General features: G+C 40.7%; 7 protein-coding genes and 1 long non-coding RNA gene across 19 annotated transcripts; 4 read left to right on the top strand and 4 right to left on the bottom strand.

The window, feature by feature from the left end:
• Positions 1 to 12803: 12803 nt before the first annotated feature.
• LOC146717409 (platelet-derived growth factor receptor-like protein) lies at positions 12804 to 15363 on the bottom strand. The gene is made up of 7 exons (XM_085475729.1): positions 15231 to 15363; positions 14874 to 15019; positions 14651 to 14793; positions 14394 to 14545; positions 13973 to 14266; positions 13656 to 13795; positions 12804 to 13211 (listed from the first exon to the last, which is right to left on the bottom strand). Exons 1-7 carry the CDS (start codon positions 15310 to 15312, stop codon positions 13005 to 13007), a joined length of 1164 nt encoding a protein of 387 aa, XP_085331855.1. The 5' UTR covers positions 15313 to 15363; the 3' UTR covers positions 12804 to 13004.
• Positions 15364 to 15986: 623 nt separating this feature from the next.
• Positions 15987 to 24536, bottom strand: LOC146717408 (cationic amino acid transporter 2). Of its 5 annotated transcripts, none has more exons than XM_085475683.1 (12): positions 23348 to 24536; positions 22626 to 23055; positions 22023 to 22178; positions 21785 to 21944; positions 21511 to 21647; positions 19000 to 19222; positions 18353 to 18489; positions 17611 to 17713; positions 17398 to 17531; positions 17092 to 17258; positions 16908 to 17016; positions 15987 to 16818 (listed from the first exon to the last, which is right to left on the bottom strand). In XM_085475683.1, exons 2-12 carry the CDS (start codon positions 22993 to 22995, stop codon positions 16688 to 16690), a joined length of 1827 nt encoding a protein of 608 aa, XP_085331809.1. In that variant the 5' UTR covers positions 22996 to 23055; positions 23348 to 24536; the 3' UTR covers positions 15987 to 16687. The 5 variants fall into 5 exon arrangements, with proteins under 5 accessions (XP_085331809.1, XP_085331834.1, XP_085331843.1 ...); XM_085475708.1 differs by having other exon boundaries at positions 22626 to 22999; XM_085475717.1 differs by having other exon boundaries at positions 22626 to 22999; positions 24445 to 24529.
• Positions 24537 to 25578: 1042 nt separating this feature from the next.
• Positions 25579 to 63134, bottom strand: LOC146717404 (uncharacterized). The gene is made up of 3 exons (XR_014923375.1): positions 63084 to 63134; positions 62044 to 62255; positions 25579 to 25868 (listed from the first exon to the last, which is right to left on the bottom strand). It is a non-coding gene; the product is annotated as an uncharacterized LOC146717404 (long non-coding RNA).
• On the top strand, positions 27244 to 38930 carry anxa6 (annexin A6). Of its 3 annotated transcripts, XM_085475572.1 has the most exons (26): positions 27244 to 27386; positions 28176 to 28223; positions 28306 to 28361; positions 30069 to 30153; positions 30314 to 30408; positions 31315 to 31428; positions 31514 to 31604; positions 31679 to 31758; positions 31856 to 31912; positions 32871 to 32964; positions 33233 to 33328; positions 33408 to 33466; positions 33632 to 33754; positions 33847 to 33905; positions 34176 to 34254; positions 34861 to 34942; positions 35049 to 35143; positions 35267 to 35380; positions 36048 to 36138; positions 36228 to 36307; positions 36533 to 36586; positions 36685 to 36778; positions 36883 to 36978; positions 37110 to 37168; positions 37336 to 37473; positions 38479 to 38930. In XM_085475572.1, exons 3-26 carry the CDS (start codon positions 28359 to 28361, stop codon positions 38536 to 38538), a joined length of 1998 nt encoding a protein of 665 aa, XP_085331698.1. In that variant the 5' UTR covers positions 27244 to 27386; positions 28176 to 28223; positions 28306 to 28358; the 3' UTR covers positions 38539 to 38930. The 3 variants fall into 3 exon arrangements, with proteins under 3 accessions (XP_085331698.1, XP_085331707.1, XP_085331688.1); XM_085475581.1 differs by lacking the exon at positions 28176 to 28223 and having other exon boundaries at positions 37336 to 37458; XM_085475562.1 differs by lacking the exon at positions 28176 to 28223.
• tnip1 (TNFAIP3 interacting protein 1) lies at positions 43349 to 54424 on the top strand. Of its 5 annotated transcripts, none has more exons than XM_085475594.1 (18): positions 43350 to 43528; positions 44498 to 44680; positions 46547 to 46690; positions 46810 to 46898; positions 47074 to 47133; positions 47763 to 47972; positions 48729 to 48823; positions 49194 to 49356; positions 49626 to 49718; positions 49840 to 49905; positions 51243 to 51374; positions 51491 to 51619; positions 51700 to 51834; positions 51919 to 52044; positions 52208 to 52291; positions 52686 to 52901; positions 53158 to 53254; positions 53460 to 54424. In XM_085475594.1, exons 2-18 carry the CDS (start codon positions 44533 to 44535, stop codon positions 53558 to 53560), a joined length of 2088 nt encoding a protein of 695 aa, XP_085331720.1. In that variant the 5' UTR covers positions 43350 to 43528; positions 44498 to 44532; the 3' UTR covers positions 53561 to 54424. The 5 variants fall into 5 exon arrangements, with proteins under 5 accessions (XP_085331754.1, XP_085331720.1, XP_085331747.1 ...); XM_085475603.1 differs by having other exon boundaries at positions 43352 to 43528; positions 47802 to 47972; XM_085475611.1 differs by having other exon boundaries at positions 43352 to 43528; positions 52776 to 52901.
• Positions 54628 to 59190, bottom strand: gpx3 (glutathione peroxidase 3). The gene is made up of 5 exons (XM_085475662.1): positions 58931 to 59190; positions 57428 to 57578; positions 57202 to 57319; positions 56610 to 56709; positions 54628 to 55837 (listed from the first exon to the last, which is right to left on the bottom strand). The coding sequence occupies exons 1-5, from the start codon at positions 59087 to 59089 to the stop codon at positions 55616 to 55618; spliced, it is 750 nt and encodes a 249-aa protein (XP_085331788.1). The 5' UTR covers positions 59090 to 59190; the 3' UTR covers positions 54628 to 55615.
• A 5-nt stretch (positions 63135 to 63139) lies between the features above and the next one.
• Positions 63140 to 72909, top strand: dctn4 (dynactin 4). 2 transcript variants are annotated; one of them, XM_085475641.1, is made up of 14 exons: positions 63140 to 63345; positions 64009 to 64079; positions 64206 to 64384; positions 64488 to 64531; positions 65118 to 65225; positions 65878 to 65898; positions 66405 to 66478; positions 67296 to 67408; positions 67497 to 67606; positions 67704 to 67777; positions 68274 to 68328; positions 68885 to 68992; positions 71390 to 71487; positions 71580 to 72909. In XM_085475641.1, exons 1-14 carry the CDS (start codon positions 63211 to 63213, stop codon positions 71797 to 71799), a joined length of 1410 nt encoding a protein of 469 aa, XP_085331767.1. In that variant the 5' UTR covers positions 63140 to 63210; the 3' UTR covers positions 71800 to 72909. The 2 variants fall into 2 exon arrangements, with proteins under 2 accessions (XP_085331767.1, XP_085331776.1); XM_085475650.1 differs by lacking the exon at positions 65878 to 65898.
• Positions 72910 to 105167: 32258 nt separating this feature from the next.
• Positions 105168 to 120258, top strand: synpo (synaptopodin). Its single transcript, XM_085475549.1, has 4 exons — positions 105168 to 105239; positions 108799 to 110007; positions 113841 to 115909; positions 117789 to 120258. Exons 2-4 carry the CDS (start codon positions 109839 to 109841, stop codon positions 119058 to 119060), a joined length of 3510 nt encoding a protein of 1169 aa, XP_085331675.1. The 5' UTR covers positions 105168 to 105239; positions 108799 to 109838; the 3' UTR covers positions 119061 to 120258.
• Positions 120259 to 120627: the final 369 nt, after the last annotated feature.

Below are 120627 nucleotides of genomic sequence, written 5' to 3'. Positions count from 1 at the left end.
ACACAACAGCATCCCCAAGACGTAGAGGCCGATCATGCAATAACCCAGCCCTCTGTGGTAGATCTCACTGGCAATGAACCTAATCAGGCCGCTGATGATCTGTTGGTGGAAAACATAAATTCAGAACCATCAAACTTTGTAATTAATGATGGAGCTTCCATAAGTGGATATTTGGAACTGAATGACACATTACCATGGGATGGTCTGCCAAATGTAGGTGAAAGTGAAGATTCTGATGCAGTTGTTATTATTAGTGGGGATAACATGGTGGATATTAGTGTGGTTGAACTAAACCCTGAAACACTGTTTACAGAAAAAGAGTCGGATCCACCTCATCACACATTGTCTCTCTCACCGGGGCTGACAGGAGAGGCCAATATTCCTGACCAAGCAACCCCTGAACCACGATCTTGTCCCGTAATACTGACTGTTAGAAGAGGTCATTGTCTTACTGATTTGATCAGTGCCTTTAAGGACTCAAACATTATTTCATCTGAGGTCAATATCAAAATGTTGTCACCAAATGGAGAGCTTGAACAGGGGGAAAGAAGTGGTGTTTTGCGGGACTGCCTGACAGAATTTTGGATGGATTTCTTTTTTTTTATTATTTTCTTTTTTATTTTCTTTTTTTTTCATCAATGTGATATTTTTTCCTCAGATATTTTTATTAAAGTTTCTGCATCCATTTTTACAAAAGACAAATTGAACAATATGCCGTTTTCTTTTTGAAGAACATAAAACAATATGAAACATACACTCCCACCTCATAATTATAGGAGTACCAGTGGGTGTACAAAAAGAAAAAAGAAAGGGTCCAATCTAATAATACGAGTAGCAAACCCTGGAGTACAAGATAACAGTTCCTGAGTGTACAAGAGAGATGTGGAGAGTTTCAAAGCCCACACCCCCACACAGACACAGAAAAAACAAAACACACAAACCAAGAAAAAAAAACAAAAAAAAAACACAAACATAATGAGTGGTCAGCTTAGTTGTAGAGATTTCTATGACAGCTGCACATTGGGAGTTGAGGTGAAAGTCCCATTCACCCGGCATGACTTTCAGTGTGAAGAATGGCAGGCTATAGCTAGTGTTTGTTGTAGGGTGGAAACAAGCTGGTTACTTCCCAGTGAAGCTTGCAATACCCTTTCTGGAGGAGATATTGTACGGCTCGACAACCAGTAGTTTAAAAGATTCCTTTCTTTTGTAAGTCTCACAAGAAGAGCGATCTGTTCTCCTGAAGGCTTTGGATGACTTCAATTCAGTGGATACAGATGAATTGCTGGAAGTACTTGATGCACATGAGTGCAAGCAGGTTCCTACCAAGGACACACTGCTCCCTGTTTTGGCACAGATAGGACACAAAGTACTTATTCAGGCCCCAATGTTTGTAATCAAGTGCTGGCGTCCCGTTGTGGGTTCTGTAGCTGGTTTACTCCCACCAGAAGGACTGCATCATTTCATAGCAGAAAAAAAACCGACTGTAAAAACAGTGAAGGAGCTTCTAATCTTTCCAGAGGAGATGACAGCTGCCCAGTCAACAGTTTCTCGTTACCTGAAAAGACACATTGGAGAAATTGATTTCAATTATCTTCAGCTTTTCCTGCGGTTCTGTACAGGATCCAATCTGTTGGATAAAGCCATATTAATTGAGTTCATAGAAACTACAGATTTCCTCCGCAGACCACAATCCCACACGTGAATGTGTACTAAAGCTGCCCCTTGGTTATCACAGCTATCCAGACTTTCGCAGTGAATTTAACAGCATTCTCGCAAGCTCTATGTGGGTGATGGATGTGGTGTAGGTCAGTGTTACCCAACCTTGGTCCTCAAGGCACTCTGCCCTACACGTTTTAGGTTTTCCACCCTAACAGTTCATAGAAACACGGGTGTAGTTAACAGTAACATGAAGGAATGAATGTGAATGTTCAATAGACTGGGTGGTTAAGTTCTCTTAACAGTGTAGCCCGTTGTGCCTTTTTCATGTGCAGCCTTTTTTTTTCATCTGGTCAGTAATTGCTTTCTTAGTTTCTCCCCCCAATTAAAATAGTAAGCTAAAGGGAATGTTCAGGTTTTTTGAAGTGGAGTTACCTGTAGTAGACAGCACTTAGCACTCTGATTTTGCAGAAGCAGCAGTGAGTGTTGGGGACAAAATAAGGCAACAAATTGCTTGGGGAATGAGACCACAAAACAACACCAGTTGAAAATACATATACATATTTAAATAACATTTTCAGTGCTTCACCTGGTAGGAATCCGTACACTAAACATAGAAGTGCATCTGTTCCTGCTGCACACATTGTTACTGTGTTTCTGGTTAGTGCCAAAATAAATGACTAATTTTAACATTCTAATACTTTTTTACTACAGGAAGAGTAACAAATATTTCCAATATAGCATACAGTAACAGTTCTACAAACTGGAAGATTGCTGAGTGCTGTCTACTGTATATACATACATAAGTACAACACCATTACAAATACCATATTCCAACTGATTAAGCATGTTCTATATTAAAGTATTTCAGATGTTTGCAGAAATCTTAATAGAAACAAGAATGTGAACCTTTATGTTCCTAATGGGTTTAGAAGAAAAGTTGTCAATTACAGAGATTGGTTACATTGTAAAGAGGTTTGTATAACATTTTAGAAATAACTGTTATTTTATCCTGTTATTATATGCAAAATACAACCTGTTTTTGAGTATGGTGTATTTTGAAAGACACCAGTAAACCATTCTCATTTGTACAAAACTTTGTCCTCTCTGTTACATTCTATACATCTTTAAACATGAACATGTCTAATGACACCGCTGAAAGTTATTTAACTACTCATTCTATAATGTCATACACGTGCTGTGATTTTTAAGAAAAGAAGCCGTTCTTTATCAAACATGGGATTGCTTTAATCTATTCCACAATAACAAAATTATAGGCTCAAGAAACATTTGGAGCATTGGTGACACAACTATGATTCTACACTTTAGCCTACTTGGTCTTCTTGTCTAATTGATCACAACATTAGATATATTGCCAGTCTATGTGGTTGTTATCCAAGGTGCTCTTGTTTTTGTTAGAAATGAACACATTTTTGGTACCAAAAACTATTATGAACAACTTTTGATGCTTTAACAGTGTGATAAGTTTAACTCAATCCCAAAAGGATTTATTTTTTTCTAACCTGTATCATATTTTAGTTTAATACTCCACGCTTTGTAGCTACCAAGAGCAAGCAACACTTCATGATGAGTTAATTTACTGACATGGACAAAATGAAAATTATGTTATACAGTCTTTTCTGATAATTTTGATACAAAGACAAGATAAGTACACACTGGAGAAAAATAATTACTTAATAATAAGTACATTAAGCTGTAGGAATACGTACTGAAGTACAAAATGTACTACATTTGTATGTTTGTGTCCATTTAAGTAGCCTCAAATAACTGTGAACGAACTGTATCCCTGAGATGAAAATATAAATCAAGGGCCTGGGACATGGTAGATGGGAATTCCAAGCTTGATTCCTCCATTATTATTGTGCACAAATCAAACACTTGCACATCACATGGGACTGAACTAACAAAAGTGCAGCTATTTTTACGCAAGGTCAAATCTTCTGTCAGTGGAACGAGACAGTCTTCTGCACCCCAAAGGTGAGGGGCCATGTACATGACATCAGGTATCCCACAGGGCACGTTGTTATTCTTTAAGGGCCTTATACGGTGAGCATTCCAAACACTCCGGATGTCATTCAATACCTCCTGATGAAGAAACAAGAATTGGGTCAGAGCTGTAATACAAGGCATTTGTAAAATGGTCGAAAATAAGTGTGGTGCATCCTTAAATGAACTGAAAAGCAGCAATGTTTGGATGCAGTTTAATGAAAACCAAAGGAAGAGGGAGTGATTGCAAAAAAGAAAAGAAAGAACCACACCAGGCAAACCACTGAGTTGTGGGATCTGGGCTTTATACTAATACTAATCTTGGTCCGGATGCGCAAAGCTTTTCAACTTTATGCGCATAATACAGGTGACAAAATCAATATTTTTCAATCCCATGAGGGGATCCAATATCACCTCAGACCTGAATGTACCAATGATAGAGCGCTGAAGAGTTACTGATGCGTGAAGCCTCTGACTGCTTTTGACAGACTGGCAGTGACAGATCGGTAGCTGCAGCATAACTGCTGCAGAATGAGCGCAGACAAGGATAATGTCCTCCGATCAGAAAAAAACAACATTTAAGTCGTGCTGACTTCTGATCAGTTCAATTGGCAAAGTGTTCCCTGATTTAAAAACTTTGGCTGGGTTGATGCTTCAGCCTCCATTACGCACATACAGAGCGCAGTTGACCTACTTCAACAACGTTAGGAATACATTGCATTTACCGTTCGGTAAAGGTAATGTCGTTTTAACTATGTAAACGATTATTTTGTTACCCTTACTGCTAAAACAGCGTAATTTAATGTAATTAATTACCACCACTGGTTATCATAATATGGGCCATTTACCTGAATGATTGGCATGAAGCAGAACTGTGACAGATGAATCAAATCCCCAAAGAAGAATCCTTCGTCCTTCAGTTCTCATAGAAGCTTGATCCATGACTCGACTCCTTCTTTTCTCATCACTCCCCACCAGCTCTCAATTCTCTGGTTTGCGGTACTTGCGCCTGTGATGTAGCTCCTGTCTCCTGCTCTATCATCCCCGTCACTTCTCCGTAAATAACGCTGGAGGTCTCTGACCAACAGAGATGGGCAGTAACGCGTTACTTGTAATGCGTTACTGTAATCTGATTACTTTTTTCAAGTAACGAGTAAAGTAAGGGATTACTATTGCAAAATCGGTAATTAGATTACCGTTACTTTCCCGTAGTAACGCTGCGTTACTGCGTTACTAAAACCGTGATTTTTTGCGAGAATGTCTCACGACAGTGACGGAAGCGAGTGCGCCGTTAGTGACAACAGCTGTGTGCAGATCAACAATGGATCACATATCGATTGTGGGAGAGAGTATGAGCGTGCAGCGTTTAAAGCATGGAAGTACTGACCTTACTTTGAGTTTGATTCCATAAAAAGTGACAAAAACATTAGCGTCCATCGTGCGTGGGAAGAAAACTTCTTTTTACAGCGAAAAAAACCCCTAAACTTCCGAGCAAGCACCGAGTGCGCAACGAGGTAATGGGAAATTCACAGAGAAACTCGCGGATTCTTCAACTGACCGTGGCACACCTGCACCAGGGTAAACCTCCGCCTACCGCAGTCCTGCTTTACAGGTGAAAATAGAGCAACAGGACCGCTGAGTCTTTGACTTTATTTATTTTCTGCTGTGTTTTACTTACATCTATTTGAAAGAGTGAGTGTAAACACAAAAAATATTTTATTTTATTTGCTGGAATGTGTAGACAATAGGTTTAAATGTTAAACTAATTTATTCAAGTCAGAGAATGTTGCATATAATTAAATTTTTGCTTGATGCATAAAGTTAAAAGATTAAAACTGATAAAACAAGTTAAAAAAAAAGAGACTTTTCCATTTGATTACATTTTGTATGATGGATTATGTAGAAAAAGTAGAATTGGGCTGAAAGATCTATCGCTTTATCACCTCTTCAGGTTGTAAATCGTGTTTTTAAAAAGTAACTAAGTAACTAAGTAATTAATTACTTTTGAAAATAAGTAATCAGTAAAGTAACGGGATTACTTTATTGGGGAAGTAATCAGTAATTAGTTACTGATGACTTTTTTCAAGTAACTTGACCAACACTGCTGACCAACACGTTCTCAGTGCCCATGTCAGTTCGTACGAGCCTGGGGATGATGTTTTTAACGAACACCTTTTATTGCTTGTAATGCACAGACACACCAACAGAGGGCAGTAATATCTCTTCAACATACATTGTAAAATTACTATTACAACACTCCCACTTAATTTTACCATGGAGTTCACTTACTTGACTGCCATTGCTTATTTCTTTCAAAAAACAACATTATGCACCTATATCACGGTGTTACTAGAAAATAAACATTTTCTCTTTTGTTTTGAACTCACACAAAAAATGTACTGTGTCCATCTTAGACAAAACTATTATTCTTCATTACAGTTAAATGCTCACCATCTTAACATAAGCATAGTATAGGCATGTTAAGCATATGATAACCCTTTTAAACTGAACACAGTCCAATCTTCCCTCTGAGATACTCAAACTTTTGTCTAGGCAGCGGTTTGGTTAACATATCAGCCTTCATGTTTTCTGTACAGCAGTACTTCAGCTGGATTTGTCCATTTTGCACACATTCACGAATGTAGTGGTAACGAATGTCTATGTGCTTTGTTCTTGCATGATCGACTGGATTTTTTGCGATTGCAATTGCTCCTTGATTGTCCTCCAGGATCACTGTTGCTGTGGTTTCCATTCCAAGCTCAGTTAGTAGTTGTCTTAACCAAACTCCTTCTTGTGCAGCTTGGCTCAAAGCAATATACTCAGCCTCTGCAGTTGAAAGTGCAACTGTTGCTTGTTTCTTGCTAAGCCAACTGACTGCACCTCCTGCAAGTAGAAAGATGTTTCCAGTTGTAGAAGGTCGATCGTCCTGATCACCTGCCCAATCAGCATCTGAATACCCAACCAAGGTTCCTGTTTCTGTTCTTTGATATTTGAGCCCCAGGTTTAGAGTTCCTTTCAAATATCTCAGGATTCTTTTCACAGCTGTCAGGTGTGTAGTGTTTGGATTTGCATTGAACCTTGACACCACACTCACTGCTTGTGCAATACAGTGGGGCAAAAAAGTATTTAGTCAGCCACCGATTGTGCAAGTTCCCCCACCTAAAATGATGACAGAGGTCAGTAATTTGCACCAGAGGTACACTTCAACTGTGAGAGACAGAATGTGAAAAAAAAATCCATGAATTCACATGGTAGGATTTGTAAAGAATTTATTCGTAAATCAGGGTGGAAAATAAGTATTTGGTCAATAACAAAAATACAACTCAATACTTTGTAACATAACCTTTGTTGGCAATAACAGAGGTCAAACGTTTACTATAGGTCTTTACCAGGTTTGCACACACAGTAGCTGGTATTTTGGCCCAGTCCTCCATGCAGATCTTCTCGAGAGCAGTGATGTTTTGGGGCTGTCGCCGAGCAACACGGACTTTCAACTCCCGCCACAGATTTTCTATGGGGTTGAGGTCTGGAGACTGGCTAGGCCACTCCAGGACTTTCAAATGCTTCTTACGGAGCCACTCCTTTGTTGCCCGGGCGCTGTGTTTTGGATCATTGTCATGTTGGAAGACCCAGCCTCGTTTCATCTTCAAAGTTCTCACTGATGGAAGGAGGTTTTGGCTCAAAATCTCACGATACATGGCCCCATTCATTCTGTCCTTAACACGGATCAGTCGTCCTGTCCCCTTGGCAGAAAAACAGCCCCATAGCATGATGTTTCCACCCCCATGCTTCACAGTAGGTATGGTGTTCTTGGGATGCAACTCAGTATTCTTCTTCCTCCAAACACGACGAGTTGAGTTTATACCAAAAAGTTCTACTTTGGTTTCATCTGACCACATGACATTCTCCCAATCCTCTGCTGTATCATCCATGCGCTCTCTGGCAAACTTCAGACGGGCCTGGACATGCACTGGCTTCAGCAGCGGAACACGTCTGGCACTGCGGGATTTGATTCCCTGCCGTTGTAGTGTGTTACTGATGGTGACCTTTGTTACTTTGGTCCCAGCTCTCTGCAGGTCATTCACCAGGTCCCCCCCGTGTGGTTCTGGGATCTTTGCTCACCGTTCTCATGATCATTGTGACCCCACGGGATGAGATCTTGCGTGGAGCCCCAGATCGTGGGAGATTATCAGTGGTCTTGTATGTCTTCCATTTTCTGATGATTGCTCCCACAGTTGATTTTTTCACACCAAGCTGCTTGCCTATTGTAGATTCACTCTTCCCAGTCTGGTGCAGGTCTACAATACTTTTCCTGGTGTCCTTCGAAAGCTCTTTGGTCTTGGCCATGGCAGAGTTTGGAGTCTGACTGTTTGAGGCTGTGGACAGGTATCTTTTATACAGATGATGAGTTCAAACAGGTGCCATTCATACAGGTAACGAGTGGGGGACAGAAAAGCTTCTTACAGAAGACGTTACAGGTCTGTGAGAGCCAGAGATTTTCCTTGTTTGAGGTGACCAAATACTTATTTTCCACCCTAATTTACGTATAAATTCTTTACAAATCCTACCATGTGAATTCATGGATTTTTTTTTCACATTCTGTCTCTCACAGTTGAAGTGTACCTCTGGTGCAAATTACTGACCTCTGTCATCATTTTAAGTGGGGGAACTTGCACAATCGGTGGCTGACTAAATACTTTTTTGCCCCACTGTATCTGGTCGTGTGGCCATGGCAGCATACAATAAACTTCCAACCATTGACTGATACATGCTTGGGTTTACAGGTTGACTGACATTATCACTCTTTCTTAATTTGACATTTGTGTCAGCTGGAGTTGCTACTGGATTGGCACTGTCCATTCCATACTTTTGTAGTATGTTTTCAATATACTGCCTCTGATGAAGCATAACATGGTTTTTGTCCTTGTCTTGGACCACTGAGATGCCCAGAATGTAGGATAGCTCACCCATGTCCTTCATTTTGTAGTGTTTCTTCAGAGTGTCCTTTAAGGTCTTCATGCTCTCTGCTGATTCTGTAATCAAAATCAGATCATCAACATACACAGCCAATATTTCCAACTCCTGACCTGTTCTAACAAACACACACTGATCTGAAGTACTCTGTGTAAAACCAATACTTTTCATGAACTCTGTAAAAGCTTTGCTCCAGCAACGTGGAGACTGCTTCAGTCCATATATTGACTTGTTTAGTTTGCACACTAGATGTTCCTGCCCAGGTTTGATGTAACCCTCTGGCTGCTCCATGTAGATTTCCTCTTCCAGGTGTCCATTCAAGAATGCAGTCACAACATCCATTTGATGCACATTTAGATTGTTTTGCACAGCAAATGACAACAATGTACGAATTGAACCAAATCGTACAACTGGAGAGAATGTTTCATCATAGTCTGCACCATAAATCTGTGAATAGCCTTTGGCAACAAGTCTGCACTTGTATCTTTCCACTTGTCCATCACTGTGATGCTTAACTTTAAAGACCCATTTTGATCCAACTGCTTTGCGATCCTTTGGTAGATCCACTAAATCCCATGTGCCATTTTCTAGCAGTGACTCATATTCCAAATCAGCTGCTTCTTTCCACTCCTTTGCATTTGGACTTGACATAGCCTCTTCTAGTGTATTTGGTTCTGTGACACAACAGATGTTTGCATAATGATCAACTGTAGCTGCATCAGCAAACTCCTCAAATCCATATCTCTTTGGAGGTCTTCTGATCCGCTGATCTCCTTTTGCAGCCTCACTGGTGACAGTCTCCTCAGTACTTGTTTGTCTTTCACCCGTGTGTAGTGTCACCTCATTCCCCAAACCGAGATCTTTTTCACTTTGTTTGCATTTAAACTCTGTTTCATTGAAGACCACATCTCGTCGAATCAGTGTTTTTCCTTTTTCCTCATCCCACAGTCGTAGCCTTTTGCATTGGTTGCATATCCCAGGAAACGAACTTTCACTGCCTTTTTGTCCAGCTTCTTTCTCTCTGTGTCTGGAACATGAGCATAAGCAACACAACCAAATACTTTCATATGGCTAATGTCTGGGTTTTTTTCATACCATCTCTGATAGGGTGTTTCGTTCTTTAAAGCAGATGTTGGGAGCCTATTCTGTATGTAAGCTGCAGTAGCAACAGCTTCTGCCCAGAATGTGTTTGGCAACTTTGCATGTGATAGCATGCTTCTAGCTGATTCCACTAGAGTTCTGTTTTTTCTTTCTGCAACACCATTTTGCTGTGGTGTGTGTGGTACAGTCATTTCATGGTGGATGCCTTGAGCTTTCAAATATTCTTGAAACTCTTTAGATGTGTATTCCCCACCATTGTCAGTTCTGAGTCTTATTACTCCCTGTCCACATTCATTTGAGAAGATTCTTTCAAACTCTTTGAACTTGCTCAGGACTTCCGTTTTTTCTCTTATGAAATACACTTTACAACATCTGGAGTAGTCATCAATGAAAGTCACAAAGTACTTTTTTCCTCCAAGTGACTCAGTTTGAAAAGGACCACAAACGTCACTATGCACTAATTGCAACTTGCGTTTTGTTCGTATTTCTCCCACTGATTTGTAAGGTTTTCTTGATAATTTGCCCTCAACACAAGCTTCACAAAAAATGTCCTCCTCTTCATTTGTAAAGCTAACTCCTTTTACCAAGTTTTTGACTTTTTTCAGATTTGTAGTGTGACCTAGACGCTGATGCCACATACTTGCTGGAACTGAAGCAGTTGACGCTCCATGACAGGTTGTGCAGTTTCCCTCAATATCCAGCTGATACAATCCGTCAGATCTTTGTGTTCCCATTCCATGGAGAGCTCCATTCTTTCCTCTTATGTAGCAATGAGTCCTTTTGAACTTCACTGTGTTTCCCTTCTTGGCAGCAGCTCCCACTGAGAAAAGGTTCATTGATAATTTGGGAACATACAGCACATCATACATTGTGACATCTTTTCCATTACTAACTCTGAATGACATTTTCATTGTTATGTTGTCCAGACCTAAAGCCTCAACTACTCTGCCATCACCGAGTTTGACTGTTTGTGGTTCTGAAAACTCTTGGTAGTTTTGTAGAGCTTCTTTATTCCATGTCATGTGTTTTGACGCTCCTGAATCGATTAACCATTCTTCTTGTTGTGCATCACTTTTACATGACTCATTTACAACAAAAGCTCCCTCATATGAGTCCTCTTTGTCCTTATACACCATGCTTTTAGCCTTGTGGGCCTTGTATTTCTTTTTACTGCTTGGACAATCACGCTTGATATGTCCTTCCTTCCCACATTTGTAACATCTCCATGAGTCGGAGCTGTTTGCTCCCACTATTTTTGATACACTCTGTTCATTTCTATGCATCTGAGATGACATCGCTGATACACTACTGGACACAGTGGTGTTGTCAGTAAGCACTCGCTTTTGTTCCTCATTTATCAAGGCTTGTTGAACGAACTGTAGTCTCAGACTTTTCATCTTTGTCTCCAAAGCAGTAACAACAGTTGCATAGCTGGGTGGCAAACTACCTAGAAGGGTGACAATTTGATCTTCCTCTTCAATTACAGAACCTATTGCCCCTAGCTGATCAGTAAGTTCCTTCATCCTCTTTAAATGATCATTGAGATGTTCTCCTTCCTTCATTTCACACCGGAAGTACTTCTTCTTCAGAAATAGCTTGTTAGCAACAGTATCTCTTTCAAACTGTGCTTTTAGCATCTCCCATGCTTCTTTGGGGGGTCTTACAGTTTGTTATCAAGTACAATTGGGGTGTACTTACATTCAGTACCAGCACTGAAAATGCCTTTTCTTTCTTCCGTTCAAATTCAGCTCGCGCTTGGGCATTAGCATCCGCAGCTAACTGCTCCGTCTCCTGTACCATACCCCCACAGTCCTTTTGCCTTCAACAGGTGCTCCAGTTGAAATTTCCACGTTGCCCAATTCTCCGGTCCGCTCAGCTTGTCAATAAACAGTCTATCTTCTATTGTGAATCCCACAATTCTGTTTATGACTCCCAAAAGAAAACGTGTTAGCAGCTTCCCTTGGCGACCTCTGGGCCCATAACCTGATGTTTTTAACGAACACCTTTTATTGCTTGTAATGCACAGACACACCAACAGAGGGCAGTAATATCTCTTCAACATACATTGTAAAATTACTATTACAACAGGGGAAACCCCCACGAAATAGTATTTCGTGGCCACAATTTATTTATTTTTTGGACTATGTCATCAGAGGGGCTCCGTAGATTCAAGTCTAACCAGAAACTAACCTCTCATGTGGTATCGCTAAAACACTGGAGTGCTGACTTTTCTGTGGGACTCTGTACAATAATAAAACGGTTATCTACAACTTTATTGTACACACATGAATAATACTTTGGGGTTAATGGGGAACAAAATGGGTAGAAAAGGAAGTCATAGTGAGGGCCAGTTTCCACTTTTTATCTCTGAAGTGCTTGTTAATTTATCACAACATCCATCCATCTTCTTCTACTTGTGTAATTCAACAAGGAGAGCTGGACGCCAATCCAAGCTAGTGAGAAGTGAGGTGCACAGGGTGACAGCACATCACAATACACCCGTTTATAAGGGAAACCTAGATAGTACTGGGTTGTTGCTGCACAGCCACGACGTGAATCCTCTGTTGGATGGATCCATGCTTTAAACAGCATAAACAGCATGCTGTTTATGCCACCAGAAATCAAAATTTATCAGGGCAGTTAACCTTCTCCTAACCTTCTATTGAGCAGTTTAGCCTCAGTTTCCTGTTGACATTAGCCACACCCGGCGTGGTCTTCTGCTGCTGTAGTCCATCCGCTTCGAGTTCTGAAGTGTTGTACCTTCAGATATGCTCATCTGCATACTTTGGGTTTAACACGCGAATATTTGAATTACTGTTGCCTTCCCAGCTTAAAGCAGTCTGACCATTCCCCTATATCACCAATAAGACATTTTTTCCTCCAGAGAAATTTGAGATATTTTATCTTTTTCTAGGGATGGCCGTGCAGGAAAATCCCAGTAGATCAGCAGTTTCTGAAGTACTCAGACCACATTCGAAGTCACTTAAATCACCTTTCCCCCCCTCTTATCCTGCGTTTACCTTTGGGAGGATCTTTCACAATGACACGACTGTCAGGCTTGTGAGTGTATGGAAATAAAAGTTTAATATACAAGCATTTACCTAAACAAACACATTTCTCTTCTTGAGCAATACAGTTTGGAGAGCATAATGTTTTGTTGTGATCATATAGTCTTTAAAAAGAAGAAAAAACATTTAATGCTCAGACAGGGTCAAATCCCAGCTGTGATCTCTCGCCACGACTTTCTGTCTGTAATGTCATCCAACTTATGGTTTCTTAGGTTTGGCTTTAGGGACCACTTTAATGGTTGTGGATGCTGATTTGGCTCCTTGCATGTTCTGAGCAGTGCAGGTGTACGTTCCTTGGTCCACGTCTCTAACTTCATCCACGAGGAGCACAGACTGAGACTGCTGCTGAGCAGTTCCTCCACTGACCGGAATAACACTCTCCTGTGTGTATGGAGGTCTCCCAATCTGGACCAAGCATAGGAACACACACACACACACACACACACACACACACACACACACACACACACACACACACACACACACACACACACACAGCACAGGAGTAAACATTACAATGAGTTATCATGTTGCAGTTTATTTCCTCATGGCTCACCAATAAAGACATATCTATTATATTCCTGTTTAATGGGGATAAGGTTCAGGCAGTCCATAGGTTGAATACTTTTTGACTAATAATAAACTCGCTAAAAAGGCAACGCAAGCTAAACCGACTGAAGATATTTGCCAACTGCAGGACTTTTTTTGAGTAGTATTTCAGTTCACAACCTAGAATTCATGTTCATACTATTTCAGAAAGAAAGCTTATTAGAATTAATACAAAAGCCATACAGAACTAAGCTAAGTTTGTATTAAAGCATACAAGCCCTGTTTCCACGAGTGTCTGACCTCTTGTCCTGGGTAATCCCAGGTGAACTCTATGGCCACGTCTCGTTCTCCCATCGCAGAGCAGGTGACACGTAGATTCTCCCCCACAGTCACTGTGCTCGGTGACGCTTGGATCACTGGAGCGGGAGGAGCCCTAGGATCTGAGAGCAAATGTGATGTATTAGTAAGTAAAATGTTGTGTCGTCACCAGTAATCCTGTAATTAAGGGTAATTTTCATCCTTAATTTTCAAAAGTTTTCATTGATTTACAATTAAAAAAAAACCATAAATTCTAAAATTCTGAAAAAATTTCTAAAATTTTGAAAACGTGAACTCACAGTTAACATAGATGAGCATGTACTTCATAGAGCTCTGCCGGAGGTTTCCCAGACTGGCAACACAGTACAAAGCTCCGGCATGATATGGCCGAGGTCGATGGATTGTGAAGCCCTTCTTGACATCAAAGGAGATCTCCCTCCTGTCCACGTCCAGCTCCACAGGTGGGTACTCACGGTGCAGAGTTACTTTAGCCTCAGGTGACGTCACCTGGCAGGGTAGGACTGTAGGCCAGTTGCTCCTCAGCTGAATCACCTTGTAATAGTCAGACGATGGAACAAATAGTTCTTGTGGATCTGGTCCGTACAGAGAGGCGATATGGCAGATTTATGATAAGATTATTAGAATGTAAAAAAGATTCCTGTCAAGTCTGCAGTTCAGAGAAATGCAAGCCTAAGCATCAATAAAATGTATTAATCACACCTGGAAAAAAGACGAAGACTTTAACAGCTTTGCTGTATTCCTTCCTGCAGTCAGTGTCTTCACAGTACATTGGGTAGCATGTGTACTCCCCCGTGTCTGCACCAGTGGTGTTGACCAACGTCAGAACCCCATATCGCTCATACTGGACAATTCTGCACAGCCAGAGCAAAAAGGAGCGAAAGAACACATTTACTTCCTTACTTACTCAAGCTTATACTGCACTTTATGAGTAAAGATCTGTAGACATGAAAAGTTACCTGAGCCTCCCATCATTATCCTCCTCCAGGTATGGGGGGACGCTCCACTGCACAGGTTTGCCCCTGCACCTCAGCTCCAGAGTATCTCCTGTTTGCACATTTATGGTCTCACCCACCTTCTTAAACTTCCCTTTGTTTAACACCTTTATTAGTCAGACACAGACATGTACTTTAGTCGTGAACTTTGCAAAATCAAAAAGTTAATTTATAACAAACGTAATACCTGCGTGAGGAGGGTCTGCTCTGCACGTGCAGCTTTGACCTTCGGTTTGACTGTTATCGTTCTGGGCCCTTTGTTTGTTGATTTCTCATGCTTTGGTTTCCTTGGCTTTGGTGTCCTTCCCGGAACAGCCTTCTGCTCTTGGGCATCTTTTTGGCAATATTATACACAGTACGCAGAGCACATGTTTCAGAATATTTTACAAACAAAGACAAGGCTGCTACAAGTGAGAAAAAAGTATCATTTTTGCTTCTAGAATAAGCCACATTGTGCAAAAGACAGAAAGAAAATTGCCCTCCTCACCAAATCTATGAATATCACGTTCACCGAATTGGATGACAAGGGACTAATGTCACTTACCCAACTCGAAGATTAAGGCACAAGTAAGGAGAGCAATGAGTACCAGCCTCCACTTTGACCCAGACATGTTCGCCAAAGGCATGGCTGATGAGCTGATTGTTAGTTCATGGAGTTCAACCCAGAGAAATATACAACAGAAATGAAAAGGAGAGAAGAAGAAAGAGAAGGAAGGAGGAGGGCAAAGCTTGCAAAGTGAGCAGTCTGCTGTTTATTAGAGTCACGCAAATTCCTTTTCCTCGGAGTGGCATTAGTACCCTAAATTCCATCAGTGTGGCTCAATGGAGGCTTTCAAGCCTGTCCGAACCAATGAGGGTCCAGAGAATGAGGCCCCTCCAATCTGGAATGGCACAGCCTGTTTATTTAGCTGCCGGACTGTAAGTGTACTAGCAGCATGAGTCTGAGCCTCAGAAACACTGCCTGGAAAAGGAGCATTTGGTGTTTAATACACTTTATGTCCTTCATTACTGTTTTTTATGGGTAAATAAAAGTTTTGTCTCAGTTAGCTCTAGAATAATATGTTGTTGTTTTTTAAATATGCCTGAAAGATTTGCACCTAAAATATTCACACATTACTTAAAGTACATTTTTGAGATGTCGGATGCAGTGGAAACAATGTAAACCTTTCCTTGTGAGTGGCCAGCTAAGCTGTGATTTTGAACATGACCGCTATAAGCTTCTTTTCAAAGGTCCTTTTGTTCTCAGTCGACTCTAAATAGTGAGCCATATCTGCTTCTTTGTGCACGTCTGCAGTGGGAATGAACTTATAGTAGTCCTTTATTTTTACCTCTTTATCGACACAGACTGCAACAAGGTAACTCCATATTTAAGTGTTTTACAAAAGCGAATCATTTCATTTTTAATTCAAGTGTACAGTGGCAGTCGTTTAGTTAACAATCACATGCAGTTTCCATATTTACAAATGGAAGATGAAATCCCATAAAAGGTTTTCTGTATCAGCTCTGTAAAATATAAGGTCTTCAGTCAAATTCTGCACATTTAAAAAAAAATATTAAAATAAAATTAAAATAATGTAAAACTGAAATAAAAATAATTTACATTTTGCACTTGATAAGAAAAGTGTAAACCTGTTATTTCAGAATTATAAAAGCAAATAATCTACAGAATATTTTTTCTTTGGAACAGGCTCACTAATACGACAAGATATACAGATAAATATCCTTAACAACAATGTGAAAATCAGTGATAAGTGAAGATCTTCTCGGTCCAAATATATCTTAGGGAGTGTTTCATTTTGGACCATTTAGATAACAAACAGACTGCGTTAGGATGTAATAAACCGTCAAGTTAACAAGTTATCAGGCCATTTGCTTCGGTGCTGTCGTAGATTGAAGACTGCTGAAAGGCAGCAGCACCGGTGCATCTCAAGCAGTGGTTATAAGTTAAAGCAAGTCGCTCACTGTAACATCTCAGTTTATCTGTCTTCACCCCGATTGAGCTCAGAATTTCTCTTCTTTCATACTATCCTTGTCTGTTTTGCCGCTGACTGTTTCGATCTCTGCGTGGTCGGTCATGAGTCGCTTCCTCTGGACGCTGTTACGCATTCCATAGATAAAATAGATAAGTAACCCTGCAGAAGAGAAGAAAAGAGAAGAGTGAGGGTCACCCAGCTAGATAGCATCCCTTTAATCCTCTCAAACAAAAATATACCCATCATACCTATTAGCATCCAGACAGCATATCTGATCCATGTTTGACCGCCTAACTGCACCATCAGGTAGACATTGATTAAAGTACTCAGTAAGGGCAGAAGAGGGATTAAAGGTACCTGAAGAAGGAGAAAATGCAGAGATGTGAGATTCCTAGTTGGTGATTACAAGAAATTACTTGAACCACTTCTTACCATGAACGATGCCTTCGTGGGATTCTCTGGGTGTCTCCAGATGAGGAACAAGTTGACCAGCAGGAGCACTCCAAAGATACAGACAAGCACGATGCTCCATGCTTGAGTGTTGGCAAGAGCTTCCATGCCTTGGCTCAGAGTAATGCACAGTGCAAGAATGCACAGAACTGCAGTGGGAAAGTAAAAGACGAGAAAGAAAGATTAGAGGCGAGAAAGCCCGTCATGAACCTGTTGCTGGTCAAGAAAAGAACTTCAGTGCTACAGAAGCATCAGTAAAGATGCCTCAGTGATGTTTTCCTTACTTACTAGAAAATATGGTCAAGAGTGTGACTGTTCGTGCTGTGGAAGAGTTGGGTGTTTTTGGAGGTTTGAAGAAGCTAAACTTTTTCTTTGATTCTGTGATCTTAAGTTCTGTGTCTTCAGATGGACCCACCTGGTACCTACAACGACCACAAAAAATCAGTCGATTTGCACAGCAGAGTGAATACATAGCTGCAGGGTGTTAACAGATAAATGTACCTCAGTATCAGGATGCATACTGCCACGAGTGTGTAAGCAAACAGAGTACCAATGGACATCAGTTCCACCAAGGCATTCAGATCAAACAGTAGAGCCATGATGGCTAAAGCCAGGGAGAAAAATGGAATTAAATGTTATTTCTAGCCCATAAACCTCGACCTCTGTGGATCATGCAGAACAGCATTAGCATAAGTACAAAATATTATACACATGACACCTACGGGAGTTGCTCTGCTCAGCTATAGAAACCTACATCATGAAGCTCCTGGCACACAGTTTTTGTGCTGATGTTAATACCAGAAGAGGTTGGAGTCATCAGTGTTGGTTACTTTTTCTATGGTGGTATCCTATTACAGTACTACAGCATACCACTTAAGTCCAGTAAGCTCTTTAGAGAAATGTTCACACGCGATTGTACAGGCAGACTGCATGGCTGGATTCCAAATGCATATTGCAATGACAATAAAAAGAGCTGAATTCATAGATTAAGAGAGAGAGTTAGAGAGACTTTATTTATCCCCAAGGGGCAATTAAGATAGATACCCTGCCAACCGTACATACAATACGCAAACACACAAGGTGTGGCACAGTACCTCTGTGTAAGCATCTGCAAGCATCATTAAAATAAGAGTTATTACTGGACACATTCAAAAGTATTTTATTACATGTACTATTTTTTGTTTTAGGTTTATTACTTCTATTATATTTACAGTACTTTTATTTATAAAGTGTATACCTGTACCTGCCACAATGCCAGATGATATAGTAGCTATTGCTGGACTGCCTCTGGAGGTGACTTTGGACAAAGGTTTGAAAAGCAGCCCGTCTCTCGCCATGGCAAAAAGTACTCGAGGCATCGGGAACATGGAACCTAGCAGACTGGAAAGACAAACAACAAAATGAATGCAGTGTCCGATTAATTTGTAATCTAAATTAGTCATTTCACAAATCAGTGTCAAAAGGTCACTCTAACTAAACCAACTGATTTGACATATGGCTTCTTTTTAACAGCTTAATCTGCTATGATGACTGAAGTCAGAAGAATGTACTGGCAATTTCATAATTTATCCACCTCGCAAACATCAGAGGCAGTGGAAGAATCATTCACAGCCTCTGGAACCTGACACGTCCTCCACACCTTGTCTGTTAATTATTACTCAGCTGAGTTATTTTACGTTAACGTTACATTTTTAATGAACTTTTTGAGTTAGCTACTGTTTAGTAGCTACTTTTCTAGATTTATTTTTCAACATTTTGGACTTTTGAACATCCATTATAATTTTTCTATTTTTTTCCAAATAACATACATTTATTTTTGCACCTTTTTCTTTCTGACTTTGAGCTTTAAACATCACTTGATCCATGCATGCACTACCCATACTGTCATACCTAGTTGACAGGGCACACAGTGAACCCACAGCCACGGCATATTTGGCAGGACCCCATCCAATGTAGTCAAAGGCTATTGGCAGTGGGCTCGTTTCACTTAGCAGGTAGTATGGCATCATAAGGGTGAGAGCAGCAGACACAGCAAAGTAGGCCAGGAAACATATAAGCAATGAGACCACAATGCTAATAGGGACAGATTTCTTCGGGTTCTTCACCTCCTCTCCTAAAAGAAAGGAAACCAAGAAGTTAGTGACCCCCTTACAAGATATATCTCCTGCAGGAGTTTCATGCATTGTTACACAAAAATCATAAAAACTAGTGGAGAGAATCATCTGCAAATTATGTCCTCAACGTTAAACTTTGTCAGTCTGTTTTAGCCAATAAGAAGTTATCCCACTTCAGTTATTTATTTATTTTTGCTACAAAATGGAATTGTCAAGCATACCAACACAGTTACTGAAACCTGCCATAAATGTTGCGTTAAGACGGAGACAATCTGCTATCTCACTGCAATTATATGAGGTCAGTTTGGAAATTACATGTAATCTGTGTCTGATAACACAGACAGAATTTCAAATCTAACTATTAATCTGCACTTCCTGTTCTATAGGAATGCAACCAGCTGCAGCCAGCTGAGTCCAGTTCCCTCGAGTTTTTCTCATTGACATCTGACTGATGGCAACATGCTGGCAATCTGCCTGCATTTATAAATCAAATGCAAGTTATTTGTAAATTTGTAGAGCTCTCTGAGTGATTACAGTCGGTCCAAGTCCAACCGTGATTATTTACAGGAAGATTGTTCGTTGTTCATATTATTCCCAGAGTGTTGTCCCTGCATCGATACAATATTGCCACACAAAATATTGCGATACAATAGCGTACTGTATCGATTTTTCTAACCCTTTCCCAGCACCACTAAAAAAATAACCCCATAAAAATGTAAAGAATCTATGGTGAAAATTAAAAAGTTTATAAAATTTAAAATAAAAAAGTGGAGGAAGTTTATTTTATTTTTAGTGTGCTTTTTTAATGAGTGTAGAGGAAATACTCATCGTTATAATTGTAATTTACTCCTCTCTGGAAATAAAGCACTATTTCATCCATTATCCACGATTGCAATATTTTTTCCATCCATTCATTCTCTTCCAATTATCTTTGTCCTTTATGTTATGTTATGTTATGTTATGTTATGTTATGTTGTGTTGTGTTGTGTTGTGTTGTGTTGTGTTGTGTTGTGTTGTGTTATGTCGTGTTATGTCATGTTATGTTATGTTATGTTGTTATGTTATGTTATGTTATGTTATGTTGTGTTGTGTTGTGTTGTGTTGTGTTGTGTTATGTTGTTATGTTATGTTGTTATGTTATGTTATGTTGTGTTGTGTTGTCTTGTGTTATGTTATGTTATGTTGTGTTATGTTATGTTATGTTATGTTATGTTATGTTGTGTTGTGTTATGTCGTGTTATGTCATGTTGTGTTGTGTTGTGTTGTGTTATATCGTGTTATGTCATGTTATGTTATGTCATGTTATGTTATGTTGTGTTGTGTTGTGTTATGTTGTTATGTTATGTTGTTATGTTATGTTATGTTATGTTATGTTGTGTTGTCTTGTGTTATGTTATGTTGTTGTGTTATGTTATGTTGTTATGTTATGTTATGTTGTGTTGTCTTGTGTTATGTTATGTTATGTTATGTTATGTTATGTTATGTTGTGTTATGTTATGTTATGTTATGTTATGTTATGTTGTGTTGTGTTATGTCGTGTTATGTCATGTTGTGTTGTGTTGTGTTGTGTTATATCGTGTTATGTCATGTTATGTTATGTCATGTTATGTTATGTTATGTTGTTATGTTATGTTATGTTATGTTATGTTATGTTATGTTGTGTTGTGTTGTGTTATGTTGTTATGTTATGTTGTTATGTTATGTTATGTTATGTTATGTTGTGTTGTCTTGTGTTATGTTATGTTGTTGTGTTATGTTATGTTGTTATGTTATGTTATGTTGTGTTGTGTTGTGTTGTGTTGTGTTGTGTTGTTATGTTGTTATGTTATGTTGTGTTATGTTGTTATGTTATGTTGTGTTATGTTATGTTGTGTTGTGTTGTGTTGTGTTGTGTTATGTTGTTATGTTGTTATGTTATGTTGTGTTATGTTGTTATGTTATGTTGTGTTATGTTATGTTATGTTATGTTATGTTGTGTTATGTTGTTATGTTATGTTGTGTTATGTTATGTTATGTTGTGTTGTGTTGTGTTATGTTATGTTATGTTATGTTATGTTATGTTATGTTATGTTATGTTGTGTTGTGTTGTGTTGTGTTGTTATGTTGTGTTGTGTTGTGTTATTTATGTTATGTTATGTTGGATACATAGTGTACTGGTAAAAGATCCCCAGTTTGATCCTGGGAGGAGATAAAAAATCCCTTTTGGGGTTGTGTCAGTCAAAAAATTTAATTAGGAAGCAGCTGAAAGAAGCTTGAACTAAGCTAAACTGACAAATTGTCTTCTTACCTGTTGTAGCAATGCAGTCAAATCCAACAAAAGCATAGAAGCATGTTGCAGCTCCAGCCACGGTTCCACCAAAGCCATAGGGGAAAAATCCGCCCACTCCAAACTCGCTTGTTGCATTAGCAATGTCAGTTCCGTTTCTGCAGCGGGTAGAGAGCAATACTTTGTGGTTATTTCCAGTTAGCTCATCCAGGAGAACAATAATGCTGTAATTATATAGGTCATGATTTACTTGAGTGTTTTTTTTGTTTGTTTGTTTGTTTTTGCATTTATTTACATGGCAGTGGCGTTTAACACATCTTCCTTGCTGATTTTCCAGTTGGAGATGTCTCCCTTGATGAATCCAGAAATGATCACAAACAGCAGCACCAGGATGTTGATCGCTGTGAAGATCTTGTTGATCATCGTTGACTCTTTGACTCCAAAAGACAGGAGACCTTCGTGGAAAAGGTGGTTAATTCAGCAATCTCATCCTCATTTGTGGTCACCATTTAACACCAGTTTTACTATTTTACCTGACAAGAGCACGATCAGAGCTGCAGCAAAGACATCTGGGTAAGGAGCTAAGCCAGGCAGGCCCATGGCAGCATTTTCTGCAAAGTATTTTGATATGACTCCCCCAATGAGTTCATCAAATGTTCCGCTCCATGCCAGTGCAACAGTCGATGTCCCTGAGCAGATAGTGAAAAGATAGTTAATGTAATAAACGAATTAATCAGCCATAATTTACCTGCAGCCATAAACAAAAGAAAAAGAAACTTCCTACCCTCTTTATAACTCAGGGTTTTGAATCACAGTCCTGGTTTATGGGGTTATTATTGGGATTGTTGCAAAGCAGTGATCCCGGTATGTGCTATTGTTAAAATTAATGTAGCAAGAGATGTGACACAGTGAGGTAGAAAAAAAGCAGTCAAGAATTCGCTGCTCCACTGGTTGAAAGGTCACAGTGTTAAATAGTCTCTTAATGGTGGTTGATCATTATGATCAGAGTGTGGTAAAAAGATTATGTTAGGTTTATGCACTGTTTGCATATACAGGTAGGAGGAGAGATCACTAAATCATCAATAAAGGAAGAAAATATCATTGAATAATAGATGTTACAATTTGCATATATTCACCTATGACGTAGGAGAGCAGCAGATTCCAGCCAGAGATAAAAGCAAGGAGCTCTCCCACCGTCACATAGCTGTAAAGGTATGCTGAGCCTGTTTTAGGAACCCGGGCACCAAACTCTGCGTAGCATAGCCCAGCAAATATAGAGGCCAGGGCAGCGATGAAGAAGGAGATGATGATGCTGGGTCCCGCGGTGTCTCTGGCCACCTCTCCAGAGAGGACATAGACACCAGCCCCCAGGGTGCTGCCCACACCGAGGGCCACCAAGTCCAGAGTGGTCAGGCATCGATTGAAGGTGGACTCTTCCCCGTCGGGCTCGAGGGGCTTCCTCCGGGATAGGCTCACCAGAAAGGACTTCACTACGCTGCACGACATACTTCTGTGGGTTTGGATCAGGATGGAAGATGAGTGAACGAGAGAGATTTAAGGAGTGACCTAGTGGGACAAAAGGTGAGGAGTGTTTCTCAGTGAGTGAATAATTGTCAGGTCAGCCTCCGGAAGAAGATTCTTTCTTCTGAGAAACATGATTTTCAAAGTCTATTAGTGTTTTTATTTGTGTAGAAAGAGAACAGAATGCTACTGTAATTAAACTGAGGAACTGAAGAGCACATGCAAGCTGTTAAGACTTAAGAAAATCTGTTTTATTAAAGCTTAATCATTATCACATGACAGCTAACATGCTCTCCTAACACTTGACAGAAGTGAGACTAAGAACACATTCACTTACCTCTTTGGTGTGATCTTGTACCTCGTAGATGTGATAAGAAGTAGGAATAGGATGTGTCATTCGGCTCAGTTACAGTACCCTTTTATAAATGTATCTCGTTATCATTCTCCTGATAAGATAGTGCTGATACCTGAGATTTCCAGAATGCCACCCCCAGCACAGAAATCCACGCCCCGGCTTCAGGATTGCACTTTAAGCCTTCATTCACAGCACAATTACTTCTTTGAATATTTCTGAAGAGTCCAAAAGCTTTATGTGTTAGATGTGTTCTCACCGCAGCAGTGCCTTTCAGGGCTGCCTTTAATCAACTACTGTTCAAATCAAATTAAATCAAATCAAAGTTAAGGCACAGTGAGAAAACAAAGATGACATAGCTTTTTCCTATATTTACTTTAATATAAGATCAAAAATTACATGCACCTATTCTTATTTTTGAGGGTTTCCTACAGATTTCTATATTTAATTTCTATAACAATAACTGTGTCTTCTCAGAGGGCCCTTACATTGTTGTGTCGCTTAAAAACAAGCCTGCGGTCTTATTACTACAGCTATGTTGTGGAGTTTGTCCGCTTGCACTGAAGCAGCTGTATCTCCATCTCAACATGAAGGTGTGAGCCTGCCGCTTTAATGGCCCGGTGAGTTCATGACATGGGGGAGGACAAAGCAGCTTTTATGACTTATTCGGGCAGGAGGCTGCACACTTTGAGAGGCAGCATTTACCTTCTCATCTCCAATCAGGGGATTTGAGCTCTCCTAATCCCTTGTGGCATCTACCTCAGCAGGCAGGAGCTGAGTGGGGAGGAAGCCTGTGCGGTCAAAGTACTTTTGACTAAACTTAAGCATTCATATCTGCGGATCTCACTTGCTGAGATAGCATATCGAGGGTAATGCTTAACTAAAAAATCATGGTTTGTTTAGCCAGATATCCCATTAATCATTGCAGTTAAGCAGTTAATGTTTATAATGTTGTTTTTCGGCTGCCTACTGTGCATTTAAAGAAGCACAGTCATTAAAATGCACAGATTCTTATTAAAGAAAAGGTCAGGGATTTGAAACTGACGTCATATTTTTATGCAGCAGACACACAAGTTCATTACCTTGCATTCAGTCCCACGAGGAGTTACTGGTGACTTCAAAAGTAGAGTGGAACGAAAATATCCGTGATGCTGACTTGGATGAAAGAAGCATGACTTTTACAGCGATATATACAAGACCGGCCTGCATGACCCTCCCACTCAGTGGAATTATTTACAAAGTAGCCTTTCTTACTCCCGACCAGTGTGGATCATAATGTGTTCATTATTGCAATGAAGGCACAGGGTGAGAACTGTGAATAGAAAATCCTGTTCAGAATGTGAAAAATGCTTTTGTACCCATTCGTTTGTTGTTGCGCTTCAGATTTACAATTTGCTGTATAAAGTGCACGTATTTGATCAGAAATAACTATTACTGATGTTTGGAAATGTGTCGAAAAAAATATAATTATGTTTTACCAGATGCCTCTATAATTTTGCTTATTTTCTGCCATCTAATAGTGGTATAGATGTGGCTACTCCTAATAATCATGGCTTTGAATAATCTGTGTATGTGGATGTAATCACTGTGACTGCTCCTAATGCTTTATTTCCATCTGTTTTTCTGCTTCGGGATTTGTGTGACATCAGTGAGAGTGAATAACTTAATATGGCACACAACTCTTGCTGTGAGCACAGAAACTCCACCCACACACTGTTTGAGCCATTTGTTTGCAAAGGACAGCCAATCAGACTAGAACAGCTTTAAAAACTTACAGGCCTTAAGCAGTAAGGAGCTTGATTTAGACAGAGGATGAACTGACCTCTTAGGGACTCCTTTAAAGCTTAAACTAAGTACAAGAATAAAGATACGGTGCTAAAAGGGAGTATAATAGCTTTGATGCTTTGTTAATTTTTTTTAAACAAAGATTTAATGTTTCATGCAAAAAAAGAGAGAGAAAGACAGAAGTTTGTTTGTTTTTTGTTTTGTTTTGTTTTGTTTTGTTTGGCTGTAAAAAGAGTGGAAACATCTGGGGAAAAGAAAACAGCTGATACTAGTCAAAGACAACAAGACAGGGAGGTAAACTAAAAAAGAGCTGAGGCTCAAAATACAAGAGAATATTAAAAACAAATATACCAATAAGCAACCTAAGAACCAAGAGAAGCCCCAAAAGACCTCAAAATTCAGAGCTAAAGATCCAGAATCCACAATCATAGACTCATCATAGATGAAATGTTTATTAATGATTACATATCTAATGAATACAGTTTACATAGTTTGAAAATGAATTTGTTTTCATTTCAACAATAAATAAAATGAATATGCATTAATATATATTTCCCATCTCAGCCAGAATGAAATTGTTATGTTGGGTATGCAGTATATCTTCAAACCACAAGAGGTCGCTGTGCAACAAAAGAAATTCCTCTCTGCCGCTTCACTGTTTCCACCATATGGACACCCCATTCTTTCAACACTGGTTGGGGGCGAAGATGAAAAGGGTACACTAAAGGAGAGGAAACCAAAAGAAAAAAGAAAAACATATCAGTGGACTCATTTCATTCATAGATCAAAGCTAAAGCCTCTGACGCTATAGGTTTTTGCCCAATACGTCCACTTTAAAGTTCATAGTACCAGAGGCACAGACCAAAACATATTCTTCAAGTAACAAGGAGTATAACATTCAAATGTAAAACATACAGCGCCTCCAAAACAGGACATTTTTCCTGTTAAACGGGTTGATCAACATTTACACAATGATCTAATTGGTCTAATCTAAAATGTTGCTGAAACATCACTACAGATGTTCATAACCACCTCCCCATCATCAATCTGTCTTTCCCTCCCATAGACATAGCGTGCTTATCTCTGCTCCCTCCCCAACCTTTGAAGAGAGCAAACAGGGTTTAATGTTAATCCTATCTCCCTGTCTTCTGTGCCTCACTGAGCATATGATGTGTGAATTGCATCTGAACACAGTAAATAAGATCATTTATCAAGCACATAGACCAGGTGTGAACTTTTATCACATTTTTATTCACCTAATGAAATACTGAGTCATGCCCCCTTTTTTTCTTTGCTGTTGCGAAGTGGAGCACTGGACTCCCTGTCAGCTTCCTGTAAGTCACCTCTAGTTTCTCATCATCTCTTCCGTCACCTTTCTCTCCACATGCGGTGTCACCAGTATCACCATGAATGAATGAAGTAAAAAGCCCAACATAAAAGATCACAGGAAATACACATGCAACACGCAAATTTGTGGGCAAAACATGCATGCATGCATTCCAGGAATAGAGCAATGAATGTGGCACTCGTTTTACTGTCATACCGCAGCTATGCTCCCCCTCCCCTCCCACTAAACACACACACGCACTCACACGCCCCTCCACACTTACTGGAGGTCTTCTGACAGGACAGAAATAGAACAAATTGTCACGTCAGTGTCAGTAAGCTGCCTCTGTTAAAACTCAGACTCGTGCGCATGTGCCAAAATTCAGAAAGTTATGCTTGCCTGTTACCAGCTCCAAGTGGTGGCTCAATATATAAAAGAAAGGTGTCAATTAATCGTTCATATATATATATATATATAGGCTATATATATATATATATATATATATATATATATATATATATATATATATATATATATATATATATATTATTTATTTATTTATTTATTTATTTATTTATTTTTTCAACATTAGGGTGTGGGGGAAATAATAGAAATAAGCAGCTATTACCCAGTCACATTTACACCCGTGTTTGAAGCATTCTCTTGCATTAAGCACGTATATATCAAAGCACCGCTCTCTCTTTCTCGCTCTCTCAAGCCCGCACTTTCTGTCTCTCTCTCACGCGCAGACATGCGCGTACGCTTTACAGAAGCCGCGCGAGAGAGCGCCGCAGTCACCACGTCACTGAGGACGAGTAACTGGCCGGCCTGAATTCATCCGACCGGGGGGGAAAGACAGACCGAGTTTAGGGGCCGCTGTCACTCTGCACCGATACTTCCTGCACCGAGAAGGTAAGCTGCTCTCTGTCGTTCGTTGTCGGCTCCATATAATGGGTCACAAATTAACAGAAAAGTTTGCTGAGGTGTCATTTTTAAATGTGCCCCTGGCACCCGTGGCTGCAGAAGGAACGGCTGTAATAAAATTCAACTCGAGGAAAGTTTAAAATGAAACTTAATTCAGAAAAACAATATACCATTAGATTTAAAGCCTCTGATTTAAAGAATATCCTTCGGTGTGTGTATGTGGGGGGAATTAACAGAGAAGGGTGTGGCCCTGTGTACATATAAAGGGAGAGAGAGGCCGAGAGGCCCTGTCCCCCAGACCTGTCTTCTGATATTAAGATAAACTGCGCGCGTGCTATTTTTGGGAAAGCCTCACTGGAGTTTTAAACAAACAGTACAGTATTTCAAACCATGTGGAGTACTCTTTCCCCCCTCAATTTAGCATAAATTCTTTATTCCTTAAAAACTATTTGTGTGTAAGTTCAGTGTAGCCTACTTCTGTGTTGTGATTCTAAATTAAGTATCGTCAGTCTAGAAGAAGTAGCTTCTCTGTACTGACGCCTCAACATGTTTACCTTGTCTGAATGTCTGCATTATAGTCAGAATATAGCTGCATGGGAAATGTGGCTCCAGCTTTCCTGCAAGTTTAAATAAAACATATTCCATCCATCAATGTATTTTTGTGTGAATATGAGGTTGAGTCTAATAAAAAGCAGGCCCCCGTCTGCTTTTTGCTCCTGCGCTCTAGCTAAGAACAGCCTGGATAATGAATAACAGTACCTCTTTGTATTTACTCAGGAAATAAAGATCATCATTGTTTGCAACATAGTTTCATCCAAAGCTGAGGTGAAGGTCACCTTTCACATTGCAAGGATGTTTTCCAGTGCAACTGGCTACCTGTACCTCAGCATTTCTGTTTTCCCTTTAGGCCTGAAACTATTGATTCCTGAGCAGTGTTGACATATAAGACCAAATATAGACATGGTAAGTGGACAAGAGCTTGGTCATCTGGCCTTGTATCATGTTAGCTATAATCAAACTGCAGACCAGATCTTGTATCAGTGCAGCAGAATGAATTGTTTTGTGTGACACTGGCGTGGATAGAGTGAGGCTGCCATCTGCCACCATGTGAGCCCTGCGCAACATCAAAAACAGGAGTGTAGAGTGTCAGTGCTACCTGCAGCACCTCGTTATACCTGACGGCATTTTTCCAGAATGACTTTGTAAAATTATTTAAGGTTAAACACAAACTAGCTCTTACCTCTTTTAAAGTTTGGGCACCAGATGAAACAAATTGCACTTATAGGGGGAGGGATGCATAGAAATCAACTTATTGTTATTAAATTCACTTTACCGAACCGTGATTAGTTTAGTTAAAGTCTGTTGCTAGGGGCTTGTGTTTGTGGCCTGTTGCCACGTGGGTGAAGCTTTACAGCTGTCCTGAGGAGTGATGTTAAGCAGAGCATATACAGTGGCTTCTGTAGCTGGGCGGAGAGCACAACTTGGCTGACAGCCTCAATGCAGCAGTAACCTCGAGAGCAGCTGCTGCAGTTTCATTTTTCAGCCGTTTTTGTGAAGATCTTATTATTACAAGATCATAATGTTGATATTTTTCATCCTTTTTGAGCTATTGCATATTAGATGGTCTGATGTGTAAAAGTTCTGTGTGCAACCCGACCCTGTCTACTTTCCCGCCCCTGCACAAACAGGCAAGCAACATACACACACTCTGATCTGTTGGGGGTGAGACAGGTGCAAATACTCAGCTGCTGTCACTGCTGCTACACCACTCCACTACTCTCAGCATGCAAGGAGGTGTGGGTTGAGATAATGCATTGTTAGAGAATGGGACATAAAGTGCAAATTTATTAAAAAAGCAAAGTGTATGGTTAAAAAAAGGGTTTACAACTGGTCTGTTCTGGAGGTGAGCAGCATATGCAAAGTCATAGCAAAGCCAAGCCCACTGCTGTTTCGAGCCATCTGCAAAATGCAAGCTGTGGCTCAAAATGTGAGATCCTCTTCTCTCATACTAGCCTTTCTTTTTTAGTCTCCTTTTTTCTACAGAAAAGCTACACTGATATGTTGACATGTAACATGAAGAATGCTCACATGTTTGGTTGTGTTAGCATAATTAGCATAGAAATGTAGTGACAAAAATTAGAGGAATTTATCCTGATGGAGACATTAATGTATCAAATTTCATGGCTGTCGACTAAAAACCCAATATTTTAATGACACATGGCAGTAGAGGAAAACCGTATGAAGCAGCAAAGTCACTGGACTTGATGACTGATTGTATCAAGTTTCATAGCAGTCCATTTAACAGTTTTAAAATGCCATCTCCAGAATCACATTGCTAATATAGCAAATAATCAAAAATACAACATAAATATACTACATTAGTATCAGGTATTGTAGACCCTTGTTGTTGCTCTTGGCTGGTAGCTGGTGGCCTCACCTCTGTAACCACAGACCAGTGTCATTGCTGTATTTATTTATTATTCAGTTTATTATTAAAAGACACCTTTGACCTAACCATACCGAACAACAGAAATCTTGTTTCAGATGTACTTTGATATCATATGTTCTTGTCACTTCTTATTTAAGCACGAAAGAGTAGCATGTCTGTGTTATTTATTCTTATCTTAACTGAAAATGTTTGAAATTGACTTGAGCTGTTCACTCTTTCAGGTGTTCAGAGGTACAATAACAGACGCTCCCGATTTTGACCCCACCGCTGATGCCGAGGCCCTTTACAGTGCTATGAAAGGCATTGGTGAGTGCCCCACTCCTCCGTGATTCATGGCCACAGAGGTGTAAAGGTCATCGTTTGTCCTCCTCACTAGTCAGTTGAATCATCACTTGACGAATTTCTCGATGCTGTCTAGGATGAGTTTTTAGGTCTTTGTTGAAAATGTTTCTTTTCTGTTTCTCAGGAAGTGACAAAGAGGCCATCTTGGACCTGGTCACCTCTCGAAGCAATGCGCAAAGGCAAGAAATCATCGCAGCTTACAAAAGCAACTTTGGACAGGTAAACAAATACATTTTTAAATGCTACAGCTGTGGTCAGAAGTTTACTTGGCATTCATCTGTTAATTTCAATGATCTAATGATTTATTTTAACCATTATTTTTTTCCAGGTTGCAATAAATGTAGAGTATACATATTTAATGGGTTTAAAATAAGAATTAGGTGCACAATTTTGAATTTATTTTGGAGTGTCTTCAATCCATGCAGGGTCAAATGTATTTTACTGACCAATATTTAGAGAAACTCAGTGACGATCTAAGAAGGACAATTGTAGATTTACGCAGTTTGGGAAGGTCTCCTGGAGCCATTCCTAACCAGCTGCAGATTCCAGGATCATCACTACAAACAACTGTACGTAAAGTTATTCAGATGTGTCACCATTTTGTCAAGGGAGTAGACCAAAACTGCCATTCTCAGAACCCAGGAACCACCGAAGCTCAAGCCTGCCATGAACTGGAAACTGTTGGAACACCAGCATCACTGTCTCCAATGAAGAGAGTTTGAAATCACCACGGACCGAGAGGATAGTGAGGAGCATCTACTCCAAAATCAACATACCATTGTAGAAAAGTCAAATACTTTCTCGAGAAATCTTTATGGTTAGATGAGACAAAGATTGAGTATTCTGGCCAAAATAATAAGAGGTATGTTTGACGGAGTAAAGCCGAGGCACCCAATTCTTGTTTTTGTTTCAGCCATTAAAGATCTATGCCATATAGTCATTTCACTGTGGGAAAATAACAGCTCAAAGAAATTATTGAAAGCCCAAAATGACCAGACATTTACGCCCATGATGAGTGTATGTGAACATCTAAGCACAACTGTAATTTCCAGACATTGCTTAGACACTTTAAAAGCTTAAGATAGCAGTTTTGAGTCCAGCATCACCGAAATTCTCTTTCATCAGGACCTGATTGATGATCTCAAATATGAGCTCACGGGAAAATTTGAGCGCCTCATTGTCAGTCTGATGAGAACCCCGGCCTACCACGATGCCAAAGAAATCCATGATGCAATCACAGTAAGCCAAAAAATTTGATTCGCTCTCACTCCATATTAAATGAGGCAGAAACTGTTTCACATCCGCCTTCATACTCTGTTTTAAGGGTGCTGGAACAAATGAGAGATGCCTGATTGAAGTACTGGCTTCTAGGAACAACAAACAAATACATGACATGGTTGCAGCATACAAGGACGGTAAGATGTTTTATCTAAGACGTCACTTGAATTACGCATCTGATAGTATTTAGAACTGTCATCTGTGTACCCAGCCTATGGCAGAGACCTGGAGGAGGATGTAATCGCAGACACTTCAGGCCACTTTAAGAAGATGCTGGTTGTTTTACTTCAGGTGAGTTGACTAAGTAGGAAACTCAAACACGCTTTGATCACTGTGCCTTTAAACTCTGACTAATCTGCAGTCTGTTGTTTTGATTCAATACTTCTAGGGGACCAGAGATGAGTCAGGAGTAGTGGATGCAGACCTGGTTCAGCAGGATGCCCAAGTAAGCATTTTATAGCCAACATAAAAGCTAAACATGCACATGCTGTTTGACTTTACACAGCCTTTGTTTGAAGAATACTTGAAGTGTCCTGTTGTAAGAGCGTCCTTTCCTTTCCTTTTAAAGTATCATATTGGTGGCAGTGCTGAATGGCCTCTGTTGCTTTAAATGAGTATTGTGCTGACACGTGGAAGCGCTGCAGTCAATTTAACAAAAATTAGTTCAGCAGATGTGTATGCATTTTTTTAAATTAAGACTAAACATAAAAGCTAATGTCAATCAAGAATTTTAGGCATCCAGGATAGTGCAGTGGGTATTTGGCTTATTAATTAAGGTCAGTACAGCTTCTGTGACCCTGAGATAAATCTTGCACCAAGGTTGTTATAGTTAACTAAAACTCAACTAAGAAATAAATGTAGATGTGAAAAAACATTTTAAATAACTAAGATAAGAATTAAAAAGTAGAGATCAGAATAAAATCAATTAAATGAAATGATTTTCTGATTTTGTAAAATTAACTGAAATAAAAATAAAAATATCATTAGTTTTAGTGTTTGTTATTTTGGTAAAATTTCATCAAAATTTGCCTTATGAGGCTTTCATGAACTTATTTCTAGAAATGTTAATGTCTATAAGACTGTAAGTCAGCTGCTTAAAAAGTCCTGTGTTTCTGTTGTAATACCTGTACTGATTTACTTAAATCTTGCCTCTGACACGATGCCCTGCTCACAGTAATAATTACTAAAGACTAAAACTAAGACTGAAAGTAATAGAAACTAAACTAAAACTAAACATTTTCAAACAATAAAAAACTGAACTGAAACGAGTAAACTCACTCTGGAAACCACCTGAAACTAAACCGAATTAAAACCAAAAATAAATAAAAATGAAATATAATTACAAAATACGAAATTATAATAACTCAGCCCTGGACCCTATCTGTTTTCTAAACTCTCTGTAGGATCTCTATGCAGCTGGAGAGGAGCAGTGGGGGACGGACGAGGCCAAATTTATCATGATCCTGGGAAACCGTAGTGTGACCCACCTCCGCATGGGTAAGCTCAGTTCTCCGAGAAAATATCTCAACAATGAGGCGTTCCAGTCATCCCCACTCTGACCTCAAGTGACTCAGAAGCTGGCTGTCCTCAGTATTAGCCTCCTGCTACTATGTGTGTTACCTAAACTTGCTAACATGCCAGGACAACCATTTTAGTCAAATCTGGGGGGAATTAAAGCACAAAGGCAAACTCAAGATTTTACACAATAATGACCCAAAAGGATGAGATTGGTACTTTTGTGCAATATTTTCCTCTGTTTGTTTAGTTTTTGATGAATATGAGAAGATTGCAGAGATGAGCATTGAGGACAGCATTAAGAACGAGCTGTCTGGAGACTTTGAGAGACTGATGCTGGCCGTTGGTAGGAAATGCACTGAATGCACCATTGTACTTTACATTGTGACACAACACAGTGCCTAATTTGGTCATTTTTCTCATAGTCCAGTGCATAAGGAGCGTTCCCATGTTCTTTGCCAAGCGCCTCTACAAGTCAATGAAGGTAAGCTCAAGTAGCCATTCAGTTTGGTTCCAGTGTGTTTGTAGGCACACTTACTGGTACAGTTATGATGAATGAGGTCTTGTTAGTGACAGATTGTTAAATTTATTAAAATTGCTCAGGATTACTTAACTGTTGCCACAATGCATCGTCCCTCAATCCCTCCAGGGTCTCGGTACAGCTGACAACACTCTGATCCGGATCATGATTTCTCGCTCTGAAATTGACATGTTGGACATTCGAGAGTGTTTCCGCCTTAGATATGAGAAGTCACTTTATAACATGATTAAGGTGAGAAAGAGAGGTACAGCATGTTTTATATGCACTCTGTATGTGAATGTAGAGCACTTATAGGACTTTGTGTGTGTGTGTATGTCAACCAGGATGATACATCAGGGGATTACAAGCGGACTCTGCTCAACCTCTGTGGAGGGGATGATGAGTAAGTTTTAGGAATGCTGCATCCAGAAGGGGGTGCTAGAGGACCACTGTATGGCGTTACTACTGTTACTTTGAACTGTGTAAAAGCTTTATTATCTTAATGAATGCTGAGGCTAATGGAAACTCTTTGTTGAAGCTTATAATTGATTTAAACAAACTTACGGTGCAGAGACTGTATTTTAGTCTTCTTCCTAGAAATGTTCCCACTATTTACCGCTTGAGGTTCTGGCTTTGCTGAGTGTGCTATGTTTTGTCAAACCGGTCATTGCAGCTTAGCTGGAGAATTCTTCCCTGAAGCTGCTCAGATAGCCTACAAGATGTGGGAATTAAGTGCCATGACCAGAGTGCAGGTTTGGGCTCCATCTGCTCCCACCTTAGATGTGTGATTGCATGTTTGCCTCAGCAGAGCCTTGCATCTCCACTACCTGCTGGCCCTGTAATGATGTGCTATGGCAATATGCTAACGGTGTTATGTCTACACAGTGAAGGCTTTGTCTAGATGTGATCAGAGTGCTGTTCGCTGAAACACAAATAGTTTTCTGTTAGAATGAACTCTCCAAACCCCCATTTGGAGAGTGAATGTCAAAAAGATCTCAGCATTTTTGACAACAAAAGGCTGTCTCTCTAATGCTTCCTGAAACTGAGCTGTTTTTCATCCTACCAACCTTTTGCATTGTTAGCAGTGTCATGAATTCTAAACTCAAGAGGGCACCCGCCCCCTCAAATGTCAAGAGATTATTATCATAAAGCCAAATGTGTTGCTTCATAATTTTTTATCAGATAATAAAAAAAATCTTGAATAACAAATAATTTATTTTGCATGTTCTTCAGCCCTCTTTGTGCTTTTAGTTCAAGCTTACAGATATGGATTTAATTAACGGATATTAGTAACTTTGACACTCTGTGAGTAAATACTAATTGTCAGTCTTTCAATTTTGTAATGTGCACTACCTCAGCTGAGGCCTACAGTCCGCCCGGCGCCTAATTTCGACCCTGCTGCTGATGCACAAGCACTGAGGAAAGCCATGAAGGGATTTGGTATGCAAACCCTGCTATATAAAACACACTGACACTATCCTGGCAACTTTGCAAAACTCTTTTTTTTTTTTTTTTACATATGGCATTTCCTTTTTCTTTATAACAGGAACAGATGAAGATGCAATCATTGATATTGTTGCATGGAGAAGTAATGCCCAGAGGCAAGAGATCAGACAGGCCTTCAAATCCCTACTTGGAAGGGTAAGACACAGGAATGATAGAAAATATGGCTAAATCACAAAATATTACCTTTATTCGTTTATTGTTATGTGTCCTCCACTGGATACGACAGCTTTTAACAACTCACTGTGTTCGGCATTCCAGGATCTGATGAAGGACCTGAAGTCTGAATTGTCAAAGAACTTGGAGAGGCTGATAATTGGGCTCATGCTGACGCCAGCTGAATTTGATGCCAAAATGATGAGAAAAGCAATGGAGGTAAAGTAGGAGTTAAACCAAAACACCCACTGATTTCTCTCTTAAATGACACTCCAGTGCTAATATGTTACATTTCTATGAGTAGTGAACACGGTTCACATTTAATCCCCCATATACTGATACCTGTTTCCCAAACACGTGGTGGTTGATATTTGGCCGAGATAAATTACATAGAACACATTTTATAGTCAAATAAAAATGTATTTATAACTTTTCAACCTGACTGAATTTCCTTATGTGGCAAACCTGACTCATCCTCTGCTCTCAGCAGAGAGCACTTGCGTGCAGATGGTGTTTCATAATTGTTTGTGTCCTCGTTTTATGCATTTTCAAATAGTGAAATATAATAATTTGGTTATTTGAAGGCAAACAGTCAAATTATCACCTAATATGGGAACTGAACAGATGAAACCTGTTTTGGATAAGTAGTAAGTCTTAGATGTTGACAACAGCTTGGAAGTCCAGTGTGTTATTTAGAATTAAACAGGCAGCTAAACTTTGAAATGGGCTCTTGTACCTTTTTATATTTCACAAAGCACTACCTTGCTGGGTCCCACACATACAATAATCAGCATAGAGTTAGAAAGCCTATTTCTTTAAAAAAAAAAAAAAACCAACAGGCACCAAAATAGCAAAAAATGAAGCTCACACTAGCTTTTTTTCCTAGGGGGCTGGGACTGATGAACACGCTCTCATTGAGATCCTGGTTACCAGGAGCAATCAGGAAATACATGCCATGAATGCTGCCTATCAGGGTGGTAAGTTTGGCACCAGAATAAGGCTTAAAGAATCACTTGCTTTGTCCTAAAAACCTTTGTCAGGGCATGTAATATATCATACTTTGCAGCCTATAAAAAGTCTTTGGAGGATGCCATTCAGTCAGACACATCAGGCCATTTCTGTCGGATCCTCGTTTCTCTCGTGCAGGTAATGTCTGTCATCATCATGAGAACTCACACTGTGTGTAATTTCCACGCCCACTCACAAGTTGCAGTCTGGTAGTCTGGTTTGTGTTCTCTGTTACACATAGATCTATTTAATCACCTCCCTAACTGTCTTTTATAGTGTCTTACAAAAAAAGTATACGTTTTTGGTTAACCACTAGCCTTACAGAGCGGCACTAATTTGCATTTAACCTCCTTGTCTGTTCAGGGTGCAAGAGAGGAGGGCCTTGCAGATGTAGAAAGAGCTAATGCAGATGCTCAGGTGACTGAATGCATCCTTTTCTTTACTGTGTTTAAATATGAAATGTAAGAATGGATCTGAAGGTTTTGTGTTCCCACTGTTCTTCCTGAACAAACCAGGAACTTGCCGATGCATGCAATGCTGACTCAGATGACATGGTGATGAAGTTCATGAGCATCCTGTGCACCAGGAGCTTCCCTCATCTCAGGAAAGGTAAAGGTCATCACAGATATGTAGGTTGCAATGATCTTTACAAGTGTTCAACTAAATTTCTCCAACAAAATGCAGTGGATTTTCGTGCTCTTTGCTGTTCACAGTGTTCCAGGAGTTTGTCAAATGCAGTAACAAGGACATTGAACAGATTATTAAGAAGGAGATGTCTGGAGATGTGAAAAATGCATTTTATGCAATAGGTAATAACTATTTTTCACTACAGACTTTATTCTCCTTTACTTTCAAGTTTGCCACAGCGGATGATACTGTTGATGAAATCCAATCTGGGTGACAACTTCTCAGCTGTTGCATGTTTCTCTTGTCTTTGCAGTCCGCAGTGTAAAGAACCAGCCCTCTTATTTTGCAGACCGTTTGTACAAAGCCATGAAGGTATCTCTTCATCCTGTTTTAGATGAGTTAGGGTTAGATCAGTTATTCAGCATGTCATCTGGATACTAGATGTCAGCCGTAACACGTGATTAGGTCACTTTTATTGGTGCAGAATCCTGTGTTGTCTAAGTCAGAATATACAAAGTATTTATTGATCTCCTCTGCAGGGTCTTGGTACAGACGACAGAGCGCTGATCCGCATCATGGTGTCCCGTAGCGAGATCGACCTTTTTAACATCCGAAAAGAGTTCAAAGAAACTCACGATGCCTCCCTCCATGAATTCATCCAGGTAGAAACTATGATTGTAAGTCTGAGTCTTTGTCTACTAACACCTCTGCTTGGCATGCTGTGTTCACATGTGACTTGTGTGTCTGTGGAGGTTTGGTTTAATTGCTTTGGTCCCGCTGTGTGCAGAGCATGCAGTGCACATCCTTTTTCTGTTGCTGCGGTAAGGTGGTGGGGTACGGTAATCTATAGCTCTCTGCGGTGGACTATGGGTCTGTGGCCACAACACAGCTGTTTAGGAATTTCCCTCTTGCATTCTTCCTCTATCTCTGCTCTGTGATTGGCTGACAGATGCAGAGACAGGAAGTTCCTAAAAGCAGTTCTATAATAACTTACAGATGAAATCAATGTGACACCAATAAAAACAAGCTGCCCTGGATTGGTTTGGAAAACACATTTCCACATTATGCAAGAGCAAGGATTGCTTTATCTTGTTTTTATGAGTTGTGCAGAGAAATAACTGAATTGATCATTTATTAAATTAATTCAATTTAATTGTACATTTTCAGTTTGCTAGTTTCAGTTACAAAAGCGGTTTCGATTTGAGCAGTTTCTCAAAGTTTAAATCTGTGCATGTTTTGAGAAATATGCTTACTTATGTTCCTCTGAGAGTTTGGGGGAAAGCTTCAAATCCCAATCTACGCTATTAATCCACCTTCCAGCACCTCTTAAAGCCAACAGCAGGAGATTTATTGGTTCTGTTTCCTCTGGAAAATGCCAGCTTGTGTTACCCTTGTTTCTAAAATGTATACTAATATAAGCTAACCAGTTGCCCTGCATAGTTTCGTTTTTGCCATAAAAATGTGAAATCTTGATCGAGATTATAAAGTAGAAATCTTTATCTACTGTATGAGTGTCAGCTGATAAACAGGGGAAATTCCACTTTTAACTCCTTTGTTGATATAGACCGATTTCTCAGCTTCTCTTCTGCATTTAACTATTGTGTGAGCCAGAAAAAAGCACTGCCTTCCAAAACATGACCAAATGATTTTTCCACTATTTGTGTTTTTATAACCATGCACAGGGTGACACGTCAGGAGACTATCGCAAAACCCTGCTGATTCTCTGTGGAGGGGAAGATTAACGCAGTTATAGCCCCGCTGCAGCTCAGTTCACAGACTTTAGTGACCACAAGACTGTTGACAGAGTGAAACTGTGATGGTTCACGTCAGCATCTTTTCTCAGTGTAACTGCTGCCACTCTTCAGCCAAATCAAGTGACCTATGACCTCGCAGCCTTGCAAGCCAGTTTTCTGCTCTCATGTCTCAACTTCCTGTCCAGCAGGATGAGACGGTTCTTTTTTTTTTTTTTTTTTTTACAGTGTTATACGCTCACGATGAAGATGATCATGTTCGCATCTGTAGTGTATTTAACAAGTAGGTACTAAAGCAGAACCTTTAATTTATAGGCCATCCAACAAATACTGTGATTTGAAGGTAACACACACACCTGAATAAAAAAATACACAATTGAAAACAGTTGTCTCTTCTGTTTTTTACTACATGTTGTTATTACAGTTTTTAATTTGTCTCATCAGACCACACATTCTCTTGCTGTACCTTTTTTATGACGTGGGTTCCTGTATTTGACAAGGCACTTTAATAATTAACCATGTTGATACTGGCAACAGTACAGAGGTGAGCAAAATGGGAACTAGAATATTTAAGATCAGGAAACCCCCCTTCCATTTTAATACCTCTTCTGCTTAGCAAAAATACCCATATGTTATTGTTACTCATAAAAGAGAACTAGTGTAAATAAAGGCTGACAATGCCAGAATAGCAGATTTGAGATATTGAATAGCAGCTAATAGATAGTTAACACGCTCATATTAGCTCTTCCACATTTGCGCGTATTAACGCGTCACTTTATGCTTCATTTCACGTGTGTCAGTTGCACTTGTACACTTGTTTAATGCAGAGGAAAAGTGCAAGACAGCTGTCTTTTTCTTGTTAGTGTTTCAGCTCATTGCATATGTGTGAGCGCAGCTGTTGTCGGGCCACTGCAAGTTAAAAGAGGAAAGAAGAAAAAAAAGATGTGGCGAGGAAATCCCCTGCAGTACGCCAAATCCAAGGCAGTCTGCAGCTCTTGCTGCTCTCAGTGGCACACCCAACTTGAAATTGCTCTATTTGATCATAATTACAGGAGATTAAGAGATTACTGCAATAACACTTTGTTAATGTCAATACATACACTGTTCTTGAATTTCCCTTTTGATAATGGGGGATTTTTTTTTTTTTTTTTTTTTTTTTGCTGTAGCAACGATGAGCTCATACTGCATAAATTAAACAGATTCAAGTTTACATATTTCAAAGGTGCTCAGTTCTCAGAGGGAGTCGAAGATATTGCTTTAGCCGTTGACTTCATGTTGTTATAGTTTTCATAACTGTGGTTCCTTCATGCAAACAAGCCAAGCACTGTTCTGCATGTAGGCCTACCACACTGTGCATACACACTAGAATAAGTTGTCTTTGCATTTTTCTCTGTTATACTTGTCACATTATGTGCCCAGTGGCTCTTTTGTATCATTCAGTATTGTAGGTTTTTTGCCATGCATCCTTATATGAAGCACGTGCATGTGCTGCAAACTGCAAGCTGCTGCACATAAATGATTTAAATGTATACAGCTTTCCATTCATGTGTTGGCAAAGGCAGGCCAAACAGTTGGACACACACCAGGTTCTGAGCCTTCAGTATCAGGCCATTTTATGGGTTATGGGAATTCCCCAAGTCTCACAGTAAAATCGCTTCCCCCAATTCACCAGTTTCCTTAAAAAGTGCCTCTCCGATACGAGCTAAATGTGTGGGTGAGTTGTTGTTTATTTGTTTTAACATTTGAAATGTAAGTAAAGAATATTTTAGATGTGTGAATATTTATAGATATGTGATTTTTTTAAAATATAGTTTTGGGTGGGTCAGTTTTTGTTCTCAGTTATAGGCTGCCCTTTGTTTGCAACAGAATGTTTTGGGCAAATGGAACAGTGAAAACATGCATCACGCTAGAAAAGAAGAGATTTGTGATAAATATTGTATAAAAATCTGTTGTATATACTGACCACAGTGTATATTATCATTACTCTCAAAACTTGTTTTGCGTTTGTTTTTTCCATTTAAAAACAGTTTTCAATATGTTGTGGATTATAAAAACTGAAGATAAAAGAACTCAAATTATACTTTAAAACTGATTTACTCACTATCATAAAAAAATCTGTTAGTATCCATTACACACAGGCCTAGACGAACTGTATTTGTCAAGCTAATACAAAGTCTTGGATTTTATAAAGTCTACAACTTTTTTTTTTTTAACTAAAATTGATGTAAGTAACCTGTAAAATGTTAAAATACATTTGTATCTGTTGCCAGTGACATGTAGCCCAATTTTTGAGGTTTTTTTGCATTGCGATAGTCTCAGCAGCAATAATGTCCCTGATTTAATGCCTCGAGAACGATGGCTGGTCACTACTCGGCTAACAAAAGGACTTTTTGTATTAAGTAGCACAGAACTAATGACTATCAGCTGCTAATTTCCACTGCTGGGAGATGAGAAAGCGTCCCTGTCTCAGCAGGGTGAGGTGCCTACTCTGTGCTACAGACAAAAAGGGTTTAGAGAAGGGCTCAAATTTGAGGATTGCTCATTTAAAAAAACAAACAAACAAACATACCATGTGTTCATTCTGCTAGCTTTGTGCAGTGCTTTAAAATATTGTCAAATGTTGGTGGGAGCATAAGAAAAAGTGTGCAGTTTGTCACCCAGCAAGACTGAATGATGGTGACATTTCCTGTATCCTCAGGCCTGTAGTTTTTGTTTTCTTCTGGCAGTCTCAGAGTCATCAGCCTGTTTATCATTTCTGCACACCACAGCAGCCCGAAGTGGAAACACTTTGCACCAAAAAAACATATGGGCAATGTAAATGTTGGCAGGCACAGGAATGAGGAAAAAACAACTTCTGTGTGTGTGACAGCCACATGAGCTGTGCTGTTGCTTTTTCCTGTAGACACTAAATGGCTCTCTGGGGACCACAGTCACACATTTTTACCAGACTTTTATGGCCAAAGGGATAGATACCCTTTGTGTGTGCATATGTGCGTATGCCTATTGTTTCATTGTTGTACGTGGCTTTAGTTGAAGCATGTGATTTTTCACTTGACTTGAAAAGGGCATTTATAGCTGATTTGTGAAAGGATTTTCAAATAAGGCGTGTTGTCTTAAATCACATGCTGTCCACCCACTGTCTCTTGTTTTCTCACTTATTCTCTTTCTTTACAGTAAGATTTTCTGTCAGAGAAGTTAAGTCAAAGACATCAATGAGTAAAAGGAAATTCTATTGAAAGTCAAGCTGATTTCTCTGTTAAAGCAGTTTTAACACTAAGTCAGTAACACACCAGTAGAGTTTTTACATGACAGGAAGTAACAATAATAGAAAAGCTAAACACAAGTATAAGATTAGATGAGGTTTGGTATAAATTATGTCATGTATGGCAGTTTTACTTGTTATTTGTGTAAGATTTTTATTACAAATTACGCAGGAGGCTTCTTAGCCGGGAATATCCTTGTGTGGTTCCGTGTGATTGTGTGTAGCCACAAGCTGAATGATCAAGTATCACACTTTGTGTTTCCAGCTACCAGAGGAACAACGTAAATTACTCCCTGAGGAAGAAACATAACCGCAGATTATCTGTTCGTTAATTCCCACAAGATGTCACTATTGCTCCAAGTGATTAATTTTAGCCTTCTTGGGGGGGTCTTCAATAAAATTGGGAGAGTTCTGGTCAAATACAGTGAGCAATGTGTGAGAAACACGGTTTTAAGTAAAAGTTCCATCCAATAAATGATGAGTCTGTTAATTTTGCACTGTACACGTTTTCCTTGTCTAACAATATATGGGTGTTCCTCCTTTCCTGGGACAACACAGATATAACTCAAGTGGACGGTTAATTAAAAAGAGTTAGGTCAGCACTGAAAAAACTAATATTTGGGGTTGATTGTGTTATAGGTACAGTGTGCACTCTTAATACCTCATATTAATGGACTGGGAAAAAAAGAATATAACTACTGTAATATTCACATCTCACAGGCTGAACTCTTATACAAGCTCAAAAAACATAAAAGTCAGTTATTCAACTTATTTATAAAACATATAGTTCATCTTCATTTTATTTGTTATATCACAGTTAAAACTAATCAATTTCTTGATCAACTAGATAGTTAATCAGGAAATAGACAAAACACAGTGTGTTTGAACGTTTTTCAGGAAACTACTTTTTTAAAATGTATTTTTTAACCACATTTACGATTTGCTCATTTTTTAAAAAAATGTAAACAAATGTTTAATTTATCCAGTGTTTCATTTGCATAAAAATGTGGATGGAATAACAAGTTTTCTTCCAGCTCTAAACTCATCATTACACATCTCTTAACAATAATTTAGTTCAGCTTAAAAAAAAATCTGCGTAACTCGAACTAAAACGTATTGCCCTCTCAGTTCAGAGGAAATATGTGATGCAATCACAGAAACCCCCACCAGCTCCATCTCTGAATTTATCAATGAGGGAAAAAAGTCACTGAGTGAAAAAGGTCGGGGTTTGTCTCATGACTTTGGGGGGATGGGAGTGGTAGTCGGGGTTCAGTGAGTACACAGTAAAAACAATAATAATGTTAATACGAAATATAATTAAAATGATTAAAATTCAAGAGAAAATATAGGGGATTTAAAAATTATTATTATTATTATTATTATGAGTCTTACTTGCCATCGAATTATTGCATCATTCACTATTTTGCCATATATGGATATTGGTGCCTAAAAGTAGATCATGTGAACAGGTTTGGCAATTCTGGTAATACCGCCACGGTTAGAATACATGTAGAGCGTTTGCTCCAGTGTTTACATTAAGGTCAGCTGCTCCTGTTGGTGCCCCTCTGATAGAGCCGAGCTGCGATTGGCCACGTTGCTGTCAATCATCGCTGTTTACCAAACGTTGCGAGGTGGAATTTCCCAGGTTACAGCATAGACTCAGTAGACCACTTCCGCAATACATGTCTGGGCAGACGAGAGGCCACTGCGAGCTGAAAGGTACCGAGCAAAAAAAGCCACCTCTTTGTTGTTTTGGCTTGGCGTTTATCTCCGCGTTTCCAGCGATTTACCGAATCGATTACAGTCTCTGTAGAGGAAAAATAAGGGGAGTTTAGCGCCTTCGTTTCCCGCACAGTCATCTAGTGTTAGCTAGCCGACAGCTAACGAGGATGTTGCTAGCAATTTGCATGACAACAGCGAAAACTAATATTAGCTTTCTTCAGCCAATCAAGGTAGCTGTCATTTGCTAGATTGTGGTGTATTTGAGCCTGGTCTCCTGGATAGATGTGTGTTACTTGGATTTGCATTACATTTTGTTTTGTTTTGTTATTTTTTTGCTCTGCTTTTGTTCCCTTTTCCCCAGGATAAGAACGTTGTAGTTGTCATAATATGCTATCACCATAGCTAACACATTTTTGCCATATGTCCGACTCTGTCAGGGTTCATAGTACAGCATTTGTCCTCTCAAAGTCGTCGGAGGATTTTTATTTTCCGTCCAACGTTTCGCTCATAGTCTACAGTCGTCCTGTTAGAAATGATAACTTAGAAACAGGTCGTTAGTGTCACGCTGTATAGTATAAAACAAAAAGCGGGTGGTATTAATGTCATTTGAGCATATTTGCTTTTACTTTCGAGCTCCTGTTATAAAACTTTATCTTATGTTCAAGTGTTCAACTTTGAGAGAGAGTACGAGCGTATTTGGTGATCTTGTGGTGTACCTGTTATACTTTCAAATCACCTATGTCACTGACACAATTTTAAGTCGGAACTTAAATATAACCTCACAATGTAAAAATTGCCAAGATTTCTTTTTCCAGTTGTTTACTTTTTCAGCCTGTTAGAAAACTCTTTGTTTTCTGTAAAGGTCAGCTACTCCTGACTTCTTCTGTGTGTTCTGGTGTCTCCTGCTGCGTAGCTTCTGATATTTTTGTTAAGTTAAAAATACCAGTTTGTGTCTTCTTTCCACAGTTCAGAGGACGATGTGTAGGAAGTGAGCAACTGCAATGGAGGGGAAAGGACCGTACCGCATCTATGATCCGGGTGGGAGTGAGGTCAAGGCCAGGGATGAGGCTGGAGGAGGGAGCAGCTATCGGCAGCTGCTGGAGGAGAACAGCATGCTGAGAGAACGGATGAAGGGACTTAAGAGCTTAGGTATGTTTCTAAAGACTAGTTATCTCAAGTTGAAGTTAAGGCCGTGTGCGTCTGTTTGTGTGTCAGTCCTTTTCAACTCCTGGGGGTGTGGTGATCCTTTACCAGAGGCTTGGAAGTTTGAGAGTTCTGTGCAGTATCTAGGATTGCACTCCTCTGGACAGCGACCTCTGACATTGTGCCTGGAATCTGCTGGAGCCATTCTTCCAATCTTGGGGTTACAGCTCCTAATGCTCCTGTTACCACACTGCTCCAGTTTTTCTTTCAGCCACTGGTACTTTTTTGTTTTCTTGTGAACTCGCTTTCAGATTGTGCTCACCACTGGGATTACCATGTCTATCACTGCTGCATTGTGATAGACGAGGCTTTTTCTGCTCTTTGTCATCCACCACTATGGTTAGCAGCCACACGACTGTCTAGAACTTGAAGTCCCGTAGGACCTTAGGCTTGTTGTTCTCACCCATCCTTGGCTGTATCTCCCATCAAGAAGTGTGGCTTTTTATTCCATATGTAGCACAGATGTTCCTGTACACTATCCCAGCCTCTTGATTGTGTCGACAATGCACTACATAGTCTCCGGGGCTCCTTTGCACAGCCTTCAACGTGGGTCCTTGGACCCAGTGCTGTTATTTCCAGTGCTCTTCTGATCTGCATGTGTCCTATATTGACTCATGTGGCCACTCAGCCTAGTTCATGAGACCCTGAGTTGATCTTCCATGTTAAGCAGGTAATTGGCTGGCTTGTAGTTTGATGGTGTTGTACCCTTGTGGGGGATCCTTCATGCTCAGATTGTTCTGGCCTTTGTTATCCAGTGCGGAGGAGTACCTGCTGTTAGCAGTCCCTTTTATTTGTGCTGCCAGGTGTCCATGGTGTGTTAGCTTCTTCATCTATCATCTTCAATTATTTTAGGTCTTGGTGCTGTCTAGCTCTTCATTCTTGAGGCTCGTTGCTGGATGTCTGCCTTTGTGATCTTGATTGGCACTTTTTCTGTGAGGTTGGTGCTCATAGATCCACCAGCCACTTGGCTTTGGTGTTGTCGTTTCTTCCTCCCAGGTGTTCTTCCATTATTTCTCCAGCCTACTTGGACTAAAAGTAGATCAATATTTTTATTATTGTGGCAGTGACATATATAAGCTCATTGGTTTTAGTGCTATTGGTAGTCGGGAGAGCTAGAGGTAGAGCTGTGTTCACACCTACAAGTATCTCCTGTGATGGGATTTTGTCAGTGAGTGAGGGGAGTTGTGTCCTTTGTTTCGAGTCTACCTTTAATTTGGTCACGATCTTCATCCTCAGCTCAGTAAGATGGAACATCTACTTCAGTTAGACTGCTCTTTTCGGCTCATTATGTCCGTAATACCACTGGATTTCCAACTTCGATGGTGGCTTTCTTTTACTGATGTTAGAGCGCTGAGTTACCATGTGCTTCTTGGTCACAGTGGAAGCTCATAAAGTTTTTTCCAAAATTTTCTACACAGAAAGTTGAGATTGTTCAGCTTGAATTCTGTAGCAGCAGAAAGTTGAACAGACATTTTAAATAACACATTTGTCATTTAAAACAAATTTGACATAGGCACAAAGACAACATGTGATGTTGTAGCATCATATCCTAAAGTGTCATTCAGCAATTATGGTGAAATGTAGTGAAACCTGAAAATCTGCTTTGGTCATCCAGTTAAAAACTCACATGCTAACAACGTGAATGGCTCAGTGACTAACTAAACGAGTCCTTACTTTCTCACAGAGTTTCTGTCACACGTTGTTTGTTGTTGTGCTGATATTTTTAGTGACAACAGGGTTTGCCAGTAGAAACAAAGCAAGATTAAGTGAAGGTGTTACTAGATAGAGACGAGCTCTCTCCAATACCTGCAGGTGATTTGCTGGAAGAGTCTCAGTCAGAGGCGTCGAGGCTTCGACAGCGAGTGGAGGAACTTGTGAGAGACAACGAAGCCCTGAAATCGTCCAGCTTCGCAGCCAGTTTGTGTATGGGAGGGCCCATTCAAACTGAGACACAAAGTAGGTTTCACATACTTAAAGGCAACGAAGAAGACTTTTCTTCACATTTTTGGATTATTACACAGTGTGGCCAGCATTTGGCTGATTGTTACCATTAATATTCATTTGGTGTATTTCAGGTAATAAACCCTGTTTACATACCACAGCTGAGCAGAAGGAGGAGCAATCGAGCTGTTTAGGAAAGACTCTTCAGCCAGAGAAGCCCAATGTAAATAATTTGTTTCTGCTTTCTGTTCAGGTAGAAATGACCCTGTTATTATTTTAAGACTAGATGTAGGCATTATCAGGGCCTAAAATATAACGTCCGACTGGAGAATGTTCACTTCGTCGTTGTTTTTTGGGATCATGTTCGAGTTGTGTGTGTGTGTATATTTTTTTTATAGGATGCCATTTCAGAGTTTGAGGTGGTGAATATGGAGGGAAAGACTTCAGAGGCATTGACAGTACGTACCAGATGAATAGCTCAAATCTATTTGAATCATATGGTTATTTTTAGCATTTATTCTTTACCCTTTAAAAGGATATTATTTTGTATAGGTTTCGGTTTAGTGAGGTTAAATTTAATCATTCCTCTTTATAGCCATTTCCTCAATATTGGACATACATCCTTGGTGTGTTGACTCACCAAAAAACTCAATACTGGTAGCTCCAGCCTGAGTCAGTCAGGGGAAAGTCCAGGATTGTCACTGACTAGAATTACACCGCTGATTCATTCACATACTAAATCCCAGGGGATGTGTTAACAGGACACGAGGCCAGTGTTGAGGTGAACATGTTAAAACCTATGCTAGTGGCCAGCCTGTCACATATTCTAACAAATTTAGCCAACCTTGCTATCTAAAATATATGTTGGCGAAAGTAGAAAAGCTAATTGTAGTCTGTGGAGAGTAAAAATAAACCCAACAGGACCAACTAGTTTGCCTTTCATACAAATCGGCTGCTCCCTTTCATAGAGAACGATGACTCTTACAGAATGGTGTTTTAAATAATTGAGATGTAATTGAGAACACGCTCACTGAGTCAGCTTGAGAAGAACAGGTGACTGACTGGTTACTTGTGTGGGTATCTTCAGGCCGGGTCAGCAGTAGGAGTAATTCCCCTCCTTCCTCAGGAGAACATCGAGCTAGCAAGCCAGCTGAAGAGGCTTGAGAGCTCATTCAGCATATTTGCTGAGGAGTCCAACCCAAACCAGCTGTTAGCGCACCTTGGCCGCATGGCTGTGGAGTTTCATCATCTTTCTTCGAAAGTCCAAAAGAATGAACAGAGGACCTCCCTCCTACAGGTATTGCGCACAACTACTGTGTCATAAAACTAAAAAAATGTGACAAATCACCACAGTGCTTATTATAAATAGTGATTTATAAGTGTTGTAATAGTGCAAGAGCATACCAAGTGTATATACAATGATCAGTCATGTTAAAGAAAAATATAAAATCTGAATTTTGTTAGAGCAACTCGAAACTATCACGCTAAATACTACTGCTACGGCACGCTCGGCATAACTTGATGACTTTAAAAGCTTTTTTGTGTGAGATTTGACGGGTCGCGAGAGTAAAACTACAGATGCAATAATACTTCGTTCGGACGGATGTGGTTTCAGAACTTGAAGAGTAATTTAAGTGTGTTTTGTGGTAGAACAAGTATTCTGGAGACTCAATAACTTTAAAAAAAATAAAATGAAGCTGCACGTAGTTGGTGCTCTGTGTAGAACCTCTAAAACATTCAATAAAATATTTTTAAAGTCTCACTACTTTCACTACATGGAACATTAATTTTTCCTCAAAACCCTGTGGGCAACAAAAGTGTTATTTAATGGGATGAAAATAGGAAACTAAAGCTTGATTTATCAGATAAAACAGATGGCATTTCCTTATCTGTTAGATTATTACACGTGACTTGCATTCCGATGTAATTTAAAACTCAACATAAGTTTATCTTTGTGCCACTGGGTTGATGGCATTTCTGGATATATGATTGAGTACAGATAATAAGAAAATGTCAGAACGGTGTTTAATATTGTCCTCTCTTGGCTTTATAGACTCTCTGCGAGCAGCTCAGACAAGAGAACAATGAGCTTCGAAAGAAAATGGAAGAGGATCATCATATCAGGAATCGAGACTTGGAACAGCTGAGGTAATGTTTCTCCTTTTGATGTGACTGTGCTACAAATAAAACAATACTATCGCTCTGACATCTTGTTCTCTTTTCTTCTGATCTGTTTTTTAACTTTTTTTTTGTGGGACTGTTTTGCTTCTTATCGTTTGATTTTATTTCGAGTCAAATTCTCATTACTGTTAATAAAATATTTATCGCCTAATCTTTACTTTGCCCTTGATGTTAACAATTCAGCGCGCTTTCACTTCTGAAGGGGATTACTCCAGGGCTTTCTGGTGTTGTAGGTTCTTCCCAGAAGGCCTCCAGTAGCTGGAGCATGATGACGGCCATGTCTTAGAATGAGACCTAGTTCTCAAACACTATCATTTTCATTTTCATGCCGGTGTAGACAGGAAAATCAGAAACTTAAGGAGTTGGTCACAGGAGCGGCAGCAGCGGCAGCAGCATCTGCGTTGCCACCTGACGCTGAAACTCCAGAGGCCAAAGAGGAGCCGGTGAAGGAGGAATCTGCGGCTGTCCGACCCAAAATGGAGGCCACCACACCGCAGAAGGTAGTTTCAGTTTAATTAAAATTGATTTATTTAAATTTGTATACATACATTATTTGCTGTAGCTTCATATTTAAAACATTTCTATGAAGTTTTTTTTTTTTTTACCTAAACCAGTTTTTAATCTGTGTTCTTTTTAAAGACCTTTAATTAAATTATTCTCAATACAGTAATCTTGTGACTGAGAATTTCCCACTCGTGACCTCTTACAACGTGCGTAATGTAGTAATGTTGTGGATTTAGGAATATTTTATGTTCCCCCAACCCCCCAGAGTGGAAAAGCTGCAGAGAAAACCCCAACTAAACCTTGTGATGTCGAGGTGTATGAAAAGAAGATCAAGCTTTTGGAGAAGCAGAGAAAGGATGTGAGTCTTGCTTGCTTACTTTCTTACTTACTGCTCATCCTCTTTTGCCATAGGGGAAAGTCTGTGTATTTTGTTTCCTACATGTTCAGTGGTGTTTGTTTCGCTTTCTGGCTTCTTACAGGTGCTGGAGGTGAACAAGCAGTGGGACATTCAGTGGAACGCCATGAAGTCACAGTTTGAGCAGAAGGTACAGTAATGACTTTACAGCTGCTGTGACGGGTGTGGGAAGGCGTTACGGTGCTCTTGACTGCTTAAAAGAATTTTAAATTTTTTTAGATTTCTTTTCTTATTTTCAATTTCAGGCCTTTCTTTCTTTCTTTTTTTTTTTTTTTTTCTTTTAACATTTTCAAAATATTGAATCACCTGCATCAGTTAGCTCTGTTTGGTCCAATTTAGTTCAAAGAGATGTTAAATGCTCTGTTGGACTTAAAGTAAATCACTTGTACCCAGTATGAGTGATTTAACAAGTGTCAGTACAAGTGAGATACCAGTCACAAATTTCATTGGGTGTCTCTCCATAACACCACACTCAGTGATCTGTGTGTAAAATGGATTACATGCTATGAAAAGCTGAAACTTAACTAAAGAGTTCCACTGTATTCATTTCAGCATATAAAGAAACTAAGGTTGGTTACCTGTGGGGTTCAGATATTGTCTTAATTACTTATTTTATGAATTAAAGTTGCTTCTGGTGTCTGTAGCAACATTTTTTCCAAGTGATGGTTGAAGTTAGTTTCAAGTGTTTTGCCAAACTAAGAAAAAATATTACTGATCACTGAGCATCGTGACATTAATTAGGTAAAATATCGTGATTTAACAGAAAAACAAGCAAAAAAACCTATGATGGGTGAAGTGACAGATGGAAAGCATTTTATAATTTGAAAAAAACTTTAACAAACAGGACTTTGAAGTTTGTGTTTATGACTTGACAGAGAAGCAGCTGTGTATGTGTCTAGTTCTTTCTTTTCTTTTCTTTTTTTTTCTTTTTTTTTTTTTTTAAATGTGCTTGTCCAGTGGAAAAGGTGCAATCTTGCAATAGCTTGCGATCTGAACATGCTTACCACAAGGCCTGTCACACTTCAGTAAGAATTCCCCTTACCTCTCCGGTACCCGCTGACTTCCTGCTGTGGTGCAGTCAGAGGGCAGCAGAGACACACAGACGTACACACTCTCACACTGACACTCACACACCTATGTTGTGCACACCCACAATTATGTATAAACCTACATTCACACTTCGTTCAGACAGGGACACCGTGCAGCTTTGGGTTATAACCACAGAACCCTAGATATATCCATTTGCGTCACTCGGTTCGTTCATATGTTACACAAAAACAGCAGTGCGTGTTTGCGAATTTGATGGCTTAGTTGTCTATTTAGATAACATTTCTGAAGCTAATACCGGAGGGTTATTACTTAATCGGTTTTATTTATTATTAGGCACTTTATGGAAATTTATAAAAAAAAATGGATCTTTAACAGCGTGATCATTTCCTAAACTAAAAGATTGCCACTTTTCCTCAGATCACAGACCTCAGACAACGGCTAGCCGAGTCACAGAAAACTGTGCTTGAGCTGGAGGCTGAGCGGGAGCAGAGGCAACGTGACTATGACAAGAAGCTGCTGCTGGCCAAGTCCAAGATTGAAAATGTCCAGGTGAGAATACAGATGTGAAAAAGGCCAGGTGAAACTGGTCTAAACGAAAGCAGGGCACAGAGTGACTGTGGAAAAGGTGTTTTTAAAGCCATGGGGTGTGTGCGCGTTCGTTCCAGGGGGAGAAGGAGTGTTTAAACACTGAGACGGCCGAGCTGAAGCAGAAGATCCGCTACTTGCAGGATCAGCTGGTGCCCCTCAGCAAACAGAGAGAGTACCAAGAGAAGGAGATCCAACGCCTCAACCGAGTGAGTGTGGAAGAGATGCAAAAAGAGTAATCGGGCGCAGGGACGTTTCTGTCAGGGTAACATTGATTTGTCTTATTCAGGCTTTAGAAGAAGCCTTAAACCTACACTCACCTTCATCCTCCCAACAACCTCCTGGCCAGGGCAACTTTGCAGATGCGGCCAACAACTTTAAGAAACAGGAGCTGCTCACTCAAATTGCTGTACTTAAAGAACAGGTCAGATAAACAGAACATTTACACACACTCCTGCAGTTACGTGTGGATTTCCCTTCAGCTGCTTTTTCTTTCTTTGCACTTCAGGTAAAAATCTTTGAGGAGGACTTCAGAAAAGAAAGGAGCGACAGGGAGCGAATGAATGAAGAGAAAGAGGACTTGAGGCGGCAAGTTGAAAGACTTCAGGGTCAGATTACTAATTTGACCAATCAGGTAAGATCGTGCTCATGTAACATATATTTTTTCCCCCTGTATATAATGTGACCAGGAAAGCTTTAGCTTTTGTATCATTTTTCTGCTAGTGGCTATTCTAGCTGACCTGCCCTAATATGAGGTGCTTTATTTTTCTTGTTGTGTACTTGTTGGTGTGGCGCAGCTTCATCAGGCGCAGAACGAGTGTCAGAGAGAGCGTACAGAGAGATGTAAGCTGGAGAGACTGCAGATGCAGCATCACAAACAGGTACTGCTAGTGTTACATATACACTGAAATGGTGGATTAAAGGGCGCTGTCACACTGAGTAGGTGAAATATTTGTTCAGTGTGGCTCCTGAAAAGAAAGTGCCAATAGGCTTGCAGGCTAGTGCCCCCTAGTGACAGAATGGTGGAAGACTAGATTGACTTGACTGTAGTAGGTTCATGCCGAACGAATCACAAGAGCCTCACTGCAGCTAGCTTGTTTCGGTCAGTGCATTTGGGAGCAGCGAGGTGAACACTGGCACGCCTCAGTGGGAGGCAGAACCGCAGCAGGGTTGAAGGTCAGCAGCGTCCCGTGCCACAACAGGGCCGCTGCATTCGCTGAGAGTAGCCACAAAGCACTGATTGGGGATCACATGTGTACTTGTGATCCCTCGTAGGGGCAGCAGCAGGAAAGACGTACCTCAGACCCCACGTCAGACTCAGTGAACGGCCCGCTGAGCCCTCCCTACTGTGGTCCCTTTGTGCAGGTGGGACCGCAGGGCCTTGAAGGTTGGCCCATACACTTCCCTCCCCGGATGCCCAATGCAGCAGGTGCCGCAGCCGCAGCCGCCGCAGCACCACCCCCTGTACGAGACTTCCAACCCGTTACCCCGGTAAGGGCGCTCTAAAGCCCCTCTGTCTTTGTCTCTGGAGTGACTCTGGTTCACTGAAGAAACAAGGCTTTCTTTTTTTTTCTTTTCAATTTCTCTCTTACCTCTACTTCCCTTACTTGCTGGGGGCAGCACGCTTACATTCAATAACCAATATTAGGTTATGGCAAAGACTTAAGGGCTGCTGATTGCAACGAGTAAGAATAGAAATTTTAACAGAATTGTTCTGTTTTTGTTTTTGTTTTGTTTTTTAAATCAGGGTTTTCCTTGGCAGTTGTCATTCAATCAACCTGAGAGGGGGTTGAGAGGGGCCAGAGCAGTAGGAGAAAGTTCACGACCACCACCAGAGAATGCAGGTAAGATACAACCAGTCATATGTAATTTATTTCTATTGCACAATACATGATGGTGTGTATTCAAACAGATGTACTCTTAAAATGTAGTGGAAAAACAATGAGCCAAATTTTGTCATTAGTTATGCTTAAAGTTCTTCAGCTCAGAGGTGTAAACTATAGTGGGGTAAGGCTTATTTATGTTCATATGTTACTTTGGTGTCCGTAGATCAGTCAGCGGCGGCAGCAGCAGCAGCAGCAGCGACAGGAGCACCTGGAACAGGATTTGGAAAAAGGGAGCGACAGAACATTGACCCTGGAAAGCACTAAAGCATCACCGTACCCACTTAAAAGGAGCCTGGGTAGTAGCATGAAATCAGTTTGTTTTTGAGTTGACAAGGTGTGATTTGATCTATAATTTTCCTACTGAACTGTAGATATCCTATTGTAATGTTGTTTATACTTGCGTTTTATAAGGCTATTTGTGACGCTATTCTGAATATACACATGAAATATTGTTTAATATTTTTTTTTTTTTTTTTTTTTTTTTTAAATCGGCAACTTTAAGTCATTTGTTAAATAGGTTGGAATAATTAACATAGATTTTTTTGTTTTGTTTTCCAGACAATATACCTATGTGATTGTCTATCTGCAAGTATGTAACAAGTAGTTTGTTACTTGTAGGGTCACAGGAAGCCATTCCCCAGTAAGACTAAGACTACATATACTCATTCCAGCCATGAATGATTATATAGGTACACTGAATCATAGAGCTTACAATGTGAATGTTAATTGATTTGAGGGTTTTCAATACCATCGATGTTATAGAACTGTCCCCTAACTGTGTAACTGTTCAAAAGTTGTTGTTGAAATACAAAAATTTTGGGAAATGAATTTTGATGGTATCATGCCAAAAAAAAACAAACAAAAAAAAAAAAAAAACATGATTGTGATTACTGATAATTTATTTATAACCTGCTGTTTTGATAGTTGCATTGACTAAGTGTAAATCATTGTCTTTAGTAATGCTGTTCTTTCTATGTTGTTAGTGTAATCCCAATATATTGTAGCTATTGACATTGTATGTTTGTATCAGACACAATACGCAGTACATACACAATTTTTTATTTTTTATTTTTTGGTAATTTCTCCCCCATGATGATGGACCTAATCTCATTAAACACTTCGACTTGATTTGACCACTCATTCCGATATTTATGCTCATCTCACTGCATCCTGTACCACTGCACACAGCATATCCCCAACACAGTACCAAGAGATTACAGCAGCCGCGTCCTCATATACCTGTTATGTCACATAACCTCGCTGAGTTGTACTTAGCAGTACAAAATATCCAAATTCAGCTCAAGGAGCAGAATGAGGACGATTTTCATCAGAATTCGTAGGCCGTGGTTAAACACCCAGTTACAGCAGTACAGCCACCCCAGAGGATAAAACCCTCTGTCGGGATGTCTCGACTTTTTGTTTCCATCCACTTCAACAACCAGCAACCCACACCTTGCCGACTGACCTGTGAACTGCTCTAACGCAGTCAAAGTCGCAATAACAGATAGCGGATCCACACCTCCAGGTCACACTATTAGGAAAAAGTTAAATCTGATCTCCAAATCAACAAGCCTTGCCTGTTTAAACTGAATGCCAGTTACGATTACTTAGTATAGTGTATTTTGACTAGTCAGATGAAGGGCTTCAAAAAAAAAAAAAGAAAAAAAAAAGGTTTGAAATGGCTTACTTTTATCTAGCAAGATATCAACAGGGAACAAAATCAGGATGGGCTAGAGCTGAGATATTAACAGAATTGCACTTTGAAAGGTATGCTGTAATTTATGGCAGATGTATTTTCCTGGTTTTTAGCCTTTTTTCTTTTTTTCTCTTTTTTTTTTTGCTGTAGGAAAAAAGCACATGTGAGACTTTTTGTATTTGACTGGCTTAATAAATCTATTCTAAATGTCTCATTAGTATCTTACCGTGTCTTGTTCCACAGAGTACATCGTTTTTACCTTTCTGTGACACAACACTCATGTTTGTTTCTCAAAAAACTGCACAACACCGTGTTATTCTTGATGATTTATTGAAAGTAATTAACATTTAGACAGTAATGGTTAACAAGTCCTGAGATGGGAAGATGACATGGTGCTGTGGGATTGCAGGGCAGCCTGAATGCACTGAAAGGCTGGCCTAAACCCCAGATTCCAAAGAGGCACCACAGAGTTCCTGTTTTCAAGCCTCCTCTTCATTCAACATGCCATCTTCACGGTACAAGAAACTGTAACATTACTCGTTTTCAGGCTACCTTAGTTTTAATCATTTGCATCTGATTACACTTAATTCATTAGACAGACAACACTAAATGATCGATCACATCTAATTAAAGACATCCCTTGTGTATTGTTCGAGCAGGTATCTCCGGATGTCAGCTCGCACCACAGAAACTTTGGTGGTCGGTTGCCACCTCATCACTGGCTTCCCATCCATTCCCACCAGAAACTTCTCAAAGTTCCACTTGATGTCACTAATCTTAAGAGGCTCCCAGAACAACCGGCCGTACATGGGACCAAAGTCTTCTCCGACAGCGGGGCAAGAGCTCTGCGTGGCACAAAGAACTTTTAAGTAAGACTCAGAACAACACCGCTCAGGGCCATATGTTTTCTCTGCCTTTATAAATGCTCATGAAGGCATGAATTATATCTAGTGCATCCAGTCTGTTTCAAATACAGTGGGGCAAGTAATTATTTGATCCCCTGCTGAATTTCTAAGTTTACTCTCTTCCAAACAAATGAACAGTCTCTAATTTGGTTTCATTTTAATAATGAAATGAATTAATGCATGTCATTGAATGAAATAAGTATTTGATTTCCAATAAAAACCAAGTTACCAAGCGGCAGCCAAGAAACCTAAAGGATTTGTTTCTGTAAAGCGGAGTGGCCCAAAATCCCTCCTGAGATGAGCCAGTGACCAACTACAAGAAACAGCTTACCATGGCAAACAAGGTTCCTTAACCAAGTAGTAAGTCGTGGTTTACTTATGGATAAAATACTTATCCGCTCAATGATATGCAAATCAATGTACAGCTTTTATTTAATGTGTTTTTTTCTGGATTTGTTGGTTGATATTCTGTCTTTCTCCATTAAAATGAAAATGCTAAAATTAGAAAGCTTATGAATTCAGCAGGGTATCAAATAATTATTTTCCCCACAGAATATAACTAAACACATGTAAAGAGTCTAAGCATTGAGAGCAGACAGTAGCATTCATAATATACTTGGAAAAAAATAGTTTAATAACATGTAAAATACAACATTTAAATGTAAGTTTCAACTTACAAAGACTCAACTGAATTTCACACACAGTTTCTTACCTTAAGGAAAGTATAAACCTCTTGCTCATTTTTCCCATTCACATCACCTTTCTCAAACAGCAGGAAGTTTGGAACGAATCCATTGCCAGGCCTAACGTATCTGGAATCCAGAAAAAGGACATCCTATCAGTGGACATGCCCCTGAGTACTTTACTGCTTGGCAGCTGCCCTAGATTCCCTACAAGCCGAGTAAAGCCACATAGTGTATTGCAAAGGCTTTGCTATGGATCTGTGATGACTGATGCAATCTGAGACATACGTTCTGGGTGTGCTGCAGAGACTCTCGAACAGAAACTGCCAAAAGATGCTTTCATGCTTTAATGAAGTTTTGTTGATTGACAGAGGATTTACCGTTATTGCACATTCCTGTCTACATGCTGCTTTAAAGCTTCTCACCTTACAGCACATATATACGGCCTTGCGATAAGCGTGTGACTCAATACTAGGGAATTTAATGTTATCACATCAAAATCCTATCGAGTTCTCTGGAAAACCATGACCTTCATCGACCCTAATTCATTCATGAGTATTTTTTAAACAGTGTTTTCTATGGGGCAGACTTGAAGTGCAGTGAAAGACAAAGATTTCTCACTTTAAACCTGGCAGGATTTCATGCCTTTGCCCTGGTTCCTGTTTTCCAAACTGGTTGCAGGGGAAGCCAAGAATAGTTAACCCAAGTGGGTTCATTTCCTCATACAGTGCATTCAGTTCTGATGAAAGAAGAGAAAAGAGTTCAGGTGGAGAAACCTTTCCCCCCCCACCTCTTTAGTTCTTTTTTAACTGCAGCACAAAACAACGCTGCCTGTGCCATCTCTTACCCACATACTGACTGGTGAGTCCTCAGTATGTAGCCACGTTGACAAAGAGGACAGCCTTGCCTGCATAGTCACTGAAGTTCACAGTCTGACTACCATTTAGAGTTTTTGCTCTGTATTTGTAAATGGTGCCTTCCATGGATGAGTTGCATTGCTGCAGATACAGACAAAAGGTCGAAGCAGTTATGGTTGCTTTAACTTGCGAACAGCTTATACAGTTAAGGTGAGCAAGAACACAGAGAGTCTGAACATGAATTGCTTCAAGAAGAACACAATGTACTCTCAGACTTCCAAACAGCACACAATATATATTGAAACACAAAAACCTGAAGCTGGACTTAACGTGGACATAACCTCTCACCTCACACAAATGTTTATGAGGGGTGTGTTTAACCTTTTGTTCAGTCACTCTTTAAATGATCTGCCACAGTGAGTGACTGAAAAATGACAATGTTTCATTTGCGTTCTTGTGGTAAATGTTTTTTCACCTAATGACCAATATAGCAAACAATTAATCACAGGCAATCAGCCAATAAGTAGAAGCATAATGAGTGGCAAATATTTGCAGGTATAGAACTTGCCATTAGTAAGGAAGATATTTATTAGTCTTATGTGATGGTACTGGCTATCTTCGGGATCGGGCGTCTCACTTGGACAAAACAACACATAGGAAAATCTCATTATCAGCTACTTTTTCGTCCCGGTCAAGGTCAAATAAACAATCACCACTACAGATGTCAGGAGTTTGTTTGCCCAAATTGATCCTGAAGCTTTAACCAAATAAGCAGCATCAGGGACAGCTGCAATACTTCCCCTTCTTCCCCCTCCATACCTGCGTTGTTGTGTGGGCAACAGAGCTCCTTACAGTAAACATCAAGCTCTGTGTCAACAGGAGAACTCTGCTGACAAACAGTTATAGGGACTTTAGCTGTCAAATTACCCTCACCCAGCCAGAAATCTTTACGTGAAATTACCAATGCAGCAGATGTGACTCTATATAAAATGGGTATCACAATATTCAAAAACATGAACGCAGAGGGCCATTACAGTTCCAAATGGCTCTGTTTTAAGCTATTCGCTTTTGTTGATGCACTTTATCTTGTCATTATGGCTGATGATTGCCAGATGCTTCCTTAGACGGTCATTTTTCACAATAAATCAGCACAGCTTGGAAAAAGGATGCAATCATGCTTAGAAATTCACCAACAAAAGAAGCCCAGAGTAACAGGTGTTTATGTTTCTATTCAAAGGCTTGCTGTCCAGCATAAGCTTGAATAAGCAGTAATAAGCAGAAGTTATTGAAAGAGATGTGTGTTGAGCACAGATAGTGAGCAATTGGGGAAGTTATTGTCGCTCAAACTTCCTCATAATTTAACGCAAATAATTTGATCTTTGACAAAGAACATTCTGGAAAACACGGACACAGGGCCAAACAAACAACTGCAAGAGTAAAATAGACCTATGCTGTGGAAGACTGTTTTTCCATGAAAATCAAGCAACACTCACCTGAAAACCTACAACGTAAACAGGTGAGCCGGGTAGCAGCAGACCGAGCAGCAGTAGCGGTAACACGGCCCACATCGTGCAGTCCTTCCCCCAGACGCGGTGACTGCTCTCTGTGGATGTCTGTCTTCTCGATAAATGAACTGGCTGAGGTGTCGTCATCTGTTGACGTGCACCGATTGTGAGCGCGGATGAACGTGTCAGTAGTCTCCAGGTCAGAAAAATACCTATTCGTTCTTAGCGCTAATGTTGTGGGCAGAACAATGCTTGCGATTTGGTAATCAGTGGTATGGTGGCCTATATATGCCAAACAAATAATAAACAATTACAAATTACAATTCATACCGTGTACATTATAACATGCCATAATAGACCCATTTCTGTAATATACTCACATATCTATATTATTGCTAATATATATTGTAATATATCTATATCACTAAAGCACTTCTGGATGGATGCAAACTGCATTTCGTTGCCCTGTACCTGTGCATGTGCAATGACAATAAAGTTGAATTCTATTCTATTCTATTCTATTCTATTCTATTCTAAAAAACAAACAAACAGGAAATTCTTATTTTATTCGTCTAACCAAGATTTAACCCACAAACAAGACAGGGAACACGTTACATATATACAAAGAAAAAAATAATAGTAGATGTACGTTTATGTGTGTGATGTTGTCAAAGATATCGGGGATTTTAGACACCTTGAAACCGCTGCAAAAGTTAAAGAAGAAGTACAATCCTGATCAAAAGTTTAAGACCACTTGAAAAAAGGCAAAAAATCATATTTTGCATGGCTGGATCTTAAGGTTCCAAGTAGAGCTTCAGCTTTAGATCATGATATATTAATAAGAAAACTGGAACGTTAATGTGTCAGAGGGTTAGTTTTAAATTGGGTCCGGAGTTATTTAAGTGACAGGAAGCAGTTTGTGAAATTAAATGGTGGTTGCTTGTGGTGTACCCCAAGGGTCAGTTTTGGGCCCAAAATTCTTCAACTTATAGATGAATGACATTTGTAAAGTGTCCAAAGTATTAAAAATGGTTCTCTTTGCTGACGATACTAACATATTTTGCTCTGGTGATGATATGCAGAATTTATTGGATGACATGACTAATGTAAAGTGAAGTTCTGGCTTCATAAAAACAAATTATCGTTAAATTTGAATAAAGCTAAAATTATGTAATTTGGAAATAGTACAAATACAAATGCTAAGATTCAAATAAATGGTGTTGATATTGAAAGAGTAAGTGAAAATACATTTCTGGGGGTAATAATAGATGAAAAACTTAACTGGAGAGCTCACATAATATGTATTCATTCCAAAGTATCACAAAGCATTGCAATATTAAACGATGCAAAGCAGGTATTAGACAGGACATCACTTCATATTCTCTACTGTTCACTGGTTTCACCATACTTAAGCTATTGTGCAGAGGTCTGGGGCAATAACTATAAAACCACATTACATTCACTTTTTACTCTTCAAAAAAAAGCAGTTCGAATCATCCACAATGCAGGTTATAGTGAACATACAAACTCACTATTTTTGCAGGATGAAATATTAAAAATTGCTGATCTAGTGAAATTCCAAACAGCACAAATTCTATTCAAAGCAAAAAATACAGAACTACCAGGTAATATTCAGAGTATGTTTTTTTTTGAAAGAAGTAAGTTCTAATTTATGGAGGACCACAAACAATTTAAGGGTTTTTTGTAACTTCAAAACAGGGAAGGTATGTACTACAAGAAAAAGCATTTGTGTTTCTGTGCATAGAGTGAAACTGTGGAACAGTTTGAATATATAACAAATATAAAACAGTTAAAAAAGAGTTATAAAGACATGATCTTCTTGAACTATAAAGAAAGGGAAATTAAGTGAATGTCTCTATTTACAAAATTTCATGATGTGATATTATAGTATATAGTATATCAGAAATCTGTTCACTTTTTATTACAGATTATATAAGTAAGGAAGCTGACTAAATATTGACTGATAACTTATGGCAAAGGGGTGGGATTAAATAAGTGTGTACTTCTTCCCACTCCCTTTTGACATGTAAATGAATCCGAACAGAGGCACTATTGAAATGTACTGACTTTATTTTGTATAGTATTTTTTCTCTAATTTTCTTTACTAAATGTACCTGTATATTGTTTACATGTTCGAAATAAATTCACAAACAAACAAACCCTGCTTATGCAGTTCAACAACCTGGCCACGTTCAAAAAGGGAATGTTTTTTTGCCTTTGCAATCAGAACGTCATGACGGTGTGACTACCTGACAGAAAATGACAATGAATCCACAGTTTTGCACAGATTTAGATTTCTTCTTGTTGCATGTTGAAGCTCTACTTGGAACCTTGTTAAGTTCCACAGAAGACAACTAAAGTGGATGATGACAGAATTATTTCCATGGTTAAGAAAACCAACTTTACAGTGTTTATCCAAGTGAAGAACACTGGGAGAGCTAAGACTATCTACACTCTACAATCAAGAGACACCTTCATGAATCTCTAACTTACTATTCAGACAGAGAGCATGAGGTTCTGTGTGCATGGCCTTGGATTTGTGTGTGTTTGACTGTTGGATTACTATTAAACAGAACACACTGGAATTAAGCAACAGGGGGCACATTACACTGAACAAATCAGGATCTTTCTGCTTGACTTATCAAGCCAGTTATGCAAGATTAGTTTACCCTAACCGAGGACCTCTCTTGTAATGTGTTGTTTTTCTTCTGTTTGGAGGATTAAATAATCATGTCTCGTGAATCTGAGATTGAAAAAATAAATACATGTAGAACTCAGTGTGTATTGAATACAAACCAGCTGAGCTGCACATCAATATTGAGTTGTACTTTCAAATCTGCCACAGCACCGACATGGCAGCAGCTTTAGACACTATAAACTCAGCACTAACCTGTTGTGTTTATAGTAGTTTATAGTGTCAAATCTCACCTATTAACAGAGATACTGCAGTGTGACATAGTTTCAAAAGTGCATATGTTACTATAACTGCTGCTATAACTGCAGTCAGTGTGCTTTGAATGAAACATTTATGCTAAAGTAAATGAATAAAAAGCTCCTGCGGTGTTACAAGTTGAACTTACCCGAATCTTCATGAATGCATGAGAGCTAAGCGGCCTACTGTTGGTTTATTTTATTCATGGATCATTTCTCTTCCTCTCTCCTCTCCGGGATCAGCTGTTGCCATGGTGAGCTGGTACTTGGCCATATGCCCTGTGGGTGGCTGACAGGAGTCTTTGCAAGCCTGTTCGAGTGTATCGCTCACTGTTTTTTGTACACAGCGTTCTGCTCAGATCTGCAGGCCAGAATAAGTTGTTATGCAGCGGGGAAGCAAGAGGCACCAGAAGGGCCAAATATCCCATGAATTTCTCTGGTTAAGGAGAAATACTGAAATTTAATTGATTATGATCAGTTGCAAGGGGCTGTGAGGACATGAATAAGTGCACATACAAATACTTTTATACAGTATATATAAAATAAAATGCAGCTTTGTCAAAACTCCAGGTAACACAACAGAAACTTGGGTGCAGATTTCTGCCATATCTTCTTTGTGTCATCCTGAGATATTCTTGGACTTAATCATTACTGTTTAAGTAGAGCCAATTATAAGAAAAATGTGATTCTTTCTAATATTATGTGGGAATAAGGGAAAAAAATATTGTTTTTAAATCTTAAAGTTTAAAGCATAAAGATAAAGACCTACACTACTGTAGATGCTTTAGTATTGCATGGATCAGAATTTCACTGTTTTTTTCCGGGTTTGTTCACAATTCCATCCATTTTGTATGAGATCTACAACACTGCTGACTGGAATGCAGCCCCAAATCATGACAGAGGCTCCACTGTGTTTTACTGATGGCTATAGACACTCACTGTTGTACCTCGCCCCAAACCTGCTCCAAACATATTGCTGATAATTTGGACCAAAAATTTAAAACTTGGATTCATCACTCTGCAAGATCCGTTTCCACTGATTATCAGTCTAGTTCTTGCGTAATTTGATATACCTCAAACTTTTCTTCCTGTTTTTCATTCGGCTAAAGAAATGGGAACAACAGGCCACAAACGCAAATCTCACACACAACTCTGGCCAAAACATAAACGTGGCGTTTTCTATATTCACCACACGAGGGCGACGATGAGCTCACTGTTTTCTACAGTCATTGGTTTCTCCAGCCAAGCAACCAGCGGTGGCATCAACACTAGCAGACGGTCCAGTGAGTCGCTGGGCTCGTCTACGTTCCTCGGAGATGGCGTCCCTTCTGCAGCCAGATAGAGTTGTCTATCTGGTTCGTGGGGAGAAAAAAATTAGAGCCCCCCTGTCTCAGCTTTATTTCTGTCGCTACTGCAGTGAGCTACGATCTCTGGAATGCGTGTCTCACGAGGTACGTTAGTGTTTTTGTCATCATCCTCCGCTAACAGTTAGCCTTTTCTAGCTACTTTGTTACCTTCTGTTAGCTTTGACAGGCGGGAGGGACTAGTTCAGCCATATGCTGAGTTGTCTTGCCAAGCCGTTTGTCAATCAAACGGTCCCCTAATCTCATTGGTTGTACGGTTTCACTTCCGCTTGTTGAAAGAAGCAAGCGCAAGCTAATGAGCCGTTGCTATCTGTCGGCTTTAGCATTAAACGCACAGGTTAGCTTATATAAAGCTGTGGGTGGCATGTTCTCTAATTAAAACAAGTACACAAGCAAAATATTTTGATGTCGGTCTGTCCTTGCTAACGTCCTCACTGTTAAAACCTTGTAAACCTAACTCAAAGTTACAGACACCACGCCCAGAGCGATTTAGCTAGTAGCATCACCATCATCATAGGATACCCTGACGAATATTTGTTAATATACTACTACTTGATTGAAAGCTTAACTTTTACTTCATTGAAGAATAGATAAAAATGAAATAAAACGGGTTCCCCTGTTTCATGGTACCATACTGTTCTAAGGAATGGTACAACGATAATCCTATTTATTCCTGATAACACTGTTGGTAATCAAGCAGTTGGGAAGCGTGTTTAAAATACACTTTAAGACTGACTTCTCTGTGTTCAGGTGGACTCCCACTATTGTCCCAGCTGTCTGGAAAACATGCCGTCTGCAGAGGCTAAGCTTAAAAAGAACAGGTAAGATTGATCTGCTTTTCTTTGCAGATTCGTAGAAAAAGCTCCGTGTTTATATTCCACCCCTTATGTCACTATGTAATTAGCGACCTTAGTTTCATTCTTAATTATTGGTGTGCTCTGTTGTAGGTGTGCAAACTGTTTTGACTGCCCGTGCTGCATGCACACACTATCTACTCGGGCCACCAACATCCCAGCTCCTCTGCCTGATGATCCTACCAAGACAGCCATGAAGAAAGCGTACTATTTGGCCTGCGGCTTCTGTCGCTGGACCTCAAGAGATGTGGGCATGGCTGACAAATCAGTTGGTGAGTGCTAGTTCACTAATCCTAGTTAACCTTTTTTTGGTCAAGGCTGTATTTGTTCTCTGTGACTGTCTAAAGTCTGATGTTTGCATTTTGTTCACTGCAGCCAGTGGTGGATGGCAGGAGCCGGAGAACCCTCATACTCAGCGGGTAGGTTTTTTTTCCACCCTGTGGCCATCTAAATTTTTCTCAAGTTGCTCACATGTTTCCTGATAACACATTGCTTGCTTTTAAACTGATGTGCCCCTGAATAAGTGACACCCTCAATAACACAACCCAGGCTAAACTGAAATAGCTGAACATTTGCTTAGGCTACAAAACTGACATGCACGAACTGCACATGCTCCCATTTATTTATTTATGTCTTGCAATGAGCGTCTTTACACACATGTAGTTATTGCAGGAAGTCAACTGTTTTAATTTTTGCAGATTATTATTATTCCACAGTTTTCTACAGCTTTAAGTCTATCACATTTTAATACAATCATACGAACTTGTAAAAAAAATTACATAAGTTGCGTTTACTAAGACCAGTATCAGCCAATAATATTCTCCAAGCTATTAATTAAGAAAAAAACTATATTGCATATAGGGACATAATAAATTTGTGATAATATAGGTATTGATATGAACCTATACTATATGTAGCATAATGTATCTAGTTCTCTTTTAAATTACAATATAGTCTGTTTTTATAAAAGTACATAAAGAACTGATTCTTGTTTGTTTGCTCCAGATCAACAAACTGATTGAGTATTACCAGCAGCTGGCCCACCGAGAGAAGCAGGAGAGGGACAGGAAGAAGATGGCCAGGAGACGACAGTGCATGCCCCTGGCGTTCTCGGTACTCTGCTCTCTCTGAGCCCCACAGATGAACAGCTTCATGTTAGCTGTTGCCTCTGTGTGGTTTGTCGTTATTGCGAATAGCAGCAATAAATTGCAAATAACAAACTAATTTACATAGACTTTGATTTAAATAATAAATACAGAAATATTTCTTTGTGTCAGTAAGGATGTCATTTGATTTGCATGCTTTAAGCCAAAGCAGGCGGGAATAGACTTGCTGTGCTTGGTTTACAGATTCACACCATGCCCATGCTGTTACCCTGCTTAAGAAACAAATGTCATGGTAGTCACCAGTGTGATTTGCCTGAACGTAGCGGAAAATGTGCACAATGAGTTTTATGCCCCCCTGCTTTGGATGTGGTCTTCACGCTTTGTTAGCTTGGTGCATTGTTCACACCTGCCGTTTTCTTCTTTGACAATTAACATCCATTAATGCAAACCCGTCTTTCCTATCGCGCAGTGGAGCCACTTAAGCTGTGATATCCTGCAGTTGTTTTCCATCACTGATGCATTTCTGTTGCCGTTGCATGTCACCAAATATCAATAATGTTTTGCTTGATCGCTTTGGTTTCACCTTGTTCTTTATTCTCTCCTTTTTCCTTTTTTTTTCTTTGCTTATGCACTCTGACATTTTGGTTTTTATCCCCCAGCAACACACTATTCATGTGGTGGTGAGTTGTACTTTTTCACAATTTGGGTATTCTCATCTTTTACAGTAGCACTGTTTTCTATTTCTATCTGTTCTTGTCTGCTCTGTTACTGACTGACCTCACAGATCACATGAATGTTTCTTGGGTAAATGAGACCGAGATCCACACAAGGAGAGCCTTTATGTTGATTAGAGGGAGGGAAGCTACAGAAGATCTTTCTCTTTCAAGACATTTATTCATTAAATATGAGTTGATTCTCTTCCTCTAGTCTAGAGTACAAAGGCTCTTCTTTCTGTCTCTTACCACTGCTAATTTTAACAGTTTGTTCTTTATTTGTTGTTTTTCCACTTCTTTACATTTTTTTTAATTCTCAAAACTTGCCATAAACTAAATTTTTTGGGTCAGGATGTTGTGTTGTATTTGTCATGTAGATAAATAACTGTAGATGCATATTTATAATCATCTTGACATTTCAGTGTTCACTAGGCTAGATCTCTGATCATGTTTTGTCCTCCAATTCTACTCAGGAAAAATATGGCCTTGGAACCAGACTGCAGAGACAGAGGCCTGGAGCTCCACTATCAAGCCTGGCTGGCCTTTCGTGAGTTTTTTTATATTTTTATTATCATGTTTATCTGCAGTTATTGCAGCTTTTAACACATCCCATCAACCGGTTTTGTCCTTTTGAACTTTTTTTGACTTTCAAGGTCAGCACCTGTTTTCAATGTCTCACGTCTTTGACATGCATATTATCAGTGACTCAGATTAATTTTCTGCCGTCCACAAACCATTAGTTTGATTAATTTCAGGGTGCCATAAAAATGAATTTACAGAGCCTTGGAACTTGTCTTTAGATACTTATTGTAGTTAATCCATCACAATGAACAGTTTGTCACCTTTTTTCTTGTTCTCAAATTGCATCATCACCTTGTACTGATATAATTATTAACAGAGATCGCTCACCAGAATTCATTCAAGGACCCTGCCTAACATTTTGGATTAATGATTAGCTGACAAAAGGCAGCGTATTGATAAACTATGCTGTCAGACCGAGGGGACGAATGTAAAGCTGGCGAGGACTCTCTGAAAAGAGTGATGTGTACTTGGTTGTCTCTTGTTTCAAAGGACTCTTGTTCAGTAGCCAAGTATGAAAAGTTGGATGCCCTTGAAGGCATCAACCTTAAGTTTTCCAAAGTTTCTTTGTTCTAACTGTAACCGTGCAACTTTTATGTGAGTAGGTTATTTATAAAGAGCTAGAGCCTCCAAAAATACCTGCACTGTTTGCGTTGCAGTGTATGTAATTAACTTCCAGTTACTTTAAAGACTGTCATTAAAGAGAAATAATAGCTGTTATTTCTCTTTTCTTTCTTAAAGAGAAATAACAGCTTATTAAGCAGTATTTATGTTAATCTAATTAGCCTCAAAGAGGGTGAAGACCAGAAGGAGATCACCATTGAACCAGCCCAGGCACTTGATGAGGTGGAGCCCCTGCCTGAGGATTGTTACACCAGACCCATCAATTTACCTGAAGGTATGGTCTTATCTGGTGCTCGCTGAACAGTACCGAGAGCTTGTCAAAGTGAGGTCAAGTTGAATCTGTAATTTCTCTTGTCTTGCAGTGACCACGCTGCGACAGCGGCTTCTGCAGCCAGACTTCCAGCCTGCAGGGGCGTCTCAGCTCCACCCAAGACACAAACACCTCCTGATGAAGCGCTCGCTGCGCTGCAGGGTCAGCACCTCTTCAGGCTTTTAGTGTTCCATATCTATCAAAGCCTCTCTTTTAATAGATTATATTTACATGAGTCTTTTTTTTCCCCCTTCTTCAGAAATGCGAGCACAACTTGAGCAAGCCAGAGTTTAATCCTACTTCAATTAAGTTTAAAATTCAGCTGGTGGCTGTGTGAGTGCTGCTCTTCTGTTTACGTTTGAAACATTTTTTTCTCAGCAGTTTATCGTCAAGTATAAATGTTGTTTAGTTGGATGACTGTATAAAGACGTCGGGACATTTTTCATGCAAATGCATGAGCACATTAACCCTCCTGTTATGTTGCGGGTCAGATTGACCCAGAACAGAAGAGATGTCACATGTCATCTGCATCACTACAGAAAATGAAAAAAATTAAATTATAAAAGAAAATTGTAAAATAATCAATGCCAGTGTTTCTGACACTTTTGGATGAGTAAATTTGCCCCAGGTCAAATTAACCCAGGAGCATAATTGGTGTTCCTGGAGACCAACATAACAGGAGGGTTAAATGGAGACAGTTTTCACTGTGTGCTTTTTCTTCTTTTTGTTTTGTTTTCAGGAGTTTAGACATTAGGTCACTCTGACTGAATGTTTAGTGATCTTTGGTGTGTTAGTGTATTGACTGTCTGCCTTCCTCTTCCTCCCACAGGAGTTATATCCCAGAAGTGAGAATTATGTCCATTCCAAATCTCCGGAATGGGAAGGTCAGTGTCTGCACGAACTTTGGTAGATTATCTTGTATTTTAAATTTTTTTTTTTTTTAATTCTGTGCACGCTGCCAGCAAAAAGTTTGTTACATGCCTTCTCATTTAATGTTTTTTCTTTATTTTCATGGCTATTACATTGTAGACACATCTCTGCATGTGTACACGACATCTGCAATTTTCCAAAATGAATTTTATCTGGTCTATTTTTAATTATTGATGCATGAAAGCTCTGGGAATTTGAAGTAAAAACCATTTCAGGTGACTACACCATGAAGCTCACTGAGAGAAGGCCATGGGTTTGCAGAGCTGTCAACAAAGCAAAGGGTGGCTACTTTCAGGAATGTAAAATATAAAACATGTTTTGAGTTATTTAACACTTTTTTGTTTACTACATGATCCCATATGTGTTCATTCATAGTTTTGATACCATCTGTGAGAATCTACAATGTAATTAGGCATGGAAATAAGGAAAAACCATTAGTGTACACATAAACTTGGAAACGATGACAAGCATTTGCCTTATCTTTTTTCTTTCCTGCCATTCGCTGTTTAGGAGAGCCAGGTGCTGCTGACCCTGACCAACCCAGTGGAGAACATCACCCGCGTCTCACTGACCTCTTGTGAGGAAAATGACCCTGATGAGATTAATAGCACTGCAAAGGTATTTTATTTATTTTTTTAATCGCTTCTATTGACACACAGGCACAACAGTCGATCCGAAATTGATACAAAACTTTGTAACTTTAATGAAGTTTTTAAAATCTCTTGTAAGTAGAGCTGGGCGATATAAGATTTTTTCATATCACGATATGTTTTTTCATTTCAGGCGATAACGATATATATCACGATATAAGCCAAATAACTATATTTGTAAGATTTAAATGTGCCGTTGCTCACAAGTAAAATCTGAAATAATCAGCAGCTTGTTTTGATTTAAATATTTATTTCCCATAATAAGTTCAACAGGGTAGATGTACTTAAGGAACATGAGACTTTTTCAGATAAATAAAGGCAAATATTGCAAACTACACAAAAGGCAGCCGCTAAAGCGTTTAAGTTTCAAAATAGAACAAATGAAACAGACTAAATTATCAATTCCACTTAGAAACAAAATATTAATTCTAAAAATAAATCTTAGTTTGTTTTACAGAAGAACAGACAAAACTGACTAACTTTTGTCAATATCAAATAAACTGAGAACTAAAAGGAAATTCTCAATCTCTCCTTGTTGTATAGCTTAGCTTTTCAAACAGTTTTAACAGTTACTTTAATCTGACAAAAGCCGAATGACGAATTAGCGCTTTCAGTCAGACATTGAGCATGCACCGGTTTATTGTATTTCCAGACTTGCTTTCGGCACAATTTACAGTGCGCGCTACTCTGTTTTTTGTCAGACTTGAAATAGCCGAAATACCTTCACACTACGGAACTTCTCTGGCTCTTCCGTTTGACAATCTCTCCAGCATTGGAGCCATCATGTTTTCTCTTCGGTAACCTTCGGTCACGCACTCGGTTGATTTTTCTCTAGTCGGCACACTCATTTCCTCCATTACCCGGGCGGCACGGCGGCTGGCTGCTTCCCAAACAAATACACATGTCCGGCTTGGCACTTGTGCTGTACGTAACAAGTCACGTGACGTGACGCTGCGGCTATGCTTGGTTCGGCTCTGCGCTACTTAATTTGGATTGACTGTTCTTTTTTCTTTTTTTTAAGAGGACAAGAGAGATGAGGCCTATCGCAATAGTTTAACTTTTCTATCGAGAAAAAATTATTTCGCAATACATATCGTTATTGTTCTATCGCCCAGCTCTACTTGTAAGTTCTCAATTTTTTTCTTTTGTTTTGCCTATTGACATTTTAGAAAGCAACCACAAATGCATCCAGTGAAAGAAACTTCAGACTGCAAATATTAGACTTGTTTTCAAAATGATAACCAGAAGAGCCGCTCTTATAGATAATTAAAGACTTACCTGTTAATTTTAACGGAGGTTTGTAATATCATTAATAGGTTCAAAGAATCCAGTTGTTTCACTGATTTCCTTTCTGAAATCTGTATCTTTGTGGTAAACAAGCCCAGGTGCTTGACTGGGTGTGTGTGACCGGTCACTGATAGAAAACATTTGGTGTGGTATGAAACAAAAAATATGACAAAAGAGGCCCTCAAGCAGCAAGATAATGCATCAAGTGAGAAAAGGAAAGTATTTGGATTTCACAAGTGCAGCAGTTGGTCTCCTCAGTCCGCAAGCAGTGATAGAAAAACAGGTGATGCAACACGGTGGTAAACCTTTTTTTTTTTTTTTTCCTAGTGTGCTGGCACCATATACAAAATGTGCATATGTTAGCCATTTTGTTCTATACTTATACCTTATTTATTCAAATTTTACTCAGCAGCTCGGCTGTTTTGCAAATTGGCTTGTCTGTAGCCTTCGCGTCATCTCTTCATACTGTTAGTCACAGCTAACAGTGCTGCCTGGTGCACTGAGGCTCTCTGACTATAGGCGTTTTTTTTATTACCAGCCTCTTTAGTGATGAAGTCATGGGCCAGCTCGAGTAAGGTAGAGCTCCTGGCCAAATAAGAGCATCCTGATGACCCATTTCCATTGACATTATGGCCAAACGGAGAGTGCAGTCCCGGCTTTCTGCTCGATCTGATATACAAACACCTGAGGGATATTGCGAACCATATCAAGCTATGCTCGGTTGAGTTTTATCGCTACTTCTCATGGCTAAGTTCACCCACCTCCTACATATATTTTATGTACTACATCTGTTCTCTCTGTAAGTCTTTTGACAGCTGAAAAGAAGCATCAATTTTAGCAAAAAGTGTGATTCAGTTGACTTATTTTCCCCCTTAAACACAACACAGATATAACAGTCAGACGAGCATGAGTTTTTATGTGAGGTGTCAACTTCAGAAAAATACATCTTTTTATTTAATAACCACCATTGTTCATTTTAAGATGCGATTAACTTAGAAAGAAGTGTAATAATTCATCTTAATGTGACTCTAACATTTAAAATCTTGCTGTAAACATTACTGCTTGTTATTTTTTTCAGGTTTTAGTGCCCAGTAAGGAACTACTCTTAGCAGGAAAGGATGCTGCTGCTGAGTATGATGAACTAGCCGAACCTCAGGACTTCCAGGACGACCCAGAGTGAGTCAACACACAAACCCACGCTTGCTCTTTAACAGTAATGGCATGAGAAAACACCCTCACTCCACTTGATATCTCTGTCTTTTCCACAGTGTTGTTGCCTTCAGGAAATCCAACAAGATTGGTTTCTTTATCAAAGTGATCCCTCAGAAAGAAGAGGATACGGATGTCACGGTTTCTTTTAAGATCCGACATGACTTCCGCAACCTCGCTGGTCCCATCCGGCCGAGCGAGGAGGGAGCCGACACTGCCGCTGAAGCCATCTGGCTCACTCACCACGTGGAGCTGAGGCTGGGACCCCTCGCTTCCTGAACCCAAGTACTGCGTTCACCAGTGTTAGGCTCTTCGAACTAATACCTTCAAACTGGGATTAATTTAATTTAAAACTGATTTCTGATTCAGCTCATTGAAGCTTAAGGATAATTTGGCACCTTTAAGGCTTTCAGATGCTGTTGTTATGCTTTGGCTTAAGCCACATCAGCAGATCCCTGTGCTGCGCAGTTTATAAAACTATATGAAACCATGACTTGTTGCACACTTAACTGATAACTATAGATTCTTGGTCCGGTTTATTGTTGCCTAATGTACCCAAAACCTTCTCTTTCTCATCTTAAACACTTTATAGTTCATCAGTAAGAGGCAGTTTAGCATATGGTTACATAGAGGGGACAGATCCTTATTATATGCATATCGTTTCTGACTAAAATGAAGCTTTAATTTGATTACGGTAAATATATATGCCATATTTGTTGCTCCCAGCCTTTCTCTCCACACCCTTGACGAACGTTTTGTCTCAGCTGTGTTGTGCTGTGGGTATTTTGTGAGTTTTTTGTCTCTGCTGTTTATAGATTATAGAAGTTTAAGTTCAAAGTCGAGGGAGTGGGATTATAGAAAGATGAGCAGAATCAGAAATCAGAATAGAGAACAATCTGTGTGAATCCCAGCCATGAATCACACACACACACACGCCTCTGCGCTTTTAGCTTGTGTATCCTTCAGACAGCAGTAGGAGAATAACATGCATGCTTCACATATATAATAAAAAACCATACATGCTACACAGTATCATCACAATTATTGATTCCGTAGTATGTTTAAAACGGATCTCCTTTGGATAGATATGATCGTTTTATTATTGTCTGAAGTTGCACAGTAACCTAATGGCACTGTGAGGAGGATTCATGAGAAACTGTACAAATGACATGAAGTACAAAGTGCCCGTCATTTCTGTGTATTGAAACACTATTTTTGTCTGATTTGAAAACTTGCTTTTGGTTCATAGACCTCACTGACCTCAATGTCAGTGCGTATTGTTAGCTGCTGCCAGTTTTCTTTTTGGTCTTGGTTAAAAAAAAAAAAAACTGTCCTTACATCACAGTTAATCATCTGTGCTGGCTAATAAATAATGCTGTCAAAGAGAAAGCGTAAATGTCTTATGTTCTAGGGTGATGCGAGTTTTAAAGTGGTTATTCCATACTGTGCTCCACTCTGCTTTTGACATAAAGCTGGGTTTCTAGCACTTTTCCTGCTGCTGTGCCTGAAAACAGTGCTATTATTAAAGCAAATGGCTTAAAACTGTAAAGCTGCTGACTTGAGATTTATTAGACTGCCTTTTATAAAAAGAAAAAGTATTTTAGAAATCTATCAACAAAGTAAAAATGACTGAATTCATGTTTTTGTTTTCAAATTGGAGGCGTCACACTGGACTACATAACATCCAACCAATGAAACAAATTTGTCCAGGAATGCAAGTAAATGACTGTAAATTGGCATCTTAATTAAAAATAAAGAATTAAAAACCGTACATTAAAAAAAATTAATAGATAACAATAATTATATTTTGGCATAAAAAATAAAAAACTCTTGCACATACTGGTGGATTAACTATTACAGAAACTCAGAAAACGGATTTTACCATTGCTGTTAATTTAGAGCAGCTGTGATGTAAACCTTACATTGCATTGCGAATAATCAGTTGCATTAAGGTTCAGGTGATATTTTTCCAAGTTCATCACTGCAATGAGCCAATGTAGAGCGATGGCTTTAAAAATATTGTCATATTTTAAAGCTTTTTTTAAAATAAAAAACTTAATTCATGTAATAGGAAACACGTTTGATTTGATCTCTATAACTATTTCTCTATGATTCTTTATATATTTATTTTTTTCTATATCTTCAGTTGAACCTCCATTTATGATATAGATTTTGTCAATGTAGTCTGCACTGTAAAAATTTAAGTGTAATTAATATTTATAAAATGACCTACAGCAATGAGAAGAAGAGAGAAGTAAAGATGATTCTGGTTTCAACTGAAGTCTTCCAGTAATTCGTTCCATAATAAAGGGTTTTTTAAAAATTAGGAAGGCAGAACTCTTATATATCAGTTTTGCATATATTGTATCATTTGGATGTACACATAATACATAGAGTAGTGGATCTGAAGTAACATCAGTTCCCCAAATCTGTTTAATCTTGTAATAAGCTTTTTGATCACGTGTATCAGACTTGCATTTTTGTCTGTCATTCACTCTCACCACAAGATGGCGCCATAGCCAAATAGTTTTTAAACATCAGCCACACAAGGAGCTCTGGGAGGACATGAGAGCAAGCACAAGGCAACCTTGATCTTGAATTTCTCTGCATGCTGAAAACATCGATCGATAGCAATCGTGGCTGTGAAAAAGCAGTTTTTTCCTTTAAACTGGGAAAAATATTTTCATAATGAGCGCAAAGCTGTTTATCAGCATCCAAATCATCAGAACGAGATGCCCTCTTATCACCACGAGGAGCAGAGAGTAAAAGAATTTGTACTCCAGCAGATACCGTTTTATATTTAACACGTATCCGTCATGTTGGGAGGGATGATTTGCGTGCTCGTGTCGTTTATTGCTTCTGAAAAGGCAGATCAAATATGTGCGATGCTGGTATGTTGCAGCTCCCCGATGAGGCCCTCCGCTGTGTAAACAGACCCACTCCGTCTGGGCAATAAAGCCATGATTTTCTTTTATCTTCACCAGATATAAACAGCCCAGAAAAGTGGTCTCTGTGAGAGCCATAAATCACCACTGAAGATGAGGTAATAAAGCACACATGGGGCGGGGGAGTGCCAGACCACTGAAACAGCACAGGCTCCCTGTTCAAACAAAGCTGACGATAGCAGTAGCTGATTTCAGTGCCCTGCAGTGGCGTACCAAGCAAGCACTTGCTGGGCTCCTGCTCTACTACTGGGGGAAAAAAAAGTACTGTATTTCAAAAAGGCAAATTCTAAACGTGTAATTCGTGGCCATCATTTTTATTCGCCTAAACCGACGTGACTGATGGAGAACGACTGAATATGGTGATTTATGCAGTCATCTTTTAACTGACTCATGAGCAGCCCTTGAATGATCCCCAAACACACCGTCTGGAGGACAAATTCTGGATCGTTCTGGTCAGGATAATATTTTCCTGGATCAAGACAGGAATTATTTCACGCTCAGCATCAGCGTGTTCTTATTTGCAGAACCTCACACTGTAAACAGCACAGAAATCTGACCTGTGACTGTGTTATCGGGATTAGAAATGAATATCATAGGGTTTTCAGCAGTGCCTGTATAGTAAGTAGGTTAGGCAAGGGCCTGCTCATTTAATGTCTCTCCTGCTCCTCTATCTTTTTTTCCCCCCCTTTGAAGACTTAACAACTTTATTTATAAAGACACACGCAGCCAGCCTTGACCAGATGAAAAATTCCTCACTGAATTACAAGTCTGACTGCACCCAGGACCTTTCCACAATTACGTCATCGCCCAAACCGCCAGTAACTCACCCACAGAGGAAGCATGACACAGACAAACAAAAGAGGAGAGAAGCAGTGCCTTAGTGGAGGAAGAAAACTCTGTTAATCTAAAAAAAATAATAATACAGAAATATGTCCAACTACTTTTTCTCCGTGCCCCTTATTTCATAGGCCAACCGTGCTATGCTCGGGGATTGAGGTTTGTTTCCTTTGTTAGCTGTCAGGTGAAATGATTCTGCCACAATACTTATGACATGTCCTTTACTGGGCATTAGCCCAGGTACAAAAAAAGATCTCTTTTTAGTTTCGTTGTTTTGTTTTTTGTGTTTTTTTTAGTTTTGTGAACAGGAAGCCCAAAAGGTGCTCAAAGTGATGAATCACCTCTTCCATTTTCTGCTCACCAGACCATCATCTGGTTAATTAGTTGTAATTGATGATGTCTACCCAGATGAATAACTGTTGAGGCATGGGGGATTTCAGAGCTGGGAAAGCCAAAACTGTGAAACCTTAGCTTTTCAGGAGGCCAAAAAAAGTTCACTTTCGCCTCCGATGTGCTTTGAAATTCTCATTCCAATTTCTCTTGCTTTGCTTTCGCTCTCTCCGCAGTCTGACAACTGTAGGCTGGATGGAATGTTTATTTTGGATGCAGGGTTGAAAAAGAGAAAGCAGCTGACCTTCAACACTCTCTCGGAAACTCTGTCTGCCTTAACTAACACACATGCAGCTACGCTCTCTGCTTTATTTATAATCTTATCAATAAAGGCTGTATGTTGTCAGAACCCCAGACTGGGGCCAGTGCTAAGAGGGAACCCTGTGAGGTCCCCGGAGGATGGAAAATTTGCTTTTTGCTGGACATCTTCTTGCTCAATTGAAAACTTAAGTAGAAAAGAGATTTGATAAAAAGTGTAGCTAGTGAAGGAAGTAATGTCTTTTAAAGAAAAAATGTACAATTTAGGAAGCCCTAACTATGTTAACTTATCATCTGATCGCCTTAAAGCATAGAGTCTATAATAGAGGAAGGTTTTGTTTTGGAATGAGAAATGACAATATTTGAATGAGAGGGTGTGCTGCTAAAACAGATATGCTTAAAAAGGTGCCGACATGAGCAGAGTCTGTCTGGACTCACCTGTGACACTAATAAACTTTAAAGGTACAGTCAGTCATTTATTGAACCTATTTAATAGAAAAAAGAATATTGTACTCATAAATGCACATTGATTATTGTGTAATTACGTCTCCCAACAAATTGATGTTTTCTCATAAACTTAGAATAAAGTTTTGATTAAGAATTAAGCCACCATGTTGACCCACCTTACAGTGACTGAGGTGGGCGTGGCTGTTTGCTTTATTGTGTTTTATGTATGCGTTTGGAGACCAGCCACATATGTAGAATGCCAAAGGTGGAGGAGAAGGGAACTCGTGGTTTTTGACTGCTGCAGGCAAATTTTGATACGTTTCAGACTCAACATATGAAAGATCACATGTACTGTATGTTTTATCATCTGTTAGGGGGTCTCCTTCACTAAAGAAGGAGAAAAAAGACAACATGACAGGTGTCTTAATAAAAAATGTCATGTTCTTCCTCCGCACCTGAAGCCTCATCTCCTAAACTCAGAGCTCTAAATCACAAAAACTTGCATAAACATGCTCTTTTATTCCTGATATTGTTTCAATTACATTTGTACATCTGACAACGAACTGGCGAAACATCAACAGTTAACAAGTGAACAAAGACAGTTTCAATAATGCTGGCTAACAGCAGCTAACAGACACTAACAGCAGCTAACAGGGGCTAACAGCAACACCCACCATAAGAAAAATTCAGGATATCCTGAACAACTTACCTCAGTATCTCTGTGTTTAGACAGAAGTGAGATTCACTGACTCATTAACTTGTATCAGACTTCTTTCACAAAGTTTTACAGCCTCCTCCAGAATAAGTACATGTGGACACCACAGGATATAGACAGCTGAGGTAAACAGTGGACTGACAGCCTACACTCATTGCAGATCAATGGCGGCCAGAGTTGTTTGTCCTTCAGCAGCCACCGTAGCTGGAATTATGCACTTGAACTGAGAGGGTAAGAAAACAGAATTTACTTGACTGCAATTTTTTGACATCTATTGGTGAAATTTTACAGGTTGTAACTTTAAGCTTTTATACAGTTGAAAACAGATGAATATTTGCGACTATACAGTTGTTATAAATGGACTATAAACATATTTATTTCTGCTTTAAGTTTGGCATTTTAGCATTTTAAATAAGATAAGATAAGATAACCTTTATTAGTCCCACACGTGGGAAATTTGTTTTGTCACAGCAGGAAGTGGACAGTGCAAAAGTTATGAGGCAAAAATTAGAATACAATAAGAATAAATACAGTACACAGCTGTACAGAATAGAATAAAATACTATATACAGTAGAATAAAATAAAATAAATATACAATAAGATAAAAATAGAATACAAATACTATATACAACTGAGTAAAAATACAACGATGACAGAAAGGATTATTGCACTTAGTATTATTGCATATGTATGGATGTGTGTGTTTGATCAGTTAAAGTCTTTATTATGGAGTCTGACAGCAGTGGGGAGGAAAGACCTGCGAAATCTCTCCGTCCCACACCGTGGGTGCCGCAGTCTCCCACTGAAGGAGCTGCTCAGTGCTGTCACAGTCTGCTGCATGGGGTGGGAGATGTTGTCCATCAGGGATGACAGCTTAGCCGCCGTTCTCCTGTCACTCACCACCTCCACTGGGTCCAGAGGGCATCCTAGAACAGAGCTGGCCCTTCGGATCACCCTGTTCAGTCTCTTCCTGTCCCCAGCAGAGATGCTGCCACCCCAGCAGACCACACCATAAAAGATAGCAGAAGCCACAACATCTATGGGGATTGACTTTCTTTTTGAGCAGGCCTCAGGTAACTGCATGTCTGTGTTGTGTTACAACTTTCAGCCGTGACGGTTGCTGCTTGCCAAACCCAAGAAGAAAAATAAAATAAAATACAATACAAGTTTACCAGAAAAATGTTTTTGTTTGCTGGAGCTTAAATTAAAATCCAACATTTCTACAGGCACCCAGGTAGCGCAGCAAAGCTTGTCCAAATATGGGATTAATCAATGGCTTCGCCAGAGGCAAACATTTTGTTATTCCGGCAGAGAAAATCAGAGAGAATGAAAGAAAGATCAGATCACAAAAATAGGCTGCTGGAGCTGAATCTTACTGCTGGATAGATAAAAACACAAGGTTTTGGCTACATGAGGAACAGTAATGACATATTTGACTAAATGACATTAAAAATATTTGTAATTAAATGCTTTCTTGGCAAACCTTAGATGAAAAAAGCAAAACAAAACCACTTTTACATAATATCATCGCATTCTTCATCCAGATGTTCAGCTCAAATTCAAAACAGGACTTAGTGTAATCCAATGACTAGCTCTAAATAAAACAAAATGAAAGACTAAGAAAAGGATAAATATGTTACCCAGAAATAGCCACGGTAGCTTTTTCTGTGTAGACTAATTACAGCCATTCATTTTCTTAAATCACAAAAGAGAAATCATGTCTATAGACAAGTCTATAGGAAAAGTCAAGTATCTCTGCACCTGCTTCAGCAAGATCCTAATTGAGCAATACAAACCACTACCTAATCCTCTGTGGTCTACAAGTATCATCCAAACAAGCTTCATTAATTAGAAGAAATACACGCCCTGGAGAAAGTCAGACACAGACCAGCGATAGCGCATTGTTAAGTAAATAGATGATTTCAATTAGGACAACACTTACAAAAGAAGTACTGTTGTTGTCTCAATGTAAAGCCGCAGGCTTCTTGGGCAGCTAAGGCCCATTAGGTTCTGATGAAAGCGCGCTTGAAGCTGAGAATGTGTGTGGCTGGGATATTCGAGAACAGACATGGTTTCCGCAGAAGACCCACAGAAGCCACAGAAGTCCAGCCCAACATCACACTACAAATTCTGACTGTCCACATTCAGCATAGGTAGCCAACACACACACACAAGCTCCCAACGAGTGCTGTATTTCACCCCTGAGATGTTAAGTCAAATCAATGTGTGGAATCAATGAGAGCATCGCTGGATTTACAGTGCAAGAATATGAAATGCCAAACTGTAGATGTGGATTTGTGACTCTATCAGTGGCACATTTCACAGGGTGAAGAGCCCCTAAAAGGTAGAAGTCCATAAAAGTCTCAGTGAATGAAATGTATTTCACTCTCCCAGACTCTGCTGTGTGCTCGGATTAAAGAATGCATTTCCCTTTCGTACGGGGACAATTTTCCACTGATCTTTGTTTATGGCATGCGGCTACATTTGCTAGAGTACAAACTTGCTTTTAAACCATATTTGATCCATGATGTGATTCAGTATGGAGGCCATCTAAACGTTTTCCTATCCAGTTAGGATAAGCCGGGGTCACACTATAGACAGGTCACCAGCTCATCACAGATCACACTCAGGTTCAGATTGATCTCTAGAGTTTGGGAGTGCACAGAAAAGCCCCAGTGAACCAGCAGGTTTTTCTGCAGAACCTGTGCACCCATGTACTGAATTAAAGAAAACACTGGCTGCAAATGAGATACGTCAGCTCAGCTGTGGAAACACAGACAGCTTCGAGATCTCATTGAGCGTGCAGGGTTGAGTCTCAAACAGCAGTAATTTCTAGTGAATTTAAGAACGGAGACGAAAAATGAGCCTCACAACAGAATGGAGACGGCATTCTTTCAGATTTTATTTACACAAGGATGTCTGCAATCACATAGAGCCAATGCCTCTGTTTATCCACGGACTGGACGGACCTGAAGGGTGGTTCTTTGTGAGGACATCCTCGAGCATTGCCAGGGCTTGTCACCAGTTAATGTTGCTGCTGGGAGAATCTGAGTAGCCTGAGCTTTGTTTGCTTTTCTCTAAACCATGTTGCTCTCTTTAATTTCCTGTTGATGAGACTCGCAGATCTGATTTCCTGCTTATGCGGCACAAATAATCTTGTTGCCAGTGAACCGACTTTAGTTGACTTTATCTCTAAGACCCCCCCCCCCAGCTCTCTGCTATATATATATATATCATGTTTTTAGAATTTAGTTTTGACAATTAATCATTTCATTTTTAATGCCTACCACTAACAGCAAGATCTGTTTCTATGCAATAAGCCTGAGATTGCACGGTGCATGAAGAAGGTTAAAGGAAAGAGAAGGATAAAGCACAAGGGTGGGGTGCTAAAGGAAGAAAACATGTCCTCAGAGGTGGGGGATATTTTGTTCTGGGACCAATCTGAAGCATCTGTGAGGTCTTTCCTGTATCACGTCCTCTGATAATACTCAAGCTTTGGCAAGCAGGACCTCTTGAAAGAACTCCCTTTATTAGGTCCTCTTTTGAAATTACATGTGTCTTCTTTCCACATGTATCTGCGGCATGAAACTGTCATTTCCATTCAAATCAAACACAAACCAGTCGGGAATAATGTCAGCATTAGCAGTGCAACAAAGTGGAAAGCCGGGACTGGACTGCTATCTACACACAGGAGCTCACCCACAGCTACAGATAGGGGAGCACATGGCAGATTTGACATCTTTCCATTTGCTGGAGGATGGATGAGCTTGACCCCTCTGTGCTCGACCTTGTTCCCCACCCCGGAGCAAGAGCAGCACATTCCCCACTGGATCAACATCTCCTGGAAAAGTTTCCGTCGGCTAAATGTTAAAAGAGAGACCACCTCTGAGGTGCGGCTCTGTACAGATCAGGCTCACGTGGAGAGCTTTGTGTTGCCGTCGAGATAGTCCTTTAAAACTCAAGATTATGAGTGAAACAACATGTGGGCGTAAAGCCTCGGGACTCTGATGACTTCACGTTTCTCGTGTTGTTTGCGCAACATTGTTAGCAGAAACTTTTTGCCAGCGAATGTCCAGCGTGATTCGATGCTGAGGTCCCTTTCCTCCCTCCCTTCACTGAGTTCGTAAATATTTTCATGCGGAGGGTGATCATAACATGACCTCATGAATAACTGGACGAAATATTCCCTTCTCCTTCTGCAAAGAATAAACACATTTGCATCTCAATCTCTCTCTGTCTCTCTATAATGCTCCCTCAATCCCTCTCATTAAAAATCACCCTCACTCCCTTTTTCTGAATTTCTTTGACTAGCTTTCCATTTCTCTCTTGCTTTTTCTCCACCCAGCCCGTAATTAGAGGGAAGCAAGAAAAAAAAAGAAGCTCGGAAGCTGACAAGAAACCTTTTGGGCACATCTGCCAACACATAGCTTTTAACTGGGTCATAGAAGTGAAACCCAGTGTGACTTTTTAGTGCTGAAAGAGGCTCTCTGGAGGCAAAGAGCTCCAGGCCCAGACAGGGAATCCAACCAGAAGGTCAAACATCCCCTTAATCAGGACGCCTCAAATCCCAGACACCTTGGGGGAATGTGGTGCTGAATTTATTAGCAAGCTTTTTAGCCTGGCTTGATCACCTGTGGGCTGGAACAGCAGAAGGTGGTTTTCTTGAGTCAGCCCGAACAGGAACTCAGTCCTGCTAGCTATTTATTTTCTCATTTTCTTATTCAGCACTGCAACTGGATATGCCCACATGGCTGCTCCTGGCTAGAACTAACAGGCGTGTATTTCAGGCTGTTTATATTTGGTCTTGTCTCCGGGGATACTTTTCAAACTTTCACGGCTGTTACACGAACACCTGATGAGTCTACACGTTCATCAGCGCACGCTCGCTTCAAGTCATTTCTCGATTCTTTACTCTTTGCAGCTTTGCAACCTGTGGTGTGGGTTTTATGCATTTTCTTCTAAATAAGGTATCATTCACATGAGTTTTCCGCACTTGTTTTAATTGTTTCTGTGGTGTTGCATTTCAGCTCTAAGGGTTTACGAAAGGAAATACATTACAACCCAAACTGCCAGTTAACCCTAAATTAGGCTTGCCAGTGGAAATCGCACACTGGTTACTGAGTCAAGGCAGAATGCTGGTCTGGATGAAATCCCAGAGAGAATGGTCCACGCTTTCTTTGGTTCTGCAGAATATAATAACATTGCTGTGTTGCACTGGTTTGGGTTCAACCTCTGTGTTCAGAGGTTTACGCACAGGAAGAGGCGAGCAGTGATGTGGTCATCATAGACCAGAGAATAATTGCTCAGGGATGTGTAACAATGAAAAGACAAAGTAAAGCGGTTTTGATGTTGCTCCATTACTTTGTAGCTGACAGTTGGTTGCTACAGGGTCTGGCTGAGCAGATAACTCTTGTGTATTTTTCAGCCCTGTCGCATGTGTTCCCATTGAATCATGTTGATTTGTGTTCATTCGTGCTCCTCGGAAGGCCCCTTTGTCCAAGATTCAAAATGAATCCCTCTGAATTTGACCTTCATGTGCTTTTAAGCTGGAATTTGGAAGCTAATCTTGGTCATTTTGCTCAAACAGCAATAAATGCATAAAATTTAATGCCACATGCAAATTAAAAGCTTGCAAAAACTATCAGATTTATCAAAATGAGCTTACTCTCACCTACAGATTTACTTCCATTCACTGGCTGATAGCCCTACTGCCATGAACACACCAGATCTCATCTGATCTCTGAAGCTAAGCAGGGTCAGGCCTAGTTAGTATTGACTGAGAGCAGGTCATCTACTAACTAGATGGTTGATAATTTAATCGCTAGCTTCTCTGGCCTTTTCCAAGGTATCCCCGGGAAAGATACCTAACCCTGAACTGCACCCAGTATGAATGTTACATAGAAAAGCACTTAGACGTAGAGAAAAATGCTTGTCTGAACGGATGCAGAGGAGTTTTACTTGCCACCATTTATGTTTCATGTTATTGTTGCAGGTTCCATTAAAATTTCTTAGTCTCTGTTCATCACATCACTGCTCATATCGCCTCTTTTAGGCACTGTTGTTCTTCTGTCAAGCCAACCCCCTCGAATAAAGAAATACCTCAAACCTAAACAATAGCTTGAAATTACAGTCACAGTGAAATTACAGTCACCTAAATAATTACAACTGTTTGCTTTGAATTACGATATTGTTGCTTTTGAAATGGTTGCTTCAAAGACGAGGACCAACTGCTTCTTCAAAGTGACTTCAGTTGGTGGAAATGGTCATAAAACGTCAATAAGGTGGACTCAATCTGCTACCAGCTGGCATTCACTTTACAATTGAACAGGGACCAGTTGGCAATTACATGCAAACTGTTTGCAATAATAACTACAATAAACTGGCAAAAATCTGTTTACTAAAGAATCCAGCCAAACCATCATAGATCCGTATCCATCCTGTATGCTGCTGCACCATCCTGCAGGATGTTGATTTAACTGCAAAATTAGCAACCTTGTTTTTACATCAGAATTTTAAGCAGAATACAACCAGTTGGCAACCAAGTAAGAGATGCGTTGCACATGAGTCAGCACAGACTGACTCGGATTGATTCCAACGTGTTGACAGTCTGTCTGTGTCTATAAATTATACGGTGATTATTTGTGCACCCTCACTAATCTGTCTGAGAGTGATTGGAGTCAGTCTGCCATGGAGACAAATTGCCTCCCGCCAAGCGATCTCTGCAATCACCTTGCATTTTAAAGTGGTTGCTCATTGAGGATGAGGATGCTGCACACTCATGGTAATGACCAGCTGGTTGGTGCAACTACTTGCTATTAGTCGCCAACAGAAAATCACTTTTAACTGTGGTTGACTCAACCATAATGCATGTTACTTTGAAAAGTGTCCAGCTCTCATCAGTATGGTGAAAATAAAGCTACAGCTTACACTGATTTCCTTAGCTTAACAGAAACAAGTATGCTAGCTGTAAGACCAGCTTTTAAGGATCAGAGCTAATCACTTTCCTTTTCCTTTTTTTGTCCCCTGTCTATGCTAAATTAAAGAAAGAAGCTGCTGGTGGTAGATAAGACAGCACTATTGCTTGTCTCATGTGACTCGTAGCAAGAAATGAATTAGCATAACTCTAAAATGTCCAAGCACTTCTGAGAAGCAGCAGGTAAAGTTGAATTTTCTTTTCTCTCCTCTATCTTACTTTAGTTTTTTTCTAGCTCCCGATCTTGTGATAAACTTTCATCCCCTTTAAATGACTTCCTTAACATTTCAACTATTTATGGTTCACATGAAATACTGGGGCTATGAGGCACACTGGACTGAACTGAAAGTTTAAAAAAAAGACAGCCCACACATGATTCAACCATTTTATTGGAAATGTTTGGCCAAATGACTAGCATGGGTCACAGTTTTTCTCAAATGGAGTCTGACCTAGTCTGTGCTGGAGTGCTCTGAGAGGAGGAGGAGTGGGAGGAAAGAGTGCTGTGGGAGATGGTAAAAAATAGAGAAGCACAATACTTTCCTATTCATGCTAGCTGGCACACAGGTGGCCAGGAAATAGCACAGGGAAAGTGCTGCCGAACATACACCCATTTTATTCAGCTAGTTAGCACGTCCTTGTCCACTTTGTGTGTTTGTGTGTGTTTCCCAGTCACAGTCGCTCATCTTGGTTTTGACCTACACCCAACTGTAGTGGGTGTGTTTCTTAGTTCATGGGTACAGCTTAAAGTAAAAAAAGAAAAAAAATGCTGCTGCAGCTCGGTGTCTGTGCGATTTACCAGGAGTACAGTAGAGGATGCTGTTCTCATTCCAAGTTTGAATTTGGCCTTGTTCAAGCAAAATCGAACTCAGTCGAGCACTAAACTGCAGGGGTGGGGTCATTCACCATGACACCCCTGTAACTTATTTTCTTGACTGGAAAAGGAAAGAAAGGGGCACTCCCATGGTAACTCATACTGCTAACATCTGTTTCAGCGTATGTTGTGTAAATCTTTTTTGTATTCGTCTGCCATAACATAATCTAGATAAACCGCCTATCATCAAAGACAACTTCAGCCCGTCTGCTTTGATGTGTCTCGCATAATTTCTGCCGTACCCGCGCCGCCGCTGCTGCGACTCGTCTGATCGGAGACATTTTTCCACATTTTGCAGTGGTTTGTTTGAAGGCACGAGCATGACAACTGCTCGAGTGGAAATGCGAGTCAAAAGAAATTGCATTCTTCGTCGGGCCCTCCTCTTCTTCTGGAAAGCACTGGGATTGAAACCAAGAAAGACAACATCGGGGCTGATAAGATGCTTGGCTGCCTGCCCTGTATACATACACACACACACACACACACATGAAATGTAAGGTTTCAGAAATCAAAATGCTCACGTGCAAATTTTGACATATCAGTTTTGGAAATACCCAGCAGGCCGCGGCTGTCTGAGTTCACCGTGCTTTGGGTAGGTCAGTTCGGAAAGCAGACGTGAAAGATTAATCAGGAAGTTGTTGAGAAGCAGATTTAGCACCCTGTGTCCAGTTAGTCAGCCTTCCCAGTCTGGGCTAACTGTATGCCCATTTGTGCTCCACATCTGTAAAAACTTACGACTCAGTGGGCCGGATCACAGAGACAGAGCTGTGCTTTGTCAGACCTCAGCCTCTGCCAGCCCTCAACCTAAATGGATTAGAGACACTGTTAGAGAGCACCAGTGGAAGACCGAGTTCACTGCTCCCAACCAGCAAGCTCCAGTCCCTTTAGTTCATCAGAGCGCAGTATCAGCCACTCAGGACGGCTCTCCATTCCACTTAAAGGCTTTTATTAAGAGCAGTGGAGAGTAGAGTCAATGCAGTCAGCAGAGCCACGGGTACGAGAACAGGACAAAAGACCAAACAAAGGTGGCGAAGGCGGTGAAAACAGACATCTCTTTATTAGATGCCATGTTGTCTTCATGCCTCCTCCTCTTCCTCCTCCTCCTTTTCTCTCTTGTTTTTGTCACCTTCCCTCTCCTTTCTCCTCGTCTTTGCCTGCAGGCCCTCGCCTGGCTGCCTTATAATGGCATGTGTTTTGATTGGTGCAGCAGGGGGAAGCGGGGCATTGTCTGGACAGGATCTAGGCTGAGATCAGTAGATAGATCGACTGGTGGTTTAGGGCAGTACTCAAACTACCGTCATCTTTGTTTTAGTTGGACCTTGCAAACACTTAGCTAATCCTAGAAAATAGGCAGACTTGCAGGAAATAGGAACTTATGAAAACAAGTCCAGCGGTACTATCATGCCGAACTTGTTCGTTCATTACAAATACTACTGATTATTGGCAGAGATATTATCAGACATCTTGTGTTCACTTTGTTAAGAAATTAAATCAAATGTTAGTGGAAGAAATGACATCAGCTGTTTGGAGGTTTTGAACTTCACCTTTACCTCCCCGGCATCTTTTGTCCGGGCATCCTGAACGGCTGATTTCATGGTGGGTTGCGGCCCACCCCGGTGCTATAATTGTCAGGAATTCACAAGGCCGGCCGCCTCTCGTTGCGCTAAAGGCGACTGACACTGAAAGGATGTGGACAGCTGATTTATGTTTTCTGGCAAAAAGAAAAACAAAAAACGCAGACAATTAATTCCTGGCGACAAGCACAAATTACAACATGCTTGGGTTGCTGTGGCAGGGTGCACGACCTGAAATAGCTGCTCTGTCAGTGCCATGAATCTGCTATAATATAAGAGACGCCGGGAGCCAGTATGATGCAGAACATGAATGGTAATACCTCCCATACAGTCTGGAGAGAAGTCTGACACTTCCAGGGCTTCTGTTTGAGTTTGTCTTAAGAAGAAACACAGATTCATCCCAGGAATCTGTGATGAATGCTTAATACACGTGCTGAAGCTTGAAATAAGTTTTAGTGTCACGCTCCCAGGATTTTAACATTGTCTTTTCATCATTATTCGAGCAGCATTAAGCTCTAGTCTTATATTACTTGTGAATTCTGGTTCTTGATTTGATTTAATTGTCTTTCTACCAAGTTCTGGGTTCAGAATCAAATTCAAACTCCTTCTCCTCACATATAAGGTCTTGAGTAATCAGGCCCCATCTCATCTTAAAGATCTCATAACACCACATCAAACCAATTAGAGCACTTTGCTTTTGGACTGCAGGCTTACTTGTGGTTCCTAGAGTTTCTAAAAGGAGAATGGGAGGCGAAGCCTTCTGTGGGTCCCAGTTTAGATTTGAGAGACAGATACTCTCTCTACTTTTAAGATTGATAAAGCATATATTTTTAAAAGGCCTAGGCTGCTAGGAGCTTCCCATCTTCACTCTCAGTGTACTTACACACCAATCTGCATTTAATCATTAGTTATTATTAATCTCTGACTCTCTTCCACAGTTTGCTTTTTGTCCCGTCTGTCTGCCTTACTCCCATACTGGTCGTAATAGATGACCGTCTTTTGGTTATTCCCTGCTTCACTACAATAGCTGATTTTCTTGTGTGCCTTGCTTCAGCTTTTACTTCCTGTTTATCTAATTAGCTTCACCTGTGTCTACATGCACACAGGTCTATATGTTGCTAATCCCCAATTCCTCCCCAGAGAATATACATGATATATATACAAGGATATGTATTAGACCTGGCATTTTCTGACCACACAACCACTGTCTGAAAAGTACTGTTCATTTACCTGAAAAAAAAAATATCAAGAGCTATTAAAAACATGCAAAAGCAACAGGTGGCAATATAGCCCTGACCATATAGAAAGTCGGGCCAATCAAAAGCCAAGAAAAAGCTCTTTTTCCCAAAAAAATATCCTTGTAAGAGTGGACAGACCACAGCTATGTCTCCTCCTTTTTCTTTGTCAGATCCTACTGGTAATTTCCCTGTTCGTGTGGACTCTGGGACTCCTGGTTTGTGGCTTTTTATTTGCTTTGGATTTTGTGCTTCGCCGAAATAAAGTTGTCTGGGTCCTCTGCACATCATTTCATCTAGTGATATTAAAGTAAAAAGTCTAGCAGGTCTGGTTTGCAGAAGAGCATTTCTGAACACACACCCTTAACCTTGAAGCAGATGGACTGCAGCAGCAGAAGACCATACAGGGTGCCACTGGGTTTTTAATTACATTTTTTACACTTGGTTTCAAAACCTTGTATAAATCAAGTTTATGTGGTGGAAATACTGAACCCTTTCCTTTTTGTTGCTCTCATGTTTACCTCTTTTGAGCCTAACAACTGCTGGTTCACAAATACGGGCTTCAAGCGAGGCGGAGGGATCTCCTGTAATTAACCGTGAACGGGAGCTGGCAACGCAGCTTAGCGGTGCTTTCTGAGATAAAGAGTCAAAAGGGCACGCAGTGATATTCCAGGAGAAAATTGAGAAAAGTTCCACTGTCCTCTGCAAAGTAAGCAGCAACCAGGTGAAAGCCAAATGGAGCGCGGAGTTGTTTACTATTATGCTCTGCGAATGAGGATGAATTCCTGCACAGATACCGAACCGCAATCCTAGCTGGTCTTGCCAGCTCAGGCCGCAACAGAGTTATTATCCAACAGTTTAAAAATTTGAAACTGCTTTTCTGAAAGACTTCAAAAGCTATTCTGTACCAGGAGGGAAAAAAGTCTGAGTGGTGGACTGACTGATAGTCATCCCTCAGAGTAAGAGACACAAACAGACTTACACACATATTTGTGCTGTAGCAGCTTAAGGAGCTGTGTCAACTGAGTGAACATGATGTGTTGTCCTCATCTCTTCCAGTCCGTCAGCATTCGTCTCGTCTCAAATGCGCAATGAACTCCCGTCAGAGTGACAATCTGTCCCAAAGGACAGTCACACGGGCATTAGAATATGTGCCCAGCTTGTAAAACGACTGTCTCTCCTTCAGGGGTGGACTCCACATCGCTGATCTTCTGTGGGATTCACAGCCTCAGAGGCTTTCCACGGCGTGTCGTTTCCTCCCTGGAATCCGTGGATTAGTCATATCACATCCTATTGTCCTTGCCAGGCAGTGAACTACTTGGCAGCAGCTCATCTTTGTCCTGCTTTTATGGGCCAGCATTGCCACAGTCCAAACATGCCCACAAGTGTCAGGGACACTTTTTGCTTTTCTGTTTCTTTTCCCATTTAACTGCTGGAAAATTAAATTGTGAAATGTGAGCGTACTGGAACTGTCAATAATTTCAAAATTCCCAGGCTCTGAATGGCATTTGGCCGAGGGCTTTGTTGTGTTGCCAAAGGCCGACTTTTCTTATCCAACAATCTTTCAAACCCCGGTATGGCCAAGTCATTAAAGCATTTTCAGCTCACTGCCCTGTGTAGCTAAAACCGGAATGTGTTAATGAGAAAACAGTTTCCTCGACACTTTCTTATAGCCCACTGAACCTTTACTGCAAGGGAGTCTCTTTACCTCAGGCTCAAGTTGGCCTCTGGTTTAATGAAAAAAAGAAAAAAAAGGGGGAAGAAGAAAAAAAAAGTTTTCCATCCAGCTCCAAAGGCAGTCCCTGGATCTGAATGTGGAAGTTTTAATGGGAGTCAGATGTGCTTTTAATCAAAGGAACATGGCGGGAAATGTTACTGAGCTCAAGCAAGAAGAAATGCGACTACAGGAACTGTGATAAGACTCATATGACAATAACATACACCGATTTCTTGATGTAAGAGCCAGCTAACAAATCCACTGCAGTGTTAAAGCTGATTTTACCTCTGCTGTGATCATGGTCGTAGGGTGGTGTTAGGAACCCTTTATGAGGTATTGTACATGTAAAGACAAAACCGCTCATAAAGCAGGGACAGACTGGGGATCTTTTTGTAGTGGTTGCAGTGTTTGTGGTCACGCGTATTAGCATTGCACATTAATTTTGTTTTCATGCACTTAAGTGTTTAAAGCAGCTTTTATGAATAGTTAAAAAAAATAGAATAAATTGCTATGTTATATATAAAATGTTGTATTCAAAATGCAACACTGCCATCGGTCATTGAGCTTTGAAAAAAAAACTTATTTTTTAAAAGTTAATAATTGCATCACGGGTTGAATAAAAGCCACACATTAAAGATAAGTATACCTATTCCAGCATACAGACACATAGTCAACTGCACTGGTTGTGTGCACCCCCACCCCTCTTACTTTAGTATTCCCGGTCACAATAGACCAGTCAGTTTGAACAACTCTTAAATTAACATAAACATTTTTCACCACCAAATTCAGTTCAGCGGGTCAGAAAAGTGGGTCTTTCATTTGGTCATTTTGTGGGCCATTCAGGGGGTCAAAGGCCAAAGGGGGGATGGGGGGTTGGCTTCCCATTCATTTCCTATGGCAGTCACTTTTGATCGGGAGCACCACAGATGTAACCTAAGTTGATTAAAACACTTAAAATTCAACGAAAGAGGTGGTCATCACCTTTATATGTTCAAGTACATAGTGTGGAGGATGCCATAAGGCCTTGAGGGAATCGGATGTAAAACACAATATTTATGAGTTTTTAAATTTGTAAATTGGTCAGATTTGACCCAAACACGACAGGAAGGAGGCACAGGATGCACGATCTTCGCACTAAGAGGACTGAGTGACCTTTTTACATGGACTGTATTTAAAAGGTGGAGGCAGATTTGGGGTCTGAAAAGTGAAGCCTAAAACTGAATTCTTTCAAATGGCCAGCGGCCAAAGGGCGGTCCCTTTAGCTGCCAAACAACATAGCTCACTTGATCTATGACTGAAAATAAACAGCTGGTGAGTTTGTGGTCCCAGTTGATTGTTTCATGGCTTACTGAATATGACTTAATGTTTATTTATTTTTAAATATGATCCCCGTTAGAGTTAAAAAAAATAGATTTTATGGCAGATTTCTGTAATCGTTCTTTAAAGGCAGGCCAACTTTGTGGCTGACAAATCATTATGCAGCATTGCTCAGTTTCACAGCACTCGCCTCTCATGTCTGGTTTCAAAACAACAACATGACGAGGTCCAAAATGCTTAGTACGAGGCTTCATCGTAGGACTTCACTAACCAATGGGTGATGGTGCTACACCCATTTATTATACACAGTCTCAGTAGCAGTACAGTTTTTAATTAGAAAAACTCGTACTCTTTTCTTGGCCTAGTGTAATAAGATTATTACTCAGCTCGGCTCCATGGATAAGGACCTGGATCCTGTTGAGATAGGACAAGCTCAATCTAAGCTTAGAAAAACAAAAACAGGATACAGGATATCAGTGATTCTTCACTAATAAGACACAAAGGGCCAGATTAACTAAACAGGGCAAAGTAACGTGTGAGCATAATCCCCAAATAGCACTCACAGATGTGGCGCTTGATTTGAATATTCTCTCACTTTGAGAAAGGATTTTCCATAAACACAACAAGGTCAAAAGTCTCTGCGTTCACACCAAACTTGTCAATGTGCTCTCGGTAAATATCAACGCAACTTTTGTTAGGCCAGGATCCAATTTATGCCGGGGCACTGCGTCACTAAATCTGGCCCAATACCATCTAAATGATTAGACTGCTAATATAGCCCCCTAAATCCTTCACACTAGCCATTTCCACTTTGCCACAGTAGTTGAATCAAAGACTGTTTTTAAAACACAGATGAAGCTCCCACGGCATTATACACCGGTTTGTGTTCATAATCTTAATTCACAAGCTGGGCCCATGTCCTCATTTTAGGTTTGACAGTGTTTAAGTGGTAAAGGTGAATGAATTTTTTTTGGGGGGAAGGCCTCAAAGGGGACTGGCGGCAGCTCCTGGGCCTGGCAGATCCCCATGTACTACACAGAAGTGAAGAAGTTAAAGAATTGAAAAGGTGAGGGAGGGTGGGGCATGTAAACAAGAATGAACAGCTTACAGAACTGGGGGAACCTATATAGATGAGAAGCGGAATGAGCGTGTTTGGAGTCATGGTCTCGCTCCTGAAATTCCCATACTTAATCTCCAAATGAGGATTTTGACCATCGGTATTTTGTCTCTTTGAAATTTTGAGGCTAGAAGTTTTCATATTTGGATGAGAGGGTGGAGTACTAAGTTCTCAGGTAATCTTTTAGAAAGCTTGGATAGCAAGCTACACCCATAGACTGTGTGGTTGGATTATGCCAACACAGATACCAGTGTTAAGTACTGTTAAAGTAATATGCTTGAATTTAGTTACCAACCCCTCCTAAAAAAACATTAGCACAGACTTTTTCTTCTTTTGAAAGTTCTCAAAAATGCTCCAACAAAGCAATCATGGTTGAAAGGTCAACTTTAGTGACTCCGGCTAATTTTAAAGCCTGTGCGACAGCTGGATGGTACAAGCGATGACGTACTCGCCTGCCACCAACTCTAAAATGGGAGATTTTAACATTGAATCATCCCACTTTTGAAGCCTTAGATTAGATTAGAGATTAGATGAAACTTTATTAATCCCTCGGGTGGGTTCCTCCGGGAAATTCAGTTTCCAGTAGCACAGCACCGAAAGAAGTTGCATGTTACAGATACAATAAGGGGAATGAGAGTAAGGACATAAGCATAAATACACCATATATACACATATACACATATATAAATACAGAATATACACTATGGATAAATAGGATTGCACATTTGAGTGCATATATTGCACAGTGATTATTGCACAGTCGGATATAAGACCCCCCCCCCCCCCCCAAAAAAAAAAAAACACCAAAACAAAACACCAAACCCCAAAACAAATATTACAAATATTGCACAGTGTAAAGAAGCACTACAGCTCAGTTGTTCGCGCCCTTCCTTGTCCCCCAGTTTCTCCTCCCCCTCCCTTCCAGTGAGGAGTTAAACAGTCTAATGGCGTGTGGGACAAAGGAGTTTTTAAGTCTGTTGGTTTTTGACTTTTTCAAGAAGCAACCTGTCGCTGAACAGACTCCTCTGATTGTTTACAACCATGTGCAGAGGTTGCCCAGCATTGTTCATAATGTCCATCAGGTTCTTTAATGTCCTTTTCTCTGCCACTGTCACCAGAGTGTCCAGCTTCATCAGCCTTTTGAGGAACTCTAGTTTAAGCGGTGACTGTGGCACAGGTCAAGACACTGATCCCTGAGTTGCTCCCAGTGCATTCACTGTATGTATGTTTGATAGAAAGCACTAGAAAGTGGAGTAGAAAAGCACAAGAACCAGTCCATTTAGTTGTTTCCATGTTTCTGACTAAATGACTTTGAAATGCTATTCAGGTTACATAAAGTTAGTTTGGAAATATAATAATAACTGAAGAGGTAGCTTTTTTGTGACTGTGCACATGTGGCTATTTTCTGCACAGCAAACGCTATTATATTTATTAAACTTTCAAAAATACCATCAATAATGATTAGGAGGTTCATTTTTGGCCAGAAATACCCACAACTTTATTGCTTTGGCTCTCTGTGACGTTGTTTTCAGCCACTGCAGATTTTGAACTTTCGAATTGAGTCGCTGCATCTAAGAAGCAATAAGCGGGAGTAAGAACTAGTACTGGCATGGACTGCATTTTACATTCACAGCATGTGTTTGCCATTAACTTGTGTGTATTTTCAATGTAATGATTTTCTCTCCACAAAAGAAACCGTCACTGCTGCTCAGCATAATTTCGCGCTGATGTTGCACATGTCGCTGACACTTTGGTAATACCCCAGAGTAGCTCGCTGTATGCTGTGACAATGGCATACCGTCTATCTAATCGGGCACTGCGCCGGGCCTCGCTCTGTCCTCTCCTCTCTCCTTTTCCAGTTGTGCATCCTGCTCTTTGCGGGCGGTATAGCAGGGCTGTGCGCATGCACGGAGCACGCTAACTGCCAGCCAGTGAAAACTGAAGAGGTGATGTCATGTGCTGATACAGGTTCAGTTCACAGCGGAGGAACAAACCCAGCTATTCGTCTTTGTCAAACCACGAGCCCCTTTTCCTCTGCCTGTAGACTAAACATGCTCACTCATAGAGAGGCACGCATTGTGCAGCATTCATGCACGCTTGTGAGTGTGCACAATCAAAGTCAGCCACACACACAGATAAAAAAAACAAGCCCCTTTTGAGACTAATGCATATGTAAATCAGGCAGGCAGTGACAGAAACACACAAACTATGCGGCATGTGAAACATCCTCTCGACCGTAAAGTATATCTATTTTGTCATTCATCTGCCAGTATGTGGGGTCCCTCTCTTCTGTGGCGACTTTTACTGTTTCTGCAGCTCGAACTCTCACAGATAACTCTCACAGGCAGACAGAGTTCTGGCAGCTGTGACTTAAACTTACATTAGCATAAAATAACCCTAGGTCATGCGCAAACAGCTCATGGGAAAGTAGCGCTAAGTTCTTGGGTTCCAACCGCTCGAGCCTCCATTATAAACGGACATTTCCACTGCACTCCGTTTTCCTAACCAAGCTGGCTCAGCCCACAGAGAATATCTGTGGTTTTGTGATTACTAGTACAGCAAGAATCGAGAAAAAAAAACACAAGAAAGAAGTCAAAATAAAGACAAAAAAGTGAAAGAAACCATTGCAAAAATGGAGACGATGTAGGAAGCCTGTCAAAGCTTGTTTTGTCTATTTACAACACAGTCATTGCTGCCGTCTGGAATGCCTGGTTGTGACTAGAGTAATAATCAAGAAGGCTGTGGGTTTCACACAAGAGCATGCATAAACTGTATTTCTCCTTGTGAATGGTGCAAAAGCTTAAACCAATGTTGTGCAGGATGGTTCAAAAAAAAAAAAAAAAGAGCCTCTGGAGTCTGTTTTTATTTAGCCCACGCTGAATGTCTAAGCACGGAAGGGCCACGGTGGTATCATCCAGGTGGGTGGCTGCTAACAGCAGTGGATGAGAGGTTTACCCGAGGCATATATGTGTTTTCCATTACAAACAGTATCAGGTGGAAAAACACGTTTTGTAAATTGGTTTTTTTTTTTGTTCTCAAAGCCATGTGCTGCACAGATGGGATAAAACTCACTAACTGGTGTCCACAAGCAGTTCTAAACAACTTGGATGTCTTAGGGTGCAACCTCTTATTAGCAATAACAAACGAGTTTACTTAAAAATAGGAAAGAATACTTCCTCTGCATGCTGTGTGAAAAATGTGGGTATTGATTCCACATTGCCCTGCCTCGCTAAGTGCCCGTCGTGGGGTCGAGTGGAAAGGCATGCGTAGGATCTGGTATTTATGGGAAGTGAGGATGATGTCAGCGCTCCAGAGCTCCAGAGTCCTCTGCAGACATTTAGGGCCACGGCTGCTTTCAGCACGGGGCAGCACCCATACACCTGAGAATCATTTAAAAGCTTTGGTAATGGCGTGCGTGTGCTAGCAAGTTCATATGTTCGCGCACACCTACAGGGTGCAGAGTGAAGCTCCAGTCATCTAAATCACGGCGGCCAGCATCAGAGACACATCTGCATCATGCTTTCTCAGACTGAATCACCCACCTGTGGTATTAAAGAATGTTATTTGGTCCTGTCTGGTATTTAGTTTTCCAAGAAAGCGATTTTAAGAGCTATGCATCATTTACAGAGTCACAGTCGATGGTGAAGAACCAAAAAAAAAAAGAAAGAAAGAAAAAGCGGCCTTTGAGAAGAAGAAGAAGAAGAAAAACAAACAAGACTAAAAATCTGTCATCGTGAATGAGAATGGGATTCTCATTACAAACCAGAACAGTTTGAAAGATGCTGTGTTTACACTGTTTCCACCAGTGGCACATAAAAAAAATATTAATTTGTCACGGTGCTGATGTTGGGCCACACTTCTAATCCCATTGCCACACCATTAGAAGTTGCATTATACACTTGATTACCGTCTGGGTGAATGGGACCACAACACTTACCATCCGGGATGCTGAGAGACTAGATGGAAAAACAAATGATAGGTTCCAGCCCCACGTGACCGTCAGTTGAATAAGTTGAAGATAACACACCTTTAGTTTAGCTATGAAACAACAGGTAAACACAGGTGTTAGTAATTATATTAATTAAGGCTCGCTCCCAAATAGAAGAGAAGCTTCGCTGTTGTCATCAGCGGTGTTTGTGCCGTGGCCCCGGGGTTTTTTGGACTTTTTAGATTCTGCTTTAGCGTTCTCTATTTAGTGGTAAGTTTGTTTACGTTTACATGTGGATTTTGATGCTTTTCTTTATTACCTCGAGCTATTAGCTCTTAGTTCCTGTTCCTGTTTTTATTAAAGTTTATGATAATACTTTCTGACTTTCTGAGTTTATTTACTTCTTCAGTATTCCCTCTATCTCTTCCTTGTGTCTTCCCCTCTGTCAAATTATTCATGTCCCTGCATTTCTCCTGTGTTTTCATAAAATTTCTTCTTTCCTCTTTTACTTTGTTAACTTCTGTCTCTTCTGTGAGTTTTATCCGACATCATGTCTGTGCCTAATTCTGTTCACCTCCGTCTTGTTCCCTTGCTATTTCCTCTAATTACCCTTAGAGTATATATAGTCCTCTCCCTTGTTCTTTGTTAAAATGTCTTCGTTATTCCTCTCTGTGCTTCTCCCCGGTGAGCTCTGTGTTAATCCGTGGGATTTTTGGTTTGTTTTCTCTCAGTGGGTTTTTGTATTATGGGGCTTAAGCAGCTGACCTAATAAAGTTTAGGTTTTTGGCTTTTGTTGTTGTTGTTACATCTGCCTTTGAGTCCTTAACCCGAATGCTTGTGAAAGATTACCCACTCTATAACAAATATCGGCTGTAAAAAAAAGACCATTCAGCTGGATACTCTTTTCTTCTAAGACCTGTTCGAGGCTCCACGATGTCATTGTCAGGTAATCTGATAAACGGCTGGGTTTATCAAATCAGTGAAACTGTGGATACATCAAGATTAAATTTGTGTCCAACAGTAAAATAGACACACGTGAAACAAAATGTCGTGGGTATATGTGCGAAGGAAAGAAATGACGGATGATCGACAATAATTTCGCTCTTTTCAGTCTAAATTTTCTAAGTGACATTTATGCTTCCTTTTTTTTTTTTTTTTAAAAGAGCAAACATGGCAACGTTATCGCTATTGATTTATAGAGTTAGCACTGAAATACCAACTCTAGTTTACTCTCTTTCTGTGCTATAATCTCCCTGCGTATAGATGCTTATGTAACGTCGGTCTGCTAATATATACAATTTATTATCTCCAAAAAAAACTCAGTCTAATAAAAGAACTGTATCTTTAAGAGCCAATGATACTTTGCAATGCTTACACAACCAGTGAGCTGTGACTGGCATTGACAGAAGTCCAGAGGATACTGAGCACCACAGAAGCTGATCCCCCTCGACATGAGTCGACAGTAATATCCCCTCCCAAAATACTAAGGCACATAAAGCTGATTAGCCATCTAATAAATCAGATTTACCAAACAGATGATCTGAAATGAAATAATAGACCATGAGCCAACAGTTACAAACCGCTATAATCACTGTAATTACAATACATGCCCCTGCCCCACAGGCAGGAAAGTCTGCCTTTAGGTTAAACCAAGCTCAGTGGAACCAGTTTACTTACATTCATGATGCAAATCCATACAAATTTTCTCTTGATACATAATTAATAAATCACTTTGTTATAACTGGCTCCCACTTGCTTAGTGATTGCTACAGTCTGTACAATTAGACCTGTTCCATGTTTCTGTGGAAAGCACTGTGAGAAACATTAGCCTCATGCTGACCCATAAAAATCAACATTATAAAGGAGTCCATCCACGCACACACAATCCAAACCCTAAAAGTGACGGTCAATGCTTTGGTCTGTCATCTGGCTCAGCAGCACCTTCAGGATTCAGTACGTTTCTAGCAGTCCCATAAAAACTGGGAATCTCATCCCTGGTTTCAGATTGATGTTCACCCTGCTTTACTTTGTGTGTGAGTGTGGTGAGTGTGTCAGAGCTTTCCTTTACATACAAGTGTGATCAAGTTGCCTGCAGCACAGAGGAAATTCTTTCCTAAGACATTCTGGATTTTGACCTGGGGGATTTTTCAGAATCTCTTTTACTGGTGCAAACCATGATTGAATAAGTCATTGTGGTGAAATGGACCAGTCACTGAGGGGGTTCCCACAGCTTGTGGGTAAGTTCCATGACACAAGAGTCTTCATCGTAAATACCTGTCAAAATGCCCCACTTTTCATGGATGACGTGCACCATGTTTAATTATGCTGGCTATCACATACTAGAGCCCTGCACCTTTCCTTCTCTTGTTAATACTTGAGTAAGAAGAAAACTTTTATTCATCATTGTTCAGAAAGGAAGGGAGAAGCTGGCGAAATGGGAAATGCTGCCCATTATCAGTCCCTGGGTTATTTTTTCAGGCTGTTGGGCCAGCTGTCGGTGCTTCTGTTTGTCCCGACTGTCAGAGCTCCGAGGGGTTCTTGTCAGCCACGGCTATCTCCTGTGGTCACCCGAGCCTGGCTGAAGAAGATAAATAACCACCTCCACCCTCCTGTGAAGCAGTTTCACCATGACCCGTCTATCAGCCGCCTCCTCGGACCCTTTTAGCACTTTCTCTTTAATGGAAAAAAAATGTCCTTGCCAGTGTCTTCGCTCCATTCAGAGAAATGGGATCTACCACAGGCCGGTGAGAGACCATTAAACCTGCGGAGTGACAGTGATGAAGAAAGCACACTGTGGAGACTCTGCATAAATGTGAACAGCAGGAACACCTATTACAGCCCGACTTACCGGTCTGGCAAACCTTCAGGCAAAGCCTGGCAGCTTAAATGACACAGAGCTTCAGCTTTTGCCCTTTGATCACACTTCTCCGTGAATGAGTCCTGTAAACTGACTTTGCATTATGAATGAAGTCATTCTAGGTTATGCCTCTCATTTGGATCATATTATTACAGCCATTTCACATGAGTGTTTTTGCAGCTGCCTATACTTGTATGTTAACTCTGAAAATCTTGTTACAGTAAGCTATTCCCAGGTGAGAGAACTGAACCTTCTCTAGTGGGTTATTTTCCACTGAGAAAGTTAAAAAAGGGCAAAGAAAAGTCTGAACCAACAAAGCCTATAGTGTGCTGGGAATAAATATGAACCCACAGAATGGAAAATGATTCGACATAGTCTCTCAATTCACAGAGTAAAAAAAGTGAGAAAGACATGTAGAGCACAGATGGCAGGAGGAATGAAGGTATGAGTTTAATTACTTCCAGACACGATGCAAGCAGAGGGAGGTACAAGGTGCTGTAGCTGCACAAATGCACCCCGGGAGAGACGTCTGATGGAGATGAATATTATTACTAGTCACCTCAGTATGTTTGGTCTGAAATAAATGTGGCAAAGGCATGAGCAGTGCCATCGATCTGAGCACTTACTCATAATCTCAAAGTGTTAATTGTTCAAAATGAGGTCAAATCGAGGCAGAAATTAGACTGGAAGTTGCTCTGTGACGGTTTTTTAGTTTAAATCGACATCAGTGTGAAACACTTAGGCAGTGCGATGACAGCTTGCTGCTGGTGTCACCATAAATGACAAATCCAGGAATGGCTCTCTTCTACTCTTCATAAATCCTTCACTACGTTTATATGAAAAGTCCTTCCCAAGTTTGCAGTAAGTAGTTCCATCTTGTGTTTTACTCGTCTGACGTGCACCGTTTAAGCTAAAGAACTGTTTTAGTTTTCTCACGCTGCCGTAATGTGCAAAGCAGCAGCTAGGAAACATCTGAAATGCTGTTCAGTCAGAAGTAATCAGTAATGAACGGAGGAAGCCTGGTTTCATTTAAAGATGAGTGAATCATAATTTAGTAAACAGTGTAATTATAACTAAATGGATTTAAAGCCAACCTGCATGTATTTACCCATTTACCCTGAATTAAAGAGCTTTTCTTTCACTACAGGAAGATGCGCGCTTTAGTCAGAGCATTTCCTTTGCTATTACTGCTCAGTGAAGAAAATACTGCTGGGTGAACTAAATTCATCTTTGCAGGAGTCTGTTTTTTATCCTGTTGCTAAGTACACCCTATAACAGCTATTAGTCACACAGTAACTGGCCACTTCATTAGTTACACCTCACTACTACTGGGTTGGACCCCCTCTTGTCTTCAAAACTGCCTTAAACCTGGCATGATATTATCACAGTTGCTAAGGGTTCCACATAATGCGAATGTCCTCTTCCACCACATCCCAAAGATGCTCTGCAGCATTATCCCTAACAATAAAACACCACCAGATTGAACTGTTGCTACAAGGTAAGATGGTCCAAATCCAAATGCAGCAACAGAAAATTGAGACTCATCAGACCAGCCAATGGTGTTCCTCAGTTTCCTGTCTTTAGCTGGGAAGAGTGGCACCCAATGTGGTCTTCTGCTGCTGTGGTCCATCTGCTGCAAGGTTCAATATGTTGCGTGCTCTTCTGCCTACTTTGGTTGTAATGAGTGGTTATTTGAGTTACTGTGGCTTTCTATTAACTCAGCAGTCTGACCACCCGACTCTGACCTCTAGCATCAACAAAGCACTTAACTGCTGCTCACGGAATAGTTTCTCTTTTTTCAGACGATTCTCTGTAAATCCTAAAAATGGTCGTGTGGGAAAATCCCAGTAGATCCGCAGTTTGTGAAGTATGTGTCTGACCTGTCTAGCACCAACAAGCAAAGTCACTTAAATCACCTTTCTTTCCCTTGTTGTGTTGTTCAGTTTTGAACTTTAGCCGCCCGTCTTGACCATGATACATGCATAAATCCACTGAGATGCTTCGATGTGATTGGCTGCTTAAATATTTAACAAGCCATTGCACAGCTGTTGGACACACACACATACAAACACATCCAACTTTTTTTTACTACTTTATTCTTTCACAACAACCTTGGCTCATATTTTCGGCTTACACGCTAATATCATTTGCACTGGGGAGGACGAATAAATATTTTATTAGGACCTTGCACTGTGTGACACAGATTAAGCCCTTAAGTTGCACGTCAGTGAAGCAGATCAGCATTAGGCATTTTGTTTTTGTCCTCTCGTAAATTTTGATTACGTTCTCTGGAGCGTTGATCCAAACAAAGAGCGAGCCTCTCTGTTGGGAGAATAATTCCTGCCTTGTTCCTACCCTATCTGCAGAGAGGCCCGGCAACTAAGCAGAAAGGCATTTAGATGGAAACAGGCTGAACCAAACAGAATCAGACACGACAGGATGTCACATCAATCGATCTGTAAGCTTTCGTGTATGCTTGTTTAATGGTTGAAGCGCTGCACAATGTTGATGAATGTTTATTTAGTGTGTTTAAACCCTGATTGATTGCAAGATGCAGCGTGTGAAAGAAAGAAAGTGCGACCGCAGCCGAGTGACGGGTTGCAGCATGCGTATGAGGGGTGTGAACCTCTTGAGATCCCACACATTTCCTCTCATTCTTTAACCTTTGACATCCTGATATAGTGAATTAAGATTAACAGCGCTGCATGACATTCCTGTGAATCAAAAAATATCCTGTAGCTTTCTAACTGCACAGCGCTACTCAGTCATTGACCTGTGATACAGACTCACTTCACTCAGCATGATAATCATTTAGCTTATAAAATGCGACGCGCATGGCCTGGTGTGTTGTCCATAAATGGAGAGAGGGGATCAGAAGGTCTGTATGTTCTTCCACTAATAAACTCAGACTAAATCAAACCAAACTCCTTTTCTTTTTTGCAACATCCGCTGTTTGTTTGCTTTGGCTGCTGCAGCCATGTGAACACTGATGAGTGCAATTTCAAAACTGTTTAACACCAGAAACTTACTGCATTAAAACATCACAAATCAAAAGCACGAGTGCTGGCAGTGAAGAAACCTCTATTTCCAGAGCAAGCGTCGCAGACTCATCTGCAATTATTATTTCTGATTCCCACATTCTTGAGCTGCATTAAAGAAGGTAACAGCGTGGGCATATAGCTGATTTACTTTTTGTTATGTGTGAATCTTGGCTCTTGGCTCTTTGCGATTTCGACTTTGCCCAGACAGACAGACAGACTGAGCCAGCTGATTGTGGTTTGGGTTCTGTCACGGTCTGCAGAGACAGGCCGTGCGGTGGTGTGTGTGATGGGCCCAGGTGCATACACAAGTGAGTAGACGGGAGTGGACTTAACAGAAAGCGAGCCTTTATTATGGCTGAAGACAAAGTGCACAAACAAAGCAGGGATGGCGTGACTAGACTATAACTAAACTGGGAAAACTAATACTGCGACAAACTAAGAAAACTCAGACTATGATGATCACTGCAAGGACTGACCGTGAAAACATGGAGGTGAGAACACAGACGACGCGACACAGACTGTACGAAACACAGAGACTAAATACACATGAGGGATGATCAGGGGAAGTGGATGCACACGGGGAACACAGGTGACACTGATAATCATAACAAGACACGGCAGGAGTGAACGTAACACTGATGGGAGATGGGCAAAGTAAAGCAGGAAGTACACAGAGGTTCAAACAGGAGGAGAGAGAGCACGGGGAGAACGCAGACATAACGGGCTGGGGAAAACATAGAATAAAGCACAAAGAGAGACGAGGGCTCATAAATACACAGAGGGGCACACAGGGGGTAAGAGTCACGAAGGGAAAACACATAAGGAACAACGTAACAGATCAACCCAGGAAGCATGGCCTAAATAAAGAACAAAATACAAAAATACATGAAAACTAAGAATACTGGGCCCACATGGCCCAGGACCATGACAGGTTTAGTCTGTGCATTGGTGCACCGGGGCTCCCACCATATGCTTATGGTGCTCTGGGCCCAAGTCTGCTCACACATACAGTTTATAAATGAGCATGCACTCATACACAGCAACAAAGCAACAACAAAATAGTAATCTGGGGTCCGCTGGCAACTTAGATTCCCTGGCCAGTCTGTGGAAGCAATTTAGGCCACTAACTGCTGTAGTGGGACTTGTGCCATATTTAGTGTATATATTGGATTTGGAAACTTTGTGTGTGTTTAAATGTGTTACAGGCGCCAGGCTGGCATCCAAAACCTGCATGCACTTCAAATGCGAAATGAGTGTAGCCTATTAGGCACTACTATGTACTGACACTGTGGAGTAATTAGGCTTTTGGACTGTCTTGTTTATACGCCTCAGACATATAAACATCATCAGACCACAAGCAGACACACCCTGATTCTACCAGGGCTTACTCATCTCTGCTTCAGGCCGCAACTACCCTCTGAGGTAGTTAATGAGAAATACAGATGTCCCATTCACTGAAAATAAACAGAGGCAGAGCTGAAACATGCGTGAGCCTCAACCGAGTTAGTGCTACATACATACCGTATCCTTTAAGAGCAGCAATCAACCCGTTTTAATCCGGAAATGGCGTCTCGAATGAGATGTTAGGAGCACTTCAAAATATTCAAAAGCATGGCGAATTGTCCCAGTGTTTTTGTCTTTGTTTATAGTAAAGCCGTGTCTGTGCATGGCCTCGTAGCTGTATCTCATTACATGTACTGAGAGCTGGTACGGTGGGGAAGAAAGCAAAGATGTATGATTTTAATCAGTTAAGGCCAGAGCGTGCCCCTCTCTAATAACTTCTGGAGATGAATCCAGCTTGAGAGGGAATATAAACCAGATCACTTTGGAAATTCCACAACGGTCCGTTTGCAGCAAGTGCCCCTCTTCTGAAGGAATGCGAGCTAAGATTTCCCCCTCAGCTCCCTGGTCTCCCACATAGACAGCTGCCCTTCAGAGAGTCATGCCACAAGAGCAGAACCGAGCAGGCGGCTGGAGAGGCAGAAAGGGAGAGGAAAGACAGATAGACACGACGGCTAATGGCTCCTCTCCCAGCTGCATGGGGCCGAGACACATAAACATGTCAGGAGAGGGTCAAAAGGGAGAGAGCATGGTGATGCAGAAAGGGAGACCGAAGGGTAAAAATAGGAATAAGTTGCATGAAGTTGGAAAATCCAGGGCTGATAGATATGTGAGGGAAAGAGAGGGAAAAGATATAAAAGAATAGAGGTTGGGAGCAGAAGGAAAGGCGTTTCCCAGCCTCGAGGAGATGGACTGACAGGACAATCCAGCAGGTGACGAGAAGTGCTGAAAGTCCAGACATGTCGCACCAAAATCACCAGCAAACCACACCTTCGGGATTACAAAAGATGCTGAATCTGTGCATTTGAAAAACACGCCCATGATCACAAGCCCGATTTGAGATGTAGAGACGTGCCTTTTGCTAAACTTTGGGTGACCTGCTCTTTGAAAGAGTGGTGAACCACAATCAGAATAAGTGCACCATTAAATAAGGTTAGCTTGTCCTGTGGCTGAAAGGTGATTAAGATGTTATTCCTAAAGCCTGGCAGCAGTTCAAGATCCATTTTTCAAGCATATGACCTAGCCAAGCAGGCTCCATTGTGTATCCAAAAATCCAGTGCCGCAGTCAGTCCTCATCTCGCTGAAGGCTTTCAGGTCTCTGCACAAAGGATTTTGAAGTAGAAGGTGAAACGCGTTCACGCAGCTTTATAGCGTTCTTCTATAAATCTACAGATCTAATCATTTTAAGGCTCAGACACTTACCAGATGTTACTGACATTTTATGGTACTTGAGGGATCCTTCGAGTATGTAAATCTTTGGCGATATGGAGTGCACGTCCATAATCTTAAGATTAACATCCCAGAGGAAAAGGCCAAATGTCGTGTGCTGTACATCAAATATGAATGTAAAGTTACTATTGTGAGGAATCTGGACGTCTGAGGTAAGAAGCTCTGTGGAGTCTTTATGTTTGCATATCTCAAACAGAAATCTGTTCCCTTGACTTTTAATATTTGGAGACATGTAAGAAGTGCATCGAGAAATTCTTGGAGTTTAGAGGAAAACCCAGCCTGGCATTTTTCCTGCATACTTTTCACTCTTTCTTTGGATTTTTTTTTCTGCCCGGGTGTGCACGGTTTGGAAATGGGTCAAGAATGAAACAAAGAAGTGGGGAGAGAACAGAGCGGGGGCCTACTGGTCCCTCAACATCCCTGCGTTGAATATGAAAATATATTATGGCATAATGTGCTCGTTCAGTATGCAAGCTTGAAGGAAACCATATGAAAAAATCCCAGACAAAGAGCCTTCTGTGTTCCAACTGACCCCCCCCCACCCCACCCCACCCCATCCTTCGTCTGCTTCGACTGAGCGAGAGAGAGAGAGAGGGAGTGGGAGAGAAGAGGTAAAAAGGGGAGGTGTGCTCGCACACTCGTAGGAACTGAAAAGGACCAGTACACACCCTCGCCGCCTCAAACAGCCAGACGCACCGGAGCACAGGTGAGCAGCAAACCTAACCAACAAAAAAAAAGAAGAAAAGGGAGGGGGTGTGGGGGGGTTGCTTTAATGAATCATGGAATTTTATCTTCGCTTGCACCAAACTTTGTCACTTGCAGCCTATTAAGTTTATCTTTATGGGGTAAGAAGACACTATCTTTGCTTGGGGAAAGAGGAGAGAGAGTCCGGGGAATGCGACGAACTGGGGCAGAAGAGGAGGGAAACTCTGAAAGTCTTTGTTTGAGTAGATGACAAACATCTGTGGCTGCTGCTTTTTCCCTTGGCGAAGGCTGTAGGCTTGCAGGGGTTGTTGGGGTGGGGGTGTTGGCTGGCTACATTAGCACTGTGGTCACTGATATCCAAGCCTATTGTCCTGACTGTGTGGAGCCCGCTCTGTGGCCATGTTATAGACTTGAACTTCACTGTGTAACATTAGAGGGTGTATCCAATTAAAGTCCTGACTGGAGACTGTATTGACTTACGCATATATAAGTAATTGCTTCCTGTTAACACAACAGGTGAGGCCCATTAACTGCTTTACGGGGGAGCAACAGGAGGCTTTGTTCAGCTATATGTTACAGTGTGTTACACAGATTAGCAAACTACACCTCCTTTATTTTTGCTGTAATGGGAGATGCTTTGAAACAGCAGAAACCTACTTTGTCAAATGTCTCAGTGCGAACAGAAAGCCAGTAGTTTCCTGCTTGCAACTTTACATTTTTAAAAAGTGTTTGTGCCCGCTGCCTTTGATGTCTAACAGTTTTTCAGATTATGACTGATTGTTTCAAGGAGGTGCCTCCCTCTTGGCACTGGATGACACACACCTACTTCAAGTATTTATTTTCACCTCTTGAAGTTCCCCACCTGTGACAACGAGAGCAGGATGAGCTGCGCGCGAAGCAGACGCTTTATTACAAGGTCTTCCCACTGCATGATTTATGATCGCACTCTCGGCAATGGCAAACAGAGAGAGACATTTGTTCGTTTCATTGGGGACGACTCTTTGCAATGTTTTAGATGTCTGTCATCAGCTTGCACAAGCTGCGGCATGTTAACTATCACAGCCTCTTGAGGAATTATGAAGCAGGAATGCCCATTTTGGAGCACTAGCCCAAATTATTTTGTAGTGCTGCGAGGGCCCTTGAATAGCTCTTTGTTTAAGCAAGAGAGAGTGACTGAGAGAGACAGAGGCCCCGCTAAAGCCTTTAGCCTTTACTGTTAAATTATTTATTTTATTTTTTTTGCTAACTGTAAAACATCCCAGCAAAAGACAGACGATAGCAGACACACGGCAGATCTTCCCCTCAGGGATTCAGTCATAAAGGCTTGCAGTTCAAGTCAATGCTCTGACCCGATGCCTCATTATAAGCTGGGTAAATGATACACTTCAAGTCACAGAGTAGGTGGAATGCGCGCTCACCTGACATCCGCTCATGTGCGCCCCGAGCAACTGATGATGTGCAGATGCCGTTACTGGGGTGAAACTACACGCGCTTTGTGAGCTATTAGGTGGATGACACGCATTCTACAAGCTGACTACTGATGCAGATGCGTAATAAACACACAAGACAACAGCCATGAGGGACAAATGAGTGATTAAGGTTTTGTAAGGGTGCCAAAAGCAATTTCTTTTGTGCGCTGTCACTATGTGAGACACGCCGCAGAGGGCAGAGGGATAGATTTGCTGTCTGGTATGAATCCATCATGAGCTGGCGATGGACAGGAACTCTGTGATTACACATTAAAGCAGCCTGCGGGGCCAAACTGTAAATTAGATCCCTGATTCCTGATCACGGAGGCAGATGGGTGGCATAGGAATATTGTGCAGGGGTGGAAGCCAAGCGGGACAGGTGGGCACTGCGAAATACTTTTTGAACTTTAAGGTAATTGGAGACCAGGTGGTGGTGGTGGTGGAAGAGATATCAGACTATTACGTATGGCAAGCACATAATCGCCAGAGTGGGATAGATATCACAGGTTTGTTTGGGAGAAATACAACGTCAAGCTGCGTATTAACAAGCCGCGATGAATAAAAAGTAGAAAGAAAAAGAGATAAAGAAAGGATTGGGACAGATGCAGATTTCAAAAGTCCATATGCTGGTGTTTTGTTTCCTGAGCCAGAGCCTCTGCTCATGTAGAGTTCTTACATCTGTTCCTTGTCTGTCACTTAATAAATATTTGCAGACTGGATCAAAGTTGGCAATCAACCCATGTTTAAACCAGGGGTGTTGGGACATGTCCTCCACACGTGTTCACCTATGTTCTCTGTGGAGACAGGAAACAAAGACAACTGCGAGTGAAGAAAAATATCAGAAAACCACTGCAGGAAAGTGACACGGTGAAAGCTAATCTGAAGAGACAGTGTCGCTTTCTGAGTGATCCAAGCACAGATCGCACATCTGGAGGAATCAAAGAGCGATTGTCAGAGTGTCTAAACAATACCAGCCTTCATGTCACTTGACACGATCATGCCAGTAAGCTAGGATTGTTGCTGGGTTGTTTTTTTTTTTACAGCAGGGAGGTGGGGCAGGGTTTTGTTTGGGCTGATTGTGTCCAGGGACTAATGTGCAGCCCTGCTATGAATTTTCATGACTCAGTTGTTATTTTACGAAACAAAAACACAGCCTTCAAACGATCCAAACAAGTTTACGGTGCTTAGACACCTCGAGAAAGCAGCATTGCTTTGCTTCTCAGGAATCTCAGAAAAGGCATTTAAAAATAATAAGTGTGAAATGTGTGTGTGTGTGTGTAGTTTTTGAACAAGCCTCCCACTCATGAGCAGTGACTCACAAGCAAAAATGAAACCCCAATCAGCTTCGAGGTGAGGCAAGTCCGATCAAGGACAAGGAGATGTGCAAACAGTGGTTTACCGTTACAAATGTTGCCAGTGGCTCCTGTTGGCTTTGAAGGAGGAACATGACACTGCTGAGCTAAAGAAATACTCTACAGGGTCAGAGTGAAGGAGGATGTGTGTCACTGCAAGATATTCATGTCTTTGTTTCTCTCTTTACTTCACGCTGAATGGAAAGCTTAAGTCCACATTCACTTTCTCAGTGTGCTCTATCGCATCGCAGACCCTGAGGCAGGGATAAGTTGTGTCTGACAGGTTTAATACACAGTAGATCCCAAACACTCAAACCTGAATGGACTGCAGCCTTCCTCCCTTCATGGGAGACAACAGAGTTTATCAGACTCTTTTGTTTTTTTAAAAGGCGCCTCTCGTTTCCGACTTTGCACCATTAGTGTGACTGCACTTCAAAGTGAGAAGCCTGATCTTTATCTCTGACTCCTGCCGTCTTACAAACTGAGATAAGTTGAGTTTGATGCTTTTATTTTTGAGAGTAAACTAACTAAACTTTCATCAGAAGAGTTAGGTAAATGATGTTCTTCAGACCACGTCATTAAAAAGTCTTTAAATATCAGATGGCCTTCCTGAAATCGTGTACGAAGCAGTGAAATTATTTAAAAAAGACAACACTGGTTAGATGCATCATACAGTTTTTATTTGACCTAAAATAGATTTGACCTTTGACATAACTGCATATTCTCCTTTTTCTTGCAGGTGCTTCTGGGCATACAGCGAACACAGAGCAGAGCAGCGATCTGTAATCCAACAATCAGCCAAACTGGTGGAACTGTTGAAGTCTTAGCTGCAGCCCATTGATGTGTTTCAGTGGAAGTCAGACCATCCGCCGCATGAAATAGGAATCTTCATTCTCACATATGGCTTTCCTCAAAAGCAGAAGAATGAAATCGATCATTTTACTTTCAGAGACCGTGTCTGGCTTTAATGCCTGAGAAATAACACGGGACACCAGATGAAAGCAGCCCTAATTGAATGCTTTTGAACACTGAATACAAACCAGCCTCTGCAGTGACCTTTCCAGTATGAAATGCTATTCCTCACACGCACCCAAAAGCAGGAAGCCGCTCATATACACAGCTTCCCTGCGAGCCACTCAAGAGTTATGATCTGTGAGATAAAGGGCAGATCCCTTTTCTCCAAAAGAAAAGTCATCTGCGAGTTGAAGATTGGGGTGCAGGCGAAAAACTTGTTTTTGTGACTAAAATAGAAGAGAAGGAAGAGCAACATCTGGGAAAGAAAAAAAAAGGAGTATTAGTGAGATGTGAGTAGAGAAGCTTGGACTCTTTCTCAGCCCTTCGTGCCAGAATTTTAACACAGCACAACAATCTTGTGCAATTTTCGTGGCATTTATCCATGGGAGCTCATCCAATGCTCATCGAAGCTGACCCTCCTGGGAGGTCCCATTAGATGCAGGATAATACTTCATGAAGACCAAAGAAAGAACACGCTTCTTCCGTCAAATTTCGGCTGTCTGCAGGACAACATTTGGAAGAATTATTGCTGAAAGGGGAGCCGTGACCGGAAACAGAAACTGGGAAAACTGAGCTACTACCTTTCACTCATCTTCTGCGTGGGTGTTTTCTTTCAGCTAATTCACTGTTTGCCAGTAAGGAGTAAAACTTCATCTTTCACCAGTTGCTTCATCCTATCGGGAGAGGAGGCTGAGCCGAGCGGGACAAAGCACTAGCGTTTCTCCCTCCCGCGTTGAGGGCTTGTTCCTGCTGCGACAGACGGCGATGGAGATGGAGAAGGGACATACGTCTATCAGGAGAGGGGTGAGCTGGAGCCCGGGGGGCTTGAGAAAACCTCTCCAGTTAACTCAAGACGTGCAGACCCGTGGGACAGACTACAATGCGTCATGGGAGAAGACAGGATTCAACAAAGAACACATGAGCCGGAAAACAAGTAAGTGCTTGTTTATTTGCTATTTTCTCTCCTTATTTGGACTTCTTACAAGAAAATGTAACTCTAAATGCACATTCAGTGGTTTGTTTCTGAGTCTGGACTCATCAGAGCAACTTGACACAATGAACTGGTCTCTGAGACATCTGTTTCCGTGTCATAAAAATACAGGTTCTTGTAGCAGCTGTGCCAATGCAAGCATGCCTCACTGCTAAAGGACTGTCTTAATCCTCGTCTTTCCATACCGCTTCACGCATCACCCGCAGGGGCTGGTGCTGTCATCCATGCCTACCCCACAGCCATCACCCGGAGAAAGATAACATCCGACAGGGTAATCTGACCTTTGATACACAAAAGCAGGGTTGGCCTCCCTGACTTAAATCCCGCTGCCGTGAGGGCGGGGGGAGCTTTCCTGTCTGATCTCACCCGTGCTGGGATGAGGTGATGGGGCAGAGGGCAGAGGTAGAGAAAGTTGGAGGTGGAGGAGTAAAGAAGGGTAGGCAATATGATGTAGGGGCTCTTGCATCGCTGTTGAGCGCTGAGTTTTGACTCTAATGTTGGACAGGAAATTCCTATCCCACTCCTGCAGGTTGGAGGCCTTAGGGTTCAAAGAGGGCAGACACTTAGTTGGAGTGTGAGACGTGCACTGAGGGCAGCAAGGACAGAGGACATTAGACAGAGATAAGCTGCTGACTACTTATCGCTGATTGCACCCATCTCCTGAACTTTCAAAATAAAGTGCAGCCTCTGTAAAGCTTTCTAAAATGAAAGACCCAGATTTGTCAAGCAGTCACGTCCCAGTTTTTTTTATACAAATACATATATATAATTAGGGAAGTGGATGTGGAAGTGGAAGTGCGATGGCACAGATCTGAAAAAGTAAAACAACACTGGAGGCTGAGTGACAGACAGCACAGCCTCCAGCTACACGCCCTCCCCGCCTTTCCCCCCTTCTTCCCTTCCTTTCCTCCCCTGCCTGCCTGCCTGTCTGTCTGTGTGCTGGACTGCAGGGAAAAAGAAATCCGATCCCACCTCGCTCCAGAAAGGGGGTGTGAAGCTATCAAGCGCAGTTAAATTGAAAACTCTTGTGGAAGTACTACAAAACAGCGGAGCCCTGAGCTTTCACTTGAAAAAGGTAAGGGATTAGACACTAGAGTGGATCCAGCAAGAGAAGCAGGCTTTCAGAAAACTCAAGAAATGTGAGAATATGTTAACACGTTGAAGCAGCTTGTGCTTGTCTGTTTTATGAAGAAATATGACTTACTATTGGCAGTGTTTCTGTAGAAGACGCTGGCTCATAAGCTTAAAGTTATTTCTCCTTATAACTAAAAAGGTAAAGATCACTGAGATTTGTGTGTAATCATGCAATCTGTACTTTTGAGCCTAACCTGAGCATTTTATGTATTTGTTGTTGATTAAAATATACATTTTATGCAAAATAACTGCAGCTTATTTTGTTGTTGGAATTTTCCATAAGATTAGCTTAAAAACTTGAGAATTTAACGCTAATTAAAATCAAAATTCGAATTAAATAAAAGGTACCGCTTGGGATTTGCTCCTGAAATGTTACTTGATAACAGAGCTGGCTCCCACTCAAGGTAGATGTTTATAGCGAGGACACTTCATTTCAAGCCTCTCTGCTCTGGTATATTCAGGTAGCGTGAATTATAAACAGCAAATAGCTCATAAAAATGGTCACTGGGACCCCTGGTGGTGCTACTGCTTACAGTGACGACAATGATAAAAGGCAGCGAGTCTACATAAAGTACCTGTGAGATAGGTAGGCTCATTTCTGTGTAGCAGTCTATAAAAGAAGGTGATTTATGCTCATGCCAGTAGTTATGAGAGGACTGCTTGTCTAATCAAATCAAATCAAAATTTATTTATATAGAACATATTAAAAACAACAGTGTTGACCATAGTGCTTCACAGTCAATAAAAACATGAGACAGTTAAAACAAACAATAGAAGAGGACAACAAACAATAGGTAACAACGCAACAAGCTAAAACAGCCAACTAGACAGAATCAAAAGCCAAAGTAAAAAAATAAGTTTTAAGACGTAATTTAAAAGACTGGATAGACTCGGCAGTGCGAATATGAACGGGGAGGTTATTCCAGAGTCTGGGTGCCACGGATGCAAAGGCCCGGTCGCCTCTCGACTTCATTCGAGTCCTAGGTTGTCTAAGTCTAAGGTGTGGTAATGTGTTTATCCTTGTTATACTGGAACAAATATCTAATATGGGGGATAGATCATGTTGGTGTCAGGTGCATGATTTAATATAGTCTATACTTATCCATTTTTTTTGCAGACATAACCGCCGTCATCATTGTTATCATCACAGAGGATAACTTTGTTAACACGCTGCTTGTTATTACAGCAGGTCCAGGGTGCATGGTTCATGAAAAAAATAATAAAGAGTGGATGGCACACGTATGCTCTTGAACTTTAGCTAAGTTTAAGTAAAAAAAGCTCTAGGATACCTCACAAGGAGCTGATTCAATTACTGAGGGCCAGATTTAGTCTGTCAAATCAGTGACAGATGCATATTATTCCTTTTTACTGGGGGGAATGATCGTGTTGGCTTTACACTCTGTGCCAGGGAAAACTGCATGCCGACTCAGTTCTATAGGACAGCTTTACAAGTGACTGATTTATGCGTAATTATTATGATTGGCACATGATTACATCAAATAATGTAGCTGTCTGGATTCATCACCTTAATAAATGAAAAAAAAAAAACCAGTCATGGCTGAGCTAGCTGTCTGAGAAACGTCCTGCAGGGATTTTAAATATCTTCCATCAGAGTAACATGCTTTCAGTGAATAATCTACCAGATGTGTCACCATAACGACAAAGAGACTCTGACTGCAGGTTTTTATGGAGCTAAAAAAGGCAAAAGATGCAGCTTTGATTTTCCTCTCGTGGACTTTGAAGAGTGATGTGTTCACTATACTTTAAATGGGAACACTTAATTGTATAGTATGTTTATAGAAGGCAGTGAAAAAATTTGATTTTTCTGGGCTAGTTTTAGATTGTAAAAATGGTCTATTAAGGGTTTGAGCTGCATTTCTGCACAAATTAAGTACAGAGAGAAACCAAAGACATGCTGGAAGCACAGGCAGGGAGTTTTCTCAGTGGTGGAGGAATGCTCAGGGAGGGACTACTGCAGAAGGAAATAGCTCTGCCGCCTAAAAGGGAGCTCTCAAGCTCAGAAAACAAACTATCATTTATTTTATAATTCCAGTAATCAGCAAACCTATGAAATCAAGGTAAGACACCGACTCGCTGTAATTTCCCTATTTTGCAGCTTTCGACATTGACCTTAATCTTTTTTTGTTGTTGTTTGTTTTAATTTTTATTAACTTTAGTAAAGCAGCTGTTGACATGTTTATTTCAAATGCTTCTCCGCCTACGTCTCCTGGCTCATTGCCTACAGCTCTGGTCTGCTGAGTCAAATGTCCACAAGGTCTTTTTTCCCCTTGCTAGATTGGTTGAAATCAAAAGTACTCTGAAATAATAAAAAAAAAAAAGGAAAAAAAAAAGCAATCAAAACCACATGGTGCCAAAACAGTTATGTGGGTTTTAAAGAGAATATTTCTATCCCACACTTGTTAAAAATCGCCCTTTCTGGTTCTTTCTATTTGTACATGAAAACAGTTTGGCAAACTTTAATTACATGCTAGGGAGTTGTCTCTGAATAGCAGCACGTTGCCAAGTCTACAGAGGTCTTACTCCTTTTATTATTTAATATAGACAAGAAGGCAAAACTCCTCTGTCTTTTTCTTTTAGCTGAACTTCCTTTCTTGTGTTTTCTCCTGTGTGTTTCACTTTAGATCTGACCAGGAGTGCCAGTTTGTCAGAGAAGGAGCTAAAGGAGGCTCGCGTCAAGAGTCAGATCATTGCTGCTCAGCTCACCGTCCCTTCCAACTCCAAGTCCAGGGGTGTTCAGCTCTTTAATCGGCGTAAGCAGAGAGTCAACGCCTTCACACTTGAGAGCTGTGGAGAAAGGTCAGAGGAGGACAGAGCTGAGAATGTGAAAACAAACCCCCCATCCAACAAACTGACATGGGCAGAGAGGAGCAGTGAGGAAAAGGACAGAGACCTAAACTTAAAGAACACGACCGCTGACAAGTCGGTCTTCTCGACACCTGCAAGAGTACGCTCAGTGGGCGATATCATGGATGAGCCGGCTAAGGATTTCCACAAAGAAGAAGACACTGATGACCGTGTTGTACAAGAGAGACACTTCCTCCCTGTCAAGGAGGAGCAAGAGGAAGAGGCACGACATCAATTTCACGAGGATCTAGAGGATGAGGCCGAGCGTGAGACTCCGCCAGGGAGTAAAACCACTGATGTGATAGTGTCAGTACATGCTGAAGGAGAAGCAGAGATAAATGGGAGGCAAACAGGGCCAGATCCTGCTGGAAAGCTTCCTAATGGCTGTCATGGCGCCTCTGGTCCTGAGAAGGTGTCTGTGCCCACATCTAAGCAGGCAAGCTCCTTCATCAATAGAACTGCCAGACCTTTCTTTTCTCCGCCCACGGTGCAGTCTCCGGAGACCGTCAGGCCTGTCATGGACATCCCCCCTCCTCCTTCCTACTCGACACCTCCTCTCCCTGCTTTTACTGTCCCCCAGCCTGTGGTGGCCTCACCTCCCCCTCCGCCTCCGTCATATCCCACACCACCTCTACCTGCTTTTAAAAACCAGCCCCCACAGACTTACTACTCCAGTCCACCTCCAATGTCTCCTGTCATATCTCCTTCTTCTCCTCCACCATCCCATTTCTCTGCTTCCCAGTATTCACAATTGCCCCATTATGGCCCCCCCACAGCCCCGAAACCCTCCACTTTTGTTCCTAAGCCATCAGGGGAGAGGGAGATGACAACACCAATCAAAACAGGAATACTTGAGGAGGGTGCTGCCAGGAGGGCAAATAAAAAGTCAATGTTCACATTCAAAGAGAAACCGGTGGTCGCTCCAAACCCCGAGCTACTTTCTCTAGTGCAAGGGGCGGATGAAAGAAAGAAGCATGGACACAAATCTGTCCCTGAGCCAGGATCTGAAGAAGAGTTACTGGCTCTGGGTGCAGAAGCCTCCAACTTCCTCGCCAAGGAAGAGGACAGGACAGAGGGAGCAAGAGCTCCAGAATGGGCCTCTTGTCTCAAGAGCTCAAGGACCCGACCGAGGGCAGAGCACCAACCGGAGCAGTCGCTTACAAATGTGTCCGGAAAAGGTGCTCAGCTGTTTGCTAAGCGTCAGTCCAGGATGGAAAAATATGTGGTTGAGAATCAGAACGCAGGCCAAATTAGATCTCCTTCTCCTACAATGTCTCTGCCACCATCTTGGGTTTACCCATCAAACATGCCTGGTAGGGTCAAAGCTATTGCTAAAAACTCTGACATGTGTGCTCAACTTTCACAAAATCTCAAGGCGCAACAAGCAGTCAAGCAGAAACCAATGAAAAAACCTCCACCACCAGAACCAGTTCCAGAGCCGCCGCCTTTGGAAAATGGTTGCTCCAAGATAGAGATGGATCTGTCGAGGCACCGGCCATACCAGCTTAACTCTTCTCTCTTCATCATTAACCCAGTCAAGGACCCCATCAGTACCCTACCCAAAGGAGCACCACAGGCCAGGAACCAGCTCGCCACTCCAACTTTCTCCAGACAGACTTCACTCCCTAACAATCCTCCCTTTAACTTCAGTGCCCAGTGCATGTCTCATCAAATACCTCTCAGCCCTACAGGAGGACCAGATTATCCTTCAAATCCGACATCTGGTCATCCGAGGATCAGCTCTCCGATGTCTGCTTTTTCTCCAGACAGGGTGTCCTCTCCCCGGTCATCAGTACAGGCACCAAGGCCCACATTTTCTGCCAAAAAGGCAGGGATTGCACCGCAGGTGTGGAGACCCTCTTTGTACCGTTTTTAGAAAATGTGTTGAAAGAAAATGTTTGGTTTTTTTTAGATACTAAACACATGATTGCAGAAGTGATTTTGATAGGGCTAAAACTTACGATTCATTACACTGCCTGTTTAACGTGTGCCTTCTTCTTTTTCTTGTGCTTCTTATTACTATAATCCCACACATTATAGAGAATTTATGTGTCTCTTAGACACTATGTAACATCTTCATCAAACTACTGACAGATTAACAGTTTTAGCCATGGCTATCTGTGTCTTATCTTCTGTTCAGTGCATATTATTTGTCTTTTTTGTCAGTAAAAAAACCCAAAGACTGGTAATTATCCTTCGAAAATGTAAAATGTGCCTCAGCGTAATGAAAATCAACTGCCATTCCCAAAGCCGCGAAGCACATCAGCACTCAAGAACGTCCATTTTCAGCACATTTTAAAATATGATGAGAAACAGCCTCACACTTTTTTCCACTGGGCACTCGGGTGATGCTGCTTCACAAAGCACTTTAACAGATGGTCTAGCATCTGCTTTATGATCTACGATTTGCAATTTAATGCTGTTCACTGACATGAAAGTTGCAGCAAGAGAACTACTTTTCTATCGTTATGCCTTCATGCTAATTTACTCTGCTTTTCAGCATGCTCTACTTAACTATATGGTGTGTGCCTGAATTCTTTGGTGTTTCAAATCTGCCTGCTATATACATATTTTTGTTTTTCATGACTTGAAGCAGTAATTCCGTCATCAAACGCTGTTGTTTCAGAGCACAGGGACTGTGTCTGTTTCATTTCACAAACCTTGATTCGCTGCTCTTTTCCGTCTGTTCTATCCACTTGTTTTATGTACGACTGAACCTTTTCTTCCTCTGATTAAAGCTTTATGCTAACCCTCTACACGGATTCCATTCTGACTTTTTTTTCCTCATTTCCTGACTTCACTGGCTTTTTCCAATGTTAATTGTTTGTCACTTTCACTCTTTTGCCTTTTAAGCAATCACTGGAAACACACTAATAAAATTTATACCTCCTTGAAGTACACAGATAGCTTGCGGCAGGGGGGGGCAGATCTGTTTTGTTACACAGCGTGTGACATTTAAAGTTCTGGGGAAAAAAACTGAAGATTTCCATTACAAGATGTTTTTTTCCCCCATAACAATTTGAGTTATGCGTGTTCATGTTAAGGCCTGAACTCTGCCCTGGCTGGCCTTGAGGGGGTCAGAAATTTAGACAAATGCTATGACTCCTGACCTAGGCCTTATTTTCTTTCAAAGTAGCCTCGAACATTTGAAATATGACCATTAACATTCGTCTTATGAGACCATAACTTCTCGGGAAGGTGATCCTAGCAGGTTAGTTTCATCATAATATCATACTGAGTGGGAGTATTCCCTAATTAGAATAGACATGAGATGGATGCGAGCCTTGCTTCTGTCAGGTAACTACATATCTCTGCAAAGGTTATCCTCTACGTGAAAGCCAGATGACAGTAACCCGAGAGAGACACTTAAGACAGGGCCTGTGTGGGCTGGTAGCCAGGGGAGGCTGGATAAACACATACAGATGGAGGGAGTGCACAAACATAACCTGAATGCTGCTGAGGCACAGGCTGGGCACAGTTTTATCATCACAGGTTCACTTATTAAGTTTACCTAGTTGATCTTCTGGGTGTATTGTGTGAAGTTTCATCTGAACAGACTCTCCGAACAACACATCCTGACACAGTTTAATTAAAAACCTTTTAGATTCATTTACTTATCCACATGCTTAACAATACTATAGCCTAACTTTTTGTGTATTTAATATACTGTGTTTTTGAATACATATTTCTAAGAGATTAAAGAAACACTTGTCCTGATCCAACAGACACCAAAGGAGTCCACTCCTGCTGAAGTTCCCAGTGAGACATCTACACCGACCAGGACACGTAACCTCACAGGCAACCCGGGCGGCCCAGCTACTGGAAGCTGGACTTCTAGCCTCCAAACAAGCCCACCACCCCTCACAAGCTCCATCCGTTCAGTCACGTCCCCTGTATCGTTTCGTAATAATTCAAGATGCCAATCGCCTATGAGCACTCAGAATATCCTGTTTTCTACAGTTACCTCCACTTCCACATCCAGACCCTCACAAACATCTACAGCCACCTTTCCACGCTCTCCTCCTTGGGGTTCAAGATGTCAGTCCCCAGTGGTCAGCCAGTCCGCTATCATTTCCCCAATTCCTGCTTCCCAAACTTCTACATCTCCTTCTCCCCTTTCTCCTCCTTGGGGTGTAAGGTGCCAATCCCCAACGACCCAGAACAACAAGCCCTCCACTGGTTTCTCATTTTCTTCATCTAAACCTCCCCAATCATCTACAGCGACTTCACCACACACACCTCCCTGGGGATCTAGATGCCAATCCCCAGTGGTGAATACCCAGCCTTACACTAGCTCCTCAGTTCCTACGTCCAGACCTTCCAAAACAAATGTATCCACCCCTCCTTGGGGATCAAGATGCCAATCACCATTAGTAAGCCAAAAGGTCCAGTCCTCTAGCTTCTTAGTTTCCACATCCAGACCATCCCAGCCATCTACAGTCACATCTCCTGTGTCTCCTCCATGGGGCTCACGTTCTCAGTCTCCTTCACACTTTCAAACCAGTTTCTCTCTCTCTACCACTAAACCTCTTTACACATCCTCCGTCACCTCTCCTGTTTCCTTGACCAAAGACAGTCGCTGCATGTCTCCCACAGTTAACAACTTGGACTCTAAAGCCAACCATCGCCTGCTGGCCAAAAATATCATCAATGCAGCCAAACGTAAAAACAGCCCTTCTCCTGGTGCACTAAGTGGTCACAGTCTTCCCATCTCATCACTGAGCTACGACGGTCAGAAACCACCCGTCAACCTCTTCCAGTCACGGTCACTGGGGGCACAGTCCCCTACTTTCACCAGCCCTCCCCCAACTCCAACTCAGAGAATCTGTTCTCCTGTGCGTCTCTACAACACTCGCTCCCTGACCGACTCCGACGCATCTGTTGAATCCGAAGACTCAGGCCTCCGCTCGCCCGGCCTCCACTCCTACAACACTTGTCCCCGCGGCTGGGGCGGCAGCCTGAGGGTGAAACGAAGTACCATCTCCACTGACCTGTGAGGGCGTTATTGAGTGTCGGCAAAAGCACAGTTTCTGATTTCATAGAGTTTTGTGGAAGTAGATCACCAAGTAACTGAGTTTCTAGAGACATTTCATCAGACTAATGTTAGATAAGTACTACATAAGTAACTTTGATTGCAAATCCTATAATGGTATATGTTGTATCGAGGTAGTTTATAGTATTTCATATGGCTCACATTCGTAGTATGGCCTGACAAGAACAAGCTTTTTACACAACACAGTTGCTGTGGCTTGTATGCTTCTTACATGCCAAAAAAAGTGCAAAAGACTCAAAATAACCAAAGATTTTTCAATACATATTATACTTTCACAACAAACATACAGAATCTTCACTGTCGATACTGTGTTTGAAAAGCGTTTGAAGAAAAAGTATCAGTTTTAAACATCATTAATGAACTATTGTTATGATGCAAGTAGAAAATTGGGGTTGAGACCTAAAAATGTTGAAGAAAATGAGTAACATGTAAATATACCCCTCAAGTGAGTTTAAACTGCTTTGGATGAGGCATTCTCATAGTACAAAAACACAGCAGTATTTAGGTAGCACACACTCATTTATTACCAGCTGTAACCACTGCAAAGTAAGTAAAATGCATAAATATCACAGTGCAATAATGAGTTTAGCAAAGCGTATAGATGTTGCTCTGATTTGCTGAAATGAATGTAAGCTTTATAGACAGACTGACGAAGAATGACAGAAAAAAAGGGAATGTTAAATACAGAGACTTATGTGGAGGTAAGACAGGGCATTGATACAACTGTTCAATCAAACACTGTTTCCGAGTTCCAAGAAAGATGTCAAAATTGTTGTATTTTTTGTTTCTTTTGCTGTTGTCGACAGAAAAACGGTTGATTAAGGTTTGAGACAAGGAATGGATTAAAATTTATATATTTCACTGAGAGCCTGTTCGAGAGGAGTTCAGAAGTAAAAGTGGATGTCACACAAGTGTGTGCTTTTATGGAGAGGAGGGAGAAAAGATTTTGAAGAATGTTGTACGTTGTAAAGTGATTGTCAGAAGATGATTGGAGGACCAGTATGTATTTGAAATGCATATAAAAAATCAAATGTATGTTCTCGTTCATTTTTATTGTTTCTCTTCATACTTGATTTGCACTTATTTTCATTCCATTTCATCAGCTAAGAAGGGGTTGTTCAAAAACTTGATTGCTTTGAGAAGTGTCACTCAAAATGTTACCTTCAAACACTTCTATACTGTAAAAAAATAAAAGCCCACAGCTGGAGAATGCAATATGCTGACATGATGATGGTGGCACTTAGCCGCAAACATAACTGCTGCCAGAACGATGTTATGTTTCAAGTGTGGAGCCATATTACACCACCTTCTCAAGTCGTTTGCTAGCACAACAGATCATTCCTTCATTCCCTGACACTCAGGCCAAAAGCATCAGCACATTTCTAAATATTTACCCTGTTTGTCTTTTGAGTGACGGGGACTCCTGCTACACAGTGACCCGGCTCCTTCAGCAGGATTAGGCCTATCACTGTCACGGCTTGAGTTCAACCTGGGTCACCACTAGGTGGACT

This window comes from Copadichromis virginalis, linkage group LG2 (assembly GCF_057382275.1).
Source record: "Copadichromis virginalis isolate Kocher_CV1m ecotype Utaka linkage group LG2, C_Virginalis_male_GT1.1, whole genome shotgun sequence".
In the NCBI taxonomy this organism is placed as follows: Eukaryota; Metazoa; Chordata; class Actinopteri; order Cichliformes; family Cichlidae; genus Copadichromis; species Copadichromis virginalis.
The sequence above is the reverse complement of the archived record's forward strand: the minus strand, read 5'-3'. Positions and strand labels throughout refer to the sequence as shown.

Excerpts from the sequence above, each read along its gene's own strand:
- LOC146717409 (XM_085475729.1), bottom strand. The coding sequence starts at position 15,312 with ATGCCTTTGGCGAACATGTCTGGGTCAAAGTGGAGGCTGGTACTCATT. Across the intron at positions 14,546-14,650 it reads GATAATGATGGGAGGCTCAG|AATTGTCCAGTATGAGCGAT; the intron begins GTAACTTTTCAT and ends CTGGCTGTGCAG. Across the intron at positions 13,212-13,655 it reads GGGATTACCCAGGACAAGAG|ATTGGGAGACCTCCATACAC; the intron begins GTCAGACACTCG and ends TGCTTGGTCCAG.
- LOC146717408 (XM_085475683.1), bottom strand. The coding sequence starts at position 22,995 with ATGTCGTGCAGCGTAGTGAAGTCCTTTCTGGTGAGCCTATCCCGGAGG. Across the intron at positions 21,945-22,022 it reads TCTGATCGTGCTCTTGTCAG|GTCTCCTGTCTTTTGGAGTC; the intron begins GTAAAATAGTAA and ends TTTTCCACGAAG. Across the intron at positions 16,819-16,907 it reads TGCTGTCTGGATGCTAATAG|GGTTACTTATCTATTTTATC; the intron begins GTATGATGGGTA and ends TCTCTTCTGCAG.
- anxa6 (XM_085475562.1), top strand. Across the intron at positions 31,759-31,855 it reads TGCTGGTTGTTTTACTTCAG|GGGACCAGAGATGAGTCAGG; the intron begins GTGAGTTGACTA and ends CAATACTTCTAG. Across the intron at positions 33,906-34,175 it reads CTCTGTGGAGGGGATGATGA|CTTAGCTGGAGAATTCTTCC; the intron begins GTAAGTTTTAGG and ends CGGTCATTGCAG.
- tnip1 (XM_085475594.1), top strand. The coding sequence starts at position 44,533 with ATGGAGGGGAAAGGACCGTACCGCATCTATGATCCGGGTGGGAGTGAG. Across the intron at positions 46,899-47,073 it reads TTCAGCCAGAGAAGCCCAAT|GATGCCATTTCAGAGTTTGA; the intron begins GTAAATAATTTG and ends TTTTTTTTATAG. Across the intron at positions 52,045-52,207 it reads TTACTAATTTGACCAATCAG|CTTCATCAGGCGCAGAACGA; the intron begins GTAAGATCGTGC and ends GGTGTGGCGCAG.
- dctn4 (XM_085475641.1), top strand. The coding sequence starts at position 63,211 with ATGGCGTCCCTTCTGCAGCCAGATAGAGTTGTCTATCTGGTTCGTGGG. Across the intron at positions 67,409-67,496 it reads ACCCATCAATTTACCTGAAG|TGACCACGCTGCGACAGCGG; the intron begins GTATGGTCTTAT and ends CTTGTCTTGCAG. Across the intron at positions 68,993-71,389 it reads AGATTAATAGCACTGCAAAG|GTTTTAGTGCCCAGTAAGGA; the intron begins GTATTTTATTTA and ends TATTTTTTTCAG.
- synpo (XM_085475549.1), top strand. The coding sequence starts at position 109,839 with ATGGAGATGGAGAAGGGACATACGTCTATCAGGAGAGGGGTGAGCTGG. Across the intron at positions 110,008-113,840 it reads ACACATGAGCCGGAAAACAA|ATCTGACCAGGAGTGCCAGT; the intron begins GTAAGTGCTTGT and ends GTTTCACTTTAG. Across the intron at positions 115,910-117,788 it reads AGGCAGGGATTGCACCGCAG|ACACCAAAGGAGTCCACTCC; the intron begins GTGTGGAGACCC and ends CTGATCCAACAG.